The 140,103-nt window shown below is 43.8% G+C and overlaps 14 protein-coding genes and 1 pseudogene across 19 annotated transcripts; 8 read left to right on the forward strand and 7 right to left on the reverse strand.

Annotated features, from left to right (window-relative positions):
• Positions 1-540: 540 nt before the first annotated feature.
• Positions 541-6,344, reverse strand: LOC133913616 (nudix hydrolase 16, mitochondrial-like). 2 transcript variants are annotated; one of them, XM_062356812.1, is made up of 4 exons: positions 6,052-6,344; positions 4,341-4,458; positions 3,759-3,842; positions 541-1,031 (listed from the first exon to the last, which is right to left on the reverse strand). In XM_062356812.1, exons 1-4 carry the CDS (start codon positions 6,090-6,092, stop codon positions 756-758), a joined length of 519 nt encoding a protein of 172 aa, XP_062212796.1. In that variant the 5' UTR covers positions 6,093-6,344; the 3' UTR covers positions 541-755. The 2 variants fall into 2 exon arrangements, with proteins under 2 accessions (XP_062212796.1, XP_062212795.1); XM_062356811.1 differs by having other exon boundaries at positions 6,022-6,344.
• A 3,810-nt stretch (positions 6,345-10,154) lies between these two features.
• Positions 10,155-19,090, reverse strand: LOC133913617 (mitochondrial Rho GTPase 1-like). Its single transcript, XM_062356813.1, has 14 exons — positions 18,735-19,090; positions 18,489-18,621; positions 18,184-18,330; positions 17,758-17,934; positions 17,392-17,643; positions 16,948-17,016; positions 16,774-16,829; positions 16,457-16,538; positions 15,773-15,984; positions 15,611-15,677; positions 15,012-15,124; positions 11,728-11,878; positions 10,898-11,084; positions 10,155-10,702 (listed from the first exon to the last, which is right to left on the reverse strand). Exons 1-14 carry the CDS (start codon positions 18,956-18,958, stop codon positions 10,629-10,631), a joined length of 1,944 nt encoding a protein of 647 aa, XP_062212797.1. The 5' UTR covers positions 18,959-19,090; the 3' UTR covers positions 10,155-10,628.
• A 1,500-nt stretch (positions 19,091-20,590) lies between these two features.
• LOC133910818 (zerumbone synthase-like) lies at positions 20,591-23,951 on the forward strand (annotated as a pseudogene).
• Positions 23,952-28,755: 4,804 nt separating this feature from the next.
• Positions 28,756-31,473, forward strand: LOC133911285 (AP-1 complex subunit sigma-1-like). The gene is made up of 7 exons (XM_062353483.1): positions 28,756-28,951; positions 29,831-29,917; positions 30,052-30,143; positions 30,296-30,404; positions 30,518-30,553; positions 30,645-30,731; positions 31,115-31,473. Exons 1-7 carry the CDS (start codon positions 28,949-28,951, stop codon positions 31,184-31,186), a joined length of 486 nt encoding a protein of 161 aa, XP_062209467.1. The 5' UTR covers positions 28,756-28,948; the 3' UTR covers positions 31,187-31,473.
• Positions 31,474-32,702: 1,229 nt separating this feature from the next.
• LOC133913618 (transcription factor bHLH106-like) lies at positions 32,703-35,203 on the forward strand. The gene is made up of 2 exons (XM_062356814.1): positions 32,703-33,265; positions 33,687-35,203. Exons 1-2 carry the CDS (start codon positions 32,969-32,971, stop codon positions 34,179-34,181), a joined length of 792 nt encoding a protein of 263 aa, XP_062212798.1. The 5' UTR covers positions 32,703-32,968; the 3' UTR covers positions 34,182-35,203.
• Positions 35,204-51,305: 16,102 nt separating this feature from the next.
• On the reverse strand, positions 51,306-55,752 carry LOC133913619 (uncharacterized). Of its 2 annotated transcripts, none has more exons than XM_062356816.1 (7): positions 55,322-55,752; positions 54,237-54,856; positions 52,665-53,190; positions 52,476-52,576; positions 52,313-52,393; positions 52,095-52,222; positions 51,306-51,976 (listed from the first exon to the last, which is right to left on the reverse strand). In XM_062356816.1, exons 2-7 carry the CDS (start codon positions 54,798-54,800, stop codon positions 51,835-51,837), a joined length of 1,542 nt encoding a protein of 513 aa, XP_062212800.1. In that variant the 5' UTR covers positions 54,801-54,856; positions 55,322-55,752; the 3' UTR covers positions 51,306-51,834. The 2 variants fall into 2 exon arrangements, with proteins under 2 accessions (XP_062212800.1, XP_062212801.1); XM_062356817.1 differs by lacking the exon at positions 55,322-55,752 and adding an exon at positions 55,073-55,295.
• Positions 55,753-60,528: 4,776 nt separating this feature from the next.
• On the reverse strand, positions 60,529-64,075 carry LOC133913620 (peptidyl-prolyl cis-trans isomerase CYP22-like). Its single transcript, XM_062356818.1, has 7 exons — positions 63,768-64,075; positions 63,628-63,651; positions 62,799-62,886; positions 62,470-62,562; positions 61,903-61,935; positions 61,573-61,629; positions 60,529-60,991 (listed from the first exon to the last, which is right to left on the reverse strand). Exons 1-7 carry the CDS (start codon positions 63,968-63,970, stop codon positions 60,881-60,883), a joined length of 609 nt encoding a protein of 202 aa, XP_062212802.1. The 5' UTR covers positions 63,971-64,075; the 3' UTR covers positions 60,529-60,880.
• A 107-nt stretch (positions 64,076-64,182) lies between these two features.
• On the forward strand, positions 64,183-65,098 carry LOC133913621 (splicing factor 3B subunit 6-like protein). Its single transcript, XM_062356819.1, has one exon. It carries the CDS (start codon positions 64,293-64,295, stop codon positions 64,683-64,685), a length of 393 nt encoding a protein of 130 aa, XP_062212803.1. The 5' UTR covers positions 64,183-64,292; the 3' UTR covers positions 64,686-65,098.
• A 1,069-nt stretch (positions 65,099-66,167) lies between these two features.
• On the reverse strand, positions 66,168-67,766 carry LOC133913622 (uncharacterized). The gene is made up of 2 exons (XM_062356820.1): positions 67,448-67,766; positions 66,168-66,415 (listed from the first exon to the last, which is right to left on the reverse strand). Exons 1-2 carry the CDS (start codon positions 67,651-67,653, stop codon positions 66,328-66,330), a joined length of 294 nt encoding a protein of 97 aa, XP_062212804.1. The 5' UTR covers positions 67,654-67,766; the 3' UTR covers positions 66,168-66,327.
• Positions 67,767-83,724: 15,958 nt separating this feature from the next.
• Positions 83,725-87,956, forward strand: LOC133913624 (ADP-ribosylation factor-like). Its single transcript, XM_062356823.1, has 7 exons — positions 83,725-83,885; positions 84,199-84,360; positions 85,226-85,296; positions 85,531-85,650; positions 86,062-86,180; positions 86,315-86,396; positions 87,705-87,956. Exons 2-7 carry the CDS (start codon positions 84,213-84,215, stop codon positions 87,708-87,710), a joined length of 546 nt encoding a protein of 181 aa, XP_062212807.1. The 5' UTR covers positions 83,725-83,885; positions 84,199-84,212; the 3' UTR covers positions 87,711-87,956.
• A 403-nt stretch (positions 87,957-88,359) lies between these two features.
• On the reverse strand, positions 88,360-101,440 carry LOC133913623 (probable DNA gyrase subunit A, chloroplastic/mitochondrial). 2 transcript variants are annotated; one of them, XM_062356822.1, is made up of 27 exons: positions 100,851-101,440; positions 99,681-99,750; positions 98,581-98,646; positions 98,004-98,105; positions 97,649-97,693; positions 97,442-97,540; positions 97,253-97,339; positions 96,708-96,778; positions 96,511-96,619; positions 96,314-96,376; positions 96,085-96,150; positions 95,853-95,941; positions 94,682-94,730; positions 93,899-93,985; positions 93,738-93,831; positions 93,070-93,140; positions 92,880-92,969; positions 91,945-92,070; positions 91,671-91,828; positions 91,309-91,390; positions 91,065-91,229; positions 90,862-90,963; positions 90,029-90,153; positions 89,517-89,637; positions 89,205-89,259; positions 89,002-89,101; positions 88,360-88,820 (listed from the first exon to the last, which is right to left on the reverse strand). In XM_062356822.1, the coding sequence occupies exons 1-27, from the start codon at positions 101,255-101,257 to the stop codon at positions 88,727-88,729; spliced, it is 2,793 nt and encodes a 930-aa protein (XP_062212806.1). In that variant the 5' UTR covers positions 101,258-101,440; the 3' UTR covers positions 88,360-88,726. The 2 variants fall into 2 exon arrangements, with proteins under 2 accessions (XP_062212806.1, XP_062212805.1); XM_062356821.1 differs by having other exon boundaries at positions 88,360-88,823.
• A 5,553-nt stretch (positions 101,441-106,993) lies between these two features.
• On the forward strand, positions 106,994-109,900 carry LOC133913626 (E3 ubiquitin-protein ligase SIRP1-like). 3 transcript variants are annotated; one of them, XM_062356825.1, is made up of 3 exons: positions 106,994-107,146; positions 107,649-108,939; positions 109,020-109,900. In XM_062356825.1, the coding sequence occupies exon 2, from the start codon at positions 107,810-107,812 to the stop codon at positions 108,815-108,817; it is 1,008 nt and encodes a 335-aa protein (XP_062212809.1). In that variant the 5' UTR covers positions 106,994-107,146; positions 107,649-107,809; the 3' UTR covers positions 108,818-108,939; positions 109,020-109,900. The 3 variants fall into 3 exon arrangements, with proteins under 3 accessions (XP_062212809.1, XP_062212810.1, XP_062212808.1); XM_062356826.1 differs by having other exon boundaries at positions 109,023-109,900; XM_062356824.1 differs by having other exon boundaries at positions 109,040-109,900.
• Positions 109,901-112,481: 2,581 nt separating this feature from the next.
• LOC133911287 (calmodulin-like protein 7) lies at positions 112,482-113,430 on the forward strand. Its single transcript, XM_062353484.1, has one exon. It carries the CDS (start codon positions 112,691-112,693, stop codon positions 113,324-113,326), a length of 636 nt encoding a protein of 211 aa, XP_062209468.1. The 5' UTR covers positions 112,482-112,690; the 3' UTR covers positions 113,327-113,430.
• Positions 113,431-130,017: 16,587 nt separating this feature from the next.
• Positions 130,018-131,453, forward strand: LOC133913636 (NAC domain-containing protein 2-like). Its single transcript, XM_062356838.1, has 2 exons — positions 130,018-130,652; positions 130,777-131,453. Exons 1-2 carry the CDS (start codon positions 130,182-130,184, stop codon positions 131,215-131,217), a joined length of 912 nt encoding a protein of 303 aa, XP_062212822.1. The 5' UTR covers positions 130,018-130,181; the 3' UTR covers positions 131,218-131,453.
• A 1,471-nt stretch (positions 131,454-132,924) lies between these two features.
• LOC133913635 (methylenetetrahydrofolate reductase (NADH) 1) lies at positions 132,925-138,782 on the reverse strand. Its single transcript, XM_062356837.1, has 12 exons — positions 138,471-138,782; positions 136,894-137,076; positions 136,637-136,697; positions 136,459-136,541; positions 136,125-136,298; positions 135,530-135,703; positions 135,357-135,457; positions 135,161-135,272; positions 134,697-134,777; positions 134,412-134,589; positions 133,451-133,785; positions 132,925-133,188 (listed from the first exon to the last, which is right to left on the reverse strand). Exons 1-12 carry the CDS (start codon positions 138,687-138,689, stop codon positions 133,105-133,107), a joined length of 1,785 nt encoding a protein of 594 aa, XP_062212821.1. The 5' UTR covers positions 138,690-138,782; the 3' UTR covers positions 132,925-133,104.
• Between the last annotated feature and the right edge of the window lie 1,321 nt (positions 138,783-140,103).

The raw sequence follows: 140,103 nt of genomic DNA on the forward strand, positions 1-140,103 counted from the left end.
ACAATAAGAGGAGCAATGATTAAGCACTGTGCTAATGTGACTGGATGGATCCGTCAGAACTGACTAATCTCTTGATTAGCTCACACAGCACATATGAGCTCTTTCTTTTTTGGTTTTCTTTTTCTCTCCAGCTATTCCTATTGGATTGCTGGAACTTAGCCGAGAGCTTGTTACCAATTTAATCCCTATCACATTTCAGTTTTCTCCCAAACTTTAAATATTAACCACTATCAGCATCTAAATAGCAAGTAGAGTCCAAAAAAAGTGGCTCAAATAGCACTTCCGCAAGGATCACTGCCCAGTAAGCCTTAGCAACCAACATTTACTGTTAAGACTCTAAGCAAGATTTTCAACTTCGGAGTAGCAGACTAGGCGGATTGTGAAGTTCTGGACGCACTGCGCGGTAACTCCAGTGAATAGACTTTTTTCTTTCAGTCATAGTAGCTAATACATAGCATATGCATCTCCAGAATCAGGAGCAGGTTACAAAATGCATGGTGCATGTCTGCACCATGACGACGGCAGCTGAAACCGAGAAACAATAGGCGCAAGAATTGACACTTAAAAGTTGTGAGAATTCTCGTCTTGATGAGATATACCTCACTAAACTATATAGCCATCCTAACATGTGACATCAAGGGTCAATGACCTACCAAGCATCAAGTACATTGTATTATTGCAAATCTGCAAGGTTGGAGCCTAGAGAAAGAGAGAAGACGATGAACAAATAGGATGTCCGCTGATGGGTTCGGCATTTAGGCCGGGTCACAGTTAGTGTCACCGCCACCTTTGCTCCACTTGTCATGCCAGTCAGAGAAACCTGTAAGCAAGGCCTCCTGCATCCACTGGTACCGGCACCGTGATGCAGCTTCAGGAACCGTGAGCCAGGTCCTCTGCCGAGTGCTCTGCTCAGGCCATGAGGTCAGCTCTTCCTTTACATGAAGTGCAAACACCGCAGCTCTACACATACCCTCAGGGCAGCACGCATCTTGATGTGTCTTGCTTTTGAAGTCATAGAAACCCAGACCATGCTGATTCAGAGAGAATGAGGTATAAGATGAAGTACAATGGCAACACATATTGATTACTAGATCAAATAAGTGCTGCTGCACTAGGAACTTCACAAATATATCTAAACTCTAAAGCCAGAGCAAATTTGCGAAACATATCAAATAAAAGTTAGCAGCACATAAGATTATATTTTTATCACAGTCGAGCACTGGACACAGTTTTCATCATGATGAAACACTAAACACCAGGAAAAAGCTAAGGTCATCTTCATTGGAGCCACATGTGTTCAATGAGATTTAAGACCCTTCTAGAAAATATTATCATTTGATTTCATGGTTCTCCCACTATGCAAACATCCTGCATGATACAAGCAGACATTGTTACAGGAGCAAGAATCAATGGTCACCTCCACTGTACTATCCAAACATTCCAAGTAGAATGTTGATCACAACCTTAAGATTGGCCAAGAGTTCCAACTTGGGGCAATTGAAGGACAAGCCAGACTAAGCATCAATCAATCCAATTGACGTAACTAGTTGAACATCAGTATCATGACCCACTGAGAACATCAGTATGTCTTGCTTGCTGTTAGCAGTCTAGAATCCTTATCCTTTATGTATTCATTAGTACAATCCTTTATGTATACGTTATTAGAGTCATTTTCATATACTCTCTCATGTACTCTATATATTGCCCTATTGTGGCTATTATTGAATGCAAGTGATATTCATAACATGGCATCATAGCCTGGTTAGGGTTAGGGTTTCCTCTCTCCCCGTGGCATTGCACTTGAGCTGCCCACCACCGAATTGTTGCTGCATGAGCCTCGTCAAGCATTTGCGCCGTGCCGGATCTCACCACCAGAGCAGTGCCGCAATCGTACCATTGCTGGCGTCTCTGCTTCTTTGATTCGACAGCTCTATTTTGATTTGATGGCACATCCGACCTGATCTACAACAATTGACCTCCGATCTGACGCTCCATCGACTTGACACCCGCTGATTGGGATCAGCTCATATGGGCCATCGATCGGGGCCGCTGTGTCGCCATCTGCAGTTCCATCGACCTGACGCTAACCGCCGTTGGCCGACCTCGATTCTCATCATTGCGTTGACCTCGCCAGCCTCCTCCGCTTCGGCCTCAGTCGGAATCTGTTCGGCGGCCTCCCGCTGCTTCGATTCGCCGTCAGGATCTATCGATTCGCCATCGAGATCCGCTGCTTGCCGGCGGGAAATCGCTGGCTATGTTGCTGCCGGTCTTCTTCACCGCTCTGCCGGCCTCGTTGCTGTTCCAATCGGCCCGTGGTGCCGCTGTTTTGCTTGCTATCTATACTGCTACTTTGCTTTGTTCAGTGTTGAAGCAAGCAGTACTGCTCGTACTTGTTTGGTGGTGAAGCAGTACTGCTAGCACCTCCTAACAGATTCGTTTTGCGCAAAAAAAGGCTTAGCTGCTCGTGATCCATCTCTAATGGATGCTTTTGTTGCTATTCGTGCTGAGGAGGTTCGTCTTTGCCAACGTAATTCACAACACCTCTAGGAGTTTGATTGCCTTCATTCTTCTTCCACTGCTCTTGGTAGTCTTTTTGCTTCTACCTTCTTTGCTAGTATCTCTATTTTTCTTCAGAGTCTTTACTTCTATTGTGTCCACATCCGTTGAGTTCGTTTATGCCATGCAAGTCCACATATTCCTTCATCAGTCAGCTGATTTCTTTTGTGGTTAGCCAAATTTTGTCTTTGTTTAGCTAAAAAAATTTTCGTCGTTATTGATGCAACGATGCCATCTAGGTCTTTCCGTAGCTTTAGTGACAACTTCATTTGTTGTCTTGCTACTCGTCATTACTTTGTTTGCACTTCTTGATCGGCATTCTTTTGTTGCCATCGCCACGACTCTACTCATATACTTCGTTTTGCACTTCTTCGGCTTGATTCGACAGGTTGTCAAGGCACCACTCTACAATGGCTTTGATGAGACAGATTTTGGATGTATCAATGTTATATTGTCTAAGTTTACTACTTAGTGTTCACTCTTTCAAATGCAACGCTATTGCATATACCTTGCATTTGAGAGGGGGGGTTAGGAGTATAGAATCCTTATCCTTTGCGTATTCATTAGTAGAATCCTTTGCGTATACGTTATTAGAGTACTTTTCGTGTAGTCTCTCGTGTACTTTATATATTGCCCTATTGAGACTATTATTGAATACAAGTGCTATTCATAACACTTGCATTGTTAGATAGACTTGTTGCAACACATTTTATAGAAGAAATGCACACCATCCAAGCATAATTTCTTATCCCACGAGACGATATTGCGTCAGTTGCACTGTGTTTGTATTGCATGATACATGTTGCACATCCTTAAACCCATTCAACTAAAGGATTTTAATCGATGTGAGTCATGTCTCATACAACTTGTGACTTGTGAGGAAGACAGTCGCGAAAAGGCCACAATAAGAATATGTGTGTTATCTTCCTGAGTTCTGGCTAATGATTTATTTACATTAGCAGCTTGGTACAATCAATCCTAATAACATGTGGCTGGCTAAGCATAGTACTGAAAAGGATAAATCTAAAACAATGAATATTGACTCTCCATGATCAGCTAAGAATATCAGCTTCATGACAGAAACACAGGCAAACATGTCTCAGCACATGGCATACATTAACTACTTAATATAAATGAATGAAAAGGAAAAAAAGAGAAAAGGTAGATTTTTTTTAAAAAAAAAACATCTACAGGCATCTTACCACTATATCACCTCGAACTCCAGCTTCTTCTATAGCTTCTCGAGCGGCTGCCTCTTCAACAGTTTCATCGTTCTCCCACCCTCCCTGCAACATGAAAATAGAAATAATCAAACAACAAAAAAAAACTCTACATGGTAGTATGGTGACATTTACCCAAGAAGTTTATAAGAATGACATGCATACAACATGAATAAAAGCTAACATGCATATCTGAAAATCAAGTTGAGTGACATATTCGCAAACAATCTACAAGCTCATAAACAGACCAGTACTTGGACAATTCTCAGTAACGCACATCTCAGACCAGTCCAGTTACTTCATCTGGATTTCTCTCAGAGGCACAACATATTGGCACTTGGCAGCTAACTGAAATATCAATCTGCACTGCTCATAGGGTATAGTGTTTCAATGTAGTGCGTGAAAACGCGAAAACAGGACAAGTTTGCAAAAAAAAAGGTTTGTAATTCCACGTAAATAACTACCAATCGATTTTTTGTTAAACTTGAAACTTTGAATACCATCATATTATAAGGAGTTCATGGATATTCCAGATGGAGATGTTTAAACTTTGAAGTACAGTACCTTTGGAAACAAAAGACCAGGTCCACTTTGGGAGTTTATCATGAGAACTTCCACAGGTTTCTTATGCTCTTCATCAGAAGTTCCAATATTATTAGCTCTATACCTGAATGGTATGCACCTGCAGGACAATGAACTTATTTAGACAATATATAGATACACCACTACGAAAATGCATCGCAACATAATTCTTAGGGCTCATAAACGCAAAGGTTATAGTGCAATAGAATAAGTTTCCGATACTTCTGCGATACAGAGCATACCAGATCTTCAAGAGACAATATAGGAATCAGTTCTCTGAGATGGTAAAATCATGTCCAGAGAGGAACTAGGTCTTATCAGCAAACAGCAGGAAAAAACTGTTCATTGGCGTGTACATTTACATATTAAGGCAGTGAATTTTGCAACATCTATATGTTAAGTAGCAAATTTGCAAGTTTGTAGCAGTTACCAAGAAAATAGTAATATCCTGTGTACAGTGTGGAACTTGACCACTCTCACTCCAAGCAGTAGAAATTTGCCTTGTTCAATGAATGATGATTTGTGGCAAGCTTGATCAAACTAACACGGTGGATGCATCTAGCATCACAATGATCGTAAATGGACAAATTGTCCATACAAGGACAAGGGAGCACTTAAACAGGTCAATTCCTGAAGCACTTAAGTTACATTAAAGGCTAGTGATCTACGGTGAAGGTAATGATATCACACACAGAAAAATAGGTTACCTTTCTGGTTTCTCTCAATTTCCCTTCCAGATACTAGTATTACCTAATCGGACTCAGGATAATTTTGATTCCCCTCGTTGTAGCAGGAGCTTTTTCCATACCGATGCAAAGTCACCTACTTGTCACAAATCACAGCCAAAGGCCTGCCCTAGATAATAAAAACAGAACGTATCTAGACCCTAGGAAAAAAACACAGGGGGGGGGGGGGGGGATAAGGCACCTGTCATGAACAAATACCTGGACTAACAACATTGATTCGTCACCTTTTGTCATCGACAATACCCAATGACACTAACTAATGCTGAACTGTATATATCCGTACATATATCGGTATTGATTGGAACTTTCAAACAGAGTCACTTCACAATGGAAGACAAACTATTCATCAGATGCTAAGGCACTCTATTCCTTTCCATCATGTCCTAATTTTGATTCAAACAAGCAAATTGGCCCGGTTTTACATCTCACTTCGTGAAAGACACATCCCACCACAAATCCTAAATTATAATATGCACCATCAAGTGAAATAAACAAATAGCAATCTATTTACTGTCGCTATCATCAGGTGTTACAAGCTAAGATACACATTGATTAAGACCTCCCGTTCAGTGCTTACATCGATTCATAGATGATAACCTGACTGCACACAGCGTTTTTTTTAACAAAAAAGAAAGCATATCCAAACACCAGCAAAATCGACCGCAAGAAACAATCCACTCCCCGTTGGAAGACCACCACACCACACCGCAACGATCAAACACATCCATTCCCCTGAGCCAATGCTACCGCGCCGTACGGGGATAAAGAATACGATGCGCACCGCATTAGGTCAAGAGGGCACTGAACCCGCACGCACGAACGCACGTAGCCATCGCTCCCAATCCAATCAAGAAGGGAACTCTCAAGCACTAGGAGCAATAATTGGGAAGGCGAAAATCAATCCGGCGCGTACCCACCCGGCCACTAGCCGATGGCCATCCTCGTACCGCTGCTGATGCCGGCCCGTGCGGGCCACCAGGTCGCACATGCTGCCCACTCCGCCGCCGCCCGCCCGCCCGCCCGCTCAGGCGCTGCTCTTCCTCCTCTCCCCGGTGGGACGTTGGTGGGCGGGGACCGTCGGCGGGCAATGCGGCGAGGGCGAGAGGGGGAGGACAGATTTGTGCGGGGCTCGAGGAGAGAGAGGGAACGAGGGATAGGAGGTGGGAGTCTCTTGGCGTGAGGGCGCCCTTTTTTTTTCCCTTTTCCTTTTTCGCTCGCTTGCTTTTTTTGGGCCGCTCGGAGTCGCATCGGGCGGCTTGGTTGGGTTGGGCGCTTTTCACTTAGAGGTCGTGGACTGGTGGTGGGCGGCGCGGCGTCACCGTAGGTGAATTGGAGTGTTTATTTATGGTAAGATTTGTATTGAAATATAGGAGTATATTAAAAAATAATGAATAGATAGATATTAAATAAAAGAGATGGATAGATAAGGTAATATGTATTTCCATATTTTATACAGGGTTACTTTCTCAGAATTTTTCCTATGATTTCTCTGCTTTTTCTATCTGGAACTGTTTTCCTTTTCCTTTTGTTGGGAATTTGTCCTAACGTGTTCTACTTGGCACGTCGGATCGAGGTTGCGTTTGTTCCGTTTGGATTTGGGTTTTTCTTGGTTTGGATAGATTTTTTTTTTCTCGGAGAAAGGGCACGGATATATGGAATTCTTCCAAAGAAAAAGCATAGATGAGTCAGCATGTTTCGTTGCGTAGATGGCGTTTTTCCAAACAAAGAGACTAGATAAGTTAGCATGTCACACTCACCATGCATGTGCCTGAAGCATGGGTGTAACAATCTTACTGTCTTACAAGAGTTCGTTTTGGCTTTTGCTATCATTTCTCTCGATGTTTGAAAAGTTTGGTATATGAGCACACCATAGGTAAATCTCTCCCTGTTTTATGCTAGTTTTCGTTCATGGGAAGAGCTACTTGTGCATAGGGTTCGCACTGCCTTGTACATTCAGTGTACCAAGGTAGAATTTTTACTTTTTGGTCCTTTTCGAAAATGTTTTTCACAAATGGACAAAATATTATCTAGAAATAGATCCTTCACCCAATGCTATGATATTTGACGTTGTTAGAATATTGCACAGCGTCATCTAATTTGACGTGGTACACATGACAAGATGTGCGTTGTAAACCTTGGCTGATGTGTAATAGCACAGCGTCAGATCATTTGGCGTCGTAGTTTAATGATAGGGCGTCACTATACCTAACGCCGTTGTTTATATAATAATACCCCTGCCTTCAACTCTTGATTTGACATAAATTGTGTAGCTAGATAACAGTGAAATAAATGGAAGCCTCCTATCCTAACTTTTTCCTCGCTTTTATCATAGAGAAAATTTCTTATTTGGCATCAAAAAATAAGGTGATTCTCTATTTGCCACTCCATGAAATGAACTTTTTTATCTGTCACCGCTTTAAATTTTCATTTCTTCCTTGTCACTGTCATCTATTTGACATATAAAAAAGACACATTTGCCCTTAGAGAGAAAATATCCACTACAGTCTGGTCACCTTATTATTTGACATATAAAAAAGAAGAGACGATAGTTTGATTGGACCTATGTGGCCAGATCTGCAAAGTAAGTGGTGCATAAGGTATTTGGGTATAAACTTCTTCCACCAATTTAAGAATAATAACCTAATAAACATGTTCAAGCAGTTGTGCGATCAGAACCAGCTGCAAAAGTTTGATACTTTTTGGAAGACACTGAATGAGCTGACGAAAAAACAAACATAGGAGTTTAAAGGGAGACCCATGAGAGGGCTGGAGGATGAATCGGTACCTTTTGAGTTCCTACCAAAGGACAATGAAACTAGCATCACGCGAAGGATCAGTCATTTACCAGTTCATTTAGCGAGTGGATTGAGAATGAGCTGAAGGAGAAGTGAGCTCTTCTATACGGTATAAATGGGGCTAGGTATGGTATTGTGACTACAAATTTAGTAAAGATTTACAACTGAGTAATGAAAGTTGTGAAGGAGTTACATACTTAAATGGTATCCTCTTCCATGAACCCGTACGTATGCATGTGTGGACTCCTGGGGCTACCAACTCATAAACCGATCTGAATTATTTTTTCTATCACGTCAAACAGCCGGTGCGCGTTGAATTTTATTTTTAATAATGTGAAATGGCACAAGGAGGAAGAACAAATGAGAATGTGAGTGGGAATTTTATTTTAATAATGGGAGAAACAAGTAGACTTTCCTCTACCTCTATTTAATCCCGTCTTATTCCAGCAAATTAAATCAGCAATCATGCTTGTTTTACAAGGCTGGGCTATGTTCCACATAAATATTGGCAATTGCTTCAAGCCTTAATTCCCATCAAGCTCGCATGCAAGAACATGACACTCCCTCGTCAGGGGCGACGCCTGCTCACCCTGGTGCTCCAAAAAAATTAGTACTTGTTACTAGTTCATATTTAGTAGAATATTATTTAAAAATTATGTATGATATGAAGTGATACGCCATGGTCTTTTTTTCTCCAGCGTCGCAGCTGTCCCTCCCCAAGGGCCAAAAGGAAAAGTAGCAAATTCAAAATTTCAGAAGAAAAAAATAGCAAATAGGCGGTGATCTTCGTTTTCTTCACTTAATTCCGTCCTATCCAAGACCAACCCAACAGCAACTGCTGTGACGTGCTCAGGATCCAGTCCATTTCCAAATTGATCATCCTCACGGATCTCGTGAGCTTCCGGTCTACCATTATCTTGTTGGTCCGTCCATGCACGGCAGGTGCTTGCTCGATTGCCTCCTTGCCCACGTAAACAAGAGACAAAGAGGTAGCTGAGAGGCTGGGAATTAAGTAGGCAGGCAAGCAGGATGTCAATGCCATGGGCACTGGCCGTGTCCGTCGTCGACCTGGTGTGGGCGTCCTCGCCGCGTGGGCGTCGACGTGCCTCTCCGCCGCCGCCGCCGTCGCCCGCGCCGCCCGGACCGGCGAGATCGGCCCCTTGCATATCGGGTGAAGGATGGCTTCGTCTCTATCTAGCTCTTGCGATGTTGTCTTCCGTAGGTGATCGGCTCGCATACTTGCTCTTTTCTGTGGTTTCTTGGCCTTGGATCAGTATTTCCCTTTCTGCAAGGCTGAAAGCATGCATCCATACGCGTCCATGATGCATGCAGTCCAGGTATTGAACTTGGCTTGATACCATTCTTTGGCTGTGTTTCTACGTCCTACTTTATCTTGCGGAAGTCTCTTAATATGATTAATGAAATGATATCGCTCGATTGGTTTTATTTGCTGCCTGTCTCGGTACTTCGTTCCTTACATGTTTCTTGCAACTTGGTTTGATCAGACCAGCTCGCCCGTCTTGCAGATTGCTTCCATGTCAGCGGCACATGTGCACCAGCTTTTGCATACATAGCTTTTGGTGTTCTCTTGCACTCGCGCTTGGATTGGACCTGACATGGTTAGGATGCAGTACAGTACTGTAAACACCATTGCTCTGTTTCAGTTGTTTGTACATACCATGCTATTATACTGTAAAATTGGTCTTACTCTTCCATTCTTGTGTTCCGATGAATGTATATGTCTGTACAAGTCACGAGGTGATTCTTCAGGAAACGAGTGAAGCCCATATCAAACGAGTGAAGGACATACGGAAGTAAAACCGTTCCCAAATCGGTACGTAAAATTTACCATCCACAAAATTCCAAAACTTTAGGTTAAGGAGCGAACACGACGACGATCTGGCACAGATCGGGCCTTCCAGGTGAGACGTCGGTTGCTCGGCGATTTATTTTTTTCTTTTTTCTAAGTCGAGAATTGAGAAGTCGACGAAAAGGATTTTACAGGCTCGCCTGTCGCCTCAAATGAGCTCACATAACGAGATGTGAGCCATCGTCATCGAATACATCTGATCACGGTATCTTCAGTCAAAATAGCAATCGCTCGATCAGTGGACTCCATAATATGATAACAGTGCTAGAATACCGAAGTTGCCCGGTTTAACCAAAACGAGGGACCAGTAGAATTACGCCAACCCTAGCTGTTCCCCAGCGAAGCTTGCACGGCAGAGACAGGTGATAACCATAACCACAACAGGTAAAACACAACAGTGTACAAGTTAACGTGCTACCATTCTACATCAAATCCAGGAGAATACTCCGAACCAAACGAAACCTTACAGCCCCAACCATGCTGGCTCAACTAAATGTTCAGTATTCACCAGCTTTGAGACTAAACCGAATCCCAATTGCAGACTAGTGCAAGTACATTGCTACGCGGGCAAAACTTCAGGGTAGTAACAACATTTTAACAGAGCTAATTTAGTAAGAACAGCCTATCAGATGCGGCATTAATCAGAGCCGAGCAACACTCGTGAATTATAGAATCTGAAACCCCCAAAAAAAACCAACAGGCGGCAGGATTTATAGCTGATGGCATCTGTACAAAACGGTCTTTTCACAGGACAAAAGTTGAAGCGGTGAAGCTCAACAAGCATGAACAGACGATCCAGCTGATGTTGGGAAGTGAGCTACATGAAGCACTTTATTCTCCCGCTGTCTGGGAGGAGGCTTCAAGAAGATGCGTTCTTCCTAGCTGCATAAACCCGGTAAGCCGCTATTCCCACAACTGCAACAGCAGCTCCAACTGCAAATTATTAGTGTAGTATCAGCATGAGTTAGAACTGAAGAAACTTTCACAAGAATTGTCTTGATTTGCGAAACAATATAATGGTAGCATTAATGGGAAGCTAGACTGTATGATTCCAACAATTGGACACCTTGCTTACAATTATATATTTGGTATTAAGTGAATTTAACTACAGGCAAGTGTGAGACTCACCTGAGACAACCATGAGGGAGCGGTTTAGAAGTTGGCGGTACTGCCTGCGTGTTTTCCCAGCTTCAGTTTCTGGAATGCTCAAATGGGGCTGCTGTGCTGTGTGAACTATTCTGCAGAAAATACTGTTCAAGTCTCTCAACCTCACGCTGATAGGAATTGGTGTTTCAATTCCCATGTCTTGGCTCACCTGAAGAATAGATATTTTTACAGTTAAATTATTTGGCAAATAAAAAAGGACTTCCAATTCTACAGAAACAATATCAGCCAACACTCAACAAATAACAATTAATACACAGTTATATAGAGACTTTAACAGGTCTTAGAAAGAATTGTCCACAAACGGATATAGCAAATTCTGCATCTGTATATATCGAGAGTGGTCCTCTGAGATGTCCACAGAGAAGTGAAGTAATCACAAGAACGAACATGGCATTAACAAATTTAGGTAACAATGATAAACAGTTCTGAAAAAGATTATGAACATTGCAGCAGGATGGGATCAATTGCCTGATCTTACAAATTACAAGATAAAATCAACAAAATGTGACCCAAGAAATATTTCAGCAAATTACTTATGCACATTTTTCTTTTGTTCATATGGTTATTTGGGTAAGCCAAAATCCTAGGAGAACATTAGGAGGTAACACATCAACTTCAGTAATAATCTCTGCATACTTAAAGAAAAACAAAAGATGAATAAATATGACTACAACAGGACCCCAATATCCATTCTAGTTCAATTGGAGAACTATACCTACAGAATTAAATGTTAAAATACTTTCAAAGATGGGGCAAAACGATAACTGACAAATCATGCAGAGCAAGCTTACTCTGGTCGATTCTTGTAGAGCTTGTGGAGATTGGTCGAGATCATCTTTAGCAGCAACTATCAGGCAAGGAACTTCGTAGCCAGTATTCTCTCCATGTGTAGCGACTTGCACAAGCAAATCTCTTGCTCTTTGCCAAGAATATTCATCGCAGCTACCATTTAAACATTACAACGTTTAGACTATTTAGTCACAAGCACGGTAAAGTAGATTTATATGGACCCAAGTAATAGGCTAGGAGAACAAGATATATGTCGATCTTTTGAGAACCTTGCAGGTTTTACATTTAATTTTACAATAAGATTTCAAGAGCATTGACAAGATTACTGTATGAAAAGAGTTCAATGCTGAATTGTTAACTGTGGTCTTGATTACCAACTGTCAAAAGTAGGGCTCACATAATCAGTGTACGATGATATTGTGACAGCAGGTGTTCAGGCCAATAGAGAATTAAAAGAAAAAAATGAAATGAAAAAGAGAGAAGAGAAAAGGAAAAAAAAGAAAAGAAGAGGAAAAAAAGAAAAGAAGAAAAGAAAAGGGCCTATGCTTTCGGATATGGGCCACACTGGCCCATTTTCCTCTGTTCCCCTTTCTTTCTCCCAGCCTGGTCCTCTTTTTCTCCCATGTGCATCTTCTCCATCCGACCGAGCTGTGCCAGTCCCCTTCCCCTTCACGCCGCCGCTTCCATTGCACCTCCCTCTTGGCTTGGGCTGGCCCCACTCTTCTTTGGCGACTGGCCTTCGCCGCCTCTCACCTCTCGGCCAGGTCCGTGTTGCTTCCCTCTCCCTCGACCCGGGCTTGCCGCCCCTCTCTAGGCCGCGTCGCCATGCCTGTTGCATCGGCCTGCGCCGCATCTCCTCCACATGAGCACAATGCTACACCGACTGAGCCGCAACTCCCCTCGGTCTCGCCTCGTATCGCGCTTGGTCTCCCACAACCGAATCCACCTATATCCCCAACCAAATCCCAATCGGTCTTGAGCTCTATGGGATTGCAACTTGACTGGATTTTGTGGATAAAACACACTCGCGAGCTTTATCTCTTAGCTTCGGCCTCGATCCCGTGCATATATAAAGGAGGTCGGGCGCTCGATGGAGGGACAACATCAAAAGACTTGGCGAAGCCTTGCCGCGTTGAGTACCCGCTGAAGAAGCTATGTTGCCCTGTGTCATCGCAGCCGACCGAGGCCTGCCGCCAAGCTCAGCTTGACCTCTTGCTATTGCCGAGTAGTAAAGTCGGGGAGCCGGTTGAAAGTTGGTGTCGCTCGCCGTCAGACCGTGCAACTTTTGTGATAGAGAAGCCCACTGTCGTTGCCGGTCACCGCGGTTGGTTGTTATCCTTCCCCTTCCTTTGCCACAGGTTGTCCGTCGCCAGTGATGTCGCGAGCCTATGTTGGCTGCTAGTGGCATCGTGTGTCGTGCTGCCCATCGATGCTGGATTCCCCACCACCGCCATATTCTGTCGCCCGATGTCGCCGGCAGGCTGTTGTGCTTTGGTTCTGTGTTGTCTATGCATGTCACAGGCTGATGATGAAGCCATCTTGCCGCAGGGGATGCCGTTGTTGGTTTGGCTTGGCACCTGCTGTTTGGTGATGGATGCCGCTTGTTGCTGCTGACGTCATGCATGATGTCGTTCCCCTACCCGTCTGATGCTATCTTCCTTAGTTGGCTGATGTGGCTGAAGCTGCTACTCTAAGGCCTCAACGTCGTCGCCTAGTTATTGCTGGTGGTGGTGTTAACGTCGCCCCTTTGTTGAAGCACCGGTCAATGATGAAGATGTGTCTGAGGCCGGTCTTCACCGCCAAGCTTATACTGTCCTCCTGCTATGTTGCCCAGTAGATGACAATTCGCCGAGGCCCTCCTGTTGTTGTCTAGTGTGAGGATGCTTGTTGATGCTTTGTTGCCGACCCTGATGTTGCCTGATGTTATCCTCCCTGTTGCAATGAAGTTGTGCCCAGCTCTGCTATGGTCGCCTGTGATGCCTTTTCACTGGTTGATGGGCCAATGGTTGTGATGATGCCTAACTCTCTTCTGTTGATCTTATGATAGCCTTGTTATGATTGTTGCCACAACCAATGACGAATATTGAGGCTCGGTGTTTCAGCTGCGTATGTTGATGGCTAGGGTGATATTGTTCCCCTTTGCGATGAGTGCTAGTGATGATGATTTCCCTTCTGTTGGGATGATAACTAGTTATATTGTTGCATGTTGCCTCAGATTAACGACTGATGATGTTTGTGTTGAGGTCAATGTGGCTAGTGAGCTAAGCACGATGCCGGGCTCCCGTCGCAACCTAACTACTGCACCGGTTGAAGCTACGCATCACGACATGCTCATAGTTCACCACCGTTGCATTTTTTTTTTTTTGAGGTTGATAATACGAGACCGATGATGCCTAGTGTTGCCTAACGGTCGATGATGCCATACTGAGACCAATGTTTTACTTTATTCCCTAATGTTATTGCTATTCGTCTTTGTTTACAACCTTGCAGACTCGGAGACGACCTTGAGAAGATGACCATCATGCGCAGCCTAATCGAAGGTAGCTCGTGGAGACGGGCGTAATTAACCGAAGAGCTTCGTGAAGCCTTGGGAACCAAGAAGACATAATCACCAGATGATCGAGCTAGTCAGATGTGTGTGTGTGTGGAGTAACATAATGTCATGAGATAAACTTTGTACTTTATGAATTCGATAATGAATGAATAAAGATCAATGTTCCCGTTGCATTATTCTCCCTTTACTTGTATACATTGTGTATACTGGCACGCCCTACAATATACTCTTTCCAAATTGATATGTTGTCAAGAGCAAGTTTTTTTGTCATGAAACAATCAGTGATTAACAGCCAAACCAATTAGCATCACTAGGTGTCAAAGCTAGCAAGTTTGCCTGAGAACCCACTTTCAACAATGGATTAACATGGATAGAAAGTCATGAAAACCATAAAATCTCAGCTGATTACCACTAGTTTAAAATATAGTCGGCATCAGCCAGCAGACAGAGAATGGTGCAAAACCAGCCACCAAAGTAATCTAAGCTTGCTAAGGACAACACTCTCTAAAATCACAACTTTAAAGATTACCGCTCATCATCACGATACTCGCCATCAGTTATCTTACCAGGTTGGTACTAAATGGTTATAATACTCTCTAAAAAGAAGATAAGATTAATTTATGATAATTGATGAATTCAACTGCCACCACCAAGGGTACTCGATCACTATAAAGTGTGTGTTGTGAGACTTGCAGGTCACAAATAAATAAAATAATAGTTAAGAACATGTACCTGTCATAAACAAACACAGCTACATCACAGGGTGCCAATGATTCCCTGTTAGTCAATAAAGATCTTACATCTCCTTCAGGAATTTCACGCAGTATAAGCGTCTTTCTAGTCCCCTTCAGCAAAAATGAAAACATTGACTAATATCAAACATTTAGACAAATAAAGAACACCTAATAAACCGGTCATAATAAGAAAATGATAAACGTCAAGTGTACTTGTGAACAAAGCAAAATTAGATAGAACATGATTAGTCCACACAGAAGAATCTAGATACCAAACAATATAATTTGGCTAATCTGATGACCCTTTATTATTTTATTATACGCAATAACTAAACCATTAAAAGGTATAGACTGTAGTCGAAAGGAGATGATACGGTTGTTAAACTATTAGGATGCTTATCAACCATACCAAAATGCAATATTTGATGTTCAATAAAATATGCTGCTCATTAGCTTTATTAACAAAGAATTTGGATGGTTTTAGGGGTTTGTGTCGTCATATCAAAACATGTTGATAAATTCACAAGTACACTAGGATAAAAATTGTTGAGACAGAATTGTCAAAACATAAGCGTACAGTGTAAACAGAACACATACATCAGGTAGTTCAACAGTATTTGTTGCAAACCGCTCACTGTTAGTTGGCAGAGCATCAGATGGTTGCCTGTGACAAGGAACACAAGTGAAATATAGAAGACCAAATGAAACAAACATAATAAGAATATCTATGGTATAAATAATAGGAAATGCATGGCATACCTTCCAATGAATGATTGTAGCAACGCAGTCTTCCCAGAACCTCTAGCACCGAAAACGTAACACTGGAACACGGTTCTTTGAGTCTGTTGCTTTTTACGGTCAACTCGTCTTTTCCTTGTGATAGTAAATGCAGAACCAAAATCACCCGGATAGCCAACATATACAAGGTTGGCAAAACTATTTGCTGGATCTAGAAGTGTCATAAGAGCCCACTGCATTGCAGAATTTTTATTCAACAAAGGCAAAATATATAGCAAAATAACATTAGATTAAGATAACATATCAACAGAAAATACATTGATATGCACTCAGTGTTCTGTACGAATAAATCAATAAAAATCAAAAGCCCAACAATGCATCACATATCAAACAAAGAATTTAATCACTACTGCAGCTAGTTTTGCATACTTCAAGCTTCAGACTAAAGGTGATACAGAGATAAAAATAACAATTGTTTGGGTGTTCTCAAAGCTGTAAAAGCAGCTGAGTCAATGGTACATAAGAGAGCACCAAAAAACACAATGCATATAGCTTATGTATAGAGAAAGTGTGTTTCTTTCTTATGTTGAATCCAAAGAAGAAATATGTGCCTTAACAAATATGACATATCAACAAACCACAAGTTATAAATTGTGTATTTATGCTCAGAACAGTATGTTTAGCATGCTAAGGTAGAGATAATACCTTAGAAAGAAATCCTTCAAGTGACAACCCACCCAAGACATTCTTTTCAGCACAGTCTTTATATATATCAGAAGACCATGGGCTGAAATATAAAAATAAATAAATAAAGGTGATGCTAAGAAAAATGACAGCAGAAAAAAATACTAAATAGATTAATTATAGGCCCTTCTAATGAAAAAGCAACAGATTCTATCGGAGCAATTAGAGGACCGAATACAGGACTTCCAACACTTTCCATAAAGACAAACATTAACCGATGTTACAAGACTCAGTCTCAATACATGTGCAGAATGATTTATTCATTTTCAACGTCTTACTTTTCAGGTGCTGTTGAGAAAAGGTCCTCCAGCTCAGCAGGTAGCAAAGCTCCATCCTGGATAAATACAAAAAAAAATCCAATAAGCAATATAGTGAATCACAGAATACCAATGGTATATCAGGATAATATTACTTTAACAAAATGAATGTGTAAATCACTGTGTTTAGCTTACATTATCAATGTCAAACATGTTAAATACCCCTCTCAAGAAATCAACCACTTCGTTAGTCATTTCCAGAGTCTGCAGAAAACGCTAGCATCAGTACTTCACCATCAACAAAAATATTACAAACCAGAAGTATGCTAAAAAGTGTTTACCAAACACAGATAAACTCCAACTTGGATCTAGGAATAAAAGTTCCCAACACACTACTGAGAACAATAATCAAAGTATTAATGCTAGTGATAGAAGTATGCAAGGCTGTGAACTGCACACAGAACCAATATCACAATAGCAAGATCACTTCACTATAGTTGGTTAAAGAATATTTAAAGGGGGTAACAGTTGTTATCAGAGTGGCAGATCAGGATAGATATACAGATATGAAGTTAAACTATTCTAGCTTCAACCAACAGTATAAGATTTAGATAGCCCAAAAATCAAACAAAACATTACTTGATCAGGAGCTCTTTTAATTGGCATTGAAATGAGGTCATCCCTAAGCTTGATGTCATTATCATAACCAAATTTCCTCAATACTGTCCATGTAGTTTCCAGTCGACCTTTTTCAATAAAAAGAGCATGCAGAAAAAGGAACCCAGTCAAAGTAAGTCCATTTTCATTTACGCCTTCAGGCATCTTCTCTTGAACAACTCTCTTCACGCCTGAAATTTCAGTAGGCTGGAGAGGAGCACTAAAACATCTGACCTGTAAAGCAATAAAAAAAAACTCAGCACTACAAGAAATAAAAGAATGGTAACCGAATCACTATGTTGTTTGCTGCTAATCATTTAAAGCAAGGCAGCCTCAGTGAATGCACACCTGAAATTCATTGAGCTCCACATCACTAAGAGCCCCATCCTTGTCATTATCACATATAATGAATATCCTCTTCAAAGCTCTCACACAGCGCGGCTTCAGAGATTGCGCCTCTTGATCAAAGAGAGGGGCTGTTGGGTGAAGCACTGCCTTCTGGGCATAGTAGAAGACCTCAGGCACCTGCAGAAAGTCAAAATTCATAAGTGATTTTAAGCAGCCCCACCAAATATCAAGTTTAACATACTAAACACAGATACCAATAAAGTAATATAATTAATTTACATCAAATTTCAATAAATGCATGTCTGGAGCACTACATGGTAATCTTGTTATGATGCGTCCAACAATTGAGCATATCAGCATATTGGGCACCCAGTTCAGATAGCATGACCAATGAATATTCATTCAAATATTGAGATGAGGGGTAACCTGAATCTGGCGAAGAGCGGAGCACTCAATGCAGGTCTCAATCTCGCGGAACGACTGCATGATGGGTGCCATCACCTGCTCAAGGCTAACTTGCTGCTCGTCCCTCAGGTCCAGCTTACATCCCACCACGATCACCGGTGCCTTCAGCTGCACCAATACACATCAAACAACACAAATCACAATGGGCAACCCACATAGTGCCACTTCAGCGGTGGCAAGAAATCAATTGGCTCCACAGAACTATCAATCTCGAGCGATCCAAACCTACACCACGAAAGCAGCTATCAAGTGCAGAGCAGCATTACCTGGAGGCGCCGGAGCTCGGGGAGCCAGAACGAGCTGAGCCGCTCCAGCGTGGCGGGCCGGTCGCAGGCGTACGTGAGCACCACCACGTCCGCCCCCTGGCACTCCGCGATCAACTTCGGCTTCTGCTCAGGGCTGTGACCACACGGACAAACAAATCAAACGACGAAACCACCACCACTTCGCGAGAATCTAATGGACCCGAGAAGCGGGAGCGGGGATGCGGAATGGGGCGAGGGGAGGGGGACCTGGAGGAGGTGTCGATGATGGTGATGGGGACGCGGTCGGGGAAGTAATCGGCAGGGAGGCGTGTGGGGGGCATGACGCGGGGCACGTTCTCGGGGAACTGCTCGGTGGCGAGCGCGACGACGAGGCTGGACTTGCCGGTTCCGGGGTCGCCGATCAACACAACCCGCACGCCCGACTTGCCCGCCAGGTTCGCAGCCGGCGCCGGCGCCATCACACCCGCCATGCCGCGCGCCTCCTCTCTCCCTCCTCGGGCTAGGGTTTTGCGGGATTTGGGCGCTGGTGTGGCGTGGCAGCGGGTGGGGTCGGGAGCGGTGGGCTGCTTCGTTCTTATTGGGGGATGCGCGCCGTCGGTTGCTTCGGCTTGGAGTGGAAGGAAGGGAATGGTTACAGACTACTGCAGGTTGGTTATTGCTTCGGGCTTGGAAAGGCCTTGAAATTACGTGGGCCGGGCCTAATGAAAGTATGGGCTTAGATTTGTGTGGGATCTTCGTTTGGACAGGATGGAATGGGCTTACAGAGCCCAAGCTTCCAAGAAACTTTGATAGTTCGGTGCGAGGGTTCGTAGTATAAGATTTAATGGGATATGGTTATTTATATTTTTGTTAGATAGGGTGATTTAATTCATTTAATTGGATGGATAGAATTTGGAGGAGTTAATAAAAAATTAAGTTTTATTTGTTATATATTTGATTTTTAAAAATAATTATGTGAGATCTTATTTTATTGATTTAATTGTAATACAGTCAAATCTCAAATCAGATAAACAGTTTTAGAGATAATATTATTTAAAATATACTAAAAAATATATATTTAATATCACACTAATATGAATAAAGTTCATCCAAAATATATGTTGCTCCGAAACGAATAGATCCATCATAAAAAAATATTCTCTCTAGATTGGATTGCCCTCCCATCAAACGCTTAAAAAAATATTGTGTGCTGTCACGCGCCGCCTACCCACTGCGCTCAGCCCGCCGTTTTCGTGGGCTTCTCCCAGCGCGCCGACCTTGTCGTGTCGCGCGGTCCCGACCATCACCACGCGCCACAGTCCGCAGTTCCGCACCGCGCTGAGGGTCGCCACCGTCGCGCCGCTTGCCACTACCGGAGCTGCATCGAAGAAGCAATGGGGACAGAGAGAAAGAGAATGACAACTATCGATTGTTGGGTCCCACTGTTGGTAGCCTGCATTTTTTTATACAAACGCACGCACACACGCTCTTATGCGGTACTGCCTCAACTCGTGGGCACTCCAGGTTCCTAAAACTCGCACCCTGGGTTTTCTCGGTACGAACGGAAGCCACTAGCATCCGGGCATCGAGTCCTTCGCCGTTGGTAGCGTGCACTAGGGGGAAAGAAATTCTGTGAGACCGGGTCTCACAGAAAGACCCTCATCTCTGCGTGACACGTGTCCTGTACTTCTCTCACATATATTCAATCAGACCGTTGGATCCAGAACGAACGGCGTAGATCAGGGTCTCACGGAGGCCTTTCTGCAGAGGGTCTCATATAATTTTCTTCCCACTAGGGGGGCAAATATGCTGCTAGCATCATGTGACGTGGTGTCGTGTGATACTGCTTCGCCTAACGGCATTGCCGCGAGACGCAACTGCGCGCACGTGAGCCACCGGCCACGCGCCGACGTCGCGGTCGTGAATTGGGAGCTCGGGGCCGCATTAGTGGTGTTGGTAATGCCTGCCGACAAGGAACACCCGACCTACTTCACCAATCCATGCGCCACGTGTGTGCGCGCCACTGAGATCTTCGGACTCTCCGCACTCTCCCCCTCTCGCTCTCTACTCGAAGCACACCGAGGTCAGCGACGCCGGTGGCGCAGAGCTCCGATCTCGACGCGATGTTCGCCGCGGGCTCCTCCTCGTCCTCCTTCGCGCGGCGGTACGTGGCTTCCAGAGCATGGCTCCTTCCTCCCCCTTCAATGGCTTCTCTACCGCACGACCCGGTTGCTGCCGCTATCGCTGCTGCAGTTGACCCCCTATTTGCCCTTCTTTTCCCCCGTTTGACGATTTGGTGCAGTAAAGACTCGATCTTGATGAAAAGTTTTCACCTTTCACTGCAAAGTTCGACGAATCGAAGGTTCCACCCTAGCAAAGTTCCTCCAGTGGAGTGTGCTGTGAGGACTAAGAAGCATTGCTTGTTTGTTTGTGTGCCAAGTGGATCCTTAAAGATTCCACTATTTCAGAGTTGTGATATACTGTATACCTTAGCTGTTTCTTATCTCAGTTATATCATAGCATATAGACGATAGGGAGAAGTTGTTGATCTATCAGGATTTAGGATTTAGAAAAGACAAATTTTACGGTGGTCTAAAATTAATATGAGCCATCTATTTTTAGAGTTCAACAGTCCAGATTAGTCAGGATACCACTCATTTCTCACCGATAGTATAGGTAGTATATGTGAGTAGTATAATAGTATTAGGGTTATTTTGGGGAGAAAAATACGTGGCATGAAAGTAATTAACTGCAGTTATATGTCTCTGAATAGAGTAATATTTTATTGACGTTTTAACATTTTACTCTGTATTCGGCATGAGAGTTCATTTGCTACCCATCGGCTAGGGTTAGCGATCCGACGTTTGTGGCGTCGATCTTTCTAGTAGCAAAAGTATGGTGGGTAATTTTAACAAAATTACCACAATTATCAAAATATCCAATTACATGGATCGTCGAATTAGATTTATACTACCTCCTACCTATGGGTAGTATGGACCACCGTAAAAGAGCTCTTAGAAAAAACTGATCATTTTGACTCTCAATCCAATAACTAACTGTGCTTTAAGTTTGATCGGGCTGCATTGCTGAAGCACAGGTAGGAGGGAAAGGTCGCCCTCGTTACCGGTTGTACCACGGGGATAGGTGAAGCCATCGTTCGCCTCTTCAGGTGTTCGACATCAACGTGCACAGCATGTTCCTCGGGATGAAGCACGCGACGCGCATCATAATTCCCCAGAAATGGGGACCCATCGTGTAGCTGGCGAGGATGGCCAGCGTCATCGGCGGGATGGCCCCACACGCGTACACGGCATCGAAGCACACCATTGTTGAAAGTGCCTAGAGGGGGTGAATAGGTTTTTCTAAAAATTAAAACTAAACAGCGGATTAAAAGATGTCGGATACTCCAGTGAAGGTCGGATACTCCGGACTGATACTCCGGTCAGTCTGGAGTCTCCGGTCTAGTCCGGAGTCTCCGGTCTAGTCCGGAGTCTCCGGTCTATACAGGATTTCGAGAATAACTAAGAATTAACGCGAACAACTAGAATCTAAAGGTGATACTAAGTCTACTAGATATCACAAAGCTTAAACAACAATAAATATTAGCAATATGATCACTAGGACTAATTATATGGAAAATTCTCGAAACTACACAATTAAGTAAATTGCACAAATGAGAACACAAGGGATTATCCCGGAGTTCAACCACCTCACTAAGAAGTGCCTACGTCTCCATTGAGGAGCTCACAAAGAGCCATGTCTTTTCCAATCCTATCCTCTTCTAGCGACCACAAAGATCAAGCTAGAATTTCCTTACTCAATTTGAAGTCGATTACAAACTTCCCGTGGCACTCCACAAAGATTGGGTGCTCTACGGGCGACGCCTTGTCGTCTAGAAGCACAAGGCTCCAAGAGAAATGATCACAGAGAATGCTTGATGAAGACTTCAATGCTCAAGTGACTTAATCTCACTCCAAACCTGAACTCACTAAATTTGTGCAAAACTAAGCACTAGAGATGGTTGGAGAGACTTTGAATGCTCTTGGAATGCTCTAGGAGTGTAGATTTCAGCAGCAACAGCAAGCATTAATGCCATGGGATGTGGAAATATATATATCCCTCTCTCAAAAACTAGTCGTTACTGTTCTGACAGACTTAACCCGGAGATCCGGTGAACAACAGAGTATCCGGTCTCAATTCCAAAACGGCATCAGAACGTTCATAGAACTGTGTCAGAACTAGCCGTTACCGTTCTGTTAAGTTACCGGAGTCTCCGGTGAACAACGGAGTCTCCGGTCCTAACAGGGCTACCACTCAGGCAAAGTCTGGAGACTTGCCAGACCCTCCGGCTTCTCCAGGTACCGGAGTATCCGGTGAACACCGAAGACTCCGGTCCTTTTTAACAAAAGAATAAATATTAACCGATCCACCCTTGCCGGAGTCTCCCTCGGAGACTCCGGTACAAATATTTTCTCCTACCGGAGTATCCGGTGAACACCAGAGACTCCGGTCTTTTTCAACAAAAATAAATGTCTAACCAATTGACTTCTAGCGGAGTCTCCGAGACCAATCATCGGAGTATTCGGTGAACACCAGAGACTCCGGGCAAAAAGAAATTCGGAACCGAGCACCTTCTGCCGGAGTCTGTCTCGGAGACTCCGGTCTAAATACTGAGTACCGGAGTATCCAGTGAACACCGAAGACTCCGGACTCAGTGAACTTCTGTCTAACATCCCGGTGTCCGTGAGTGAGTATGTCTCTCAACTTATTGGTACTAAAGTATATCTTGAGCATTGAGACACTAAACAAGCAATCAAATTCAACCCTCTTAATAGAGTGGCTATTCTAGACTCAATTTCAAAAATAGAAAAATTTAAATCCTACTGAGTACTCCTTGTTGCTTCTCTTTTCTTTTCAAATGGCGTCAATGGTCATATGTCTTCTCAATTTAGACTAAGACATGTTCATGACTTAGATAAACATATTAGATCCTTAATTATTTTGTCATCAATAAGTCGAAACCCACTTAGGGGGCCTAGATGCACTTTCAGTTGTGGGACTCACCAAGAGCGTCACCGCAGAGCTCGGGAACAACGGGGTGCGTGTCAACTGCGTGTCACCCTACGCCGTGCCCACGACGCTGACCATGCCACACCTGCCCCAGGGCACGCGCGCCGACGATGCGCTCAAGGACTTCCTGGCCTTCTACGGCCGCGAGGCTAACCTGAAGGGTGTCGACCTGATGCCGATGGACGTCGCCAAGGCGGTGCTCTACTTGGCGAGCGAAGAGGCAGGGTACGTCAGCGTGCTCAACCTTGTGGTGAACGGACAATTATCTTTTGGAATGGTTCTCTAACAGTGGCATCATTAAGCATTACTTTGATTTTCATACTTTCAATATTAAAGGTTGACAACATATTGAAAGTTGAGATGCTTTTAGGTCAGCATATTGAATGCCGCTCAATTTCTCTTCTCAAACATAGTAATGGCACTTTGTTGTAGAGATTGCATGTGTTAACACTTCTTTTGAGAAACTAATACTTGGTAAGAAAATTTTGCTATGCTGTCTATGTTAATACGTTAAGAATCTTTGTCCCTGATGTTCAGCATTTTCTATGTTTTATCTTTTTGCTAGGTATTTAATTCGACAAAGGAATGCTCTAAAGCATAGCTTGACACTTGGCCACTCACTTCACCCAAAATATAATATATTGATATTTGATGGAGCAGGATTCTTGATCCATGGCAAAATCAGCTTCTGTTCAAAATTTTCTAATGTTATCAAGGTATTTTGCATGCATAGTAAAGAAAACAACAAACAACTACGCAATGATGGATGTTCTGACAATCTAACAATATCCCCGTAGGTTATTGAGTGAATTGCTATACACTGTCTTATTTTAAGAGCCGTCTCTTGTCATATCACTTTAAATTTCTTAGATGAATTTTACTTTGATGGAGCTAAATTACAACTTTATGGAGCGGTCTCATTTTGATTCCAGTGATCATTGGGGTGTGTACAATATCACCATATGTCTGTGATAATTCCAGGAATCTAACTTTATGGAGGCTTCATTGTTGTTGCTATTGTTGTTGATCATTGGGGTGTGTATAGCTTGTTACCTTATCTAATAGCATTTATTTTTTACAGCATGGAGGTGACCAAGTTTTTATATCCCTTCAGGGATTAGTTCAAAGCTTGAAGGATGGAAGTGCATCACATGGAATCAATCTTGTTGCAAATGAAGCGAGTGTGTCTCGTCATCTAAGCCATTGCGGGTCGAAACATGACATAAAGACAACGATTAGTTAAATTTTTAATGTAGTATTCTAGTTATAGATATAAGAACTGAACATATAACAAATGTAGCTCAATTGTGTAGATTTTCTTAATCTTTCTATATGTCTGTATCCTAGGCTCCTAGCTGTGTAGTAGATAGAGAGGTACAACTTATCACAAACATTTTAATCTATTATTTACCTTCTGTTAGTCATCCACATCTCTTGACCTTTTATGAAGAAAAATGCAGTGGTTATAATCTGAAAAGCTTTAGGCTTGCTATGCTACTGCAAAAAACAAAACAAAAAAAAACAAGTAAATGCTTTACACTCAACAAAGCAGGAACATCACTTTTACTATATGAATGGTTTTCTACATAATTTACCATTTTCAGTGCATCTAATCTTCCATCTTTCCTTGCAGCCAGCAAGCTGGATCATAGGCAGCTTATTTTCTGGTAAACTGATTCCTTTGAAGAAAGACCGTTGCGCTTTATTCCACCGAATCAAGACGCCATCGTTCCAACAACAGCATGTATTTGACATGAGTCAAGAAATATGACCTGCCACATCACATTGTTATAATCCCATGAGAACCTCAAGTTCTCATTGAGACACAGCGGTTACGCAGTTTCTATGGGCTATGGCGATCTTTTGTTGACATCAGAGTTTTTAACAGCACATTTCCATCACACTGAAATTATGACATCAGAGTTTTTAACAGCACATTTCCATCACACTGAAATTCGTGATTTCTATTGTTGTTGTCACTTCACAACTGAACGGGAGCCGGAAAACAGAGCATTCTTCAATCATGATACGGCATGTTACTGCCCACAATTGATTTTTAGAAAGGAAAAACTTCCCACATTAGATGAGAATGGGTTGTGCAAAGTATTCTCAGGCAAGTTGTGCGAAGTATTCATCATTGAACTACTTTGTCCATTCATTCTAGAGACTTGGTTTCTGAAGAACATGATATTTACTGGAGGACGTCCACACTTTAATAATCGGCAACGGAGCAAAATTTGTGCAGTTCAGAGTTACGATGTTGTAAGTTGTTCCATAGATGTTACATGTAAATTGTAAATATCAGAGAGAAGATACTTACTAGTTCTCAGTTCTCACTTGCAATGGTGTGTGATGCGTCGTTGTCTGTTATAGTGGTATATGGCATCAGGAATGCAACTGTAAAAGCATTGATGAGTATTTCTTTTAACTATACCTTCTAACTATTCTGATCATATATATGTACATTGTAAGATGCGGACTGATGGCCTCATTTTACTTCCAAACACGAGCGTGTTTCTTTCGCATTTTGAGATACCCTCAAGATCATGATACGGATCCTATACCCTCAAGATCATGATACAGATCATACGATACTACGAAGTCAAAATGATATTGATCCCACCATATATCTTAAATTCATAATATCATGATCTTATATCTTAAATTCATAGTATTATGATCTTAATGAGAGTTCTATATGATCCTACAGAATTATTAAGATCCTAAATAAGATCTTGATCCTACGATCCTAGATGAGAGTTTTATAAGATTCAACAAAATCGCTAAAATCTATGCATAATTAAGTTTTATTAGTTTAATCTAACATGTTGTATTAGTTTGTATCTTCAAAATTTATGTGTAACGATATTTCATACTTATTAAATGTATTTTTAATATAAAAATAAATTAAACTTTAAAAATAAAAATCCTACAAGATCGTGATCCTATGATCCGATCTTGTTCGGCAAAAACCATCTTACCTAGGATCCTGATCCTAAAAAACCTTACCTCTGTTCAATAATACTTTCGACATAACAAGGTCTCTAACATGTAACTTTGACAACTATTTTTCACTATAATATATTTATAAAATCTAATAAATTTTATGATATTAAAAAACATTTGTAATACAAATCTACATTTTTTGGAAAGGATGGCACTGGTGACGCCGATATTATTAAAGAAGAAGAGAGTTGACTCAGTTTATGAGGGGAATCGGACTTGAAACCTTAACAATTATACGGTTGATTTAGGGCTAACCGGCGAAATTCCCCATGACATGAGCGTCCAGATAACAAAAGCCAAACACTACTTCACACTAGAACAACCAAATGGAGTATGCAACCAGGTCGTTCTTGCTAAGCTCATCGCACATATGCGACCCAGCAGCTCCAACTTCTCAACATAGACCTCAACGTATGCCACGATGTCCTCTTGTCCTCACCCATGGTGACCACAGAACAATGTCAGGGGAGAGAGTTGTAACGTGTCATCGTTACTGAGCTCATTAGACGTCTCAACGCAGCAACTCCGACCCCACCGCAACCCTCATGATCCAAAGCATGTCAGATGACAACTGTGAGGAACAATCACAACACCAATAGAAACAGAGACCTCACCAACAACTTGCCCCTGCAGAGGCCCGGTGTGATCACAACCAACGTTGAAGGATGTCCCCGCCACAACAATGTCAGCGGTCACCAGGACACGATGTGGGATCCTCCAAGACGACGCCCAAGCATCGTCGTCGCCTGTTCGGACATGGACAAGGTTTTCACTTGAGAGATCCCACAACGAGAGGAAGAGGGGTGAGGCACTTTCAACAACGCCTCCATGGAGGAAAGTGATGCCTACGGGCGTTGCCATCGTCAGCCCAGGCCAAATACCGGGCAAGGCTTTCGCCCAAGGCACCCACACTCCAACCAACATCCTAGACTCCACGAGCATGTGCCACCCCTAAGCCCCCCACATGCCACGAGGTTCCCCGCAGGCCAGAGCAGAGAAGAGGCAATCCAGTAAAGGGAGGAGCTAATATGGCATTGAGGGGCAAAGGGCAACCCAAGATGAGGTTGGACGAAGCCAAGCCAGGAGCACCAAGAAGCGCACGACACACATCACGTCGGCAGTGCATTATCCAAGCGCACCAACCACTATCGGTGACCGCCCAAGTGCAACGTAGAAGCATGTGCCCTAGCCGCTGGTGCCCGCGTTATCATAGGAAACAAAGAGGCCAGCATGACGGGCACCCACCATGCGTCGATCGCCGCAGGCGGCTTGAGGCCCGCGTAGTTGCCAACACACCTGTAGCCTAACCGAACGGGGAAAAACACGTCAGTGAAGGGGAGGGGTGGGGGAACCGCGCCACCACTGCTGCCTGGAGGAGCAAACTCCCCAAGTGGCCACCCAACGATGCCCACGTCCTAGCAAGCCGATCCAAGGCCCACCGTCGCAATGGTCTGACAACGGCGAAGTGGGTCACGCCGACAATGGATCCGCGCATAACCCAATCACCAATGGCTAGATCCACTCCTTAGAAAAGGAGATTTGGCGAGAAACACGACGGATCCACCAGCTCCAGATGACGCTCAAGGAAGGAGAAGGAGGGAGGTGGAGGAAAACAAAGGGGAGCGAGACGACCACTGCTTGGCGCCGCTCCCAACCGGCGGTGGCGGTAGCGGCCGAGCCAAGGCTGGTGGAGGAGGTGGTTCGGGGTGCTGGCGTGTCGCCCTCGAGTCGCCTCCAAGGAGACGACGTGAGGGATATGCAATATTTTCTATTCATTTTTACATGAGTCTTCTAATCGTTCGATAACTAAATCTACATATATAATTTTTATATTTTTAAATTAAATATTTTAAAAGATTTTGATGAGTAAAATTTTAAAAGTTTGACCGGTCCTTATCCAAAACTTTTAAGTATTAGTGACCGGAGAGAATACATAGCAGTGAACATTGAAGTTGTTGAGTCTTGTAACATCGTGTACTGCAATGTCTTAAGGATTTCTGCAACCGGCTACAATTAAGCACAAGAGGATCAGATTGAACTGCATTAAGCAGTAAGCCTTTTCTTTTCCTTTTGAAGAGACAACCAGATTACAAAATCGGCACCTTTTTTTTTTAGAAACAACTCACTGCGAGCCTCAGAACTCAGAAGCCATCTGATGCACGTAGTGGCAGAGACGTGGCCATGTGGTCCCATTCGCGCGGACAGACGCCGCTCGTTGGGCCCACATGCATAGACTGCGAGGACCGCGAAGCGGAAGGAAAAGAGGTAGAAATTACAGTATCTCGTCCCGCGGGCCGTCGTCTCTTGCGGCGGTGGCGATCACCGTCGACGACTCCTCAAAACTAGTGTTAAAAATCTTCTTCAGAGAAAGATAAGGGCATCTCCAACCGACGCCATTGCGAAACATGGTAATCCACGGGCCCAATCTTATTCTAAATGCACGCCCTCCATCTTTGTTTTGTTTTTTTAGATCGATTCTGTCCATCCATGAATGATTTTCCTCGGAAGACTTCGTCAATGGTTTCTTGATCATCCCGGAAAGGTCGCTCGAGATCTGTAACGTGTTGCTGAATTAATCTTCGAGAACGTATTCCAGAATTAATTCAGAGAGGAAGGCAGAATTGATTCAGAGTGGAACGCGCGGGGCAACGAGGAGTGGAGCCGCCGCCCCCGCGCGCACACGCTTGAGCTCAAGCGCAGCCGGCGTGGGGAGGCTTGATCCGTACCGTGGCCGAGCGCTTCTTCGTATCACCTCGGACATCGGCAGTCTGCAGCGGACCCTCCCCATCTCTGGGCAACGCGCGCTCTCAACGCGCCGGCGCTGCCGCGGGAGCATCTCCTCCGGAGGAGCTAAAGCCGTGGACGGAGCGCGTGGGGCGGGCGCCTGAACCTGACGAGGCTCGCGAGGGACGCGCGGCGACGAAGCGAGCGGAGGTCGGCGGCGGCAGCGCGACGTCGCCGACCCGGCTGCGATGTCGCCGGCCGAGAACATTTGTAACGCGATCCGATTATTTGCAGATAGCACCCTATTTTGGATTGTGATTAATAGTCATGAATATTTGCATAAAGCTTATTAATCGCGATCCAATTATTTGCAAATAGCCTCCTGATTAATAATCAGGATCCGAATATTTGCCAAAAAAAACTCCCTAATTTGTATCCCGGTCCAAACCAGAGGGCTATCTGCAAATAGTGCCAGTCGCTTAATATCCTTGTTTGTCTGTCAGTTTCTTGCTGAAGATTAGAGAATTCCACGTAGCAACATAACATTTTTGCTTTGTTGTCAGATACATTTTGCGCTTCTCATCAGCAGGCAAGGGAAGGTGAGGCTGACAAAATGGTACACTCCATATCCACAGAAGCAGAGATCCAAGGTATGAGTATATCTGTAGGTTTTTACTGCAGTTGATCATTGTTTTGGCTGGAGCCTTCTGAAACTCTTTGAATGCATCCAATTGTGTAAAAATAAAGACTGAACCACAAAAATTGACTTGCTTTCCTTCAAAAGGTCATCAAAGAAGTAAGTACGCTCATCCTGGCAAGAGGCCCCAAGCTGTGCAATTTTGTTGATTGGCAAGGGTGCAGGGTTGTGTATAAGAGGTGGGGAGCCCTACCGAATGCTAATTATGAAATTTCATTTTTGATTGTTAGTAAGCAGTGAAAGATAAAGCACCTCCAAATTTATCCATTTGAAATGAAATGTTGCGATATTACTGCATAATCTGTTCCTACCAACAATGTGCCATCTGCAGGTATGCAAGCCTTTACTTCTGCATGTGCATTGATCCTGCTGACAACGAACTGGAAACTCTTCAGATCATCCATCACTTTGTTGAGATTTTGGACCGGTACTTTGGCAATGTAAGATCTCCCACGCCACTTGCTATTTCCCACTCCGGGGACTTGTATATTTTCTTTTTTGATGAATGGGGAGACTTATTTTCCTTATGGCTGGTGTCTCTGTCATATTGCAGGTCTGTGAGCTCGACTTGATATTTAATTTTCATAAGGTGCGAGCTTGATATGTCAAAAATTGCCTACTTATGTTGCTCATATTTTCTACAATAACAAGGCATTTCGACCTTTTTAACGGATTTTCAGGCGTACTTCATATTGGATGAGATTCTGATTGCTGGTGAACTTCAAGAATCGAACAAGAAAGCGGTACTAAGGCTAGTAACTGCACAGGTAGCTTATCAATTATTTTACCTTACGCAAGAGAGTTGAGTGTGAGGTAGTGTATCGACCGGAATGACATTCACAAACAAGTCAAAACAGTGAGGATTTCTAACTGCACATATTGCCTTGATTTTTGGTACTGTGAGTACTCTGCACAATATATCTGCCTATGCTGAGTTGCTGACACAGCTTAGTGGATTAGCAAGAAATAGACTTTAATTATGCATCACGATAGTCCATATTTCAATTGAACTGTGCGGATTTCTTGGCAGCACAATGAAAAGGATAAGCCAACATAGTCATGTACTCATGTGAAATGCACTACTGGATGTTGCTAAGGATTGGGCTGATGATCTATCATGACATGGTTGAATAAGCTGGTATTTTTGCAGGACTCTTTGGTGGAAGCCGCAAAGGAGGAGGCAAGCTCATTGAGCAAAATAATTGCACAGGCTACCAAGTAGAGCACTTGTGTCTTCTACAATGATTACTCTCACCTCAGGGCATGATAGTAATTTAATCAATACTATGTACAACGGTTTTCACTCTTGATTTTTCTCGTAGCTTCCCCTGTTCCATCTCTGCATTTTGTTCAGAGATCTGTGCCATCCTCTTATATATTTTTTTCTGTTTTCTTGTGTTTTGTTTTCTCCATGTGCTTCAAGGGAATCTGTTGTTTTCTGCTCTCTTACACAAGATCACGAATTGTATGAAAATAAAATAATGCAATAATTTGGCTACGGAATTCTATGGTCCCAATTCACCTAGTCACTCAATTCTAAGTCCATTCAGATATTTTCGGCCACCTCTTGGTAAGATATCTTCGTTTGCAGATTCCTTTTTTGCCTATGTTTGTAGGTCTGGCTTGTTCTGGGGAAATAAAAGGAGACCATGCCATCAGCATGAGCTTTCTTTACAGCATGGAATAGTTACCAATTATAAGTTATTAACACTTATTCAAATGGTTCCTGAGCTCGTTACCCAAAAGTGTTCAATTTTGTTTGCATGGATCTGTAACATTTCTCGAGTAAATGAGATAAACAACACAACCACGGCATTGTCAACTCATGCACATTGCCCTACATTTAGAGTATTGCAATTTTGGATATTCCAGAGAAAAAATGGTCCTCTTTACGCTCAAAGAACGAAAAGTTTTTCCCCCTTTTTTAGAGAATGTAGTAGCATCGACAATGCGTGGATCAATATATGCAGCTTGGAAATTCCCTTCACAAATATTGTCCATGGATTATGGAATAAGGCCAATGCTATAGTTTATTTACTTTTTTGCATCTTTTCATCCCACCTATTTATGATTTGTTTGGAATACAGAAATTCCGCGTGAGTGGATCAGAAATGGCACAGTTAACCTACTATAGCACAATTATATTACCCTCACTGTTCTATAGGTTTATTAGGCCACTCAAATCAGGTGAAGTGCAACATAAGGCAGAGGACATGAGCAAACATTCCCAAAAGTTGCCAATGCAAGTGCAACTGGAGTCAACAAGAAAGCAATAATCCATCCAACACCGCCACCACTGCATCTCCCCTTCGAATGCGACCCGGCAACAGGTCGGCAGTACCATCACAGCCGTCCAATCGATCCCATGGACCGCCGGAATGCGAGATCTCGTCTGGGTATCCCTAGCTCGCAGGACTCTCTCTCGCGACAAGTCAACACGCGGGCCATCACTCGCCAACCAACAGATGAGCAACAAGAACCTGGTCTTGTATTTGGGACTTAAGTATCCAATTCATAGTATGATAAATGACAAAATTATTATAAAATTTATAAAAAATAAAAAATTATATATATAATGAAATAAAAAATAAATTACTACGATGTTACACTATAAATTAGATGAAACTTCAAATATATAAAATTATATCTTTAAAATTATTTCCCTCATCTTTACATTCTCCCTCCTCTCCCTCTCTCTCCTCACAGCCTCCCTATTTGTTGCTTGTTTATTTATTCGTCCTCGGCTCTCACTCGTCACCCATCCCATCCCATCCCATCTCTTCTCTCTCTCCCCATCCATTAATCAGCTTGCTTCTCTCTCTAGCTCCCTGTCTCTTCCAGACCAAGTCCTAGGAATAGCACAGCACAACGACTCACACCACCACCCCCACCGCTACCGCTGCGCCGTAGCTACCAAGCTCAGTGCGCCTCGCGCGTGTACCACTTGACACACTTGACGAGGCGTGCAGGGTTCGCAAGGAGCAGCGCGCAGGCAGGAGCACGCATGTTTCCGGCAGAGGTCTCGGCGCTCGGGGGCGCCGGCGCGGCGCGGCAGGGCGAGGGCGGTGCCGTCCTGCCGATGCTGCCGCCCTTCTTCATGGGCTCCATCTGGCCCGCAGGCGCCGGTGCTGCCGGCACCTGCCCCGAGGAGGACGAGACCGCGGCGGCAGCTGCGGCGGCCGCCGCGCATGACCGCGCGCTGGCCGCGTCGCGCAACCACCGCGAGGCCGAGAAGCGCCGGCGCGAGCGCATCAAGTCGCACCTCGACCGCCTCCGCAACGTCCTCGCCTGCGATCCCAAGGCAAATAACCTTCTCGATTTGCCGATTGGTTAACCAACACTAAAATCTTCCCTTGATTATATATTTTCTGCAAGAATTGCCAGATAATTACTGAGGGCTGTTCAAGAACTGAATTGGCATCTAGCTTGCAGTAGATAGATGCTGACTCGGCTGGCAAATGGTGTGATTAGACTAGCTAGGCTAGGGCTCATTTCTTGGCTTCTTCCTCTAGCTACATGATTTGGATTGGAGCATGCTTCTTTTTTGCCAAGTACCATGCTTCCTAAATTACTCGAAGATTTATATATACTCCCTTGCTAATTCACTTTGCATATGATTATCGATCCGTAGCTAAACACTCTAGGGTTTGTGTTTGAGCTAGCTTAATGGTGGCAAGAAGGTTGCTAATTTTGTTGATGGGGTTTGGTTGGATTCTGTGCAGATAGACAAGGCGTCGCTGCTGGCGAAGGCGGTGGAGAGGGTGCGTGACCTGAAGCAGCGGGTGGCCAGCGTCGGCGAGGCGGCGCCGGCGCACCTGTTCCCGACGGAGCACGACGAGATCGTGGTGCTCGCCTCGGGCGGCGCCGTGTTCGAGGCCTCCGTGTGCTGCGACGACCGCTCCGACCTTCTCCCGGAGCTCATCGAGACGCTGCGCGCGCTCCGCCTTCGCACGCTCCGCGCCGAGATGGCCACACTTGGCGGCCGCGTCCGCAACGTGCTCATCCTGGCGCGCGACGCCGCGGGTGACGACGTCGGTGGCGGTGTCACGGGAGATGACGGGTACGGCCGTGCTGACTCGGCCGGTTCCTCCGACGGCAACGGCGGTGACTCCCTGAAGGAAGCCCTGAGGGCTCTGGTGGAGCGGCCGGGGGCCGCAGGCGGCGACCGGCCGAAGAGGCGACGTGTCTCGGGCATGAATATGCAAGCGACAGCCTAGCAAGCCGGCGGCCGGCTGATCATCGGCCGTAGCCCAAACAGCTAATTGCATGTTCATGTCATGGTACTAGCTCCAGCGATCTCCATGTTAACTAGTTTTGTGTGCTCATGAGTTGCTAGCTCTCTACATGCATGGCTCTTCTTGAGATTCCATTAGGAAAAATTATAGTATAATGCTACTATTAGGGTTTGCTTCAGCTTGAATCAATGTTGTTCCAAAGCCATTGCAAACCCACCCTTAAAATAACCAGAGTCAGGCAGCCCAATGCGAAGTTGCAGGCTTGTTACCCTACCAATTAAGCACAATATATATCAATATCTGAAGCTGAATAGGATGATCTCAAGATTTTTCCATTCTCAAGCAAGTTCAAGCAACATCTGCATATGTCCATTTTTGCATTCTCAGGTCATGCAGCTCAGGTCCTGTTCATCATTCAAGATGTTTGTACCAAATGCATGCAAGATCCAGCTAGCTTCATGCATGTCTTGTACTACTACTCTTGTGAATAGCTTGTGAGTGATTGGAACTTGGAACGAATGATCTGGTCTTGTCTGAATGGGGATGATGGGAGGAGCTAGGAACAGCCAATGATTTCTTGTGGGTGCAGTGCACAGTGTGGCATGCAGTGAGCTCTCATGACACATGAGTGCATGCATGCATGAATGGAGCTGATCTTGCTAGGATGTAGAGGAGTAGTATATGCTGCTGCCACTGTCTGTCTGGGGAAAGGGGGGAAGATGATGAGCTTTTGTTTCTTGCTGGTTCCCTTTTGTAATCTTGCGTAGCTCCTCTTTGCTTTTGGAGATGGAGGAGGAGATCTCCATGTCAGGGCTAGCTACTGTGCTGAGCTATGGCCTTGCCTCTCTCTGTGGCAAAAGCCAGGATGGCACTTGGTGCGGACAAAAGGAGGTTGTGTGTATGTGACTTCACCTTGGAACAAGAGGGCACTGCTGTGATGTGCTTTCTGCCCACACCAGCTGGTTGCTGTTGCTTGCAATGGCAATTCAATTTGCTCTTTCACATGTCATGCATATCCATTGGAGTAACTTTGTATAGTGCTTGTTAGGACATTAGAATATATACTTGACCATTGATTATAGAAGAAAAATTAATGTTATCTACTAAGGATGAAACACTCCAAAAAGTGAGAATTGAGATTGACATGCCAATGCGCTTGATTCAGCTCTTCAAAAAAACATCTGCTTGATATATGTGTATTTATATGCATGTGCGTGCTATTTCTCTATACGTGTTAGCTTTTTTCATATTATATCTGTTAGCTTTTTATTCCCAACTAGATATATTATCTTTAATATAAACTTCCAGGTGAATTGAAACGAAATTGTTGCTTTCCTATTGATCCAAAAGGATCGGATCAGTGTGTACGTATGAGAAGTAATTAATTTATGCAAAGGATCGTCACTCATGCGTATTTTATTATATCTTAGAGGGAAATCAAATAAACTAGAATGAGTGACTTGCATTCCCTCAATTGACTTGCAATGAAATATTCATATATATAATACATTGTTGGAGTTTTTCAATATTCAGTTGGGTAGTATTAATGAATGTATGGATCCATGAGGACAGGGCGTCACAAGAAAAGAAATTTTACAAGGCTACTGCATCTGCATATATAGTACCAGTATGTTGCTAGTTCCAATCTTTTCAGAGCAGAGGAGCACAGGGTTTCTACATCGAGATACTATTCTACTCGACTAGCCAGAAAAAAAGCTTTGTGTCTGCAGTACGACAGTACATGTAACTGTCAGTCAGGGCTCAGGGCATGGCAGAAGTTTTCATGATTTGATCCGACATCCCAACAGCGAGTGGAATGCTCAGCAGTGAATGTTATAATACTCCTATATTAATATTAGGTAATAAACGAATAAATAATGAACTTAAAATTCTCTTGCATGGATCGATGGATCCATCTGTGAGTGACTTGTGTAATACATATTGCTGTCTATATGTAATCCGCGAGCCCTTATTTCTGACTATTTTTGAAGGGCATAAAGTGTTGGATACGGTGCGTGTATCCTAAGATCTATCACGTTTATATTTCTCACTAGTCCATTTGAAAGTATCCAAACAATTGATGTGACTTACAACAAACTGGAGTCAAATCCTCGATCGTGCTGATATTTAGAGGAAAGTACTCTAGCTGGCAAGTGGTGACAATACTATTGGAGTTTCAGTCAAATCCTTGCACATTTGACTCACTAGTTGGATATATAGTGATTTGTCTATATAACTCCACTGAACAATATGTGATTGGATGTGAAATTAATGATCCTAACCTATAATAAATCAGCATGAGGAAGGGGATTATATATTTGAAAACACCATATCATCCCCTTGAGAAGTAGTAGTACATATATAACACGTGTTGTTTACCTTTTTGGTCGAGTATAAAATGATCGCAAGATCGAGAACTGCTTTATTTTCATTCGATTTATTTCTTCTCCAACAGGGAATCCTACTCCTACGAGTATGTATCCGATCCCCCTTGGTACAATCGATCAAATTGCGTTGCTCTCTGTTTGTGGCATGCTCTCTCTTTTTTATCATACATCTCTCAGGAAATACAACCCTGCAGTGTATCCTCTATTTCAATTGTCCATCATTCTTATCCAGTTAATTTTTTTTATCTATTTTATATTTTTTCATCTAACTTTAACCCGAATCTTAATGTAAATACACGATTGAGGTAGAGGATGATGCGTGCGCACCACGTTGTGAAAATTCCCTTTTACTCTCTCTAGCTTGGCCCCGGCGAGCTTGGGCACTTGTGACACTCCCCAACATGCATGCAACAAGTGACTAAGTGGTTACATTATTGTCGATGGACCATAGTACTTGAGAATGAGATAAGAACCAACACGGCAACACCAAACAAGCAACTACCGGCTCTTTCAACTTCCAAACGATCCCTTTGGCTGGAAGGAGAGAGAGAGAGAGAGAGAGAGAGAGAGAGAGAGAGAGAGAGAGAGAGAGAGAGAGAGAGAGAGAGAGAGACGATTGGTAATAAGGCGATGGACGCGTGCATGATATTTGGCGGGGCGGGCGCGTAGGTACAAGGGAAGCGTGCGGGGAAGGAGATCAAGTAGACAGGTACCGGCCAGGCCTACCAAGGGGAGGGTCGGCCTCACTCTCGGCTCCTTAGCAAACTCCAACATGTACACCAGGCCTGGGGACCATGCATGCATGGCTACCTCTCTCTCTCTCATACACACAAACACACAGACTCTCATCTGTGCTAGCTGCGTGCTGCTGGCATCTGCAGTTTGGTGATCCCTATACTCTACACGCATGCCTAACGCCTTCATTTCATGTGTCCGTTGTAGCATGGAATGTACAAGCAGGGCGGCAGAGATCAGTGAAATGCCATGCATGCACAGTGAAGGTCACAGAGGGTATATATCCTTATGGAGGAGTTACCATAGTCACACTGTCTCTCATCTTTGATCCTGCGTAAAACACAAGCTGTACTAGCTTGCCCTTTTGCTGTGCCTCTCTCTCTCTCTCACAGACACACAAAGAGATGAGGGGGAGAGAGAGGATAGTGTGCACTGTGCAGTGGGGTGGTTAGAGAGAGAAAGGCCTGACGATGGTGGATGTAGAAGATCCGGGGCACGCGTGCTGTGGGGAGTGTCAGCAAGGAGGGGCAGTGGACAATCATTCCCTTTGCCTCAACCAACAAACGGAACGCCGCTCTGTCTCTTTCCAACCTCCCTTCGTCTTCTTCAACCCCATGGCTGGCTACCTCGCTCCGGCTCTCACTCGGTCACTTCCATCCATCAGCGTACGCAGCCACATCCGCTGATCGATCTCACACACGTGACGCTCATAACCTGTCCACCTCGGTACTACCCACTCTCTCCCATCTCTCTTCACCTCTGGCTGCTAATTCCTCTCTCTAATCAGTAGTAATAATCACGGCATCCAATTAACCACTTTACCACACCTTTCTTCTCTTGCCCCCCTTTCATTCCTATTGCCTGTGGTTCTCGTTCCACACGCCGCAATTTCTAGCAAGCAGCTACGCAAAAGGGCTCTAGCCTTCCAATGATCTGCATGAACTATGTTCTCCATCTCGTCGTTGACACTCCTTGGAAAAAGCCATCTTTCTCTTAAACTTCTGCGGTAACTGGTAATGCGCAGGTCAAAGCTCCACACATGGACACGTGCCTGGTAATACTACATCTTTACAACAATAGGCCAATACTGTACGAAATTTAGCAGAAATGAAGAATTTAATTTGTGCATTTACCAAAGCTCATGTCTAGTGTACCACTACTCCTAGTATAGGCAATCAACGTTTCAATATTTTTTTGAAAAAGAAATTTTTATTAATTCTCAACGTTACATCAAGTTGATACGATTGTTAGAATTGATTTCGGCAGACAGCTAACATATCCTAACTAACGAGACCGAGAGAGGGGGGTTCCGTCCCCATACACGCCACGATCGGAGGCGTAACCAACACATGGTTGCGGTCCCGAGTTGAGCAGCGTCATATAAATAAGAGGGTCAGACGCCTAGCGGGTTAATTAATTTCATGAGGTTCAAAACGCCCTAACATTTCCTTCTTGGTACTAAAGAGGCGCTGGATCGACTTAAAGGCCGTTGTCGCCGTACGTTGCATCAACCGAACGGCATCGACCACCTTCACCAACACGTACGACTACATCAAGTCAGCCACTTCGACTACACCGACTGATCATGCTCTTCACCTTCATCTCATGGCATCTCTGAACGCCGGTATGTCTACACCCTTCCGCAAGATGTGTCTGTCTTAGGGCTAATGATGATTTAAGATGAACCTAACTGCATTAATAATGGTATCAGAGCTAAATTAGCCCCTAATCAGAACTAATTAGGCTTAATTAAGGCTTAGTCATGTTTGGATGATGCCAATTTGTGAATAATTGGGCTTAATCATGTTAATTAGTGGCAAATTTCTCTAATTGTTCTCAGTTTGAGTGTTTTAGTTTCGAATTAGATGCAATTATGCCTAATTTTGCTTTAGATCATCATTAATGTTGACGAGCGTCATCCCACTTATGTTCAATTAGGTTCGGATTAATGTGAATTAATCTTAAAGTAATGATCCTCTAGCCCTTTATGCCACAGATTAATGCAATTTCACACCCACATGTTCATGAATTAGGAGTTTATGTTCGAATTATGTGTTTTCCATGTATGTATCTATGCTTGTGTGTTATTTTGGACTTGGGATTGGATTATTGGGCTCGTCTGGGGTCCTTTTGGTCTTGGACAGCAGCTAGAAGAAGGAGATTTTGGGGAATTCGAAAGAACCCTAATGAAAAAAGACCTAAGAAAATTCCCCAAATCCGAGCCCTTCTCCACAATCCCGAAGACCTAAATCAGCTAATCCCCAAAATTGGAACCGAAATCCCCAAATCTTGCCCCTTTTGGACCCTAACACTCAAGGCCACCATTCAAACCTAAGATCCAGAGAGAGGAGGGAGTTCTTATAGATTTTCTTTGTTCATGTCGCTGTCGCCGAAACTTTTGTGGAGCTCCTTATGTCATCGGCCACGTGCGGATGCCTCAGCTCTGTGCATGCTTGTGCTCCCCCGGATGCCTCAGCTCTACGCATGCTTGTGCTCCTAGGCATGCACCTTCCCTCTTGTTGCATGCGTGCCACCTTCTTTGGGCATCATCGTGAACGCGCTCGATGGAGCCATGCGCGATATCAGTCGTGTGCACCGGCGAGCGAGCCCACGGCAGCACCGCTTCATCTCTCCAGTGTCACTCTCCCTTCGCTCAGCTCCGTCTCTCTCTCTCTCTGTCCTTCCCGGTAGCCGAGATCTCCTTGTCTCCGCCATTGCCTCTCTCAGTCAGCCATGTTTTTCGGAAGGGAGGAGATGAAATGGATAGGGTTAGGGTTTCTAGGGAGAGCCAACGGGTTTTGATCCGGCGAGAAGGACGAAGAACCGTTGATCGCGAATGAATGGTTGGGATCACGCGATGTTCGGGCCAGCAAACTGGGCTGCTTTCCGCGTTATGGGTCGCACGCAAGTGCGTGCAAGTTGCTGGGTTGGGCTGCCAAACAGGCCTGTTGGGCCGATTTCTTTAAGTTTTGGGTTTTTACCTTTTTTAATGTTTATCCAGTGAATTTTTAATGTTTAAATTTTTATGCACTGGATTATGGCCCAAAATTGATGATGATTAATGCACGGAATTACGATTAGGTTTTTAGACAAATTGGAACCAACAGGAATTTTTTTTTGAAGAATTATAGAACAATTTATGTAGGTTCATAATTACTTTATGATCAAAGTTGACTGTAATTATGTGTCATTTTACGTGTTTAATAAAATTCTTTTCCGTTTTTTGCCCAACGGAGATGCACATTAGATTTTTTATTTTTTGCATGACTTTAATCAGACTAACATAGGGTTATTTTCGTGTAAATTATTTCTTTATAATATTTTCCCATCTAACCTAATTTTTATTTTTAGCTCTTAATGCTTCCTCTATTATCGCCACAATTGACTACATAGAGCAGCTTATGGGGAATAACTTTCCTGCTTGAAAGCTAAGGTGACTGTTGTCATTGGAGTTTTGGACTTTGACTATACACTTAGGATTGACGCTCCCATTGCTCTCGCCATTGGCGTGGAGAATTATGATGAACTAAACAAAATTTATGATGCACTTTCAGAGATGTGGGAGCAGTATAATCGCATATCACTAATGATTATGAGGAAGTCGATCTCAGAAGCTATAAGGGGAGCAATCCCAACATCAGGAAATGCTAAAATGTATTTGGAATTAAATTATTTTCCGTTTTTTGCCCAACGGAGACGCACATTAGATTTTTTATTTTTTGCATGACTTTAATCAGACTAACATAGGGTTATTTTCGTGTAAATTATTTCTTTATAATATTTTTCCCATCTGGCCTAATTTTTATTTTTAGCTCTTAATGCTTCCTCTATTATCGCCACAATTGACTACATAGAGCAGCTTATGGGGAATAACTTTCCTGCTTGAAAGCTAAGGTGACTGTTGTCATTGGAGTTTTGGACTTTGACTATACACTTAGGATTGACGCTCCCATTGCTCTCGCCATTGGCGTGGAGAATTATGATGAACTAAACAAAATTTATGATGCACTTTCAGAGATGTGGGAGCAGTATAACCGCATATCACTAATGATTATGAGGAAGTCGATCTCAGAAGCTATAAGGGGAGCAATCCCAACCTCATGAAATGCTAAAATGTATTTGGAATCCGCGGAGAAACAATTTAAAGGCACCTCCAAGATTTATGCTACTACATTAATTCAGAAGTTTCTCAACACTAAGTACAATTATGGATTCGACAGCATAAGAGAACATATCATAATGATGAAAGGCATGGATGCCAAACTTAAGAGCATGCAAATGGAAATCTCTCATGGTTTTCTTGTCTATTTTATTATGACCCCTCTCCCTCTTAAATTTTCTCCCTTTAATATTAACTACAATACTCAAAAGGAGAAATACACCACGGGCGACTTGATTGCGATGCGTGTCCAAGAGGAAGAGAGGTTGAGGGCCGAAAAGAAAGATTTTATTTATCAAGTTAACAGCCCCAGAAACAAAAGAAAATTCCAACGAGATTTTAACTCTAAGAAGAAGTTGCATTTCGTCGCTAAGCACGACAAGACAACGCAGAGGGCGCCCAAGGCACCTGCTCCTTCTGCTCCTGTCTCTCAAGAATCTAAGGATGAAGGATGTCACTTCTGCCACAAGAACAACCACTACCAAAAAGATTGTGTTTGTTTTCTGAAGTGGCTCGCAAAGAAGGGTAATGATTTAATAATATTCATTGATGAATCTCTTTATGCTAATTTTTTTCTTAATTCATGATGGATTGACTCAGGTGTCACTGTGCATGTTACCAACTCATTACAAGGATTTCTTTGTGAGAACATTATAAAAGGGGAAGCAAAGTCTTAGAGTGGCCAATGGGAACGAAGTTGAAATTGAAGCTGTTGGATCCCTTCCATTAGTTTTTGATAGGGGCTTCACTCTTGGACTGAAAAATGTAGTTTATGTTCCTTCCATGAGGAATCTCATTCCAGTTTTGTTGTTAGACGATGATGGTTTTTATTGTAATTTTGGAGACAATAAGTGCATTCTTAAGTTTAATTCAGATGTTATTGGTCTTGCCATCCAACAAGATAAACTTTTTATGTTTCCTCTTACTGAATCCTCTGTGTCTATGAATGTTTGTGATATAAGATATAAGAGAAAGAGAAGTATAATTAATGAGACTTCTTCGAAACAGTGATATTGTCGTTTAGGCTACATTTCGAGGGGGAGAATGGAGCATCTCATCAAGGAAGAGATTCTCTAACCCTTAGACTTCTCTGACTCTGATCCCTGTATAGATTGCATTAAAGGAAAATATAGATTGCATTAAAGGAAAATATGTTAAGTAAATAAAGAACGGGGTCACTCGGAGCATATGATTACTAGAATTAATTCACACGGATATCTACGGTTCTTTTCCTGTGACATCGGTGGATGGTTTTGATTCATTCATTACGTTCAGTGATGATTTCTCTCGTTACGGCTATATCTACTCCATTAAAAATCGATCTGAGTCTCTCAACAAATTCAAAATGTTTAAGGCTAAAATAGGAAATTAGCAACACCTAAAGATTAAAGTAGTGAGATCGGATCATGAGGGAGAGTATTATGGGAGACATACCCCATACGGGTAAATCCTTGATCTCTTTGCCATGTTCCTTCAGGAAAATAGCATAGTAGCTCAACATTCTACACCTGGTGAACCTCAACAAAATGGGGTAGCTGAGAGACGCAACCGCACGCTTATAGACATGATGCGAAGTATGCTCAGCTATTCTTGTTTACCAGTTGGACTATGGATAGAGTCACTTAAGACAACCACACACATTCTTAATTGGGTTCTCAGTAAATCAGTTCCAAAAACACCCTATGAATTATGGACTAGGAGGAAGCCCTCTTTGAAGTATTTACGTGTGTAGAGTTGTGCAGATGAAGCTAAAGTATTTAATCCATATATTTGGAAATTAGATCCTAAGACAGTTAGTTATCACTTTATCGGATAGCCCGAGAAATTAAAGGGGTATTGCTTCTATTGTCTCGACAGGATCACTAACTTTGTAGAAACAAGACACGTTGTATTTCTTGAGAATGAGGATCTAGAGCCCAGGGAAGTTGATCTCGAGGAAAAGTGGATTTATGCTCCTACACCGCTGATCCAAGAGCCCTACATCCATGTGCCCTAGGTGGTTGCACCTTCAGTAGAAACTAACGTCAGTGCACCCCCTGTTGAGGTCTTTAAAATTCCCAACATTGCACCTAACGATGAACCTCAGCAGTCCCCTACAATACCCAGTCATGGTCATGTAATACCTACAGAACCGATTAGGAGATCACAGCTTGACAGTAGACATGCTATCTCGAACGATTACATTGTTTACATGAATGAAGATGTTAATAACATAGGGAAGGCAAAAGATTCTAACTCATATAAAGAGAGAGGCATGATGAGTGACCATTCGCCTAAGTGGCATAATGCCATGAAGAACGAATTAAAGTCTATGAGCTATAATGATGCATTAGATCTAGTAGAAATCCCTGACAGAGTCAAAATAGTAGGCTGTAAATGGGTCTACAAATAAAACATGACTCTAAGGGAACATCGAAAGATTCAAAGCGAGGCTTGTAGCTAAAGGCTTCTCGCAAAGAGAAGGGATTGACTATAATCAAACTTTCTCTTATGTATCAAGCAAAGATTTTTTTAGAATAATTATGGCGCTTGTTGCGCAATATAATTTAGAACTGCATCAGATGGACGTAACGACGACATTTCTTAATGGTGACTTCGAAGAAAATATTTACATGGCTCAACCGGAAGGTTTTATTGTGGAAGGCAAGAAACATTTAGGATGTCACCTTAAGAAATTAATTTATGGTCTAAAATAAGCGTCTAGGCAGTGGTATCTTAAGTTTGATAAAGTCATTAGAAATTTTGGTTTTAAAGAAAATAAAGTTGATAGCTGCATTTATGTAAAGTTTAAAGGGAAAAAAATCACCATCTTAGTTCTTTATGTGGATGATATCTTATTAGCCAGTAGCGATAAGGACATGTTGTTTGAGATCAAAAGATTTCTTACCTCTAATTTCGATATGAAGGATCTTGGTGAAGCCTCTTACGTTCTTGGCATTAAAATTCATCAAGATCGGTCTAAATGAGTATCAGGTTTGCCTCAAAAGACATACATCGATAGAGTACTAAAAAAAATATAATATGCATATGTGCTTTGCTACACCTGCTCCTATTATTAAGGGCGATAAGTTTGGGATATTTTAATGTCCAAAGAACCAATATGAAATTAATCAAATGAAGTTGATTCCTTATGCTTCAGCTATCGAAAGCATTATATATGCTCAAGTATGTACGCACCCTGACTTAGCTTTCGTGATCAGGATGCTTGGCAGATATCAGTTAAATCCAGACTAGACCACTGGAAAGCCGTTAAGAGAGTCCTTCGCTATTTGCAAAGCACTAAAAACTACATGTTCATATTTAGAAAATCTGTTAACCTCAAAGTTGTTGGTTATTCAGATGCAGACTTTGCGGTGTGTGTAGATACTAAGAAATCCACATCAGGTTATATCTTCACCCTCGCTGGAGGAACTATCTCGTGAAAAAGCTCCAAATAGATACTTACAGTATCGTTAATAATGCAGGCTAAGTTTGTAGCATGTTATGAGGCTACCGGGCTGGTTGTATGTCTAAAAAACTTTATATCCCGGGATTAAGAGTAGTCGATAGTAATTCAAAGCCACTTGCGCTATACTACGACAATCAACCCGTAGGTTTCTATACGAGTAACAACAAGTCGAGTGGTGCTGCCAAACACATTAACATTAAGTATCATGTTGTGAAAGATAGAATCCAGGATTAAACACAAAGTGTCAAGCATATAAGTACTAAGTCAATGCTTGCGGATCCACTCACTAAAGGCTTATCACCTCATATTTTTCGTGATCATGTTGTTGGTATGGGTTATTGGAAATCCTATAATTCTGGATAAGAGGACCATAAAGCAAACCAACTCTCATTAAGCATAACGAATTTCCATTTCGTGATAAAGTGACATACTATAGGTTTTTATGTTTCAATGGTATATCACTAGTCGTTGTAACGCCTTGGAGTGTTGTTTCATTGAGAGTGGACTTATGATGTTAGCTTTACGATCAAGAGAAGAATGTTGGAATTGATCTCGGCAAACAGCTAATATATCCTAACTAACGAGACCGAGAGATGGGGTCCCGTCCCCATACGCGCCACGATCGAAGGCGCAACCAACACGTGGTTGCGGTCCCGAGTCGAGCATCGCCATACAAATAAGAGGGTCAGACGCCTAGCGGGCTAATTAATCCCGGGAGGTTCAACATTCCCTAACATTTCCTTTTTGATCCTGAAGAGGCGCTGGATCGACTTAAAGGCCGCTGCCACCGCCACTGCTGCACTGCATCAATCGAACAACATCGACCTCCTTCACCAACATGTACGACTACATCAAGCCAGCCACTTCAACTACACCAACCGATCACGCTCATCATCTTCATCTAATGGTATCTCTGAACACCGGTATGTCTACACGCTTCCGCAAGATGTGTCTATCTTAAGGCTAATGATGAACCTAAGTGCATTAACAACAATCGCACTAGAGTTTACCTCCGACCTCTATATATCTCAGATGCACACGACCAAAAATCCAAAACACAACAAAACGCTACACAAAAGACAAAGCATAGTAAAATCGAACAAGATTAAAATATTTCAATATCTAGCAATGATAGTTCAATAATGGTCTAGTGGGAGGAGTGTGGGTTTTCACTTACACCCACCGGGGATCGAACCATATTGATGTCCATAACTTATATAGTTAGAATATATATGTGTGTGTTTCTGCACAACGCGAGTCATCAACATCTTTGTGACCAGAGGGAGTATCAATTTCCTAATGAAAAAGATTAGGCGATATTTATTTAGTGATTTGTTCCATTAATACTAATGTGAATAGCTTGAACACCAGTCAACAGTGCAGCGTGCAGTGGCAGGTGTCCATGATCAGAACTGTAATTCAGTCGAGATGAAAGTGAAAAGGGTAGGCAATGAGATGGCGGCTTTTGACATGCGCGCTTGAGAGGCCATGATTAACCGTGGAGATGAATGATCATGGGCGGAGGGCAAAAGATGGGGCAAAACTGCAAAAAGAGGCGCGTCAGGGAAGGCATATGCATGGACTGAGCAAGGAATGAAAAGAAGAGAAGCGAGATCAGAGTCTATCTGTGCAATGTTTGGATGTCTCCTGTATCTCCAGCGGCAAAAGAAAAAAGCTACTACATCTATCTTTTTTATTCATCCTTTTAAAATCCATATAGTCAAACTTTTTAAATTTTGATTACTAATATGTTTGAAACTATAAAGATTAGCTATATAAAAATTATATAACTAGATTTATTTTTAGAAAAGCTTTCATAAAAAAATAATTTTATTAGTATATATTGGTACAATGTTACTTCCTCATTTTTCGCTTATTTGTCACCAATTTTTTACTGTAGTAATTTTGATCTTATATTTTTTCTACAAAAAATTTATAGATATCTAAAACTTTCTATCATTAGATTCACCGTGAAATGTACTTAATTAGTACTATATATCTTAAATATTTATAAATTTTTTAATACATATAAGATCAAAATTACTATAGTAAAAACTGGTAATAACTAAATAAAAGCAGAGGTAGTATAAAAATGTAGTAACTGAAAGATACCTTAACACCGTAAAAAGTGAATTGGGGCAAACGATCCTTGTTGTGAGTGAGTGAATGAATGAATGCCCAAAACCATAAAGCAGGTCCTCGGATCGTGTGCGGCTCACCAGGTTGTGCTCAGTATGCATGCCCGCTGGAAAGCACAGAGGCACGGGCATATGTATCCATAGGCCATGCCAGTGTTATTATTACTATAGTACTCCACTACACTGTCAGTAAAAACCATGTTCCAAAAGTTACTTTTCAACAGGATGATCTGAAGCTCCTTTTTCTGGAACACAATGAAGCAAAAAAAAGTATCCTAGTAGTACCATTAACAGAGAAAATAAGCACTCAAAGGATCACCCCGATGGCACTAAAAATTGTTTAGCTGGATGAATAATACCAGAATATATTCTCTGAAACAAAACTGCATGAATGGTTTACTGTAATCAGGATTAAAATTTCATCAAAATTTCATAAGTTTTGAGAATTTCGAATTGAAATAAAATATCTAATTCTAATTTTTTTTTCACTGTCATATAGATCACAGAGCAATAAACGAAAAGTACTCAAAATTTCAATTTTTTATCGTGAAAAAATTATAAAACGAAACTGAAATCCCTTGCTGTGACCAGTATAGTACTGGCTTGGTACGTACTATCAGTACAGTAGCTGAGATTTATGTGGTGCGAACTGTACTGTACAGGCAGACGATCGAGAGGAAGAGCGGTACAGTTACGGGCACTTGTCCCGCGGGGGATTCAGTTATAAACGAGGGGTGGGAAACAGCATCCGTGCCTCGTGCTTCGTGCACAGGTCAGATGGTGACCGTTCCTTGATGGAGTGTTGAGACTTTCACAGGAAAGAAAAGGGGACAGGGAAGTGATCTTGCTGGTTGCTGAAAGATGCCGTTCTTTTCAGCTGAAATGTCACAACTTTCGCGAGACAATGCCCTAAAAGAGAGGCCAGTAACTTTCGTACCAGTCATAAGGGCAAAGTCTAAAAGGGACAACATACTTGACTATATTTATTAAAATAAATAATATATTATCGTATTTATAAATTTAGTTCTGTATTCTACATCTTATTTACCAAAAATTATGAACAGTGTTATGTTCAGCACATGTTCAACATTTTCGACATATGAGATACTAAATAAGTATTCGACACCTAAGATGTCAAATATAGTAAACAATGCCATATTTAACACCTTAGTTACCGAATACAAGCAGCCCTCTGTCAACTCCAGTTGCCATAAATAATAGCTGCATTGATTAAATTTTATTTCCACTCTACTTTAAAACAGTAGTCTTCTGTTACTCTAAAAAATTAAAAAAAATTGTACATACTTCATAATCTATGTGCAACTTATTTTAATTAGATTCATCAAAAAATCCTTTGTATATTTTAAACTAAAATTCTTTAAAAAAGCTACTTTTATAACTTCTAACAATTGTTATGGCCTCAAATAAATTCTAAAAATCTGAAAAAAATCACTCATACTCTTCTTATGTGATGTACTAATTTCTAAAATTATTTTCAGCCCTAGGTTATATGATGAAAAAATGATTTCCTTTGTAATGCTCTATTTATATGCATTTTTATTATTTCATGTGATATTCTTCTTTTAATTCAATTTGAATTTAAACAAAATCCAACTATCTCGTTATTTTTATCCCGTTAACATGCTAACCTTTTAACTATATTTTTGAACAACGATTGTTTTAAATACGATAATATGAGCATGAATAACCATATTCTATAAAAAAGCATAACAAGAATAGAACAGAACAAAAAGGATATACATGAACGTGCATGAAGGAACCATCAGAACATAAACACATATGCCATTCATCATGTATATAAAACAATACTGAACAATACGATGATTTAAAAGATTGCTCTCCGAGGGTTCTAAATAGCTGGCCCTAGAATAACGAGATTTTGCTCCCTAGCTATTCAATTTATACATCAAAGACTACATGTATCTAAGATCACACCTGAAGTTGAACCTGACAGTAATTCTCTGAAACTTAGCAACGCTTCCTGAACAGGGCTATTGAACAGATTCAGAAAACAGAAAGAAACAAAATATGTGGAGACTGAATTTAACAGAGCAGTAGATCAATAAATCAACTCAAGAATAGACCATAAACATATACAACTCCAACAATTTCAGTAGCCACTAATCCAGGAAATCAGATTAACAAACAATGCACAAAGAGAACCGAGTCACAGAAATCGGTTTACAAGCACTAAACTAAGAGTGTCAACCCGCAATCCTCACAAACTACCTAGATCAGTAACACAACAAAGAAATATGCAGGTTCAAACTATTGTACTCAGCATTCATGTCCAGTATAAGTAAATATCATAATCATCGAGCATATATCCACAAGCAACCATATTGTACAGATCAGATGGAGGAACAAACTCACAGTGAGACACGTTCAAAAGCAAGGAGAAGAGAGGCTAGCATGGCTCACTAGCCGCTATCCCAGAAAACCTAGCACTCGTTCCCTCCGGTGTTTTTCATAGCCGAGCAGGAAGAAGAACTCGGTATTCCAGCACACACCACAGAAAGACCACCAAATCAAGGAGAGAGAGAGATATGTTACTTTTCCTCTCTCTTTTTTCTTTTCCAACCGAGAGGAGGAACTGAGATAGATATAGGAGGGCCTCACATTGAGCCTGCACACCAAGGATGGTTGCCACCACCAAAACCGGCTTGGCCTCCCCAATCCTTGCGCAGCTCTAGGGTCTCCCCATCATCCAAATTGGAACGAGCAGACAATAGAGAGACCGGCCAACCCAGAGGAATCAGGCGCAACACAACAACCACTTAACTCCAGCTCAAACCGATCCCCCAAATCATCCCCTCAACCCTAGTGTCGGTCACAGCTCAAGTATTGAGCTCCTCGTGGGCTTGGGCCAAAAACAAGAAGGGGGCTAAAATGAGGAGGAAACCGATTGGCCCATGAAGAGAAAAATCAACATTAAAATTTAATCAAATAACAACAAATATTGGTACCCGCGCTGTGACTTGTGATCAGTTCACTGAGTGCGTACATCTAGTAGTGTTCCCCTCTTGCCGTTCCACGGTTGATTGGCTAGCCCTGGAGGGAGCAAGCGGGGTGATCGCTCCGGCCTCCAAAACCTGGAGGCCTCTTCCTATATAAATATATAGGTATATTACTTTTGACTCAACAAAACACGATAGTCTAAAATCTAATTGATTGGTAGTCGCAGTTACATGATCGTACATGGGCTTTGGCATGTAGCCAACCCAAAAGAAGCACATTTGCTGATTTGGTTGCTTTGCAACATGCTAGCAGTGGTCCAAATTAGTAATCCTCTTGTATGTAGAGAAGTCGAATAGTCAATGAGAGTGCTTCCTCGTGTAGTTTTGATCCGCCACCTATGTCGCCTCTCTACGAGCAGACGACCATGCGCTCTACTGGCCAAGCACCTCGCACTTTCACCAACAGACGGCACCGCCACCTCCTCCACCCGCGCCAGCAACATCGTGTTATCGCAGGCGTCCGTATACGCAGCATTGGTGCTGGTGGGTAAAGGCACGCCTGCGCGACGTCATGCTGGAGCATCTTCTTGGCTTTCTCGGTACACCCTCAGCCACGACCCTCGCCTCCTTCGGACAGTGCGTGACAGACTGCGTCCTTGTCTATCGGTGTGAACCATTTGCCCCCGGGATATAATTTAAGTGTCTCTCGGAAACAATTTTTTAATACACTAAATATTATATTTACAATTTATATATTAATTAATCTTTTGATGTTTCAGTACAATGATGCTCATTTTTAATTTTGTCTTATGCCATCAAAATCTCATGACCGGGCCTGATTCAAACGAGCTTTAACCTTCGCGCATGCGTGATTCCGTGCTGCGTCTAACTTACCGATAAGCTTGTGAGGAGCGTGTACTTCACTTCAGAAATCATAACAAATCGTTGCCTTTCACTAATCCAGATCCAGGGTGCTAAATTAGCTTGCATTAGAGGTCCATTTTCGGAGCGGGCCATCTTGCTGGTACATCGCATCTGTGCAATTTCCTAAGCTCGTCTCTGGCCTCCAAAAGCACAGCCCAACTATCGATCGTTACGGCTCAGCCTACCTAACCTCACAACCCATCTCAAGCTATATAATTCGGCCCATGCCGTGTTTGCCCAGTCACCCGTGCAAACAAAAGGAGCGGACCACCGTTAGGCCGGCCGGCCGGAGCAACGGCAGCCAACACGATCAGATTCCTCAGTGTAGCCGCCGGCATGACCATCGAAAGGTGTTCCATAACTATACCCGTTGGTTACCAGCAAAACAGGAAGACCTGGAGCACAAGTACACACCACTGACCTCGCAAAAAGTTTTGTCAGCGACTCAGCGTCACAGGTCTAACAACCTATTTGAACCTGAAAACACCCCGGTCAGCACACCCACCACAAGCATGCATACACCAGCTGCTGTCCGGCTACATAACGGCAGCAGCTCACGATCTCATGACCAAAGCTATAGGTAACAACGAGAGACGCAGGCAGGAGATTGCTGTACAAAGTTTTTTTTTCCTTTTATTTCTTGACTAGTCCCATACATCGACCATAACTTAAATCCACCATTAGGAAACCTAATTCGTTCACGAAAGGCAGACGGAAACCGGCGGCAGTCACCCCATTTTCTGTCAGGTTGATTGTTAGACTACTAGAAAGGGATCACAAAAGCAACACACCAGCTAGCTGGCCATGTCAACATACACTTCACCGGCCTACTGGCGGTCGCGGTTGCTTTGGATCAGGTAAATTCATCATGCTTGCTTTCCACCATCACTTCCCTGGACAGCCTTGTAGCAAGCCAGGCTGCAGAGTGGAAGCTTCGTCTTGGAGTCACGGTACTTGTACGGGTTTGTGCACCCTGGCCCTGCGCATTTCTCCCGTGGAGGTGGATAGCTGATGAAATGAAATCAAACAAGGAGAATCAAATGAAAGTAATATGACCAGTGAAGTGAATCAACTTGTGGGTGCTCTGATTGAAATAATTGAAAGCGGAGAAATAGGCAATAGTGACCTGACAGGTTTGGAGTTAAATATGCTAGGAAGTCCCATACTCTCAGGGAATGTAACCACAGTTCCTTCTGGCCCCATAACAGTTTGGATGCAGTTTTTTCTGTATTCTTCTAATCTTGCTTGCTTCTCCTGGAAAAAAAAAGGAGAGGGGACCGGAAAGATGAATTTATTGCAGCACATAGGGAAATAAAGCAACTGTAATACTTCAGGAATCTGTACCTTCTCTTCCCGTTCTTTCTGTTTCTTTTCTTCCTTTTTCTTCTCAGAATCAATACCAAGTATTTTCCTCATTGCTTCAGCCTGTGTAATTTGAGCTAGTAAAACAGAGCTGTCCAACTGAAAAACCGTATGGAGCTATGAACTAAAAAGCAGAGAGGAAGACCTGTTGTTCCTTCTCTGCCTTCTCAACTTGCATCTTACGCCTCTGAGCAGCTTCTGCTTTTTTGGCTTGTATCTCCACTTCTGAAAGCTTCTCCTTTTGCTCTGTAACATAAATAAAAACACATTTAGCACTATATCTGAGGCAGAAATGTTAGTATCAACAAAAGACAGTAATAAGCTAAAAATTTACTTCTTGATGAAGCGGGTGGTAAGCCATCGGGAAATTCAATAAGGATTTCACCATGGCCACCCCTGCCTTGAAGGGCTCGCTGTCTTGTTGTAAGACCAGGAGTTTCAATTTTCACATCTGAAGGTGAATCAACTTCCTTGAGCCTACTATTTTCATCCATCTCATGTTCCTCCTCCTCAATAAACTCATTGCTATCCCCTAATTTCAATTTCCTCCTGCCATCCCTGCCAGATCGTGACACTGTAAAGTCCTCATCCACTTCATATGGGGTGCTCTTATTTTTAGAAAATGTAGACAGCTTCTTTTTCTTGAGACCATCGTCAAGAGAATCATCATAAGCTACATAGCCAGTGGTTATAGGATACTCTGGTGCAACTTTAGCCCCTCTTAGTTTTTCAAGATATCGTAATTCGCCATCGTCATCATCAGAATCGCTATCAAGTGTTTTCTTCTTAGGAACCCTTTTGCTCTTGCGAACAAGGTCAGAAGATGGTGAAATATCATTGTTTGTGTGCCCACCAGAATCCTAATGGAAAAAAAGGCGACTAATGAACACAAGTAGAACAAAAAAGGATCAAATATAGAACCACTGAAATAATGTATCTTCAATTTCGATTATCATTTAAGTCAACAAGATACTTAAGATGAACCATAACACGACACTGTAAAGCAATAGGAACGTGGAACCAAAATCAAAATCGCATGGACTTTAGCATACAAGATATACTGAGCAAAGAGAACCAGCATTTGAAAAAACATAGCTGTGTTGGCCAGATCTGACCACCAAAAGTTTCAAATCTTCAATATACCAGTCGCCATAGATTGTTAGCGGAGACCAATCTTCCTTCGAGGATAAAAAAAGAAGCGGACAGGTAATACTAGGTTCGACCATACCAGATTGTCTCTGCCCTCCTTTCTCCTAGCTCCGCCCCTGCTCTGGTTCCTTCCCCGACCCCCTCTCACACCCCTGCTTGATGAGCCCCGCGGCATCTCTCCTGGTTGTGGCCGCAGCAGGCTAGGGGCCGTGGCGGTCTAGCAAGCGAGCCCAGGAGGGAGGACAGCAAGAACCACCCCGTATGCGGATTTAACTTCCACGGGACCGGAGATGGAACAAGCTGCTGTAGGGGAGGGGAAGGATCTAGGGTTTACAATAGGGGAGAGGAATGGGGAATTGATGTATTGATGGGGACGGTGTTGACTATAAAAGGAGCGAGGCTGTGTGCTGTTGTTAACAGAAGGAAAATGGAGCTGGATGGATTGGTAAATTGAAGAAGTTTGGCAAAACTTTAAGGGCATTAAACTCAACCAGCAAACTTTCATCGCATATATCAAAACCTGGAAACTTTTGGTGGCATAAGTATTTACTCAATTTTCTCCCAAAATAATATTCCAAGAATCCAAGTACTAACTGAGGGGTGAAAGATTGCACTAAACTATCTAAGAATATACGAAGATGCCACTTCAGCCAGAATCATGAAGTAAATGAAATACTAGACAAAATCAGTCAGCATTAATATATGAAAGTGCATTATGATTGCACACATACTTATCCAGAAAGTGCATAGAACAAACCTTTTGTTTATGCTGGTGAAAAGAATCATCCGATGTGGCAGTAGTGCCACCGTCACCAACTTCTTGGACGGTTTTCGTATGTATGGTTCGAGTAATGCCGCCAACTTTGAGCTTTACTTTTCTCAACTTTTGTTCACCTGGCACATTAGCATCTCTTGGGACCAACTGCAGGTTATCAGGGGATCCTGAGTTTCTTGTACATTCCAGTGCGAGAAAACCCTCACTATCAAACTTAGCAGCATCCTTCGACTTGCTGCTCCGATTGTGGCCATCATAGTCTCCTCTGGCTCTATCCTCCCTCCTTACCTTCTTGGACAAGTCACTCCTATGAGGTGTGGAGCCCTTCATTCCAGAGCTATTTAGGTATAGCTCCTTCCTCCGATGCCCACCGACTTCCATGTCAGTGTCATCATCCTGGGGCGTGCTCCGTGACGGTGCACACAAGATGCCATTGTACTCAGAAGCAAGTTGCACTGTGGGCCTTGGCTTCCTTGACGCAACACTCCTTGGCCTCTTCATTACTGCCTCGGTGGCATTAAGTAGATGGTTCCCACGCCCCTCCATTACAGCATACGCTTCTCTCCAGAAGCAATCACCTTTGCGCTAGCTATCCACGCCACCTGCGTGTATCAGAATGCAGCATTACATCTACTGTGATATAAAAACAGGTAGCGACTACCAAGCAGATGCATCACACAACTGTGTTGTCAAATCGGAACAACGGGAGATAACCAAATCCCTCACCGTGAACCAAAATACAATATACCCAAGAACCACCGACCATGAAAGCGAGAGCATAGACAGAGAGGAACCGCAAAAATTCAAGGGGGGAGCACCTCGCAACACCACCAAGAGAGGCCAAGAGATAGCACGAGCACGGAAGCGAACGCCGACGAGCAGCTTCAAACCGCGAGGCGTAGAATCAAGCCCTCCACCCTAAACCCCAGACCAGGAGAAATCAAACAGCGCAAGGACACCACGCGGAGTAGGAGAACACCAGCAGCAAGCGATCCCTCGACCACCCACCGCCGCGGCGAGCACGAACCCTAGAACAACCGGACCCAAGCAAGGACGGGGAGCTTTACCTCGGAGTGGACCGACGGCGCGCTGTCGGAGAGGCGGCGAGCCGGTTGGGAGCTAGGGTTAGGGTTTGTGGCGGGAGGTGGGGATGGCGAAGGCGAGGGTATTTGGGCCCGGCCCGCGCGGGATGACGAGGTGGAGAAGACGGAACGGGGGATGGATGACGCGGGTGAGGAGGGGGAGGAGCGCGCGGGTGGGGGTGGGGTGCTCGTGCTGGGCGACGCGTAATTCTCCCATCTCCCCTCTCTCCGCTGCTCGCTTCCGCTGTGCCGTCAATCCCACAACGCGCGCGCCCCGACACAGCGCAGGCACAGCAGCGACGCTATCCCTTCCCGTTGCCTTCCCTTCTCCCTCCTCTCCTCTTCCTCTCTCTCTCTCTCTGGATGACACCCTCGCGCTTCGCTTGCCATGCCGGGTCTCTTTCTTTCCTCCGGGTGTTTTTGCGTCGACGGCCTTCGAGTTTTGATGTATTCTCGGATCATCACGTCAAGGAGGCAACATGGCAAATCTTGACTAGTTGACAAAATTGAGTTGATAGAATTGTTATAGTTGCAAAGTTATATACACATGTAAATATATACGTATAGAAACAAAAGCAATATGTCGTTGTAGTAAAAATGAGTACACAAGTTACATGGCCATATCTTAAAATTCTAAAAGGACAGGCTAACGCATGCACGTGTATACTAATACTCATCCATCCTCACACCCTTAATTAGAAAATTATACTTAATTAGTTGTGTTTCTCGTTAGACAAACTACCTGAATTAGGCATCGCGTGTTTCATACTAGCCCACTTCCCTCTTTTGATGCCTTCATCAACTTTACAAGACGTTATCATTTCTGTTTTCCTATTGTTTCATATAGCAAATTGTCATAATTTACAAAAGCAAAATTCATAAGACACAAAGAGCAATTTTGGATATTTTTACAAGCAAATCAGTACTAACTCTGAAAGCAAGTTTTTTCTAATTTACAAGCATATCAATACACATTCAAAGAGCAAAATTGTTTCAATTTACAGGCAAAATCCATGCTAACTCAGAGAGAAATTTCATATACAAACTCAGAAGCAAATTTGTTCAGTTTACAAGCAAATCCAAACAAAAAAAGAGCAAGTTTGTTCCAATTTACAAAATCAAATCCATATGAAATTATAAAGCAAATTTATTTCTGCCCACAGAGCAAATCTAGGTGCAAATTTGTTTCAATCAACAAGCAAGTCTAGCAAACTCGTGACTAAGGATGAGGTTGCTGCTCCAAATGGACACCATCGAAGCCTAGGTCGATTTGCATCACCAAGATACATGCGAGACCGTGTAGATCACTTACACACCACAAAATGGTGATGCCGTTGAAGCTCAACGATCCGCAAGAACACTCGCTGTGTAGGTCGTAACAACAACTAAGCTTCCTCTTAGGGTGCCTCCCGATGCGCCCTTGCCACCAGCAACCAAATTGTAAAACAAAATTGAAAAGCAATTCAATGTATTTGCTCGGTATATTTGAAGCACGGTATAGGGGAATTCATACAAATGTAAAAGGTAAATTCGTCAAAAATCATAAGCAATTTGTTGCATCTCAGCAAGCAAAAAAGCAATTTGGTCGACGATCTAAGAGGTAGCTGCACCAGTGTGCGAGAAATCAGGTCATCGCGCTGTGAGGTCACACGCCGAGGTCAAGGTGCGGGCGGAGGAGCGTGGCCGTTGTTGACGAGGAGGTTGTCGCCTGATCCATGACCTTCAACGATGAAGCACCCTCAAGCTCTCGTGCCAGGGCCTCGTAGACCACGGTCGCTGAGATGACAGGGGCTACCTCCTCGGCAGCTGGTACCACCGAGGCTATGAAGGCGAACACCAGCTGTCTCTCTGTGTCCAATGTGGGAAACGAGCGAACCGCTACGGATGGGGTTGCAACCACCTCCTGTCTCCCGGGCGCTCGCACAAAGTGATGGTGAGATCACCTAGGGGCGCACGCGTGAGACGGTGGAAGCACCGAGGCACAAGAGCAGCTGGATCTAGCGAATTGGATGCGGGGGGATGACCGGCGAGCCCCATGAGTCTGGATCTATTGGAGAGATAGAGAGGGGGGACAAGTCGAGGGCGCGCGCAAGACGGTGGAAGCACCAAGGCATGAGAGCAGCGAGATCCAGCAAACTGGATGCGGGGGGTGGCAGACGAGCTCCCATGCGTCTGGATCTATTGGAGAGAGAGAGAGAGAGAGAGAGAGAGAGAGAGAGAGAGAGAGAGAGAGAGAGAGAGAGAGAGAGAGCAGTGGAAGAGCTCAGGCAATACCGCACCGTGAGGGTGGCTGGATCCAACTACTCCATACCGGGGGGATGGCCAGTGAGCCCTCATACTCCTTGATCTGTTGTAGAGAGAGGGGGGAGGGGATTGATGAGGGAGAGGATGAGTCGATGTCTGTTGCAGAGAGAGAGGATGTGTCTATGTGATGAGGAGGACATGGATCAAATGGATACATGTGTAGAGGAGTTGGATCGAACATGTGGCATAGGCGTGAGCAAACGCCTGCATGTCTGGAACGAAGTTTTTACCATTCTAAAATTTGAGTTACACCTTAAAACACACTCTATCTATCTATTTACTTGATATGACACAATCTGAACCAATACAAACAAGCACACAATGACTAATGTCTTAGAGAATTTGAGATTGAACACGTTGAATTCCATCTTGTCCTTATAGTCTGGACGAATATAATTTCACCTCTTATAGGCTTTTTCACAACCTCCATGGTTTGATAAGACCATGGATTTAAGTGAATTTGCAAATTGGTGAGTTTTCTTCCTCAAACTAAGTTTTGATAATGGAAAGCGGTGCCAACACCATCGGGGGACGAAGATCCAACTTCACTTCGCTATGAGTTGTCAGATTGAAAATGGATGGACCAGATGTAGTGCTACAGTACATGTCTACGCTTAGTGGGCAAGGTTGGCATACAATAGATAGAGTTGGAAAGATAGCTTAGCTTGTTGAGCATCTAGCGGTAGCATAGATAGTCACATCACTAGCAGCTAAATTGGTGCGGGAGAGACGGATCCTTAGCGGAGGTGGAGGGGGCTCAAGCCCCCCTACCGTGGGTGTAGGAGTTTTTTTTTCAATTTTTGAGTATGAAAAAAGAAAAGAAAAAGAAGATGATAAGGGGATGAAAAAGAGACAAAACCCCTACTTAGTGTCCTTGGATCTGCCACTGGTGGGGTGAGGGAGATGGAGGCTAAGGCAAGTGCAATGGAGAAAGTGGCTTGTGTTGAAGAAGATGTCCACCCGCTGCTAGTTAAATGCACCCATATCTAAGATGATTTTGAAAGAAAAAAGTTTGTGCTATATCATTAGTAAGTAATTAAAAAATCATCACATTTTTATATCCGTGCCAAATTGGCGTAACCTATCACATAATCAACTGATGCAGTAATTTTTGTGCTAAGCACTCCATACATAAACTAGGACAGACACAAGTACACAACTACTAGTTACAAATTTGAATACGAAGGGATTTGACCCAATGGAAAATTTTGTTTATTTTTCCTCCCAATCTTATGAGATTGGATCTAATCCCCTTCCACCCAAGTGAGCCTTTGGAAGATGTATCCCTGAAGGTCAAACGGCAGTGCTGAAGAGCAAGGATCAAAGAGGAGACCATCCCTATTCCCTACACGACTACACCCTGACAAAGAATATGCCGAGCTCCGTGCCACCGCCGGCGTCCCCCTCCGGGCTGACCATGTAAAACGATTACGAGTCCTTGCTTCCGATCACCCTGTCGAACCCCGCGCGCAAGTACGCCACCTCGCCGTCAGCCTCCGCTCCGGCCGGCGCGTCCAGCACGTCCACCGGCAGCACGCCGGTCCCCACCGACACCGTGCTCAGCAACTGCATTACCGCGAGGTTGCCCTCCGAGGCCTCCCGCCTTACTGCGTACCCCACGCGCCGCCCGTTCACATACGCCGTCCACATCGCCTCCTCCAGCAGGCTCACGTTGCCGCCGCCGCCGTCGTTGTCATCCGGCGCTGAAGACTTCTTGGACTTTTTCTCGCACTCGAGGGCGATGCGGACGTGCCCGCTCCTGCATGAGCTTCCCCGTGGGCACGCCGAGCTCGAGCACGAGGGACGGGAGGATGCCGGAGCGCTCCTGCACGGCAAAGGTGATGCGCGCGCGGCGGTGGCTGTAGAACGTGCCGGTCACGCGCTCCCCGCCGCCGCCGTTGCCGTGGCCGTCGTGTGGCTTTGTGTAGCGCCGCGGGAGCGCGGACGCCGGGCGGCACGCGGCGGGCGCAAAGAGTTATGAGGGGGAGCGATCGGAGCAGCGCGCGGATGGCGCGGAGCGCCCGCGACTGCTTCCTGATGGCGGAGGGTGCGCGCTTCTGCGATGCCTGCGACGACGCTACGACGGCTGCCTTAGCGTGATATCCGGCCGCGGCGTGCGCGGCGTGGCCGGCGGCGGGGTGGACGCGCCCGTCCTGCCAGGTGTGTGCGGCGACGCCGAGATGGCGCACTGCCGGGTGAGGCGGCTCGGGGTGCCGCCGGCAGTGGGGGAGAGTGGCGTCGTGGCGCGCGACAACGGGCTCGACGGCGTCGTGCGCGGCATGGTTGGCAAAGCTGGAGGGCGGGCGAAGACCGAAGGGATTCCAGGGGCATTTAAACCTGGGTGCGACATAATGACGCGCACGTACGATCGCACCGACTTATTTGTGATTTGTCATTTGTTAATTACACATTTCAAACGTTAGTACTCCTCGGTAAAAAATACTTAAATGTTTTAGACACAATACGATTTGCAATGTATATTTTTATCACTATTTTTTACTATAATATATTTATAAAATTTAATAAATGTATAAGTTATGAAATATTTTTTAAAATCAAATATACACATATGACTTATGTTTCTAAATTAAATATTTTAAAAATTATTGGTAGTCAAAGTTTGACTAGATCTGTCCAAAACGAGTAACCGGAGGGAGTAGCTGCAGTGCTTGACATCCCAGAGTATTTTATCGTCGTGAAAAATGTTTTGTTACAGCTTAATTAATTATATGGAGCATATGATACAGAATTCTTGACACCTGTGGATCCTCTGATCCGTGACGGTTTGTTCATGGCAGCCCACTTGCATTACATAAACACATAAGTACATAACGAAGGACACAATAACACAATCTTCTCGTTAGTTCCCAATATGGTAGACAAGGTCAGAACAAGCATAAAATAGAATATCCTGAAAAACATTTGGGGGTAGAGTCGGAGGCCAAAAATTGCTGCCTTCCTGGATCACGGAAGCATACCTACAGAAGGGGAAAGCATCGATCACAAGTCGATCATAAATTTCATGTTTCGAAACAATCCTCAGCACATGTTTCGAAATTATTCTACAGATAATGTCATAACGGTACACCTTGATCACTGTAAATTTTGACATGCTTCAGTACATTCAAGAATATCTCTATACTGTTTCCAGTGATTCCGTACTTTCATCAAACATCAACGCAACAAGACCTACATCAGCAGCGTCAAGAGGTAGAAGACTAGCCACATTCAAGAATCAAGCTACATTTCACCACATTCACTTATAACGCAGGCAAGCTTTGGTCGGTTGTTTGGTCCAGTTGCAACATTTTCAATCTTCCTCACGACGAGCAGACTGTCTCCGAGCACTCTCTGAATTGATCAAACATGACAATGCAAGGCATTAAGCACACAAAGTGATAACTGAAAAGGAAATGAAAACACACACACACAAAGGCCAACACCTACCCTTGCACATGCTACATAAAGAACCTTCTAAACAAGAAACATATGGATTTGTTTTTGGGTCACATTTTTAGGCTCTGTTTGTTTCCTACTCCTGTTTCCGCTTCTGCTGCTGCCAGAAGTCAGAACAAACGGGATTTTAAAAAGTAGCTTCTGGAGAAGTTAGAAGTCTGTTTCTGAGAAAAATAAACTAAAGCCGAGAAGCTCGCGGAGAGATGTTTTTCTGAAAAGCTATGTGCTGAGAAGCTAAAAATTTGTTATAGAAGCCAACAACCTATTTAGAAAAACAGTTTTTCAGACAAGCTAAAAACATAACAGAAAAGCCTAAAAGCAGAAGCCCAAACAAACAGACCCTTATTGTCTTCAAATTAAACCAATTATATTGTATCATGTTATCAGGTATATCTCCACTTGCCCTGATATTCTAATAACAAAGTATACTGAATGTTTGTCACAAAAGAGAAAGCATTTGAATTGAGTAAACTTACCCCAAAGACCACATGCTTGTTGTCCAGCCAATCACATTTCGCACATGTTATAAAGAACTGCAAACATAGAAGAGAATAAGATTTTCATCAGGAGCATTCTGTATTCTGACTGGGTGGAATAGACAATAAAACACAACTAGGATACACTGCTGTTACTTAATTCTGAAGCAGCACACCGGAGGCAAAGGTGTTCTCAACCGAGTAACAGAAATATATAACTTAATAACAGCACTATAGTACTCAATAAGATTACATCAAACTCATTGGGGAACAAATTTGTATCATGCATAAAGGCTTTCAAGCAAGCGATTATTGAGATGACAAATGTACCTGAGATCCATTAGAGTTAGCTCCACTGTTTGCCTGCAAAAAAGGGAGACAACCACATATATAAGATAGAAGCTAACAACTGTTGTAACATCAAACAAGCTGAGAAGCAAACAAAGCGCCATTAAACAGTTATACTGAAAAGAATCGTTTTAGACATGAAAAGCAAAAGACAACTGATGACTTATCCACCAACATAGCATCATTCATCGACTTGCCAAGAGATGCCAACCTAACCAAAATTATTGCAAATATTGAGGAACAATAATGTTAAAAAAGGAAAAACCAGAGGATCGATAAAACAGGAAGCAAATGCAATAGAAGCAACTCCACGTGATTGTAGAAGTACGCAAATAAATGGAAAAATATAATTCATTGACTTAAGATAAATTGTAAAAACCGAGAGAACATTGTGTGCAATTATAGAATGCAGGGAATATAAGGAAGTTGAGTCTAAATCCAACTAAACTAAGTTTAATCGATAGATCCGTTATGAAAAAAGAAAAGCTATAGAAAGTCATATGTTCTGAGAGAATTTCAATTGAAAACTTAGGTGGAAAGAATTAGTACCATTGAGAGAAGTCCAGGCCCAGTATGCTTTGCAATAAAATTTTCATCGTCAAATTTGGTACCGTAGATTGATGTGCATCCAGTACCATCATTCTGGAAGACATAAAACAGTGGGATTAGTGTACACTGGATATCGCATGAATTAGTTCCAAACCAAGATAAAACAATATCAAATCCTCCCTCATGTTGTGTTGCTTAGTATAAACATATATACATACATTAATACCGCAAGCTTAGTTATAGGATAGCATCAGGTTAATGTTTATGCTAAGTTAAAAAAATAGATGGATGAAGCTACAATACAAGTGTGGCAGGCAAACGGCACAAACCTTCAAGAAGTCACCACACTGAATCATGAAATCTTTGATCACCCTGTGGAACTGACAGCCCTTATACCCCTGTGGCAAAGCATTTTTTCTGCAATCAACGATGAAACTACGCATTAAAAATTGCAGAACTGAACTGCTGACATATAGTGATTTCACAACTGATAGAGCATTTGTTCTAGCATCCTCACCAATCAGATAACAACTGCCACAAGCTAAGTAAAGTAGAAAGAAACAAATTTGTCTAGACCAGTTAACACTTCAGTGTCAAACTGTCACTATCCACCCCCCCCCCCCCGGGTTATATCTTTCTAAAAAATGAAATACTATTGCATTTGCACCCAAAGGAAAAAGAATTCTATGTAAAGCAATCTATGTCCTCTTGCGTACAGTATCCTAAATACTCATACTCATACCCATACCCATACCTTGCATTGGCCCAACATCAAGTAAACAAAAAATCAGACCACAGCAAGAGTAAAGCAAGGAGCAAGAAATACTACCAAACATCAGAAAATTATCAATAAGTCAAGCTAAAAAGTCCGACCATCCAAGTGGCTGATGTCCCAGAAAACGTTTCGACCATACGAGCTAAGCTTCTCACCAATCATAACAAGCATAAGTAGAAAATATGTCAAATCCACATTTGCATTCCCTTCTATCCATCCTTTCCGCACAAGCTAGTATCCCAATCAAACAACCAAGCCCAGTATAATAGTAAATCCACTACCAATTCATACTAAACTAAATGGATGAAGATAAAGTCAACATTGCAGAATTAGCCTCATACATAAGCACAAAGGCCAATAATAAACAGCCGGATGCATCTTACCTGTGCTCGCCAGTGCAGAATTGCCTGAAACAAACAAAGCAACGCGATTCAGAAATCCATCAAAAAGACCAACACATCAGCAGCAGAAGGAAACAAATGGAACCTAGGGTTGAAGTACAGTGCGGGGTTTAGGGCAGTACCGGAAGTTCTCGGCGGTCTTCGGGGCGATGTCCGCGAAGAGCTCCATCTTGATGCGGCCGGCGGGGATGGACCCGATGGTCACGTCGAAGAACACCACCGGGTTCTTCGGGTTCGGCGGCCGCTGGTGCCACTCCACCGCCGACGCCGTTGCCGACGGCGGCGTGGGCCCTGCCGATATGGCCGCTCCGCCGGAGGACGCCATGGCGGTGCTCGGGGGGCAGGCTCCGGTAGCTTCTCGAAGATTCGAGGCCCAGCCGGAGACGGACGAAGAAGCTTCGAGATGGGGTCGACGGGCTCATCTCGTGTAAATGCGCCAAGATTCGTGGGCTAAGCTTCGAGACGCGAAGCTGACATGCGGGCCCAGCTACGCTTTCGAGGGCCACATGTCGGTGAGAGATACCCCAAAGAAGACGCGAGAGCGATAGGTGGCTACACGCAGCGAGCAAACCACCCCCAAATCCTCAAACCCTAGGCGGAGGAGGCAGGAAGGGAGGAAGCGAGCGAGCGAGCTCGGCGGGGCAGCGATGGCAGCGGTGAGCTTGCGTAAGGGGAACGCGCGTCTCCCGCCGGAGGTGAACCGGGTGCTGTACGTGCGGAACCTGCCGTTCAACATCTCGAGCGAGGAGATGTACGACATCTTCGGCAAGTACGGCGCGATCCGGCAGATCCGGCTGGGCAATGGCAAGGACACGCGCGGCACCGCCTACGTCGTCTACGAGGACATCTACGACGCCAAGAACGCCGTCGACCACCTCTCCGGGTTCAACGTCGCCAACCGCTACCTCATCGTGCTGTACTACCAGCCCGCCAAGATGTCCAAGAAGTCCGACGTCAAGAAGAAGGAGGACGAGATCACGAGGCTCCAGGAGAAGTACGGCCTCGGGTCTAAGACCCCTGGCCCCGGCTCCAGCGACTGAGCGACCGGGCGTACTGCCTCTGCGACCGCATGTATCTGAGAAGAGTAACGAGAGGGAACGTGCTGCTTGTGCTGTGCTATGCTATGCTATGTTTCATCCAGTTTTACTAATTACTATGTGTTGTTATTCAGTGACAATCAATTGAGTAGGTATGTGCTTAACAAGATCCTTTAGGTGTGCATTGTTTCTTGTGTGCTTTTCTTTTATGTCTATATTTATGTCTACAGAGACAAGGGAAATGTGTTCATGTGCACTTGTTACTAAGTTTCAATTGGTGCTGTGTAGTTAGAGTGGCATGGCCGTGATATTTATTACTCGCGGGGAGTGCCTGTTTTGGGTAGCTTGATATGTGTGATCATATAGTAGAAAGGATTGGGCAGAATGAAGTTGGTATGTTGATGGTCAGTGTTCAATTCAGTGTGCATTGCCATTTTGTACCAACTAGGATGAGGAATTTGAGTGGCCCAGGTATTTGTTTGCTGTCTACATGTGCTTGCTTGCGACTTGCGAGTTAAGTTTTGGATGATGATCCTTTTGTTAGTTCATTATGCATTTGTTCAATCAGATGCATACTTGTAGATAATTCACTGGTGTGTCCCCTCAGCGGAACTTAGTAACACGTTTAAGTTTTGGTGCATGTAGTTGGGTTTTGTGTATTCATTTTATTGTTCCAACATTTTTTGTTCTGACAGTCAATAGTATCAGGCTCCATGCGACAATATCAGGATACAATAGTTGATATTGTTTTATATGATTTGGTCCTGCTGAACCAGTTTTTTCCGTTGTTGGGTATGGAGCATTATGTGTCTTTTCTAATCCATTTATCAACACTCGAGATTACATTCAGTTTGTTGTGGAATTCCATGGCGTCGCTTGTCAATTCTAATTACGTTCACTAGTATAATGGCAAATGATTTTATACTAATCCTTAATGCTGACCGATGTCTATAGGTGAGTCTGCAACTATCGGGTATCTCTATCGGATTTACTATCTTAACATCCTGAATCTGAAGGCTGGAGAACTGGTCCATATGATTCTAACCTTGGTGCTCTGTGTTCATTCTGGATGATCCTTCTTCTGCCAATGGCATATTGATTATTGAGCACAGATACAGGATTCTCGTCATGCCCTTTTGTTTATAGGAGGTTGCATACTGTCATGGCGAGCTACCTGGTGTTTATGCAGTCTTTCTCCTCGGAATGAGACAATTTGTTGGCCAGGCAATCGTAAGGTAGCACGAGCAAGTTGACAGAAAGGAGAAGAAGAAATATCATCTACAAACATTCCTTGATTTCTGCCTATCCTTGATTGTGAGGCAAGATATTGACATCAAACATAAACATTGGGGAATTTTGGTGCCATTAACCAAGAAATTGGTGAACCCAGCAGATCAGTCAAGCGTATCAGCGTTCTTCCAATGCGATTTCCTCCAGAGTGAAATAGTTAAATATAGAACAACCAAAAATATTGAGGGAAGAGAGTAACAATATATGCTCATATTATATTCCACTAAAAGACCAATTCAACTGATGAGTAGTGACTGCAAGTACATGCTGATGGTACAGCTTGGTATTTTTACGACGGACTGGAAGATTCACTTGATTTCTAGAACAAATGTTGGGGAATAGTAGAGCAGATGCATTACTTTTCACCATTCTTCAACAGGGCAGCTAAACCCAGAGGCCAATTAAACTTCATAGACATCTCTTGCGTGGCCACCTTCGAAGCCCTACAAAACATAGATCAGAAAAACTAATGTCAAGTTTGGTAACATGATATTTAACATGATATTGCACAGAACAATTTGTTGACCAAGAACACAAGACATCAAACCAAACAGAGTGGCGCATTAGTTTCCTCAAACAGAAACGTGCATAACATAGACAAGCCAAACTCTCTAAGGAAATACACCAAGCTATCCAGTTATCTTGACTAAAGTTTTACTCTCTTTAAGCCTTTCAAAGTACCTTATCTGAATAAGGTGATCATCGTACAAATTAGAATAACAAAGGAACTTGGGGGCAGGTACATAATCAAGATCCTGATAGCTCCAAAGAATGAGCATCACATGGAATCACTTAGCCAAGACAATAGGTAAACATCCAACACGGTGTACAGGTAATTTCAGCTTACAAACACAAGGTCATACAAAATGCAAAGGAAGACCCGATGCTTTACCCCATGCCACAAGGGGTGTAACTCAATCAGTAAGGGGCTACATGAGATCTCGGAATGCCACCTTTTGCTGCAATAAGCACTGCAACAGATGATGACTGACGAAAAATTAAAAGATTCGACATGCCGAGGAAGGCTCATAACCTCATAAAGGGATTACAATGGCAGAGCTTTTTAACAGATATTTAGTTGGATCATACGTCATTGAAGTACAAACTATTGGTCAGGTACATCTTCCCCACTGACATAGTGACATCTAAAGAGAGACTAATAACTGATAATTTTGGTCACGTGTAAAACACCAAAATGACTTGTTTGTAGGGCATTTAGACGTCCTAGGTAGGAACCATGTGACAGGATACTTAGAAAAAAGGTTCAATCCTGGTCACCTCGATGTCTAACAGAACTATGGTCAACTATGCCTCATTAGGAGTAAAGATACAGAGCAAATCCGACCTGCACCTCTAATTTAGAACCCTCATCCGTCCACTAATCACCAATCAGTGGAGCCTTGGACACTCGGGAACTGCTCTATAACAACAGGGGTATTTTTTTTAAAAGAAGGAAATCGTAGGGGTCGTCTTACTCAGCGAACACCGCAGCGGAGGCGGAGCCGCTGGAGGGCAGTGGCGGCGGCAGGTGCAGGCACGAGGCGGCGGCTTCGGCGATGGTGGAGAAGCCCTGGCGCTGCTTGTGCTTGGTGTTGGCGGTGCAGTGGATGAAGACGATGCCCCGGCGCTTCACCACCCTGCAGAACCCGCACAGCCGCTTCACCGACGCGCGGACCTTCATCTTCCTTCCCCGCTCGCTCTCCTCTCTGCTCGCTCTCTTCCTCTTCCTCTTCCTCGGGGTCCTCTCTCCCTCTCTCGCTAGTTCTTGGTTGGGGTTTGGTCATGGAACTCGATGTGTCCATGCCTCCATGGGCTGGATGAGTCGAAGCCCATGGCCCGGCCCAGAAATCAGCGGACCTTCTTTTGTTGCTCTCACAGTCTCACGTGGATTTTTTATTTTTTATTTCGAAAATAAAAACTGCAAAAATAGATGTACATTTAAAAACTTACAAACAAAGACAAAAAAATTCATTTTTTTCAAAAGCAAAAATGTTCTGATAGGCATCTATTTTTATAAATTTTTATTTTTGAAATATAAAAACAAAAAAATCGCCTCATATGCTGAGCCAAAAATTTTCATACAGTAGTACTTCAAAACAATTTGGCTGTTTCCCTGATCTCCCCTTCCCTTTGACCTAGGTAGTAGCCAGAACCGGTTCTAGTGTCGTGACTATGAGATTACTGTTTGTAAAACACTACGCACGAAATTACAGTTTGTGTAGCTGTTCACGAAACCACTGTTTGTGGGCACTGTTCACAGAGGTACGTCATGGGTATTGTTCGCCGGCAAAAGAGCCGATTCCGGTAGTAGCCACCATACCCAAATCCCCGCATAGATATTGCGGTTTCTCTACATGGTAATGTTGGTTGTTTTTACATGGCACTGAAAGTATCTTTCTCTGCAGCTAAACTCCTGACAGTTTGGGTTGGGCTGCCTCATATTCTACAAAACTCTTGATCCTGATGGTTGCCTTAAAAAAAGCAAAGTTTATTGCCACCAGAAGTGCAGTGTTGATGGTGCTTTCTTTGCCAATGATAATACATGAGCTACCGGGGTTTTAGATAACGAGCACGGTCACTTTGGTGGTGGGGGTGCTTTATAGTACAAACATCCTTGAATGCTCTATCGATGGAAGCATATGCTTGTATGGATGTGTTAACATATGCAATTTAGAGAGTTGATCGTAATGTGATAATGGAAACAGACAATAATGTTTTGATTGATCTATGGAAAAATCCGGCACGTCAACTATTAGAGATCTCACCGATTTTAGAAGGTATCAGAGAGCTTAGTTTGAGATGTTCTTCTTTTCAATTGATCTACTCTAGCCATCATGTAATAAATCTACACATACTTACGCAAAACAGGTTTCACGGTTATTGACAAGGGCGTATGGCATTCTAAAGCAGACTCATCAGTCCGTGATTGTCTAGAGCTAGATTGTAATTATGCTATCAGTTAATGAACGAAGCTATTTGACCTAAAATAAATAAATAAATAAATAACTGTAGCAGGGCGGAGGAAAGCCCAATCAGCAATGGCACATACAGCACAGAGTGTACACCATTGTACAATCCTACATCTCAACGCCTTCCACACGGATGAATTAAGACATGCCACTTCATTCCTAAGTTAATATTACAGGACCCTAGTAACTATCTGTGCATAACAGGGGGTTATGCTTGTCGGTGCAAAATGCCTAACGCAACGCAGTCTAATCCCTGATGAAATCTTCAGTTTGCAGTAAGATTCAGCCCTGCTAATGTTGGATCGCATACAATGTAGTCCTCTACACACAGGTCTTGTTCAGAGTTACTCAGGATCTGGTCAACAGGCACCATCTGCTCATCTGCATCTCCCGCTTCGCCGGCGTCCTCATCCGGGTCCCCAGATTGATCTCTCTGTTCAACAGGGATGATCTGTTCATTTTTATCTATACGTCGTCCTTTACAAAATATTTTGCAAAGCACCCAATCATCTAGCTGCAGTAAAAAAATTTACACGTTAGCCGATGTTAAAGTTTAAGCTGTTGATGAAACGTGATCAACCTACTAAAATTGATTAAATGTTTTAAAGTTGGTCAACCTTTGATAATATATTCAAAGTTGATCATACTTTAATCATATGTCCAATAAAAAAAATTATAACAAAATTTCATATTAGGTAAGAGAGGTGAATAGTAAACTTTGTTACAAACTGGTTTGGACATATTATCAAAATCGTACCAACTTTAAGACGTATAATCAAATTTCCCCGGATTTTACACTCGCCAACAAGCTAGAATCACAATTGCATATTTTTCTTGAAATAATGTCAGACAGGCCTTTAAAACTTAGAATTGGAAGTTTATGATGAAGTATTTCGTTAGTCTTTACCAGCATAAGTGAGCCGTCAGGCATGTACCGGTTCCCCGGGATGGAGTACTCCTTCATCCTCCATGGCGTCTGCTTCCCCTTGGGCTGTTTGCCGAGGTGGAAGGTGAGCGCCGTCACCTTCCCTATCACCGCGCCATCGGCTTTGCCATCGACGCGTATATCAGTCTCCTTGGTGTTGGATTTCCAGAAACCCAGCTTCTTCTGGCCGACGGACCGCGCCGGCCGGAGGCCCTTCCCGTACCGCCGGTCCCTCGGCGAGAACACGTACCAGCACCCGTCCACGTCCTCCCCGCACGTATCTGCCAAAAATTAAGGTGCTCGAGATTTTGATATTCATACATTCATCTTCCTATAATTAGAGCGGCTGGACTTATATTAAGCTCGCCTTTGACTGTCTCTGGGTGTGCTTGGTAGACGTCGAAATCTTTGATGAAGTCGACGGGCATCTTGCTGCCATGGTACTTCATCTCGAGGTAGCTGATGATCTCCTCCTTCGTCGGATGGAACCGCACGCCTGTGGCGGACGTGTCTGCGTATGACACGTTTACCTCTTCCCCGATAGCAGCTTCATTACTCCCTGTGCTTGGGCTGTTGCTGGTTGATTGCAGTTGGCGTTGTTCTTGGTGGGGCAATGCCGTTGGGTTGGTGCACGGAGCCGTCTCGTCGGTGGCGGCCACCGCGACGGCATTGGCTGGCTGCTCTGCAGGTTGCTGGACTTGACCGGACGTCGCTGCTGAGTTGATGACGGAAGCTGTCCTCCGCGGTGCTGCTCGATTGGTGCGGGCGGTGGCAGGATTTGAGGAGGCGGTAGTGATTTTGGGAGGCCGGCCGCGGCGCCGAGGAGCCGGCTTAGCAGCTTGTCCGGTCCGCGTGTCTGCACGTACAGGATGACCTGTAGTTACAGTGGCGGGCACGACGGCGAGAGGCACCGCTTCTAGTACTGGAGCGGCGGCCATCGCCTGGCTTGGGTGTGCTTGCATCGCCGGCTGCATCTGCCACTTTGGCTGCGGGGGCACGGCCGGTTGCGCGAAGGGCGCCGGGGCAGATTGCGGCGGAGAGAAGTTGGCGATCATAGTGGAGAGATTGTCATAGCCGCTTTGAAGCTCGTGATTGCCAAGGAAGGAGAAGGAACCCGGAGCAGCGGGTTGCTGCTGCTGCCATGGACGCTGCTGGTACAGCGGCGAGGGCGCGGAGTTGGACGCCCAAGAGGAGGTGACCGTCGATGGGAAAGACGGGAGGGAGCTCGGAGCCGTCCTGCCCGCGACGTAGGTGGTCGCCGCGGGATGATCGAAGAGCGACGCGTCGTAGCTTGCCGGCTGGTGAGCAGCGCCGGCTTCGGCCGCGAGGGGATGGCCGGCGAGGACGCCGTAGTCAGCGACAGGGCTGATGATCGGCATGGCATGCACCGAGCAATTCTCCGCTTTTTTTCGGATGCGTTAGTATTCGGACAGGAATTTGCCCTTTATATGTCGGAGCGGTGTGCCCTGCAAGAGATCAACGTACGTACGTGTACGTCGACTATCTTCCGACGTATTTGCAATGAACTCTCTCCTCTCGCGCGCGCACAGGATTAATAGAGTCTTATGTGTTGGTGCTGACCAGGGTTTTTTTTATCGATAAATAAATTTTACTGAAAATCATCGATAAATATGAGTTATCAGATATATCAAATAGGTTGTACCTTAATTCTTATCTAATTGGCATGATGCTAGCCCTATGATCAAACACGAGATATTAGAGCAGAAGTATGATTGTTTACCCGAATTCGGTGACGTCATCTTAGTTGATAGTGAAGAAGTGATGTGTTAGCATAGTTGATACCGTGCAAACCGTCGGTGAAGTTATCGCCGGCGTGATGCATAGCTTGCTGAAGATGTGGTCGGTATGAGGAAGGGGTCACCGGCTAGGTGCAGCCAGTAGACATGATCGATGTAGGTGCTGCAAGGGTGGCGGTCTTCACCTAGTAGCAGCGCCTGTGAGGATCAGTAGAGTTAGGGATAGGGGGGAGTTAGGTCTAACGTGAAAATTGGATCTCATAGCTACCAACTCCTCTACCCTCATGTATTTATATGATGTTGCTCGAGATGGGACTGCAACCAACACGTTGGTTGCGCCCCCGATTAGGACGCGTAGGTGAGGACGAAGCTCCCCCTTATCTCTCAGTTGCTTTCGTTAGGATATGTTCTAGAGCCAAGATCAATATCCAATATTCTCCCTCTTAATCGTAATGCTAATATCTTAAGCTCACTCTCAATGAAATAGCACACCAAGGAAAAACGTTACAACGGCTAATGAAGCGCCACTGAAACCCCAAAACATATAGCATACTACTTTATCTCGAAATGGATATTCATTGTGCTTAATAGAAGTTGGATTGTTTTATGATCCTCTTATCTAGAATCATAGACTTTTCAATAACCCTATGATGGTAACATGATCACGAAAAATATAGTGTGGTAAGCCATTAATCAGCAACGTCGTAAGCATTAACTCAGTATTTATATGCTTAACGTTGATGGTTTGATTCTTGATTTTATCTTTCACAATACGATACTTATTGTCGATGTGTTTGAGAACACCATTGTTACTCATTAAAAAACTAAGTAGAACATAAGTGGTTTTGTAATATTATCTATCTTTCTTAATTCTGGGATAACATAAGTTCTTTAGTCATACAAAATATATGGTAGCCTTATAATATGCTACAAACTCAGCTTACATTGTTGACAGTGTCGTAAGTGTCTGTTTGGAACTTTTTTACGAGATAGCTCCTTTGGCGAGGGTGTGTGTCGGTGACACGGGAACCGGGGGTCCCCGAGTCCCGAGGCCAGAACAGCGGAGTGCCACGTGGCGCCCTCCCTCAGGGGTTATCTCCCCGAGGTCCGAGAAGATCAAGTTCCGAGAGAGGGTGCTCGGGGCCATGAACAGTGGTCTCCGAGTACCCGAGTTCTCCGATGACACGAGAAGACCAAGTACCAGGAAGAGGGTGCTCGGGGCTATGCACAATGGTCCTCGAGCACCCAAGTTCCCCGATAACAAGAAAAGCTAAGTTCCGGGAGAGAGTGCTCGGGGCCGCGAACAGTGGCCCCCGAGCACTCGGTTCCCCGAGGACCCGAGCAGTCAGTTCCGGGAAGAGAGTGCTCGGGGTCGTGAATAGTGGCCCCCCGAGCACTCGGTTCCCCGAGGACCCAGAGAGGGCATGTCCTGGAGAGAGTGCTCGGGGCTATGAATAGTAGTCCCCGAGCACTCACAGTTCCCCGAGGGCCTGAGAAGTCCTTCGCCGGTGGTCCCCACAGAGGCTCAACAGTGAGGTGTCAACTGGTGAGAGACCCGATGCTGCATTTAAGAGGGCGCGTGGCCTGTCACTTCCAACCACTCTCCCCACGCCTGTTGTCAGTCTCTGCCACGGCCTGACAGGGAGGCATGGAGATATTTAATGCACGGGTCCCATCGAGCGTCATCCGGCGCGCCTCGGGATAACATCGTAGAGCTCGAGGCACACCGCCTGCCGTCCTGCTGTGTCAGTCCTGCTCTGATCGGGAGGGCACGCGGGGCTGCTCGGTGGCTGCCCGGTGGGCCCTCTCTGCAGCACCCGCCGGAAAGCTGAATGATGACGAACAAGACCGGACGGGGGCACGTTTTCAACCATCCCCGTCACCTCACGCAGTAGTCCATGATGGTTGCTTTCCATTTATGGCGCTGTGGAACTCACACCATCCTTTCTGGGCACGCTACCGTCCCGACGGGTATAAAGGAGGGGTGGGCTCCCCGGAGAATGGGAGATCGATCGAGTCCTTGACACACAACCGAAACACGGAAGACACATAGGACAGAGGATTGGATCAATAGAAGAACAAGAAGCACGAAGCTCTAGACTCCGACAAATATTCGTGTAACACAGCAAACCCCCAGAGAGACATTCTTAGAGCATTTATAGCATACACACAGGAGTAGGGTGTTACGCTCAGTGCGGCCCGAACCTGTCTAAAAATCCTCTGAGTATTTACTCCTTCCTGCATCCAATCATTCCACTCCATCTGCATCTCATTTATTCCCATTTACTTCACCTACGAAGCGGGTTCAGAATCACCCCCCCCCCCGGTCGAATCTCAAAGGGGTTCCTCCGGATTCCCGCTTGAGGAGTTCACCCTCCGACAGTGTGGATATAATATATCGTGAATTTCTTAGTATCCACATACATCGCAAACAGATTCTTAAACATGAGCATGTAGTACTTATACCTTGCAAATAGCGAAGAACTTTCTCGACAGCTTTCCAGTGATTCGATCCTGGATTTGACTGATATCTATCAAGTATTTCGGTTATGAAAAACTAAATCAGGGTGCGTACATAATATTTCTTACAGCGGAAACATTAGGGGTACTTTATCTTAACAATTTCATAATGGTTCATTGGACAACATATTAAAATGTCATAAATGTATTGCCCTTAACAGTAGGAGCAGAAGGGGTAGAGCACTTATACATATTATATTTCTTCAACACTCTGTCCATGTATACCTTTGGACCTATCTTGGTGAACATCAATACAAAGAACATAAAAGCTTCACCGAGATCATTCTTATGATTAAGATGATGAAATTTTCCTTTTAAACTTTACTTAAAATGAGAAGAATCATTAATTGAGTTTTATTATAATTAATCTTTTCTCTTTGAGCATTTCGATATTTCCCTTAAAGTCATGTTTTGTTTTATAAATCTATTTACAACCTACTTTTTTTTCCTCAGTTGGGAGTTTCTACCGAGTCTTATTCACCATTATCGTTTAAAGACTTCAATTGATCCTTCATGGCATTAAGTCACTCAGGCAAATGTTATTTATATGAGTTAGGATCTATTGGGATTGTTGAGGCTCATCGTTAGGTGCTTCATTAAGAATTTCAAAAACCTCAATAGCCCCCCCCCCCCCCAATTTATGCAATAGCTAGAATTAGATAAATCTAAAGGGTGGATAATCATTTTCTTAATGAGATGCTCTATTGTCCCCCTCAAAACCTGGCCAAATAGATATCGACATGGTTTCGAATAAGTTTTATTATTTACATTATAGACATTTAGAGATATCAAGAATTCATTTAGAGGAAGCAAGACTGAATTTTTTTTTTTGAATTTAATGATACACTTATTGTCCTCAAAATTACATTAATAATCATAATCATCCAACGAAGAACCTAAAAGTAGGTTCCTCATGATGGAAGGAACATGAAAATATTATTAAGATGAAGAATGAAGCCGATGTCTAATACCAATGAAAGTGATTTATCGGCTTCAACTTCAACTTTCTTTTGTTATCTATATGTGAGCATCTATACTTAACTCAAAGCGCATCTATACTTAACTCAAAGCACATCTATCCTGCAACATCAACATACACATAAATATAAAAGGAACCATCTCATATAATCAATAATCCTTAATAACCAAACCTAACATACTATGTCATATCCCAAAATTTAGAAACTCTATGACTGATACTGATGGATAGAAGCATGCTCATGACCGAGAGCACGGCAATTCAAATTATTCTTACACCTTGCAGGGGTACAACTTTAACCACATGACCCGAGTCCATCCTCTTGGCCTCCGAGACAACCTTTGTCATACCCAAAACTATCCACTTGCATATACCCCAATGGCACCAGGGCTACCGCGAGCGTGTCTCGGACACCTCCGGCTCCCCGCCATCTTGCTTCTCCTTTATTTTTCTTATGCGTCATAGGGATACACGACAAGTGTCATCATGGTGTATGTTACTCGGCTCATTCATCTATTATCCAAATATGTGGTTGTACGTAAAGTGCTAAAGCCAACGACACCGACAGACGATACTTAAACGATACAAACGATCTATGACATCCGGGTTTCACTCCCGACCTAACCCTAGTACCGCCCACATCTCGTCTCATCTCATATCTCATAGATCCCATATCATTGTCATTGTAATTATGAAGAATAAGTAAGCTCTAAGCTCGTGAACAATGGTTGAACCATCACTTAACTTTTACCGAGGACCTATGTATTTCTAAGCATTTTGAACAACTCTTAAGTTAGACATCAACAATATTACCGAGGACAAGGTTATGGATAATAAACAATTTCAAGGCAGAAGTAATGCACTCAACATATATTCTACCCATATAAGCCTGACAATGACTCGCTAAACATACCTAAGCAATGACTTATCAATTTATACTCCATTCAATTCAACCAAAAAGGGTGTAATATGCTTAGATATTTGCCTCGTTGCTCTGGCGGTTGCCTGATACTACCGCATAGCACTCACAAAACCCCGGTAGTTTGGCGTCGCCTTCACTCGCTTTGACTGTCATCGCAACATTCTTTAAACGAATCAAGAATGCATTGCATAAACAAATGAACGATGGAAAAATATGTAAGTCCTGCATGCTTGGATAATGATACAACGTTGTGTTTTAAAAACATTTGCAAAAGATCGCCAAAATATTAGGGTGTCAAAGTTTAAAACCCCGAACAAGGTAACCTAAGTACACATAGCCTTGAATAGCTGGCGGTCAGACCGAGTGGAAGTGACGATCAAACCGTGAATGTGCAAAGAGTTTAGGGCCCTGGTGGTTAGACTAAAAGCATGGCGGTGGTCAGACCGCTGACCAACGATCAAACTAGACCTAACGGCGGTCTGACTCCTAAATTTAGATATTTTGAACTGACCTACTGGTGGTGAGACAAGCTCTAGTGATGGTCAGACCGCCAGTCCCTGCTGGTAGCACCTTCGTGGAGTCACCGGTGAGGATTTTGGCGACTTTGACGACAAGGGGCGCCAAAATATAATTGTTCAGATGACATGCACTATCTGAACACATAAAACCCCAAAAATGAGATTTAGAACTAGTATTCACCAGGGTTTCACGGCGAAAATCAAAATGACGATCACCTAGGGCTAGGAAACGATGGGAAAATGGTAGGGAATGTTTACCTCAGCGTAGAGAAAATTTGTATTGGATTGGAATCCCCTAGGGAAGCTTCGATCCACCGATTGGACTTCCGGGGGGTGAATGAACTCGCGGAGGAAGAAACAACGAGGAAACCCCTCCGGCGGGGAGAAAAGGGGGAAGAAGCTCAGGGAAGTTCTTCGATCATTGAACGCGTCGAGCGAATCTCACCTTCCCTCTCTAGGGTTTGGGGAGGGAGAGGGTGAGAGAGTGAGATGAGAGAGGGAGAGAGAGACCGGTCGACCATTTAAGGGGTGCTTCTGCTACGCTCTAGTGGTCAGACCATGAGGGACATCGGTCAAACCACAGAATACCCATGTGGCAAGCCCACATGGCTGCTCCTTGGTGGTTAGATCGCGATGAGACACAGTCAGACTGCGAGAAGGGTTCTTTTGTTGAAATTTTCTAACTTTTCCCTCTTTTCTTTCTTCTTTATTTTCTCCTTCTCTCCAAAGTATTCAAGGTTTTCCTAAAGAGGTCTAAGCCAACTCTAAGTATTTTTAACACATTTAAAACTCAAATTATCAACTGAATATGTATAAACAACATGTCACAATGATTATGCATGCTTAATCAAGTGATTAGTGTCTTGAGATGTGATAACCCCCCCCCCCCCCCCGCCCCCCAAAAAAAAGAATCTTGATCCGAGATTTGGCAAACTCAGGGAAAAAGGTGATGCTGATAAAGTGGAAGGGAATCTCCCACAAACGGAAAGGAATTTTGTCAAAATTCATTGACGGAACGAAATGATAGTCATTGCACCCTCACACGACCTGGCGGTCAAACCACAACTAGGCTCGGTCAGACCGCGAAAACAGTGGTTGGACTAAAATCTATACAGAGAGTTTTGGGATCTAGCGGTCGGACAGACGTTATGCTGGCAGTCAGATCGCTGACCAATGGTTAGACCGCAATCCTGGGGCAGTCAAACCGCTCGAGAATAGATAGTTTTAGGGTTCTAAACACCTCTTGCGGTCAGACTGGTAGACCAACAATGATCAGATCGCCAGGAGTATGTTCTCCTGGTTCGAAAGGTTTCTAAGTGTAATCCTTTGAGAACAAACTTTCCATTCAACATGGTGATGAATATAGACATTTGAGATGCTCCAATATGCAAAATTACAATGATATTCATAACTTCTCAAAAAGTTCGGGATATTCAGAGCTGATTTTATCCTCATGCTCCAAAGTTGCTTCATCTTCGGTGTGATTAATCCATTGGACCTTGATGAACTTAATGAAATGTCATCGAGTCTTGCGTTATGTTTTATCCAAGATTCGAATTGGTCGCTCGCAATATGAGAGATTTGATTGCAATTCTTGATTTGCCACATCAATGACCTCGGTTGGAACTCGAAAGCATTTCTTCAGTTGCGAGATGTAGAACACATTGTGAACAGCGGAGAGGAACGAAGACAATTCCAACTGATAAGCCACCTCTCCGCATCGAGCAATGATTTGAAATGGTCTCCACATCGAGTAGATCAACATGGGCGGATTGGCTAGCGTGGGGGTGAGCGGGCCAGGGATGCAGGAGTTGAGTCTTGTGGGGTTGCGACAGCCTACGCGTGCAGGAGAAAAGAGACCGGGCCAGCTACTGTAGGCCAGAACAGAGAGATGGGAGGGAGATTTGGCTCGGGGAGAAAGAAAAAGGAAATAGAAAAAATGAATTAAGTTTAAATTCAAATTGAGTCATTTAAATTTGGACTTGACTTTGGATTAGGATCAATTTCAAGTAAGCATATTTAAACTGTGATTTGGACTTGGATCTTGAGATTTTGAAGATGATTAGAATAAAAAAGATTCGATATCAATTTGAATTTGGACTGAACAAAATCTAAGAATAGATTTGAAATTGAGAGATATTCAATTTCAAATCTCCACACAAAGGACCATAAAAACTATAAAACAATGCATATGAACCAATTTAATGCAGGGATTATTTTAAAAATAACTCTAGTGCATTTTGAAATACCTGGACAATTTAACACATTCAGATATGTATATAAACCTATAAGTATAATCCCTTGATTTTAATTAGTTTAAGTAATCACAAAAAGTTTTAATTTGCAGCGAAATTTTCTATTAATTAGTACGCTAAGATGCACGATGTTACATGTACTTATATAAATCTTGGAGGTACCTTTGAATTGCTCATCCACGGATGCTATGTATGTCTTAGCTTTCTCTGAGTTAGAGATTGCTCCCCTTATGGCATCTGAGATCGAGTTCCTTATTATCATAGGTGACATGTGATTAGACCGTTTTCACTTCTTAGAAAGTGCATCATAAGTTTTCTTTAGTTCTTCGTAATTTTCCACGCCAACGGTGGGAGCAGTGGAAGCGTCCAACCTGAATGCATAGTTAAGGTGCAAAATGCCAAAGACAATCATCACTTTAGCTTTCCAAGCGGGAAAGAAGTTCCCTATGAGTTGATCTATGTCGTCAATTGTGACGGTAATAGAGGAAGCGTTAAGAGCTGAGAATTTTTTTTAGCAAGATTAGAGAATCATCATGAAATAATATTTGCGCAAGATTAACCCTACGTTGGTCTAATTAAAAACATGCAAAACTAGTTCTGATCTGTATCACCGTTTGGCATAAGACAAAAAAGATATTAACAAATACATAATAGCATATAATTACAATCAACATTGATCAGAAAGTAATTATAGACCTTCATAAAAATAATCGTAAAATTCGGTGCATGATCGCAAACAACGTTGGTCAGTATGCAACCCCAGCCAAAAAGATATCAAAATTCTCTAAATAAATTTTCCCGTTGGTTCCAATTTACCTAGAGAAAAAATCAGAAATTTTGGTATATAAAATATCATTATTTGGACCATACTAGTCAATTAATCCAGTGCATAAAAGAAAAGCATTAACTTCACTCGAAAAGTCACCGTAGAGAAATAATCATGAATTTTGTTACATTATTTATTTAGACCATCATGAATTTTTGTACGCTATACATTGTTCATTTGGGCCATTATCATTAATAAATTCCAGTGCATAAAACAAAAGATTTGGAATTTACTGGAAAATTCATTAAATAGAAAGAGCCCAAAAACCCACATGGCCCAAAAGGGCGAGCGAGGCCCAAGAGCCTAGCCACCGTTCATGCACGCCATCCCGGTCGAGAGCACGGCCCAGGAAACTCCTACTCCGGCCCACCTCTTCTTCCGGCCCGACCCACCATCGGAGCTCACATCCGTTGATCTCCGTGTGATCCTAACCGTTCATCACGATTGACGGCTCACTATTGTTCTCGCCGGGACAAAACGCCGCTCACTCCCTCTGGAACCCTAAACCTAATCCCCACTCCCTCCACTCCATGCGACAGCCCGAGAGAGAAAGGTGATAGCTGCAAGCGTGCATGAGGCAACTCCGGCAACAACAAGCCACCAGTGAAAGAAGAGAGAGCAAGAGGAGTGGAGGAAACATGGATGAGAGGGAGAGGGCAGTGAACGCTGAAGCAGAAGAGTAGATGCTTCCGCAGATCCGCTCGCTGGTGCAAGTGTGCGACGGAAGTTGCGCGCGGCTCCGTTGCTCTTCTGCGATGGTGTTCGAGACAGTGAAGGTATGCACAACGAAAGGAATGGCACATAACCATGACTTAGGCATCCGCGTACGACCGAAGACGTAAGATGCCCCCGGTGGTTCCGACAACGGCGAGAAGAACATGAACATGAACACGTAAGTAAGCATTCCCCTCTCTATATGTCTAGGCGTTGAATGGGGTTTTTGTGGCTAGGATTCCCGAATTGGGAAAATTAGGGTGAGTGATACAGAGATGATTTGGGGATTTTACTTTAGGGTTTTTTTATTCCCCAACATCATCTCCTTCTAATTGCTTCATAAGCCCTAATAAGCTCTACCGAGGCTGATTTTGCCAAAACTTTGAGTCGGGTTTGCCCAAACCTGAGCCCCAAAACACACATGTACATGCACAAAAGCATTCAATCTGAGCCTAATTATCTTAAAACATGAACATGTGGGTCTAATATGACCTTAATTAGGGCTAATCATCACTTAAACATGCATAGATAATATTAACTCGAGATTAATCTAAATTCATGATCATGAGCATTAATCTGAGCCTAATTCACATTAATTAAACCTAAACTTGATCATACATGACTAATTGATCATCAATATGATCAAACCGATCAAAATTAAGACTAGTTGATCACTAATTGGTGTCAACTGATCATAATACAACATCATTAAACTTAATTCGATTTTATTAAGGCTAGTTAGGCTTTGATGCCAAATGGTATACCTTTATTCTCATCTAATTGACATGATGCCTTAGGATCAAACACGAGACATTAGAGCGGATGCATGATTAATTACACAAATTCGGTGATGCCATCTTGAGTTGACAGTGAGGAAGTGATGTGTTGGCGTAGTTAATGTCATGCAGACTGTCGGTGAAATTGTGGGTTGGCGTGATGCAGAGCTTGGTGAAGATGTGACCAGCGTGAGGAAGGGGTCACCGGTTAGGTGCAGCCAGTAGACGTGGTCGACATAGGTGCTGCAAGGGTGGCGGTATTCACCTCGTAGCAGCGCCCGTGAGGATCGGTAGGATTAGGCATGTTGGGGAGATTAGATCTAACGTGAAAACTAGATCTCATAGCTACTGACTCCCCTCCCTCATGTATTTATATGGCGCTGCCCGAGATAGGACCGCAACCAACACGTTGGTTGCGCCTGCGATCAGAACCCGTACATGGGGACAGAACTCCCCCATATCTCTCGGTTGCTTCCATTAGGATATGTTCTAGCACCAAGATCAAAATCCAACAAAATACACCAGGCAAAATTCAAACACATTTAAAAAGATTAAAAAAAATTCAAATAGAATACAGATAACACATGGTAATTTTTTCTACCGGGGTTCATCGGTAGACCAGTAAATCAGGTTTATTATCAGTTTTTGGCTGATTTTTTTCCATGGTGCTGACCACTGTTTGACTATATATACTATTACGGTAACATCAAGTAATTAAAACTCTCTTCAATAGAGGGACTGATTGGAAAATAAACACAGATTATCCAAGTTATTCGATGTCTGAATTCAAAATGACGTGAGTATTTATAGACTCTCTCGATAGAATATTTCCCCGCTATTTGATTTCGTACTTGTTTTCGAAAAAAGAACATGGCTATGATTTGTGAATATGGTGATGATTTTTCCATCGAAATGATATGCGATTTGTATTTGGATTCGACAATGCATCATATATGTCACTAGTTTGCAATATGCCTAATCAATTACAGACCTTTTTTACCATGATTCTGCTCAGTGGTGGGAGAACACAATGCTGTGCAAATATGGGAGCGGCATGATTCTGCTCTGCAAATGTTGGATCACATACAAGTAGTCCTCTACACGCATGTCCTGTTCAGAGTTGCTCAGAGTCTGGGCAAAAAGCTCGATCTGCTTTTCTCCATCTCCTGTTTCGCCGGCAATTTCATCCGCCTCCGCCGATTGATCTCTCTGCTCCAACAGGGACGATCTTCTTCTCTTCATTTTCATATTTAGCTCCATCTTCTCTGCAAAATAGTTTGCAAATCAGAGCCAAGTTAATTGCCATCTTTTCTTCATCGATTGGTTAATCTTCTTTTTGCGGATGTGGCGGAGCTCTGCCTAATTAAACTAAGAAGAGTTCAAGTTACAGAAGAGTGACCAACCATGTCACATATGAAAATGAAAAAACACAATATGACGGCTAAACCGTATGCTAAAACAAGGGCGCCTCACTTGTCTAAAAACATCGTTTGTCTTCTTTGCTTGATATCAGCAATAGTGAGTGTCGTTATCTCGTCTGGCTGTTTAACTGAGTTCTGAAAAAGATAGTGACTGCGTTCCTTCGATGCATTCCACATGATGTAGATGAGGGATCTATTAAGATTATCACGGTGTGTGGCTGGCGTGGCTAGTGAAACTACATGTCACCAATTTCATAGTGATTGATTCGGCCGAACCTAGATGTGAGGAGGCAGTTGAAGACGGAAGGCATTGAGCATTGTGTAATTAGCGGGGTTGGACATTGAGCAGACTTTGAATGTCTTTGGGTGCACTTGGTAGACGTCGAAATCTTTGATGCCATCGGCGGGCATCTTGTGGTCAAGGTACTTCATCTTTTGGTAGTCGATGATCTCCTAATATGTCTGTCAGTTTGGAAGCGAACACATGGGGCGGTCGTGCATGCGTCTGATACAGTTGCCTCCCTGCAATCGCAGCTTCGTTATTCCATATGCTTGGGAGGTCATTTTCACATGTGGTGTGAGGACAAGAAAACCAACTATACAACTTATGATATCATAAAGTCAACTATCATCTCTAATACCTCCATAAGTTCGACAATAACATTTGCAAAATTATCTAGATTTTTTAGAATTTTGGATAATACAACCCTACAAGACACATTTATTTACCGTGTACAACCCCGCTGACAATTCAAGCTGAAACTAAATGTAATCTGCCGCAAGCATGTAAACATACACTTGTGAGCTATCGAGCACGTTATGTCACCAACCCTGGATACAGGGGCTTGAGCCGCTTATCCTCGAGCAGAGCCCTCCTATAATATTTGGTCATAGAAGAGGAAGAAGAAAAGAGAAAAAAATAGAAAAATGAGGAAGAAAAAGAGGTTAAACCCTCGTAGAATGGTAGGTTTTATAATTTTTTAATCATTAAATCATCCGAAACCTATTTAATTGAATTAAAGATTTATCTCCATCTAATTAACTTTAAAAATTTGAGGTCACGCAGAACCGATCTGCATCCGTAATTACTTGCATCGCGCTTCCAAAATTCATTTCCTCCCTTGCCTACAATGGAATATACAGATGCGGTGGAGGTGGGACGCGTTTGGTTGACGCGACCCGCGGCACAAGGTTGGCTCGGCTCCCTCCCCTCGCCCGTATATAAAATAGACAAGACGCGCATCACCGCCAGAAACACTCTCCATCCCCGTCTCTGGCCGTTGCCTTCTCCGTCCCCGGCGAGCTCACCGCGAATCGGATCCGCGGACCAGGTGAGCCAGCCCCTTCCCTCCCACCCCCGTGTCTCCGTGGATTCATTCATCGCCCTGTTTTGGAAGGATCGCGCTTCTCTGTTTCGGAGATCCAGGGTCTTCGTGCGTTCTAGCGTGTTTGGCTGTTTGGTAGATCTGCCTGCGGATCTCGTGCGCGCCCGTTGGATTCGCGCGCTGCGGCTGCGGCGTTGGGTTCCACGGTTGCTTGATCCCGATGTGGATCCGGTGCTGTCCGTGTAGATCTAGCTGCGCGAGCGAGCGGGAGGGACGGGCAATGAATGAATCAACGTTTGAATCGCGTTTGGTGTTGCAGGCGAGAGGGAAGAGATGGGGCTCACGTTCACGAAGCTGTTCAGCCGGCTGTTCGCCAAGAAGGAGATGAGGATCCTCATGGTGGGGCTCGACGCCGCCGGAAAGACCACCATCCTCTACAAGCTCAAACTCGGCGAGATCGTGACCACCATCCCCACCATCGGTGAGCACCAGCCTGCGTGGGCATCACACCTTCTCTGCATATTTTGTCTACGGTTGTCTGTGGTGTCAACGTCTAGGACAAATCATTGAAACGATGATCAGAAATGTAATTCCATTGCTAGCTAGTTTCAATGGCAATTTTTGACATATATATATATATATATATATATATATATATATATATATATATATATATATATATATATATAATAGAATATCGATACTAACACTAACCATATTTGCCAAGAAGAATCTCGAGACTATAGACAGGTCTCCTAGAGTAATACATTTTTGCTCATGGGCCTGTTCACGCGTATCCTCTTGACAATATTAGCAAATGCATAGATTTCAGCAAGAAGCCATTGGTTATTATGCTCTCTCAATATTGCAGCAGCTAATGAACCGGTAAAAGCCACCGTAACATGCACATAGCCAGCTATGTTATCGCAAAGAACCAAAAACTGATAGTGAGGAATAATACAACAACAACAAAGCCTTTGTCTCAAGCAAGTTGGGGTAGGCTAGAGATGAATCCCACAAGATCCAACTAAAAGGATGATGAGAAAACAACAATGATAATAAAGGTACAAGTAATAGTAATAAATAAAAGTAATAATGGCACAAGGGAACTGATGCATAAGTGATGAATAATAGATATTGCCAAATGAATTATTGATTCATATGGCATAGGAGAATTGACACCGCTGCTAAAACACCATATGCCCTTTTTAAGATCCCGCACTCAAAAGCAAACTGGTTTTTGTTGCAAAGTAGATTTTGCAACTCTAGTGCAGAGTTCAAACATGCCTTTACTTGTCGAATTATGTGCTCTACTTTTCTCAGCATTGACTTACCTTCAAATACAGGATTCAATGTTGAAACCGTGGAGTACAAGAACATCAGCTTCACTGTCTGGGATGTTGGGGGTCAGGACAAGGTATGAAGATCATAGGCCCTGCTACTTTTGTGTAGCATATTATGCTCCTTCTAGCTACTTTAGTTTTATGGCATTGTTTCTTCGATGCGCTGCTGCTGATTTCCTCCAATGCATGATTTTATATTGCTTAGCGCCTTCCTTATTCAGTCTACCTTCCTCTGTTCTATTTCTAAAAATGTCAGGCATCTTTCTTTCATAACTGTGTCTTATTTTTCTTCCATTGCCTGAAAACAGATCAGGCCTCTGTGGAGGCATTACTTCCAGAACACGCAGGGTCTCATCTTTGTTGTGGACAGTAACGATAGGGACCGTGTTGTTGAAGCGAGGGACGAGCTCCACAGAATGCTGAATGAGGTAAATTATTGTGCTTGGTGATGTCTATCATTCCAATCTACACATGAGCCATTTATTTGATGATTCATAAAACCATTGCTTTGATTTTGAGGGAAGGTGGGAAGTCTGTTTAACCTTGCCTCCATCCACACCCTAGTTCGAGTCCTAGTGCCAAAACAGATTTATTAGTCTGTTGCCTATCGTCATAGAAGCAGTGACTTTGAAAGGTTATTCGGATTGGGTATCCAATCAATTAATCCTCCAAACCAATTAAACTGGGGAAGTTGAGGTGGAAATGGCTTATTGTTTACTAGCTTAGGATTGAACTGTTGATCCCTGTATCCGTCTATTGTCTGTTCAGAAATTTCTCACTGTTAAGTGATTTTGAGTGCTCCTAAGCCCTAAATCACAATGGTATGTCACTGATTACAGGATGAGTTACGTGAAGCTGTGTTGCTTGTGTTTGCTAACAAGCAAGATCTTCCAAATGCCATGAATGCTGCTGAGATTACTGATAAGCTTGGACTGCACTCACTTCGTCAGCGTCACTGGTATTCACTGTCATCGCAATTTTCCTAGGCTATTATGTTGCGATGTAGCTGCTAGATCAGCATTGTATTTCTGCCCTTTGGATCGGTAATATATATAGATGTGTACTTAAATGACTTCTTAATCTTGCTGACAGGTACATTCAAAGCACCTGTGCTACAACTGGTGAGGGATTGTATGAAGGCCTGGACTGGCTGTCCAGCAACATTGCCAGCAAGGTATGCTTACTGTGCCAGCTCATGTTTTTCACTTCTTACATTCTTCTTGAAGACAAGTGTGAGGCAGGGTTCCAAAAACCGACGGTTACCGAGAAAAAATTGCGATAACTGGCCATCTCGATCCGGCTCGGTTTTAGAAATCGAACGGTAACCGAATTTGAATTCAAAAAATTCGAAAAAAATTAAAAAAATAAATAAAAAAAACTAGACACAATTCTAAGACCTTCTGTGAAAAAAATTTCAAAAATAATATCGTTTGCATCATATTCTATAGGGAGGAAGTTTGAAAAAAATAAAAAAAAGTTGAAGCGTTCGGCTCAGTTATTAACTCATGTTAAGGAAAAGTTTAACATGCAAACACATATTTTTCTTATGTAGAACGTATCTTAAGAGGATCTTTAAAATTGATTTCACTTTATTTAGAGTTTTATTAATTTCTCTATGATTTTTACAAAGTTAACAAGCATAAAGTGAATATGTTAAGAAACAGCACTGTGATTAACTTTTTCATGTCTACTATTATTTTTCCTACGTAAACCATAGTATAAATAAACTAATAAAAGTGGTTTCACTAATTTTTGAGGTGTGATGGGTTAGTTATGAATTAATCTAGTCGCAACATATTTACACAATCCTGCATGTTACAATAACTAATTCATGAGTTCATGTATTTTTAAAAGACATAGGATCGTGTAAGAAGACTAACAAAATTAGTTTCATTATTTTTGGGTTAGCAAAGTGTAAACTATGCATTTAACTTGTTTAACAAATACATTTTCTCATAGAAAATTTTGAACTTTTTTATGAGTATAAATACTTTTATCATATAGATCATGTTACAAGTAAATCAACAAAATTTGTTTCACTTATTTAAAGTTCAGATGAATTAGTTATTGATTTTACAAGATTGAGATAATCTTTATGTTTTTTTTTTTGTTGAACTTCACTGAATCGAGAAAACCGCTTGATAAATCGAGAAAACTGAGCGGTTACCGACAATGCGGAAAATTCGAGAAAACCACTCGGTAACCGGTCCAATTCGACGGTAACTAAGCGGCTAAAATCGCGATTTTTTCCCCAAATTTCAAATTTATTCAAATGAATTTTGTCCGATTTTTTTTGAAAATTCGAGCGGTTACTGCATAATCGCGTTTTTTGGGTAGTTACGTAAACCTTGGTGTGAGGTCATAATAGTGACTGTAGACAATTTTGGTTTGCATATGCCATTTTGTAAAGATATGTATCCCATGATAACTCACAGAAATTGTTGGTTGCTTTACTCATCTTTCCTGTTTGATGACCTTGCAGTCCTAAATTTTCACGAGATTTGGATCAGCTAAGAGCTTTTGGATGATGATGTTGTTGGGTATATTTAGGGATGTTTTGTCATTCCAGTATGTAAGATGTATTTCCTGAGCTCAATAGTTATTGAGCTTTGGTTAAGATTTCACAGTTGAATTGTTTCTGTGATTTAAGCCTTGTGATGTTTCTGAACTAAACAGCTAAAGAGAGTTCCGTTGAATTAATCAGCTGGGGAATGCGTGCCAGTATTCAGTATCACATTGCTGTTATCGATCGATTATACTGCGTATGTTATAACACGGTCCGAACAAGCATTTGTTTGTGCCCATTGTTAGCAGGGCTGTATCTCCGTGCCTTAATGATCACATGGAGTGGGAAATCTTCATCAGTGTCACTGGCATGTGGCATTGGAGCCCACTTGTCAGCATTACATATTATGGTAATTTTCAATTAATACATATTTGATATGGTACCCACCCTAATTCTCTTGTTTAATTGTCTGGCTGGCTGTGTATATCAGTGCCTACGACTACTTTTATCTATAAACTCTTGTTTCTTCCAACACCAGGTGCGTGAAATTTTAAACGCGTGAGTCGTGCATTTTTTGCAACGTATAAACTATGCAAATACAATTATGAATAATCGGGTGAATACGTGCAAATTGGGCAGTTCATCGAAAAATATTACCCAACACAGCTTTTGGTGCCGAAAGGCACAACCCAAGAGGAATGGCAGGCACGGACAATTTTTGCAACCCAGCGTGCCATTTTGCATCAGTCACTCAAGGCAAGTACAATACATGTCTTAAGTCTTATCGCGCTATGGGTCTAGACAGGTTAATGGTAGCTAGAGATCTATCCACCAAATCATCTACTAACTATGCCTTGGCGTGTGGAAGTTTGCAGGATTCCTGAGGCATACTGGCCACAGGAAGCCAGTCAAAAATGCATACCCAATGTGCAACTGGCATGCGATTTTACCACCAGGGCTTGAATTCACACGAAACTACTCGCATCTTGGGAGCAAGATTAATCTTCAACGACCTGTTCTGCTGCTGCTGCCGATATCAGTGAAGCTGACTGGATCTTTCCGGCATGTTCCAGCCTCATCAGAATAACTCCCCTGCTGCCACACAAAGGTAGAACAAGGTGAAACAGTTGGGCATCAGAAAAGAGGAAAACATAAAGGTAGATTGCATAAATGGAACCGACTAGCGTTGCTTTTCTACTACATGAAACTGTTGAGGTTTTTGAGACGAATGCAATTGGAAGTTGGGTATTTGACACACTAAAGCCTGACTTACCTTGCCGCACGAGACTGGATGGATATATCTTTAACCTTGATTCTGTTTGCAGTACCACTCTGGCTAACTAAGACAACCTGCTCGTCACTTTCACCCTCATCTGCCATTGAATTCACAGGCAACAGGAAATTATATATTGAAAGTTTGAAACAGAGTGATTAGGCAAAAAAACAAACAATAGAAAAAATGTTCAGAAAAGGTACCAGTGAGTGAAAAACCAGCAAAAAATACAGCAGCTAAGCGACAATCTGGTGGAAGCTGCAAGCCAAAACAGAACACTGTCAAATTGAGCAGGTCAAATAGCATGATGTGAAACACACCTGAAGTTTCTTTGTAGTTTCGATGCATACTATGGTTCTTAAGAATTCAAATGTCCGGCACAGATTTGGTAGGTGTGCATCACCATATTAAGACCCAAATTTAAGCATTCTAAACCAAAAGAACTGATATTTGAATACTTCTGCAGAATATGTAAATGTCTGGCAGAACAGAATTGAGACAGAACTCTACTATACCTTGTAGCCTTGCAAGCCTACTCTATTGAAATTCCCTTGTCGGAATGCATTTAAGGACACACGTTTCCCCAAACCATTTTCAGCTATGAAAAGCAGCCATGGAGGACTCAAATCTCTGACCCTGGAGCAATCATTTATAGTTTAAAGATAAAAGTGGTAAGTACTAGAATACAGGAACTATCCAAACTGAGAAGACAGATAAACCAATGTGCCTGGTAACATGATGGTTCTTAAAATGTTTAGCTGATGTTGAATTGGGGACCAACCTAAAGTTAAATGGCCAGTAAACCAATTCCAAGGGTGGCAAAAGGCTGGTTTTGGGAAGGTTGGGTATGAATGATAAGTTGTCTGAGCATGATGCAGAGCTTATACTTAAGCTGTATATATATCATCATCAAATTCAATTTAAAAAATGATCCGACCCTTTTCACATTTTATAAAGCTATTTTTTTCCAAACCCATATTTGGTGTTGCCAATTACTAGACAGTTTCCCAAACTGTAGATGAAATACCTGCTGTTATATCTTTCAGGCATTTTGTGCATTGTTGCTGGAATTATATCCATGGCTGCCATCTTATCATCTTCTCTTAGCTTCATTGCAACAACACCCCTTGTTTTCCTTCCAAGGGCACGAAGCTGGGTGAAACAGAGCAAACATAGAATAAGGAATTGTCTGTAATAGTGTAACCCAAAAATGGCAGGCACATCCGCACATGTGAACAGGCAAACATATTGGAATGAGAATAAATAGAAAATTTACTGAACCTCCAAACATAAATGCAATTTTCCTATCAAAATCATTTGCGAAATGGAAACAAAAAGTGTAATTTTGTGATAGTTTACCGGAAAGAAGTGGAGTTTTGTGATATTTACTCAAGCATTTATTCCCAAGAGCTACACTTTGATAAAATATCTGCTAGAGCTATATAACACAAGAAATGGTATAAAATGTTTGGGAATTTTTCATGTTGATTTGATTTGGTGCTCAAACAAATATGGTTTTCACGATTGCATTATCACAAGGTACGCAATAGATATGTCCTCTTCTCCTCTTATGAGTTACGATGAGTATCAGGAATCTACCAACAATATTTCTGCAATCAGATATTTCCAAACAGTTGTTTTCAACTAGATATGTCCTTATTACAAGCACCACCAATCTACCAACCAAAAATGTGGCTCTGAATAAAAATCCCTAAGATGATTTTTAACAAACATAATTTCGTACCATACTAAAAACGGTAAAACAAGTCAGGAAACTGGATCACTTGCAGGAGTTCCCATTGGATCGAGCACACAAAGCCACCAATACAATGTACACCAATATACGTGTTTGTAGCCTACCTTGTTGCATGAGTTGACTATAACCATCCCCATTTGTGAAGCAAAAGCAACCAAGTCATCATTCCCACAATGACGGACCCACTTGAGCTCATCACCAGGAACCTAAAATTTTAGAACAGTAGAGGGATAAAGATATATCGCATTTTAACATTAACCCAAAATTATGTTATGTGGAAGAGGCGCCAACACATGAGACAGTATACCAGCTGTATTGATATGATCCCAGTAGACCTGATTGTTGAAAAAGCATTAAGAGGAACTTTCTTGATATAGCCATTAATGGTGAGCATCACTAGATATTGGTCTTCACCAAATTCACTCACAGGAATGATGGAGGTTATCCGCTCGCCATCGGACAAAGATAGCAGCTAAACAGGAACAAACTAGCAAAAGTCAGCACATCACCTGCTAAGTTTATTTAGTCCAAATTAAAATTTATAACTGTACCTGTACCAACGGAGTCCCAGCAGCGATTCTCGTGCATTCCGGTATCTTATAAGCACGTGCTGAGTATACTATTCCCTTGTCACTGAAAGCAAACACCATTATAGTTACATGAGAGAACAAAACTATGAATATAACTTCACTACAAGTACAGGAAATCCAAGTGAACTGCTTCAAATGTAACAAATATATTCCAGGAGCATAACTTATAGGTTCAAGATGCTTTCTAATTGACAAATTGATGTAGCTTATGTAGGGTGAACTTATCTCAATAAAATGGATCTAATCAAAGAATCCTTAACAGCAAAGAGCTCCCTAAAATGTTAAAAGATTTACTCATTAAGAATGTCTCCTGATTCACATACCTGAAGTAAAGAACATGATCATGCGTCTGGCAGACAATGAAATCAGACATGCTGTCATTCATTCGCATCTTTCCCACAGATTTTCCGATTGTTCCTCGATGTTGTAAATTGAATGTGTTGGGGTTCATCCGCTTAACATAGCCTTTCTCACTAAGGATCTTCAGGTTAAAAATGTTGTGTCATGTGAAGAGAGGCACAAAAACAAAAAGAAAATGGAGTAAGCATAAAACTAACTTGGATAATAAGAATGTAAGAATAGAAAAATGTTACTCACCAAAAGCACTTCCTCGTTCGGAATAATATCAATATCATCAACTTCACTGCTTATTGAATCTTCTATGAAAGAACGCCGCGGTGTAGCAAATTTGTTTTTCAATTCAGCTGCTTCTTCTTGTATAAGCTAAAATATCAGAAGGATGAGTTAATAACTGGCAGTGCAATAAAACAATGAACACGGATAGCAAGTCAGGGTGAAGAAAAGTTCGCTAACAATACATATACACAAAAGGGCTAGAGAACATTTTTTTTTATCAAACGAGTGTAAGAGTTAAAGCACATAATAAGAAAAGCAGTGAAGATATTGTCGGCCGTAAAGTGCGTTGAATGCGCTCCAACTATACTCAATCGTTAAAAAGTAAACTGTACATCCTAGATAGCAGCAAACATGTAGGTTCCTTACCAATTATTTTCTATATAAAACCACTGCAATGATATCAAGCGAAGAAGAACCATAACATGGATTGCACATAATAGTATCCATAACATTGATCACACTATCAGGAAAAAATGATGAACGATGGGATCTAAGTCAAATAGTTCCCAAACCTTAGAGCAATGAACGCCCATGGAAGAAGGTTAAAGTTTCAACAAATTTTGCCAGGACGAACATGGTTAGCCCCTTTATCCAGGGATTGGGAGGCCTTGGGGGCCATGGGCAACTGTTTGAGATAATGGGAAAACAGCCAATTTTATGACCATGTATCATGGTCTGTCATGTTATAGCAATTCTTTACCGACATTGCACAGAAACTATAGACCCATGTTAATCATTTCCAATTCTCTAATTCTTAAGGAGTTCATACAGTTAAGAGGATAACATGGTATATAAACAGTAGCATAAATAGGTACCACATGAATTGTGAACATACAGAAGATAAACCTGCATACAGAATGAGCTGAAATCTTTGTAAAGAGACAGAAGTGTTGAACCTGAAAGATAAGCTTCTTGCTTGACAGAAGCTCATTTAACTTAGAAATCTCCTCTGACAAAGTTTTAGCTTCATCAACATACTTTTTCCGCTGCAAAAAGCAGAGGTCCGTTCAGCTCCTATAGGTAGGAGAAATAGGAAACATGTTTGATCGAGTAATTGTTAAGATAACAAAATCCAAGCTCAGAAACCTCAAGGGAAGTAAGTTTCCTAAGTGTGATGTCCAACAGAGCTTCAGCTTGCTTCTCCGATAGATCAAATTCTGCACGTGTAATTTAAGGTAAGATATATGAACCTAGTTTGTTGTAATATCTTATAATCCATCTGTTATCAAGCTTAAGATACAACGAAAAATGCAGTGGAGCTCAGCACACAAAACAAGATGAATAGAAAGAGGGAGGATTATGAAGGAGAGAGGGAGGATTGTGGAGGGAGAGAGTGGTTGACAGGTGGGACTGGAAAAGGAGAAATAGATACAAAAGGTGGCAAGTGGGCCAGTTGTTAGATACAATTCATTGCAACTGCACAGCTTTATATTGTGCATAGTGAACTAGCGGTAGGAAATTATAGCTTCACAATTTGTATCATGGAATATCGAGGATTCAAGATTCTTTAAGCTGTGTGGCTTCATTTGAGCGGCAAGTTCAAGATAACAAGTAACATAGCACCAAGTCACTCACATACTCAAGCAAATGATTTACGCTGAGCTGTAGCAGAAGTGTAGAACTAGGGTAAGAAACATAAAAGATTAAGGTGGCGCACATTACAACAATGGACAACTTCTACATTCACTCCATGGAGAAATCAGCATCGTAACTAGGTCAGAAAAACTTGTCAAAATAGAACTGAAAGATCTCACCCTTGACTAAAGCTTCTGTTGCCGCAGCATGATTTGATGTTTCCCTTATTATTTGAATCACAGCATCTAAATTGTCAAGACCAACAACAATGCCCTGCAAGAAGAAGTAAATTAACCATTGACCTTTCAATATCCGAAGCTAACCTCTTAAATCATTTTACCTCCACAATGTGTTTTCTTTCTAGAGCTTGTGAAAGCTTAAATCTTGCACGCCTTTCAATAACAGAACATCGGAAGTCAAGGAAAGCCTGAAACAGTATCAAGTTTAAATGGGCAATTAGTCCTGAAGTTCATAAAGAGGCAATATCGTTTATACTAGTAATCACAGACAGTTGTATACAGGAAATGTAAATAAGGATAATAAAATGTTTAATGCACATATAAGAGGAAAGGGCTATGATGTTTGAGTGTGCAGGTGACAATCTCAATAAACTACCAGAAGTGCACTCTTGTTTGAAACATGAAACTACTAATCGATGTAGGCTCATGTATTGCGCTTGCGCACAGCTTGATTCCATTAGTTCTTATGGCCCTTACTATTTGAAATACTGGTGATAAACACACATCCCCTGAATACTCCACTTGAATGCCCGGTATCTAATAACATTGAAGAAGGGCTAATCTTAGACTATGCCCTCCACAACTACATTCAAACCAAGTGGCATAAACCACCTATTGATCGATGCTAAGTCAATGGATCGATGCTAAGTTGCTGCATCTGGATTTTTCTATCAAAAACGAAGTCTTGGAAATCATGTTTGTGATATTGACCGACACTAGATTAGTTTGAAGAATTTTAAATTTTATATCATTCAATTAGTTTAAAAACAAGCCTCATGTTAGATAAACACATTAGCACTTCTAATAACATGTAAAGGAATCAACATATATACTTTTGTGCAATATTTTTTTTTAAATGAAGAAATATTTCACGTTAACAGCACCTGAAGAATTTCCTTCAGTCCCATCAATTTTGGCTGCCCATCAAGTATCCTGAACAAGTCAAGAAAAATAAAACAAACATAAGAACTGAATCACAACGTTATTTCTGCCCTAAGATGCAATGGTGGCAATATAGAAGTTAGTATAACCACTTCAATAAAAAGATTATGAAGACATCAAAGATGCAGACCAATATCTAAGATAATTTACAAGGGACATCAGATTGTCAGCATGTAGGGATGCATACATGCTTGATATGAGACCATTAATGACTGCTGTTCTGCTTACGTAAATAGCAAGGCTCATGTTTCCGAGTCCTTTCAATGACAGATACTAAGAAGTTCAAAAGCATGTGTTTTCTATAGCTTGTAGTGGTAATTATCTTGCAGCGGTTTTACTGTCATCTTTGACAAATATAATTGGATCAGGTGAAATCTCCACGTGATTGCTACGATTTCTTTTGCTCTTTGAGCAAACAATTTTTGTGAGAAATAAGTTGTTATTGTTTGCATATCAATCATATATATATTTTTTCTGGAGATGTATTTTATGTTCAATTCTACATTCAGTAATTGCAAGTGTATTAAAAGAACCCATGGTTCTAAGTTCTTAATTCATGGGGCAGACGGTTCTTGATGCCAAAATGGCTACAACAGCTTCCGCACCCAATTCTACATTCAAATTTTTACATCTTAGTAATTGCAGTTCTAAGATTTGAAGTAGCGTTATTTGATTCATAAGGGTTGTGGTACTGTTAGTGCTAGATATGACAAATTGAAAGCATTAAAACATTTTCTAGCTTCCCCATCTACAGAACTTCAAGATTTTATTTTGTTCAGAAAGCATCATTTGGAATGGTATTAAATTTACAAGCTATAGCTGGTCCCTCTTTACCTAATATTACAAGCATTCAACATAAGGATGGTAACTCTACTTCCAAACTCAAAAAGCAACGAAAGAAAATGGAGAATGGATTTATACAATGATTCGAGGAGAACTACAGTATTTAAGTTCACCACAATGGCGTTTTGGTGATGAAAAGAACACCACCAAGAAAATGAAAATAACAAATTGCAAGCAACATATGAATAAGTTGTTTCCAAATTTGCGATAGAACACAGGACCACATGTAATTAAGTTACTGAATTATATAAATGGCTGCAGCGTACTTACGCGACCATGTTGCAGCTAAAACTAGACTGCAGAGCTGTATGACGGTACAGGTTGTTCAGGACAATGGCAGGATCTGCACTTCTTTTCAGCTGGAGCAGTGTACAAGAGAAAAAAGTGGATTCCGCGTCAATAACAAAGCATTAATATCCTTGAACTCAAGATAGTTCAGCCTTGTACTCTAAAGACATGAGCTCAAAACATAGAGGATAAAATGAAAGATGGCAGCACAAACCTCAATTACTACACGCATTCCAGAGCGATCACTTTCATCCCGAATGTCACTTATGCCTTCTAATACCTGCACGTAAGAAACATGCAAAAGTAGGAATTGTTGATGCTGCCATCATGGTACCAGCAATAATAGGATTCCCTGCTTGGCCTAGCTAGATCTTAAACTTATCACTATAATAAGCTTAAGTTAAGACCAACCAGACAATTAATTCTGTCCCAAATGAAATTACCTTGTCTTCAACAAGCTCAGCTATCCTTTCCACAAGAGTGGCTTTGTTTGTTTGGTATGGAATCTGCACACCAGTATATAAATTAGAAAAATGCATGCTCACCTTTGACTAGGCAGGCATAAAAATCTGTCGAAAGAAGAAGCTAAAGTAGAGATGTCGGAGACGTTGCTCCAAGAATAAGAACGTGCGATCGGGACCTCTTTAATTATAATAGCAGTGCGCTTGCTTTTCTCATCAATTGTTTCTATGTCAGTCTTGCCTCTCACAACGACTCGGCCACGTCCAGATTTATATGCTTCCAAAATACTATTTAGGAAGGGGAATGCCAAACAAAGAGTTAGTGCAGAAGTAGAAGAGAATAATAAATAAGACCCAAGAAAAAAGAATTAAGTACCCTTGATTTCCTAGGATTAACCCTCCGGTAGGGAAGTCAGGACCAGGCATGCATTCTAGTAGTTCTTGGAGCTTGCATATGAAAGAAACAGAACACAAAAAATGCAATCAAAACTATGAGATATCCACAGATGCGGAAGAGAAGAAAAGAATTTATAGTGGCAATGCTTAATTTATCTCTGTAAAACTAATACAACCAGAACAGCTCGATTGTAAGTGCTAACCATATGCCATATGGCCTAATCATAAAGATACTTGACAGTCATCTAGAACGAACGAACTACACCCAGAGATTGTTCTGCTAATACTGCTTAACAGTTAACAATATAAGACTGCGAGGCAAGAAATTGCAAATGATATATTCTAATCATGCTAAGCAATAGTTTGCTCTTGTTCCTCTGTTCATATAAGGATTCATTCATTCATAATTCTATCAGTGAAAGTCGTATATCAGCTGAGTGCTTAGACATTTAGACACTCATGCAAACAAAGGCTGATGCTATTAAAAATAAAGAACAAAAATGGAGCAAATAATGCATTGCTTACTGTAGCTTCAGGGTTTTCAATTATAACAGAGAGTGCGTCAACAAGTTCCCCCAGATTATGAGGAGGAATGTTTGTTGCCATTCCAACCTGAAACAATTAAAACATTAGAGAGAATCACTTCAGGGCATTTTTCGCATAAAGAAATACCCAACTTAGAAATTTTTGTGTAAAGTAAAGAAGAACTCGTACCGCGATCCCTGAAGAGCCATTCAACAATAAAGATGGAACACGAGCTGGCAGCAGAGACGGTTCTTTCTGTGAATTATCAAAGTTTGGGACGAAGTCAACCTGTCAAATAACAAACAATAGCATGAAATGGATGGGAAAAGGGAACAACCGTGCCCAACAATCACACACAGAGAGAAAGACATCAAAGAAGTGAGTGAAAAGATGTACCGTATTCAGCTCCAGATCAGTCAAGAACATGGCTTCTGTTAATGACTGCAAAAGAATAAGAATGTCATTCAACAGTAAAGCTTTTGTAATAGGCACTATAGAAATGATTTTGAGATAGCAAGGTACATTTGTTTGAGGTGTCTAACTAGCTATAATGCTTAATAAGAAGAATTTGTAGTGCTTATTCCCGTCCGGAAAAGAAAAATTGTAGTTCTTAGGGTATCTAGACATTCTGTAAGGATGAATGAAGAATAAAATAAACAAACTTAGCAGTTACCTAATTAAGTTGTAACAAAATTATTTCGGAAGTCATTGCAGTTAACAAAATTCAAATGAATTAATGAACCAAACCTACATCCAAGCGGCACTCTGTATATCGCATTGCAGCAGGAGGATCCGCATCTATTGAGCCAAAGTTTCCATGTCCTTGAACAAGTGGGTACCTCATTGAAAAATCCTGCAAGATAGCATAACAGAAAAAAGAACTTTGCAGCTTACCAAAAAAAAAAAGGTCTCCAAATCAGACATATGTGATATAACTTGAATTGGCTGTGGGGTGAAAGTGTGAAAACCCAAGTAGGAACTCACTACAATAATCTGGAATGGAGCTGAGCTCCAACAAACGTTATGGAAAGTTAGGATATAAAATAGTAAACCATGGTCTGCCCCAACAATAGTGATTAACAAAAATACAATGGTTATATTTTAGTAGAATTTGCGACAGGTAAGTATCTATCTAACATGAAGTAAAATGTTACTGTTCTTTTTCATATCAACTCATAGGGTGAGCATAAGCATCCGAAGAACCTTGATGGAACGAGATGACTGCAGTATACTATTTTTTATTCAGTTTAGACCTTACTAGCTGCCGCACATGTAACCAGAGAAGGATGTACTGACTTATTAACAGAATAATTTCCACAGTATTTTACCTGAGCCATTCTCACCAAGCTTTCATATACGGCCGAATCTCCATGTGGATGAAACTTACCTAGTACCTGCAAGAATTAGGAAAAATCAACAACGATATACCAAACAGGTAGAAGGGTATCATGCAAAGCCACAGTGTTATTCAACAAGGTACAGACAGATACACGTATACATCTCCAGAGTATTGAAAGCTAACCAAAAGTTGTACTATGCTTTAATTTATTGGGAGCAAAAAAGGCAATGCTGCCCTAACATTATCTGACCACAATGTCATTTTTGGTGCTAATTTGATTTATATCCTGCATGTGCCAAATAAAATCATGTCAACTGGGCCCCCGTCATAGTTGATCCATGCAAAAATGCAGAGGAATTCCATAAAGCCGAAATTAAGATACAGATGCAAGTTCCATCACATCACGAGTTAACAACATCACTACTTCCTTCTGCAAACACCATCTAATATCACTAGGTGAAGGCTTTCAAATTGTAGCATGTAACTGCATCACTGTCATCACTAAATATCACTGGACTAGGCAGGTGGCCAGCCATCATCCAACCAAATCTTGGCTATAACTGAGACATCAAAGAATCAAAGTCCATTTAAGCCAACTCTACTGAGGCAGCATGCACACCAACAGTTTACCCAACTCACGAGATCTAATTCTGAAATTTTCGGGCCTTTTTTGGGAATTAAGGCAAACTACTAAGTTCACAGCTTTTCATTAGCTAAGATATTGGAATCTGGAAATAGCATCCCTTTATATCACAACTATCTTCTTCATGGAGGATTGCCACTTTGCCAGCTCAAGATAACATGCATATGAACATCAAGAATCACAAAATCGACAATTCATATTAAGAGGTCGATAAACTTAAATAATGTGCCTCTTTTTCCATTTGAGTCGATAACTACATCCACCCCGGATGAGCGTGCGCACAGACCAATCCTTGTTCACACATCAGCGAATTTCTAACTAATGCTCAGTGAAGGTGTAGAGATAAGCATATTTTTCATAACTAACAGTATAATGCAGCGAAAAAACACATTATAAGATTTGAATCTCCCACAATTAGCAATGAATACAAGTTCCTGCTTGCATACCTCACCAACAACTCTGGCACATTTTCTGAATGGCCTACGAGACGCAAGACCCATCTCATGCATGGCATAGCTGCAGACAGATTTCAAAATATCACCCAAATGGGGCAGAGCAGGGTCAATAAAGGACTAGAAGGAAACTAATCAGTAAAATGTAGGAGTAGTAAGGCACTGGTCAGTCTTATGAATAGTTGAGGTGCATGTGCCTCCAAAATTTCTTCACAGTAGGAAGTTTCATGACAATAAGCTCTTGAGATACTAATCGGAGGAAGAGATTCAGATGTTAAATAAACATGAAACTGTTTCAAATGAGGGTTAGATCCAGAAAAAAATTCAGGGCATAACAGCTACTATATGTTGCGTTGAGAAGGGCGGCGTAAGTAAGGCTTTCCAGACATACATCATACAAAGTAGTTATTTGCCAAACTGATAAAGCCATAACAATTATATGTTTTGGACAACAGTAACTTTGTAAGATTTTAACAGGAAACATTCGATCCCGTGGAATTCCCACATTCCAAAAAAGGCCTAGACAAGCTAATATCACCACACTGGCCAGAAAGGCATCTCTTACAATGAGGTGATCACATTCCAAAAAAGGCCTAGACAAACTAATATCACCACACTGGCCAGAAAGGCATCTCTTAGAATGAGGTGAATACAAAATCCATCTCTTACAACAATTAAGATCTTTCATAGCAATCCAACAAGAAATCATTGTGAATTAAACACAGACATATCTAGATGCACTTCACAGCTATAGCATGAGCTGTAACTTTAATGTATTTTGTTCAACAATTTGTGGACACTATTTGGCGTCCTATTCCACCCCAAGTTTGTTGTTGAGTTTTGCATTCTTCAAGCAAACACAAGTACACAACAGCATTTAAGCAGGATGTACAACTCAACAACTTATCTGCCACATGCAATTCCTACTTAGCTTTGACATCCTCTAACATGTGGCAAAAGCAAAACGCAACTGTTCAGAAAACTTAGCCCAAACCAAACTATAAGAACGTGCATGTAAACGTGATGTTAACACAAAATTGTTAAAACGAGGGCGACTTTCTAAACCCATATCAGCTTCGACCAAGCTTCAAAAGAAATAGGAACACAGCGAACTAGCTTCTGAACAATTTGGGCAAACGGGGAGAGGAGAAGACGATAGCTCACAGTATCCTGCGGTGCACTGGCTTGAGACCGTCGCGGACGTCGGGGAGCGCGCGGCCGAGCAGCACGGACATGGCGTACGCCATGTACGCCTCCGTAGCCTCCTTGTGCAGCTCCACGGGCACCACCCGCTCCTTGACCGCCACTCCCCCTCCGTCCCCCTCCCCGCCCCCGGTCCCGCCGGCCGACGCCGCGCGCCCATCGTCGTCGCGGTCGCGGCGGCGCGCGCGGAGAGGCCGCACGGACCTCGAGGAGGACGAGTACCTGAGGGACGAGGCGGAGAGGAAGTGGAGAGCGGCCGCGGGGGCAGCGGCAGCGCGGCGGCGGGAGGTGGCGCCGAGGATGGAAGCGGAGGGCCCGAGGAGGAGGAGGCGCGGGAGCGGGAGACGGAGCGCGGCGGAGAGGGCCATCGCTGGACGACGCGGCGGCGGCGGCGGCGGCGGCGGAAGCTACTGCGACATGGGGGGTGGGTGGGGGAATGGAGGAGATGGATACGGAGGTGGGGGTGCGGGTGCGGGTTTTGTGAGGGTTTTGGTTTTGGATGGGGGGGACTCGGGGAGGGAGAGAGCTCGAGCCGGATGGAGACGGAAAAGTTTCGGGAAGGGACAGGGAGGCGGAGGACACGGCACGGGGATAGAGGCACGCGGCGGGGGTGGGTGACGGACGTGGATGTGTGATCGAATCATCGGACGGCTGACGCTGCTGCCCCGGCTGCCCCGCAGAGGCCGCCTGGGTCGCCGTGCAGTCGAGTTTTTATAATTTTACATTTTTAAACATAAATAATTAAATAAATATATAAAAGATTTATAGAAATAAAAATATACCGCGTCTTAAATCTTTACCGTCTCGTAAGAAGACGGTAAATAGCCGTCATTGTGGCAGCATTTGGATGTACCCTTACAACCCCTCAAGTAAATATGTGAACAGTAACCATATGCAGGGTACTTAACATAAATAATATGTGGCTCCAATTTCTCTCTTATCTTCTATATTCAAAATAATATCTTTTGCTACTTCAAAAATTCTAAAAAAAATTGTATGTGATTATAATACATGTGTAGCCTATTTTAATTAGATTTACTCAAAAATTTGTGTAGAATTTAATCTAAAATTCTTAAAAAATTATTATTTTTATAACTTATAATAATTATTAGTGTCTCAAATAAATTTCTAAAAATTTAGAAAAATTCACTAATATTTTTCTTATGTGATAAACTTATTTTTAAAATTATTTCTAACTTAAAGTTATATGATGAAAAAATGAATTCTATTATAGTACGAAGTGCACCTTTAGTTCGTTCCTAGTCAAACACGAGAAATTGCTCAAAAAACTGTCGAACAAATGTTGTTCTTGCAGACACTATCAAATAAGCTCACACAGTTACACGGTTAGATTTTATAATTAAATGTATTAATTATATGCAGGTCCTATTTGGAATGTATCACTACAAGATCTCCAAATTCTTTCGAGTCTTTTTCATGAATGGCCGGTGGTTATTGTCCTTCTTTAGAAATTTTCTTAAATATTCAAGGATTTTCTAATCTATTTGGATAATTCCCGAATGTTATTTAGTAAATGGCTGACGGTGAGCTGTTGTTGAAAATTATTGCCTACTTAAAATAGTTGAGTCTTAAAAAAGTTGCCTACTTGCCCTACAAATTTTCTTATTGAGAAAAATGCGCTTTACAAACGTCCGAAATTGGGATGTTTTACGAAAGTCAGAAATAGTTAGCGATCTCACAAATATATTATAGTACCACGACGCCTTTTTTAAATAAGTTCTCTGGTTTACCGAGTACCGGTGCATCTCATAAGAACTTTACACGCGTCGAGAGGCACTGTCTATAGAGAATCAAAAGTCTAACAACGTGGATTTACTACTCGAGTCCCCAGGTCATCCACGTCTGTAAATAATTTTAATCCAGGATCAAAAGTGCAAAACACAAGTATTTTTTGGGCCTTACGGCCATCGGTACCCCGCAAACCTAATCGCAACGAGTCATAAGTGAACTAGAGTTTTTTTTAATAAAAATATAAATATTAGATAAGTAATATCAAACATAAATTTAAGATACAAAGACATGAATATGTTATGAAAGTATTGTAGAGTGAATAGGTTATGGAAGTATTGTCGAGTGAATATACCGGAAGTGATACTATAGTTTGATTTTATATAAGATTTAAAAAGAATACATTATCTACTAATTTCTCTCTAATTTTTTTATTTATTTTTATTAATAAAATAGATCTGACATTCATAGTTGTAATTGGTAATGAACCAAAAAGACTTAACCAAATAACAACTACAAAAGTTAGTAATTATTTAAATTTTAGTTATTTTTATTAAAGGAAGAAGAGATGAGACTGACCAACTTATATTATCTCCTACTTAAAAAAACATTAAGACGTGTTCTTTCACTAGAATATTTCTCTATCCTGCAAAAAAGATCCCTGCGCCCCGATTTTCCTCCATGCTTTGCCCCCCGATCGGTCGATCGCCCGTCTCATTTACGTTTGTCCGTTCGATCCCACAGCCATCCCTACTCGCCTCCCTCCCTCCCTCGCCTACGCTGCTCCCCTCTCGCCTCCCTCGATCCCTGTAGCTCCTCGATCACCGCCTCCCTTCTCGCAACGCTCTTTGATTTTTACTCCTTCCTCCTCCGCGTCCCCCTCACCTCGCTCCCCATCCCGCCCGCCTGTTCACCCTAACCGCGATGTCAGCCCCCCTCTCCTTCCTCCTCCGCGCCCCCTCACCACCCACATCCTCCCTTGCAATGCGCACCAACGATAGGTTGCTCCGCTGAGGAAGGTGGAGAAGTGGGGAGGCCGACGCCCGTTATCGTGTGCCCCGCGTCATATGTGTCGCGCCACCACCGCGAAGACGAGGATGGCGACCGAGGAGACGAGAAGGGCGTCCAATACTGCCACTGCAACTGCCACCGCTAGGGAGGCATTGGAGTCGGTACCGGTCGCAGGGTCGACGTGGGTGAGGGTGTGGAGCTAGCTGATTCGCCCGACCACATCGTCGAGCCATCTAAACCCAAACCCGTCCTAACTTCGGCGCGCCAACGAAACGCCCTAACGACGCGATGGCCAATGGTGCCAGCATCAGCGGTGGGCACGAGAGCGGGGGCGAGTCGGTGGTGATCGATTATGGCCAGCGCCGCATAGCCTGCGGCTACTGTCGATCCACTAGCTACACGAGCATCTCCCATGGTACCATTTCGGAAATACCGTTTGATGAAACTAATTCGCTCTGGTTCGACGTGGATTGGATCTTGTTGCGCGCAAAACCGCTTGGTTGTTTTAGAATCTTGGGTTGACGTGTGATGTGTAGGATGCCTGGCTTCGGATCACCGTATAATTTAAGGATTGTTGCGTAGATATTGCCGCACAATGCCACAGCACGATAGTTTGGCAGTTAGGGTTACATAGAATCGTTGTTGTTTCAGTTTATGCTTGTAGGGAAATGACTTCTGGTTGCCAGCTGCGGGGTGTGCAGATAGCCTATGAAACTGTGAATGGTCACTTTTGTAACTCAGATATACTACTGATTGTTATTTTGTGAGTGCATGAATGCTTTAAACGCCTCATTTTGCTCTTAGCTTGTAATACTCACAGCAACCATTCAGTTTTACCTTTCTAAAATGAAATGGAAAATAGGCCATTAGCATTATTGTTAACTCTTAATGGAAGGATAAATGTGGACGATATCATATATGTTGACATTGTTGTTATAGAGTATAATCAATTTTATGTAATTAGTCAGTCTTATAATAGAAAGAGATGTAGACAAATACGAATTGCTTTGACATTTACTTTAAATGCATCATTTTATTTTTCTTCCTTGGTTACCTTTCTTCTCTTCTTATTCTAACTGTCATCGGTATATTTGTGTATAGAAGGTTTTATCACATCATTTAATGTGCTATCTTCTGTCCTAATGATCTTGCAGGTCTATGGGCTAACAATTTGAAAGCTGATGACTATCAAGATGCAAAAAGAAAAATATTTAGTTCAAAATTTTAATTTTTATATGTAACTTGGAACCATACCTTCTTTATCCCGCTTCCAGTAAAATCAGATAATACATGGATTTGGATAATTGAGGTTTGCTGCTTCTTCTATATGTACGCATGGTTCAGGGTTATAATGGTTATAATATGAAATATCCTATATGGTTCATATATTTGAAATCTTATTTGGCACCAAATAATACATGTATAATTGGTAAAAATGTTCTGAAATTAATTCGCTATAAGCATCTAGAAATATAATTGGTGATATAGTTACACAGTCATCTGTTTCTTGCGTTACAACGTATGAAGTAAATGAGGTAATGTAGTGTGACCAAAAGCTTATGTACCTCAAAATAAGACTGAGACACATGTCCTTGCCTTGTTTCCTGTCATAAGTCATAATGTAGAGTGTTCTTAGGGTAAGTTGTGGTTGTTGTGTTACTCTGCAGATTTTAGTTGGTTATAGCCAAATGTTAGTTATATGAAAATTTACTATTTTGTAGACTGTATGAGCTAATTTCGTTGATCCCACATTTTAAAAAGTGGGGAAGTTGATATCTTTCACGATTTTGAGGACAAGATTTTGCATTTTTGCACAGTTCTAAATGTTGATGAGATGAGGTATTTACTGGTTGAAGTGGTCTGTGCTCCTGTTCGGCACCAATGTTAGTTTTGGTTCGTCACAACTCAAGGTAGTACTCATGGTGGTGGGTTAGCCATATCAGTCCCAAGAACTCCAAATGGCTCAAGAAAAATCTCAGCGGTGAGCTTTTCACTATCTTTTAGTCATGTTTACCAAAGAGAGTTTTTCTTTACTTCAAAGCCAAGCTTACAGCCTGCTGAACTCATGTTTATGCATTTGCATGTGGTCTATCCATCATGATATTCATATCGTTGTTCTATTGAATGTATGCCGATCAAATTAGCAATTCAACGCTATACACTTATTATTCAGTCTGGAATCACATTTTTTAATCTCAATGCTCAAGCTGTGCATGCTGTTCAAATGTGACTCACAGTAAAAGGATTGCATCTCTGATTAGTGTGGTTCATGAACTAATTGGGTCTTCTTTTGGTCTTTTTTTGAGCAACAGACATGGACACGAAAGTTAAAGATGGCAATTAAGAACTTGCTCAGTCTCATGAAGAAGTTCAGAGGTTGACTACGGAGATAAAGATGGCAAATGAAAAGTTGAATGAGCTCAAGCAGACAAGGAGGACCTTGAGAACACTGTTTGCGAGCTGAAGAAGTATGTTGAGAGCCTTACTGAACAAAATGGTTGCGCAAAGACGCAGTCTCTTATACAATTTGTTTGTTGCTTCCATGGGTGCAAAGGCCCGATCTCTGCGTGCCGACGTGCCGATTTGGACGAAATATAATCTGCAGGTTTTTGCTCTTCCTCTTAAACTAAAGCAAAAGCAAAAGGCTATAGTTTTTCAGAATTTCTTTAGAAGTCCTGCCATCCAAAATTTGCCAAATTATCCTTTTTTCTGAAAAATAAATGTCTAAGCATCCCTAAATGCATTTCTCAACTTTTACAATTTCCCCTTTAACCAAAATGTGCTTCTTTAGTCTTTATTCATTTACTTAGTTGTTCATCTTTATTTTCCTTGTAGGTTTGAGTGTTTTCAGCCTCTGCTTAACAATAGCATGCCTCAGCCACTGGAGTTTTAGTCACTGTCTTTCTTTTATTTTGTGTTTTGTTTACGCAATAGTATGTACTAATGTTACAGTAGATCATTCTAATAATGCAGGGTGGAAAGGTCCTTGATGCATTTTTTCCAAATTGTTGAGAATGAAGAAGATGTACTCATAAAATATGGAACTCATGGAGAGTCGGCGTCCATGTACACGAGGAAAGTACTCATCTAAATTTTGCCTCTATCTCACTGGAGATATTCTCTCAGCATGTAGATTGTTTGATGCACTTGTCCATTACTGGCCCGAGCACACACTACGCTACACTGATCACATCGGCTTGTACCAGCTGTTTTTATGAGTGAACAATGCTATCGTATGCAAATTTTTTACTTTCGTTATAATATATGAGTATTTGATTGGATCATCTTTACATGCTTTGATGGTTATCCAGATATTACCTAGTTTAATTTATATATAAGAGGCTCAACTCGCGAATCTGTGACCTTCCGCGTAGTTTCTTCTCTGCACAACTTATCCCTTTTCCCTTCAAACCTGTCACTCAAAACTGCTCCTCGACGCAGGGCGCACAGAGGAATCATGGCAGCCGAATCCCGCACCGGTAGGCTCCAAGGTAATGGTTCCAGCCTCCTCCCTTTCGAATTTCAACTTCGTGGACTTCTATTTCGTCCGATCCTTTATCTTTTCCCCGTTGGCAAGCGGTAGGGTTTAGATGAGGTCGCAGTGCAGATCCTGTGTTCTTGCTTGCTTTGATTTGGCTTTGATGCAAGATTCTGTAGTGTTAGAGTAGTCTTGAGGTAGCAGGCTTGCTCTCGCTTTCTTGGATCCAGCGGCGCGGCCCCCGGTTTCGCAGAAACCGAAAGTACTGGGGTTTGCTTCGTGTGTGTGATTCTTGACTAGGTTTCTTGCTCGCGAATGAAGGCATATGTGCTTTAGTTGCAGATGCCTGTGTAGAAAGTTTCCACGAAATATCCTGCCTTTCTTGCTTGTTCATTGTGGATTACACTTGCAAGCTACTGGTTTGCCTTTCTTTGTTAGATCTATCGGTACCTTACTCTTTGTGTGTGTTTTAAAGTTTTTGATCTATAAGTACAGATGCTCATGGGGGAAATATGTTTCAGGGTGCCAAGGATAGCTTTATCAGGCCACTGAAGGAAGCCATCTTCTTGACTTGGTAGATCTCTTGATAGTTCATGTGTGTAGTATAAGTATTCAAGGGTGAGTTAGGGCTGCAAGATACTATACCGAGGGAAAAGATTAAGTGTTGAAAGTGTTTTGCAAGATGGATGAAGTTCAGGGAGTTAGATATTGGTGCCACAGCTGTGAGGAGGTGATTGATTTTCCTATGCCGGAGATGAAGTGTCCTAATTGTGAGGAAGGATTTGTCGAGGAAATGGACTCTGAAGGCTTCGAACCAGCGATGAACTCGAGGTCGGATCGACTCTCGCTTTTGGCTCCACTGCTGCTTGGGATGTTGGGGGGCTCGTCACGGCGATCAAGACTCAGGAGGGTGATCATGGATGAGGACGACGACGACGACGATTCAGACCATGAGCGTGAGCGTGAAGATTCCAGTAGAAGGCGAAGGAGGAGGGGCACATCGGTGTTTGATAGGCTGCTCCAAACTCTCCGTGATGACATAAGGGGCTTGGATGACATTGACAGTGATACAGAGAGAGACATGGAGGGACAAAGAAGGGAGAGTGAGCGGGAGCGACAGAGGGAGTGGGAGAGGCAGCTGGAGAGTCGGAGGGATAGGGAGAGGGAAAGGGAGAGGCAGAGGGATGGAGGGAGAGAGAGGACAGAGAGCCTTATTCTGATCAACTCTAACAATGAGGCTATTATTCTCCAAGGAACATTTGGACCTGATGACAACCAAGAGGACCCTAGCATCACAAGTTCTGGTGTGTCACTTGGGGATTACTTTCTTGGTTCTGGCTTGGATCTTCTCTTGCAGCGTTTGGCAGAGAGTGACCTCAATCGTTCTGGCACACCACCTGCCAAGAAGGAAGCAGTAGCTGCATTGCCAACCGTGAACATCCAGGAAGTGTTGGGCTGTTCAGTCTGTCTTGAGGATTTTGTAATGGGTAAAGAAGCAAAGGAGATGCCCTGTCAGCATAAGTTCCACTCTCATTGCATCCTTCCATGGCTGGAGCTCCACAGTTCTTGCCCAGTCTGTCGATATCAGTTGCCTACTGAGGAATCGAAAAACCCATGTGAATCAGCAAGAACTGCTGGGTTTGTGAACAGTGACGGGGACAGTGCTGCTGCAAGCAGTAGTGATACATAAAGTACTAACCGTAATGGAGGCAACCATTCTGGTAGTCCTATCTTCTCTGCTTTGAGCGCATTCTCAGATCCATCCTCATCCTCATCTGATGAAAATGCTCCACACTCTTCTGAGAGCTGAAGGTAATTATAGTACTATAACCATATTGATATGAACAATGGTAAGACCGATTCATTTGTTAATGTGCTTGTTGCCTCCTCAGTAGTTTCATCTACATTGCAGACAGCATGGGGCGCTGGGTTGCCATAGGGCGAAGGTGTTTTGAAATGTGATTCCTGAGAGGCTGGCATCTTTATCTTGTGGTTTCTGTACATACCTTTGAATTGCCCCCCCCCCCCCCCCCGGAAGACAAGCTATTCTCTTCGCTTTTCTGAAAACTATGTGGCTTGTAACCTGTTAGTGCTTGTTATGTCTACTTGTCTGAAATAAAAGTTAGCCTCTAGCATGTTTACGGAAGACTTCAACATGCATCAGTGGATCGCCAATTTAGTTGAAATTTTGACCAATGCAAGGGTAATATCCTCCACTAGTTGTTTGGCATATGCAAACAATGACAAGCCTTATGTTTTTACTGTGAGAATCCTCTTACAAGACAGCTGGATAATTTCTGTGAAGGGAAATACCTTTTACCGATCCTCACGCTCCATTACTTTCTGGAGTTGATGGAAAATTGCAGGTATTGCATAATTTGATCCTGAATCTCGCACCTGAGGATAATCTGGTATCTTGTACTTGGGTTTATCTGTTCCTTTTGCTCTGTCATTCTCATTCCTTCATGAAATTTTGAAACAACATGGAAGTGATTTGTCTGTTGCAGCTGGGTCCAAATGTCTTCGTGTTCTATTTTGATCAAAGGAGGTCAAAAGGCAGAACAGCATGTGCCGGTCAGGTGATGTCAAGATAATAGGAACAGCATGTTTTTGAGTTGGAACTACCTCCCCGAGCAAGATCCCCGCTTGCTGCTTATTTTCATGTTGTGATTATGTGTTAATTGTAGGCCGTTCATCTTTATCTTCATCCTGTTGATTGTTCTACTCAGACCTTGGAAGGTTTGAATGCTTGATTAAGTGCAATTTCGAGGCATGGAACTCTGGCTTGAATGTTCTCCTTTGCCAAGATTTGTTAAGGAGGCATACTTGAATACAAGACAATTTGAAAGTTAGCAAAGTTCATGTGTACAATTTACTCTTCCATGATATACTACTGTTCCTGGATGTCTTGTTAGTCTAGGATGCATATTTTAAACCGAACTATGGGAAGATATTCATTTCAGACCAGGGTGGTCTTTTTCAAGTTTTAGTGTTCGAGGAAAAGAGAGTTTCAGATTTCCCTGGTGTCTGCGGAACAAGTGAACATGCCTGCCGCAATATTTTTTAAGTGGCGTGTACTGTTGCAATTATTTCGAAACGATCTTACAGTAGAGTTCAGACTTGACAGTCTGAACCTGACCGAACGGCAACTGCAGTGCGTGGCGGTAAGCTGATTTCTGAATTCGTCTAGTGCCATTTCGTGCCCATTTTGTGACCTTCACGACACAAACACTCGTCAATTTCCCAAAGGTTTCAGTAGAGAGAACAGAGAAGCGTGGACGTCTCTAGTCTGAACCAACGTGCAAGCTTCCCAGTCTTAACACATACCTCGGAGGGCATCTTGTGCTGCGAAGGCCGGTCACTTTCTCATGGAATGAACTGTCTATTTCCCCTGGTCCTGGGAAGACCCCCGGTCTACAAGGACGACGACTCTCGTTGTCGGCTGGTATGGTCTCATGAAATTTCTTAGGAACCATTCCTCCGGCTCCAATCCTACGCAAGGATCCTATCCTGTCATTTGGCCATGGCGATGCATGGACGGGCAAAACGCTATCAATCATGGGAGATCCTATACGGTACATCGACCTAAACGACGCTCTCTCGTCTCTGACCTCCGGATCGCCTCCTCCTCTTCCCCGACGAGCCATTCGACTCGGCCGCCGACGGCCCAGCTACCCTTTGTGCGACCGCCGCGCGCCCATTACCGGCGCCTTTGCCGCCTGGCCGCTCCGCCTAAACTAACCAGATGGAGATGCACGATTACGGCTTGAAGAACCACAATTCCAACCACACCATCCTTGTGCTGGCGACACCAGACTTGCCTCAACGAACTACCGCCATTCAATCGTGAAGACCCAGTAGACAGTTTCGTGGTTTTGGTATATCATTGATGCTCAGTAGGCAGGGATGAGTCGATGTATATCCGTTGATCAGGCTAGTACAACTTAATTAACTAATTAGTCATTTTGATCTGGTGCCCATTGTTACAATAAACCACGTCATATTCGTGCAGTGCGTGCGTTCTAGTTTGAGTCGTTTGTTAGTTGAGTCTAGGTGGTGGCCGAGACTTTAGGAGCTGGCGTTGAAGGCATCGGCATGACGCAGTGCAGGCGCGGGAGCACGGCTCACGGTCTGTTCGAGCGACCGAGTCGTGTGGAGGAGCAAGCGCTGGCAGGAGAAGTCTGACCGGTTCATGCGGATCGTGCGCGTCCGTCGCACACGCGAGTTCGTGGCTCTTGCATGAGCTAAGGCCGTGCGTTCGTGCGCAGAGAAGGCCGAGTCGTGGCTTAAGTTGCTGGGCTATATTAGCCAATATAATGCGTCAGCTCAAGGTGTTCCGAGTTGTGTGTTGTCTAATACAAGTCAAGATACAGGCGTTTGGCGCCGCGGCATTCGTCGCCGGTAAATCTATCTTGTCTACTGTTCATCTTCTACCTCCGTCCGGCGAGAGCTAGAGTGACTCGTTTCCAACACCCATCCAGTAGGTATATCGACGCTAGATTCGAGATTTGGGCAAATCTGAAGCTGGTGATAATAGTTAGTAGTAAACGGAGACTACTGATCCTCTCAAACACACTTACGGACTCGCAAACTTTCCGGGGAGTTTCCTGGTTGTGGATAACGAAAAGGAATCGGAAACTAGCGGCACCATGGAGTGGATTGAAGCTACCTAGCTGCAGATTACAAAATGATCTGTCGGTTGTACGGTAGCTAACTTAATTGTGACTCCAGCACCAACGAATTGATCACTTGGCGAGTCAAGATAAAGAAAGGGAGAAGCGATAATGCACTACTTGCGTCCTAGCATGGTGCCAGCTTTCTGTAAATCCAGAGTTTTTTACGCATGGAGATCGACTTGACTCCCAGTTTTGAATCCTGCTGCGTCAACTATGGAACAGTTGGAGTCTCCTTTCCCACGGAAGCAGCTGAAATTACTCCAGTTTTTGCAAGAACAAAAACCGGTTCGATGTGCTTCCATGTCTGAAACTCTGAACTCTTGCCGCCGCACTACGGAAAACGGAGACACTTTCAACCACGCCATGACATTTTTTCCTATCTGAATTGTTGAACTGCACCAGCTAGCATGGACGCGGAGCAGCCACAACTATTGACGACCAGTGAGCTGGTCCCGTGACTCGACCTCTTTTGTTCCTCGGCGTACGCAAGAAACACAGCTTACGCCGTGCGTTATCCTGCCAGAATTTGCCGGGAAACTTCAACCAGGACTGGTTCGCGCTGTACCCTGACACGAAGTCATCCCTGCCCTGATACCCCGCAGGAAAGCATTGGAAAGTGGTGGCCAGGAATCCAACGAACCAGATAACAACATCGTGAAGCGTTAGAGTTGCATATTCGTAATAGCCGATTGCCGCGAACTTCCACCATTTTTGCGGCGCACGTATCACTTCGTCTTCAGGTAGCTTCCAACTCCTGCTATATAAAAACATGCGGAGACGCGTATCCCATTGAGCAAGAGCGCCTCAAGATTTTTGAACGCAACGACGATTAAGCTGCTGGGATCGGCTCTGCATCAGCTCGTCCACCACCGCTATCGCCGACGATCATGTGGGAATTGATGCCGACGATCGATCAGTACAGCGGCCTCGTCGTGTCGGTGTCATCTTTCCTGATCATGCTCTTCCTCCAGCCCCTGGTCCAGAACGTCATCTCGGCGAGCAGGAGCATATGCTCCGTGTCGCGGGCGCTCATAAGCCTCCTCGCACACGACGACAGCGTCGTGGCTGCCGACGAAGACGACCGCGGCGTCGGCGCGCCCCCTCGACGGCGGCATTGCGGGCAATGCGCTCGGAGGAGCGCGTCGCGCTCCGACATCGCAGCGGTCACGGCGAGCCTCGGCCTGGTCGCCACAGGCGCGGAGCTTGACGACGAGGAGGATGCGTTCACCGCCGGTGGCGACGGACAGGCGTGCGGCGGGTGCGCGGCGATGGCGGTGGTGGACGAGCTGATGGAGAGCAAGGTGGCCAGCGAGGGCGAGCTGAGGGAGGCGTTCTACGTGTTCGACCGCGACGAAGACGGGTTCGTGAGCGCCGCGGAGCTGTGGAACGTGATGCGGAGGCTCGGGATGCCGGAGGGCGCGCGGTACGACGACTGCCGGAGGATGATCGCTGCGCACGACGGCGACGGCGACGGTAGGATCAGCTTCCGCGAGTTCAGAGCCATGATGGAGAACGCGGTTTAATTAGTTTAATCAGCACCGTTTGAGTTGTCTTTTTCTTTCCGTCTCCGTTTGAGTTTGGTTACTTTGTTCTCACCGTGTCATGCATGGAGTACATCCTTCGTTCGTATGTGCAGCGCAGGTGTGCAGTTGCATTTGTGTTAGGGAGACTTCAGTTCAATGTAGCTATATATGCTGCTGTTGAGCGTTGAATAAGATATGGGATCGAAATTATCGGAGGCCAGCATTTTCAGCTGACTCTTGTCCGAACATAACACGGCCGTCTCAACACCGACGTTAACGCGTTTATGCCTTCTGTCATGTCTGGAAGAGGTTTTCTAGCCAGCAAGTCTAATTTATTGCCGTGCAATCCCTCACCAGGAGACACCGTCTTCGTAATTTCATGAGATGTTTAGTTCTGCCGGCTTAACTTCAAAGACGATTAAAAACGATGCTGGCGAGAGATGGATGCGCGAACCAGATCATCAGAGCACGGGCGATAAACTGAGGCCCCCTGTGCAAATTAGAAATGGATGGTTACACGAATCTTGCTCTGTCGGCCACCGGCCGGCCCGGCAGATCTTAAGTTCTTAATCCCGGCCAGTGGTAATGCAGAACGTACGTGCGGAAGACAGCCACTGCTCAATGCTCATGCGGTCATGCCTGCACGAATGCGGTCGGCCAGTCGGCAGCTTGCAAGTACACCGGTGCGGTGCCGACTGCCAAATGTTTATTAATCGAGTGCCACCCCCCCCCCCCCTCCCCTTCCGCTTGTATACACACCTCGCCACTCTCAGAAGCGTTGCGTTGCGTTGGTTAATCAAATGGGAGCACAAGCCATACGCGGCTGCGCGTGAGACGGGGGTGGCGGTGGACTCGGAGTGCGCGACACGGTTGATCGAGTGCCGGCTGCGGCAGCGCCCCGAACCCGGCCGCTTCGGTTCGTGAGGGTTTCCGTGAGGGAATTGCATGTGCCGTATAGTACGCGCGTGGGCCGGACACTTGCGCTATTTCGAGAGATGGTTCCACATGTGTAGCCCATAGGCCAGCTTTCCGGTGAACCTGCTGAAGGACGACGAAATCTGTCGAAGCACACACCGGGCCTCCAAATTTGTAAGATTTCAAGGCTCAGCTTCGCCAAGTCAGACTGTCAGACCAAAAGGGCTCAGCCAAAATTCCTTAACCGGCCCAAGAACTGGGCGCACCTATCGGCCATTCCACTGGGTGTCCAATCCAACCAGACAGCTGAAATACCCGGGGGTGGTGCCGTGGGTGTCCGTCCCCAAGAACTCTAGCTCGGAAGGCACACCCATTCCGCAGGCTTGTAGCCGGGCCCTCCTGCTTCCAAGGTGAGCGAGCGTCTTCCTCCTATCCTTCCCCGAACTATTTCACTGCTTCCGACTTTCTGTTGCGAGGTCAAGCCAGTAGGTTGCTGGATTCTTGTGTGGGATGCGCGGTTTGTAATCCGTCTTAATTTTGCTTGACACCTGATTTCCGCGCCGTCACCTAGTTTAGTGCTCGATCTAGGCCTGTAGTTCATGGATGATTCTTCAGGTAAATCTCGATGTATGTTGCATGCCAAGTTTAGATCCTGTGAAGGATCAAGGACTTGAAGTACTGATTATACGCATGCTTGTAGGGTTGTTGGTCATTTGGTTGTGAAAGACTGAAAGCGTGGAGAGGATGGCAGGAATCACGCGATATCGTTTCCATTAGATGCACCGAGGCATATACATTAGATGCAGACGTACACGGTAGTAACAAACCGGAAAACAAGAAGATCAGCATGATCTTATCTAGTCTAACTACGAGTTTATCTAGATGCAGTACAAGGAGGTTAGCTGCACATGCACGTATTCACGAGCTATGCAGATATGTGAACATATGTGCTAACAGGCCCCGCAGTCTCAACCGGGAGCTGCACGGACGTTGAGACTGAACTCGAATTCCATGCATGAAGACGGCAGAGTCAGCAGTCTCTTGGTAAAGATGTCAGCATATTTGAGAGTCGACGGAACATGCAACACGCAGACGTCACCGAGAGCGACACTTTCGTGAACGAAACTTAGGTCGATCTCCACACATTTAGTGCACTGGTGTTGAATCGGATTAGTGAAGATGTAGATTGCACCAATATTATCACAATACATAATTGTGGCCTTCAGAAGAGGTCAATGGAGATCAGGGCAAAATCTAGCCGTTACCTAATTAAGTTAGAAAAATTGCATTCGGTGATGTATCAATTTTCATCAACGCAACATCCCATAAATATACAACAAACTAGTTGTTATTGTACATCATACTTATCGAATGATTGGGTGATGTTCAAACATCAAAACCAAAACATTCGACGTGTATAACACTAATATCTTTGCCAATAGTAGCCTCTGTGTAAATACCATGGTGATTTCTTCAATGTATATATCGAAACTTCCGCTGTGTATAACTTTATTTTTCTATAGAATTATTCTTGCTAAGCCTCTCACGATGCTAACGGTCAGTCGAGCATGATCTCACTGAGTCACCCTGAGCTCGAGCTGCGGCATTCTCTTAATGAAATCCCAATAGATGTTCTCTCCCTCGGTGCTTTTTTTTTCTATAGAATTATTCTTCTCCGAAATATTCTTTCGATGTATACATCAGAATTTTTCATGTATATAACTTCATCATTTTTCAAAAAATCCTTCTATGAAAATATCTTGCGGTGACATCATGTTCATCTTCTAGTGTTGATTATCGGATCATTTGATAAACATATTTCAATTTTCCATTGAAAAATTATCTATGTATAAATCTTTTGATGATCCACCGTTCATCTTTCGATATTATCATTGGATCGTCTGGTTGTTCACAGAAAAACCACGCTTATCCATTTCACTTCAAGTTTTGATCCGTCTTTGATCTTTTCTTTCTTAAGCTTTCTTTGAGCCATATAGTGTTAGACTTGACTAATGTATATCGCAATTAACTTTATAGCTCTAACTAAGTCATGCTATTACTGTCAATCCTTAATAGTATGACCAATAGAAAAAACAAAGACCTAACTTAAAACTAATTAGTCCTTAATTTTTGTGCATCTCCTTTGAACTTTCAACATAAAAACCAATATGGGCGAGAATACCCAAAATTATCACTGTGATGTAACTTTTAATACACAGTAATTTTTACAAAATGCACGTTAAATACTATGATCATACTATCATTAATCATTAAAACACTCATTAGCGGTATAAACGCTTTACAACCATGCTCGCGGACAGGATACAATCTCCCTCGTGCACGATTCACACGCATGGCTCCTTCCCTGTCGTGTCAGTCAACTCCGGCGGGTAGTACGCGTAGCAAACTCAGTCCCCAGCACGCAACACATGGTAGGTACACAGAGAGTACGTCGCGGCCACGCGGCTACGGTGACGGTGTTGGCTGCAAGCCGAGCCCTTTTCCCCGCAATTCTTCGCCTCCCGTACAACTAAGTGCTTGGTTCGGGTCGTGTAACGTAAATGAATTGGAATGGGTAATTCATATCTTTACAGGTGTTTTTCTTAATTTAGTCCGTTATCTGCTCTCATGTAATCGGATACTAAGCTATTGAAATCCAATTCCTCTACTCTTCCATGAGTATCGATACTGTACTAATGTCTCTCTCTACTTGTCACATGTCTAAGTTGTTGTCGTCTATCACTGATTTAGTTTCCCTTATCATCGATTTGGTCACCCCTACCGTCAATCTGGTCACATCCGCCATCGATCCGATCTCCCCCACTGCCGATCCAGTCTCCCCTGCCGCTGACCTTAGCATGGATGGCCCCAATAGCTTGGCGATGGTGAGTGGCTGACCTTGGACAGGCGACGGTGAGCAAGGAGCATCGGGTGACACATGGCTCAAAGGATAGTGGCACCCCCTAGCAGATCCGACGAAGAACCAGTTGGGAAAGAGAGAGGGGAGGAATGGATTGCTATCCAGCTCGTTGCTCCGTTGTGTCTATGATGTGCTCGGTCGGTGCCTCCGTCACCACCTTCATTGCCCTAAGACCGAGTACGAGAAACACCAGGTCAGCTACTATGTTCCAACTACTACCATTACTCAGCAGCAAATCAAACACGACAACGGTATCAAATACCATTACTATGTCTAACCAAATAAATCGTGTAATTAGTTATTCTACTCTTATACCGTTGTAATTTATTTTCCTTATTATTTATGTTATTGGAGGGTGAACCAAACATTAACTAAGTGGTAATCCCTCGGCAGATATTCCCCGTCCGCTGCTTGTAAACCGCAGAAGACAAACTGAACGAATGATGCCTTGCCCCACGTGCGGCAAGCAACCGTACGCTTTATCCTCTCCCCGCTGCGGTCAGCACACCGCAACGGGCTAGCGCGCCATAGACAACGACCTAAAGATGGCAATGGGTAGAGATTATCCGCGTGCCCGCGCGGGTAAGAAACCCGACGGGTGTGGGTTTGGGTTTCAATGCTTGCCCACGGGTATAGGTGCATGTTTGATCTTAAATCTGATGGGCAAAAGGTCGCGGGCAAAAAAAAAGCATATCCATACTCGTGAATCTATAAACCCGCTTCAATCACGTTACATATAGATTCAAATCACCACTAAATATATAATCTATGAACTTAACTATATAAATTTATTCTAATTACTCGCAAACTCTAGCTTTGGATGGGCATATAGACAACGGGTAGCAGGTGCAGATTGCTATCCGCGAATATTTTACCCACTACTATCTTTACAACGACCCCATCAACCAATCGTCGCTCCGGCTGCTCGATCGCCCGTCCCGCGCCGTGCCGCCCATGAGAGCGACGCGATGCGCGCGCTGCTCGAGCGGCCGTCTGCAACGCCACCACGATCAGCTCACTAATCTCCGCCGGTATTTGAACACTGTAGTGCGAACTACCACTTGCTTTTTCCTAAAAAAGAACTACCATTTGCTCTGCGCCCAGGTTCAGTGCACCGAATTGCTGTACCCGAAACGAACATCTTAGCTGAACTTGTACAACCTGTTTCTTTTGATTTCGGGTACGACACGACTGATACCGCCGTGAATTAACTGAACTAGTCCTAGAGTCCAGGAGTCGATGACCCGAATCTTGCCGGGGAAGATCTCGAGCCTATTGCTAGAGCCGTCGTTGAAACATTGCCATCAGCTCGGTTATCCAAGTCAACAGGGATACTGGACATGAACAGCTGGAGTACGTTTCACGGCTTGCTTGCAGCCAGATTCAGCGGACCGGATTAGGGATCCAAACGACCGTGTCAGCTGAACTTGCACCAAGTGTAGATATTTTATGTTTTCAAAGACCTATTGGATACGTTTCTAATCCACGATGCAAAAGTAAGAGGAGCGATGCCATATAAAGGAGGTATGCCGTCATTTTAAAGACTATTGTGATGGAGATTTTCGTCGAGTTGTGTTTGATTTTATTTACATCATGATTTTGTTTTCAAAATGACGTGTTGCTATCTTATGGTGTGAGGGCATATGGATTCAAAAATATAATAAAAAAACAGGTATATGCATTTTTGACGCAGACACTGGGATAATTATATTTCATTTTCTTCAAAAAGCTTTCCATTTCAAGGTTTGATGTGGATTGATACAGTGATCTTGCCTGGATATGAATCGACCTCACAGATAAAACATACAGCTTCCCGACCCGTACGCTCAACACCTTCCAACAGTGGCAGTTGAGCACTGTCGCGTGTGACATGGTAGTAAATCCAGACCCGGCGCAAACAGCAGGACGCGGCCGCCGTGCCGACTGCCGAGCGACCTCCCGGGCCCCGCCCTTTTCCGCCTGCCGTACCACTCCAGTAGTTATCCTCTCGCAGATATTCCCACCGCCCGTCAAACCGCCGAAGACGAACGACCGATTCCGTGGCCGCGCCCGCGCCAGGCAACCGCACTTTCTTTTATCCCCTTCGCACTCGACAGCGACGCCTCCGCCGCTCGCCCCAGCCCCAACCCTCACCCGACAACGTCGCGCGCCGCCCACCACACCACGTTGCCCGCCCATGGCGTCGGCACCTGTCCCCGGACGCGACGCGCGCGGCGCCTCGAGGTGCCTGCCACTTCACTCGATCCCACCTCCCAGGTACGCGGCCGCCGGGCTCCCAGGGGCGCGCGCGCGCGCACCACGTGCCAATAAATAATTGAGCCATCATTGAAGGCAGAGAGCAGTGCGTGTCAGGCCGTCGGGCGGGTGCTCGGCTTATAATTAATTGGGCATGCGTCTGGCGGGCTGGTCGCGGTGCGGTGTGGCTGGGTATGCACGGAAGTAAAAATTTCACTGCTAGGAGTATTCGACAAACATAGGAAAAAAAACTGTACTTAGTACTTCTACCGATTAGTAATCTCATATTCTTTTCTAACAGCTACTTTAAAACTGTTTTTTCGCTGTTACACTAAACCGGGATAAAAATAGATATCGACAAATTTGTAGTCAAGAACAGAATTCCGTAACACTATAGCTAGAGTATGCGTGTGGGTCTGAATGAAGGAGAAGAGTAATGGAAGATAGGAAATAAAGTGGTTATTGAAGATGAAAAAAAAATGGATGCTGTAATAATGTTAGAGGATGTTATAATAGTATTATAGGAGATGAATTTTTAAAATATCTGTTGAAAATGACCTTAGTACGGTTCATTTATATAAAAATTTGTAACAAATAAATAATAATATAAATAAGAGAACTAATAAATAGATTAATAAATATTAGATGAAAGGAGTATAGAAAGAGATAACTCATGTATGTACGTCCTATACGGAGTTGTTTTTCGAGCTAGCAGACAAATCTTCTGGATGCATGCCGAGCATGCATGCATGTGGCCGCTCGGTGAGCGCGATTGGACCGGAGTCGTTTTTCGAGCTAGCGGACAAATCTTCTAGATGCATGCCGAGCATGCATGCATGTGGCCGCTCGGTGAGCGCGATTGGACGGAACCAACAAGAAAGCTAATCAACGAGTCAATTCGTACTGCTGTGACTCGTGAAACATGCCTAAAATGCAAGCAAAAAAGATGGGATGTGATGAGTACTCCCCTTCATTGACAACGCATAGAGGTCCCTGTCACTTCACCACCTGTTTGTCTGGAGTCTGGACTGGAGACACCTGTAAGTCTTTTCCCGCTCGTCATGTGTGAGCGCCCCAAACATTGAACCTAGCCATTGCATTCCAATTCCATATGCTCGTTCATAAAACTCGATGACATCGACACCACGGATCCGACCATCCACGCACGGCGATCGTCGCACCAGGCACAGATTCGCGCGGCCACATAAGAACCGCGCCCAGCAAACCAGCCTGCCCGACCGCACCGCATGGCAAAAAGCAGTGCGCACCGATCCGTCCCAATTCTGCTGAGGTCGGTCGTGACCTCACCCGCCCGATCCCGTCCAGTCCCCGCGCGCTGAGGTGGCTGTCCACGAGCCTCCCCACCCGGGATCCGGATGCCTCATACTTCACGTTTGGGAAGTCCCACGTGAACAATACTTTTACCTCCGTTTAAAAATAAGAAAATTGCTATTTATCTACTGTCAGATTTTTTATTTTAAAATCTGTCTAATTTAAGGCCCTTTCATCTACTTTAAAAAGGTGTGCTGAGTCTAATTAAACTCTATTAGTGTTATTTGGGTCCAAATCCGCACCCGCAACATATAGATGAGTCTAAATGCCAGTTATGTTTTGTGCTCCCCTCTCTTCTCTCTTTGACCAGTAGCTCATCCCTCTTTTCCTCTCCAGAATAGCTCTTATTCTCTGTAACTGTCAGTGTATTGAGTAAAAGGTACCCTCGCAAATATGTCTCGTGAGGGATATAATGGCTAGAAGCGTATATTTTTTAAAACCGGTCGATCACGTGATCAGAGTATGGTTCTCGCGACCAGTCTCCCTGCACCATCACATAAATCCATGACTGGTCTCACTGGTCGCAGTGTCAGATCTCACACAATCTGTCTAATTGTATTTATTGATATCTATTCAAGTGTTTTTCTTCCTCAAGCACCAACTCTAGTGAGCGAAATCATAAACGGCGCAGAGGAGCCTTATCCCGTCTCGTAGCTTTAAATACTACGGAGTGAGACTTTTACAGGTCGACGTGGCGTCGCACAACGGACGAGGCGTTGTCAATAGGCCTATCAAGCAAATGGTCGAGGACAGTCCTCCGTAATTATGGCTTGGGTTAGATATTAGGATGAGTAGGTTCTTCCGTTTGGATCCACACGTAAGTTCTCCTCCTCCCTACTATATAAAGGGATGAAGACCCCGTTTGTAAAGGAAGGAAGATCAAGTTTGACAGTCAGCTAGAATGACCTCTGTAAACAATTGAGATCCTTCATGACAAAACACACAGGATGTAGGGCTATTATTCTTCGAGAAGCCTAAACCTGTATAACTCCATGTGTCCTTGAGTCCATTGTAAGCACACACATCAATTCAAACGCTGTTCACGCACCCGCTGTCGAGCATACCCTAAAATCATTGTCAGGGACTAACCCAAGATATTTGGCGCGCCAGGTAGGGCGCGTGTTTTCGTTGTTTCATCAAGTTTAAAAAGCTTGATCAAGTTACCCATGGTCGGATCCACGACAACCACTGAGTCCCGTTCTGAGGACCCCGGCCACCGCAAGGTATTCGTCATGGGGTGACACCTGGATGAACCCGGTATGCTCTAGGCATGAGACACCGAGAAGGAGTTCGAGAGCTCTGAGACCCAACGCGAGGTCTGCATGGTAGACCATGCAACAGGGGGTGCTGGAGGCCCTCACGTCCCAAGCGCCGGTGGCGAACCCCTGCTATACGCCCAGAGAGAAACTAGTCTAGCACCGGACAGGTAGGTGCTTCAAGACAGTCCCCGCATCCCCAGTGTCATCCTGAAGAGCCCCTACACAGGACATAGTCTATGGTAGCGTTATCACCGCATGCCTAGGCCATCGTGTCACCCAAAAGTTGGGGGTTCCCCCCCTCACGACTTATCACCGCTTCGCGCTCAGCGTCTTGACTACGAGACCGTGACGTCGGCGCAGAATCTACAGACCCTAGCACCGCGGCTGTGTGATCTTGCCCTTCTATCCGAGATTGTCTGACACCAGACCGCGTCAACATGCACCGCGTCCATCACAAAGGCCGGTGAGGGTCACGGTTGCCAAGGGTCATGGCAGGGCCCGTTATGGAATAAGTCTTGTACTCCCAAAACCACAGGGGGTACTCGTGGACCACCACCACAACAGGACAGCCAAACTTCTGACCTGCGCGATACTCTACGTCAACGTGACATCCGTGGCGTGATCCAGAGCCAAGTAGCCACTAAAGAGTAGGAGGACCAGGCTAGGTAGGAGCAAGAAGGGGGCAAGCAGATCTACCAGACGCCTTCCCCTGTAGGGAGGCATCGGACGGCTCCACCCTGTCGTTGGGACCCCGAGATCATCTTCTCTCCCCCCTGGGCGCGTGTCGCAACCTAACAACGAGTGGCTCCCCATTATGGGACATGGTGTAACATCATATCCGCCCGGTTATGGGAGGTGTGCTGGCCAGATAAGTTACGACTGGTCCTAGTTGAGAAGTATAAAGGCTCGACCAATTCGGCGGAGTTCGTGCAAATCTATACCACCATGGTGCATGATGTGGGAGGCCATGGGAAGGTCATGGCCAACTACTTCCCTACCATGTTGACCGGTTTCGCCCGATCCTAGCTGATGAACTATCCTCACAGGTCAATTTACTCCTGGGAGGACCTGTGCGATCAGTTCGTCATCAACTTCCAAGGGACCTATGCCCAACCAGGGGTCGAGGACAACCTATATCAGGTTCGACAACGACAAAGAGAGTTACTGTGAGACTTCATACGGTGTTCCATCGAACGTTGGAACACCATTCTAAGGATCACGGGAGAATATGTGATCATAGCGTTCAAGCGGGGGGGGGGGGGAGGGGGTCAAAGACTAGAAAAATAGTCGAGAAGCTGTCCACCCAGGTAATCCGAACCACAACAGAGTTCTTCGAGCTCGCGGACACATGTGTGTAGGCCACCGAGGCCCAAGAGTGGCAGATCGACGCCAGGGCACGACCTGCTTACGATCAGACCACCTCTTCCAAAGGGGTCGACCAGAAAGACAAGAATAACAAGTGCAAGACCGGACCTCCCGAGGTCTTGGCGGTCGAGCAAACCGTCCTAACACGCTGGCGCTTCGAGAAGAAAGACGGGAAAAGGGTCAGGGCTACTGCCAGATCTACCGTACAGACGTCCACGACCTAACCTAGTGCAAGGTTGTTCAAGGCATCATCGACCAGGAGATCAAGGAGCGCAAGCACAAGCACGACAAGGACGGGGTCGCACCTGACTAGTTAGCATCGGGATACTAGCAAACCGATCACATGGTCCACCATGTCTTCGGAGGCGTCGTGACATATTCCTCTAACAGGGAATACAAGTCGGTGGTCGAAGGTCCCGCTCTCTTTCAGCCAGGCCAAACACCCCGCGTGCGTCAGATGCCCTGGTCGCTACGCCATCGTGGTCGAACACATGGTGCAGAATATCCGGTTGGGCCGAGTACTCGTCAGCGGGGGGAGCTCGATCAACCTCCTCTTCGTCGATGCGCTGGACGCCCTACAGATTCTGAGAAGCTCGTTGTGGCCGTCTCCACCCTTCTTCAAGATCACCCCAGACTCCTCGGCTAAGCCTCTAGGGAAAATCGAGCTGCCTATTACCTTCAGCTCACCGGACAACTTTAGAACAGAAGGGGTCCTATTCGATGTGGCCGACTTCGGGACCGGGTATAATGCGATCCTTAAATGATCAGTGATTGACCCAATTCATGGCCATTGCCCACTACGCATACCAAGCGATCAAAATCCCAGGGCCAACAGGGGCCATCACCATTGTTAGCAACACCAAAATGGCCCTGCACTGCGATAAGCGGAGCATCGAGATGGTCAAGTTGACTCCCGGATCGCCACCCATGACCGCCGAACTCAGCGGGCGACTGGTATAGTCCGTGTCATCACCAGCCTAGATGATCAGATCAAGGTAGTGAGCCTGGACGACACCGACCTGACCAAGTTTGTCCAAATAGGGGCCGCACTAGACCCCAAATAGGGACTCACGCTCATCACATTCCTCCAAGTGAACACAAATGTCTTTTCATAGAGTCCATCTGATAAGCTTGAGTCTATAGGGATGTGATCGAGCATTAGTTGTCTATGCGACCAGACGCGCAACCAGTAAAGCAAAAAGCACTTCGATTCACAGCCGACTAGAAGGAAGCGCTTTGTCAAGAGGTTGACAAGCTCCTGTAAGCAGGCTTCATCCAGGAGGTACAGTACCCAGAATGGTTGGCTAACCTAGTCATGGTCTGAAAACACAATGGAAAGTGGAGAATGTGCATTGACTTCATCGACCTTAAAAGGCACGCCCAAAGGACCTTTTCCCCGAATCGACCATCTAGTTGACTCAACGGTCGACAATGATCTGTTATGATTCTAAGATGCTTGATCGGGGTACCATCAGATTAGTATGTTTAGGGAAGATGAGAAAATGACGACTTTTGTTACACCCTTTTGGGTCTTTTGCTATGTAAAAAGTGGTTTGGCTTAAAAAGCGATGGTGCCACTTACCAACAGTGTATTCAACTCATTCTCTGACCACATCTCGGAAGAAACGTCGAGGCATATGTGGAAGATGTGGTCATGAAAAGCCGAACCAAGATAGACCTGGCTGCAGACCTTCAAGAAACGTTCGACAATCTTCAAAAGTACCGCATAAAATTGAACCTGAAGAAGTTTACGTTTAGGGTTCCGTCGGGAAAGTTGCTCGGATTCCTCGTGTCTCATCAAGGGATAGAGATGAATCCTAACAAGGTCAGGGCCCTCGACCAGATGATATCCCCAACCAGGTAAAATGATGTTCAGAAACTAACATGAGGCATTGCTGCTCTGAGCAAGTTCATCTCAAGGCTAGGGGATAAGGGACTGTCGCTCTTCAAACTCCTAAAGAAAAATGACTACTTTCAGTGGACGCGGAGGTAGAGGTGACATTCCAAGAGCTCAAAAGGTACCTCTGCTCCCCTCCCGTACTGACTGCGTCTCGACCCGATGAGGAGCTTTTGCTCTATGTTGCATCAACACCACAAGTCGTGAGCGCGATCCTGGTCGTTGAGCGCGAAGGTCTCCAGTGACCAGTGTATTACGTTAGTGAGGTCCTGCAAGACGCGAAGGCTCGATACCCACTGCCTCAGAAACTGCTATAAACCATCCTAATAGCCTCTCGCAAGCTCAGAAACTACTTTCAAGATCATAGAATCAAGGTGATTTTATCATTCTCAATTAGAAAAATTCTCCATAATAGAGATGCGACAGGAAGAACAACAAAGTGAGCAGTAGAGCTCGGGGGATTAGATCACTAGTTCATCCCCCGAACATCAATCAAGTTTCAGGCGCTGGCCGATTTTGTAGCCGAGTGGTCGTCCTTCGAGCCCGAGCAGGTATATCGACCTGAGGCAGATGAGCACTGGACCATGCACTTTGACGGATCATTCACACTAAAGGGAGCTGGGGCTAGAGTGGTTCTAACCTCACCTACTGGCAACATGCTCAAGTATGTAGTTCAATTATATTTTCCAGCCACTAATAACACTACTAAATATGAGGGCCTCTTGTCCGAGATACGAGCAATCTCCACACTTGGAATTAAACGACTATTGGCGATAGGAGACTCGCTACTAGTCGTGAACCAGATACAAAAGGAGTTTTAGTGCTCTGACCCGACAATGGCAGCATACCTCGTCGAAGTGAGAAGACTGGAGCGACGCTTCATCGGCTTTAAGGTCAACCACGTCCCTCGTAAGGACAACTTTCTAGCCGATGAGCTAGCCCGTCTAACTTCTTCTTGTGAACCTGTCCCGCTCGAAGTCTTTGAAGAAGGACTTTCATGACCATCCACCGTGGTCTCGGGCTAAGGTGAAGGGGATGCTCCGCTTAGAAACGGAGCACCCGAGGCAACACCTTTGGAGGCAACGCCTCCTTCGGTGCCGTCGACCTCAGGTAGCCATATATGGTCACCTTACTCGATTCGTGTATGACCTGTATGGATCAGGTCTTGGACTACCTTTAGGATCAAGTAGTCCCTTACAATGATGCGTCGGCGGAAAAGGTCTCGCGACAAGCCCGTAGATACTCTCTGGTAGAGGGACTACCGTCGAGAGAGCAACGCTGTCGGAGGGTGAACTCCTCAAGCAGGGATCCGGAGGGACCCCTTTGAGATTCGGCCGGGGGATGATTCTGAATCTGTTTTGCGAGAGAAATAAATGGGCGTAAATGCGATGTAGGTGGGATGGAAGGATCAAATGCAGAATGCAGTAAATGCTCAGGAGATTTTTAGACAGGTTCGGGCCGCACTGACCGTAACACCCTACTCCTGTGTGTATGCTATAAATGCTATGAGAATGTCTCTCAGAGATGTCGATGGTTTGGTTACAAGAATATTTGTCTAGCCTAGAGCTTCGGGCTCCTTGTTCTTCGGTGATCTCAGCTTCTGTGCTTGTACTGGACCTCTGTCTTCTTCCTCGACTTCCTCCTTGTCTGAAAAAATCCGCCTCCTCTCCGGGGAGCCCGCCCCGCCTTAAATACTCGCCGGGGCGGTAGCGTGCCTAGAAAGGGAGGGTGCGAGTTTCGAGGCGTCATAAATGGAAAGCAACCATCATGGACTGCTGCGCGAAGTGACGAGGAGGGCTGAAAATGCGCCTTCGTCTGGTCTGGTTCGTCATCATGTCGTTCTGCAACGAGCGCCGCGGGGAGGGCCCACCGAGCAGCCACCGAGCAGCCCGGCGTGCCCGTTCGGTCAGAGCGGGTCTGACATAGGAGGGCGGCAGGCGGGGCGCCTTGAGCTTCGCGATGTTATCCCGAGGCGCGCCGAATGACGCGGGATAGAACTCGTGCATTAAATGTCCTCACGCCTCCCTGCCAGGCCGTGGCAGGGACTGGCACCGAGCGTGGTAGGAGCAGTTGGAAGTGATAGGCCCCGTTCCCTCTTAAATGCGGCATTGAGCCTTTCACTGGTTGACACCTCACCGCTGGACCTCTGTGGGGGCCACCGGCGAAGGACTTCTTAGGCCGTCGGGGAACCGAGTGCTCGGGGGTCACTGTTCACAGCCCCGAGCACTCTCTCCCGGATATGCACTTTCTTGGTCCTCGGGGAACCGAGTGCTCGGGGCGTTCACGGCCCCGAGCACTCTCTCCCGAAACTAACTTCCTTGGGTCCTCGGGGTACTCGGGTGATCGGGGGCCACCGTCCGCAGCCCCGAGCACACCCTTCCCGGTACTCGGCTTTTCTGGTCGTCGGGGGACTTGAGTGCTCGGGGGCCACTGTTCACGGCCCCGAGCACTCTCTTCCCGGCGCTTGGTCTTCTCGGGTCATCGGGAAACTTGGGTACTCGGGGACCACTGTTCTTGGCCTCGAGCACCATCTCCTGGGACTTAGTCTTCTCATACCCCGCGGAGAAGATCCCCGTAGAAGGGCGCCATATGGCAAACTGCTGATCTGGCCTCGGGATTCGGGGACCCCTGGTTCCTGTGTCACCGACAAACGGTATTTTACTAAAATGCATCACTCAGGAAGATGAGAGAAAAATGCTCTTTGATATCCACGGAGGCATATGTGGTAGCCACGCTTAATACCGCACTCTGGTAAAAAAAAGTGTTCCAGCAAGGATTCTATTGGCCCACGGACCTCCAAGATGCCTGTGAGCTAATGAAACAGTACGAGTCGTGTCAATACCACGGCTAAAATATCAACCTATCAGTTCAGGCACTACAACCATACCACTCTCTTGGTCTTTCGCTGTCTGGGGGCTCGATATCGTAGGACCATTCCCTAAAGCCCCAGACGGTTTTGAGTTTCTGTTCGTGCCAATCGACAAATTCACTAAGTGGATCGAGGCTGAGCCCATCAGGAAGATCACCACCACTGTCACAATTAAGTTCATACGAGGGTTGGTGGTGCGGTTTGGCAGTCCGAACTGCACAATCATGGATAATGAAACTCATTTCTCCAGTAGTGCTTTTTGAGACTATTGCGAAGAGCTCGGGATCAAGGTTTGTTATGCGTCTAATGACTCACCTCCAAAGCAACAGACAGGTCGAAAGAGCGAATGAGATGATACTGCAAGGGATTAAAACTCGGGTCTTCGACTAGCTTAAAAGATATTCAAGACGCTAGGTGGAGGAACTCCCCACAATACTCTGGTCGTTACGAACAACCCCTAGCCAGGTCATAGCTAAAACCCATTTTTTCCTGGTTTTGGGCGTCGACGCAATGCTCCCCTCTGAAATCGCCCTTCAATCGTCTCAAGTCAGCAATTACTCGGATAATGGCCAGGTGGCATGACGGGAGGATGACATAAACTTGATCGAAGAGTTTCGCGAATGTACTCTAATTTGAGCCGCCCGTTCTCAGCAGAGCCTCATACGCTCCCACGACAGAAAGGTGCAGAAGCGAACACTGGTCATATGCGACCTCGTCCTTAGGCAAATCTAGAATAAGACCAGTCGAATGATTTCATGAACTGTCTTACTAATTTACCCTCTTGTTTCATTTATCCAGTCTCCTCCGCATATCTGTGACTTCGTGGAATTGCTAGACATGAAATAAAATACGCACCAGAAGTGGTAGGTCGACATGAGTATGCAGCGGAGGAGGGAAACGTATAAACGCTAGGAGTACGAGTAACAATAGGAGGAACTACGACTCAAGCGTCAGGAGGTGCGTATGAGAAAGGCAACCATTGAGCTCGTCACAGCTGAGGCACGTGAAGCAGAGAGAGAAAGGAAGTGAGAGGGGGCCCGTCACGCTAAAGCCATTGCCCGTCGCGTTAAAGCGAAGGGCCTTAATGCCCTGTGAATGGGTAAATATTCTAAGTGTACTCAGTAGAGTACATCTATTATAATCCGGTCTATTTTTATTCCCTAATGTATGTTTGGTTTAGCAACGATATACTATTAAGTTGGTCTTTAGACGTATCGTACATGTCAATATTTGTTGTTATCATTTTTTTATGGTTAAGATCCGTTCGCACAACGACGAAAAACTCTATATCGCATGTAATGTTTATCAATATATGTAACGGCTATACCTAGTTATATGATAATAGTACTTCACAACTATTATTATTCGATAAATTAGATTTTGCATCCTCTAAATATTACTTCCCTAAAAAGTTACCTACATAAATAAATTAAATGAATAATAAAATACCAACAAAATTACATTGAAATAAATTTACACACTCAATCATTATGTTGTTTTATTTATTTATTCACTCGTGCCCTGATAAAACTAAATTGTGCTACAAAACCAATTCGCTTATATTTTATAGCAAAATACGACAACATATGAATTTAAAAAACGATAAAAGCGAAACGATGCAATCGTCGAACTGAAAGCAGTGACACAACACGACTTGAGCAACTGGCATATTTTAATTCCAGAATTGATTTTTTAATGTTTGAGATACTTAAATACATACGCTAGATTTTCATATTTTTAGATTTTTGCCCCCTCACGTCTCACCCCTTCCCCACCACACGTGTCCTTACCCTCCCGAACCCACCGCCTCTTTCCCGTAGCCGCCGACTTGCATTTACCCCCATCCTTTTCCCCCGCCGAAGCTTCGAGACCGTCACCTCTCCCTATTTATTCCTCCACTGCCCCCCATTCTCACCTTCAAGAACATCGCATAATCCACAAGACAAAGGCAGAAGCATCGGCGGCAGCGGCCGGAAGAAGATTGTGTTGAGGAGGAGCCAGTTGAGGAGGAGCCAGCTTTTACTGATTCCTTCAGTTTGTTGCCAAGAAGAGGAGAGCAAATCATGGGGATGGCGGTGAGGAGGGAGAGGGACGCAGAGGCCGAGCTGAACTTGCCGCCCGGGTTCCGGTTCCACCCGACGGACGACGAGCTGGTGGAGCACTACCTGTGCCGGAAGGCGGCGGGGCAGCGCCTCCCGGTGGCCATCATCGCCGAGGTAGACCTGTACAAGTTCGACCCGTGGCACCTGCCGGAGCGGGCGCTGTTCGGCACCAGGGAGTGGTACTTCTTCACGCCCAGGGACCGCAAGTACCCGAACGGGTCACGCCCCAACCGCGCCGCGGGCAACGGGTACTGGAAGGCCACCGGCACGGACAGGCCCATCGCGCCCCGCGGGCGCACGCTGGGTATCAAGAAGGCGCTCGTCTTCTACGCCGGCAAGGCGCCGCGCGGGATCAAGACGGACTGGATCATGCACGAGTACCGGCTCGTCGACGCCGGGCGCGCCACAACAGCCAAGAAGGGATCGCTCAGGGTAAGACGATTGAGTATTCTTTCAACTTGTTTTTTTTTTTTCATCTGGAAATTGAAGATGGTCGCTTCGATCGATTTGGGGGTGAACAAATTAACTTAAATTGTGTCTTGATCTGTGCGTGCAGTTGGATGATTGGGTGCTGTGCCGGCTGTACAACAAGAAGAACGAGTGGGAGAAGATGCAGCTGGGGAAGGAGGCCGCCTCCGCCGCCACCAAGGAGGAGGCGGCGGACATGACCACCTCCCACTCGCACTCGCACTCGTGGGGCGAGACGCGCACGCCGGAGTCCGAGATCGTGGACAACGACCCGTTCCCGGAGCTGGACTCGTTCCCGGCGTTCCAGGACCCGGCCGCGCAGATGATGGTGCCCAAGAAGGAGCAGGTGGACAACGGGGACGCCGCCAAGAACCTGTTCGTGGACCTTAGCTACGACGACATCCAGAGCATGTACAGCGGGCTCGACATGCTGCCGCCGACCGGGGATGACTTGTACTCCTCGCTCTTCGCATCGCCGAGTGTCAAGGGGAACCAGCCAGCCGGCGCCGGCGGCTTGGCCCCCTTCTGAAGCAAGACGACGTCATGGGGAGGGAACATGATGATCTTGCAGGGTTACAAACTCTGTAAATACGGCATAGGAGTCGAACCAGAACCAGAACCTGGACCTGGACCTGGACCTGATGGGGGTGACGAGGTTCAGAGTGTCGGTGCAGTTTATATGGAGTCTCAGTGTTGGCGCCGTTAGATACATGTAGCCTTTTCTCCTCTTAGATTAAACCAACGAAATTTTGTTGTTCTTGCCTACCAAGCTGCCTCGTGTTTTATGTTATTTTCGCGTGCTTGCACATAGTATGCTGAGTGGCCAAAGCTCGACGCTTGACATGGTGGATGGTATTCACACTGGTGGAAATCTGAATTTCTTAGATCGGTGTGAACGCCTGACTCATAGATTCTGGGGCTGCAAACACAAGTCCGAACCTATCGTACTTGCCTGAGGCAGGATCTTGAAGAGCATTGACCACCACCGCTGGATGGAGCCCAGTGTGGTTCCATACCGAATTGCTTGCTCGATCAGTGAGCTTGCTCGAAAATTTGTGACTGAAGAAATCCAATCGAGCTCCAGCTGCGGCAAGCTTGGCAGGGTCAAGCGGCCTCAGCGGCTTGCTTGAAACTGCCCTCTTCTGAACAATTCACTGCAATTAGGTGGTGTTTGGTTTGTGGGAAATGAGGGGTGGGATAAGGAAATAGGGGTGGGATAGATTTAAACCCATGTTTGGATAAAGGGAATGGGATATGCAGTTGGATAGGGAATGGGATATCAGCATCTCGTATCCCACCGATCTAAACCTGACGGGGAGGGTGGGTTACGGGTGGGAAATGATCTCTCTCACCTTCTGCCGTCGTCTATTCTCCAGCACCCTGCGCTGGAGCACCAGCGAGGAGACCTGCCGCCATAGCTGCTGGTAGATCCACAACAGCGCTCAAAGCCCGTCATCAATGTCCACCGCGCCCCAAGCCTAATGATCGCTCGGAGCTCGTCGTCTTCGGGGCCATGCGAGGGCGCTCGCCGTCAAAGCCATGGGAGGCCGCTCACCTTCAGAGTTGCAGCTGAGCCGCAGCGGAGCATGGATTTCATGTGTTTGGACAAGGATGGATGTGGATCTCATCGATTCAATTTTGGATTGGGTGTTGACAGGATCTGGATGAATGTCGTCGGCAATTGCTGTTACTGCCATATCTCCTCGCCTAAGGCGGCGGATCACACTTGACGCAGGCCAGGAGCCATGCGGTCTCTCCGTCCAAGGCACTGCGTCAAACTCGCGAGAGGCACTCCTGGGCTCTTGGCTTGGTAAGGATAGAAGCGGGCGTTCTGACTTGGTAGATTGGTGTAGTGCTTTCGGTTGCAAAAAAAGAAAAGAAAAGAAAATAGGAGTATACCCCAATCCCTAACCATGTAAATTCGAACAAAGGAATGGGTTTAAAACCTATTTCTCCATCCTAAACCCACTGCTTCTTATCCCTGTATATTTACCAATCCCATTCCAAATAACTATCCAAACGCCACCTTAGAATAGTAGTCGGACTGTTTAGATAAACAATACAAGCAGTTCATGACTACCCTTTCCTTTGGGCACTCTCCTTTGCGATTACTGGAAGGGAAAGCGGTGTAACAGTCGAGAAACCATCAAATCATATTCGACGAAAAAGAATTTTACATTACAAGTAACGACCGTATTTTGACATGAAGGGAACAATGCAAATGAGGCTGGAAACAAAGGAGAACATTCAATTCTTATTGATACTGGATGGTTCGGATAAACCAGTACAAATCAGGAAAAATCATATTAGAGGAAATTGAGCTAAAGCTTTCGCAGTGATAAAACCCTATAGTTGTCGAAGCAAGAATACATATGGGATTTGGCCATAGAACAGGATGCAGATTATAAGGGCATCATCAGATCTCCTTGAACACAGCAAAGAGGTCCCCGTGGATGTAGTCGTTGTCCACAAGGCTGACCAAATAGTAGCCCTTCTGAACCTGAATGAGAACAGAAAAGAAATTGTTAGAGACTGCATTTCAGAGAGATGAATAATATGTACATATTTATTTTGCTAGCGTCTTTTGCAGGCATTGGTGTATCTCAGTAAAATCAATGATTTGAAGTATCTACATAAACTCAAGCACAGATGACAGTTCAAATACAGATGCCATTTCAGACAAGTGATGCAAGATGCCCTCCGTCATGCAAATTCTTGCAGAAAGTGAATTATAGCCTCATAGGTTTCTAGTGAAGAAGTACCTTCTCTAGTAGTTCCCTAGATGAGTCGCCCTCAGGGAACAGGCTAGCCCATCCCCTTGTCCAGATTTCAAATGCTTCGTCTTTCCAAACCATAAAGCTTGCCGAATCAACTACGGTGGGCTGGATAATCTCCTTGCCAGGGAAAACACCCCATGTGACAGCATTCACGGCGTTCACAGGAACGTTCAAGAATGATTCTCCTTCCTTGTTCACAGCAATGTATGTGAGGGATGGGAATTCTTTGCTCTTCTCAACTAGCTGGTCCAATTTCTCTTTTGTGCAAAAGAATTCAAGATAGGCCTTCTGATAAACGTAACCTCCTGGGCCGCCCCATCCTGCAGAACAGAGCACAAATAAGTAGTCTAATACTATATATTCACAAAAAGTAGTTTAATACTATATATTCACAAAAAAGTAGTCTAATACCATATGGCAAGTTATGACATCTGTTTGTTAGCATAACTGCTCAAGAGGGTCAGACATTCTCCATGCGACTGTTTGTTAGCACTAGAGTATGCTGATAATTACTATGGACATGAACCCTACAGCCGGTGTGCTGGGATACCGGTGAGTGGTGACTAGACAGTATCAGACATCAAATCCTTCCATACGCTGGTGTCGGCCCTTGACACAACCTTGCGTTACAATATATAAGGATTGGTGAATTACTTTGGACAAAGCGTACTTTGCATGGTGGAATTTAAACTCGCAGATAACAGACGTTTTTTTATTCATAAAGTGTTTTTCAGACAGCCAGGCCCACTGTTGAAAAGCCATAAACAGTAGTACAATTCTTACATTATGATTTCATGACTTACTGAAACATGGATTACTGGCATTTAGTATCACTACGAAAGCATGTAATGCTTGAAACATATATTGGTATATGCACTTAAACCCTGCTCTCAGTGCCAACAGGCAATAGGAAGACACAACATAAAACAAAATAGATTCGACTTACCAACAGTAGGAGAGTCAGATTTCTCTCCATTTACAGAAGGTTGGCTGTTGATGGTAAGGAATCCCTTCTGGTTAATCTTCACCAGCTGGTCATCAATAATCTTTGTCTCTGGTTGAAGACCATCCAACTCAGACCATGGGCTGCTTGTAAGTTTCCCTTGACAGAAGTTCATGAAACGCTGGAAGTGACATAGAGAAGATCAGAATTCACAAGGGTTAGCAAAAATAAATATGCCAACTTGTTTGCCATGCAGATCAATAATATATCACGCAGTTAAAAAATTACCTCACTAATGTCCTCTACAGATTTCAATGGAACAACCCATTCCTCTTGGAGCTTTTTACCACGACCACGTGGCCGTGTGAACTGTTACAAAAAAATGAATAGATAATTACATACAACTGGGATATTATGAAAAATAGTGATCACGGAAGGCGACCTTAGTAATCTTGAACAACTGATTTTTCTTGCTCTATCCTACACTTAAGGTGTAGCAGCAGGTGGCAGTATGAAAACTAAGAAAAGAGTCCGTCGTGAAACACCCTATTAGGGGACCAATAGTGTTTCCTACTGAATACATATCTCTGAATCGTATGTAAATGTCCATTCTAACTTGATTTCTTTCCGGAAAATTGTACAATATGTATCACCTTGAGAGTATAATGAAAATGTTGCACACAGCATAGGTGAAATTAAATCATTGCAGTAAACACGAAGTGTAGATTGGAACAAATGGATTCCAAAATTACCTGGTGGTCACTAAGTGCTCCATATGATGGGTTTCGGGAATCACCCCACCGCCCATGTGGGTACTGGTCCCAACCTATGGTCCTTGTAATATAGCTCTTTGGCCTGTTAGCCCTGCAGTCATTGACATTCATCAGACTAGGTTAGTATGGCACAGATTCAATCAACCTAACATAACAGGACACTTGAATCAAATACCAGAATATAGGCCGAACATCCTCTTTAACACGGAAAACGTTAGTTGGCGGCCTCCAAGGTAATGGCCTTGAAACCTTAGACTCCTCGATTAATCCAAGATTCTGAAGAAGAAAAAACATATGTTAGCAACAAATCCCAACAAAACATGAAGTCAAGTAAGACATGTAAACTACCATCAAAATAGCTAAAGCAGATTTCTCCATGTTTAGTGTGTAAAGGTGCAAAGTCTTGATGCCACTAGCTAAAATTTTCTTGCACATCTCAGTTCCAAGGTGAACTCCATATGCTTTAACAGCCTCCTCGTTGTCTTTAATAGGATCCAGTGCAGCAGTGATCTCAGCTGGTATCTGTTAGACATCCAGAGTGATTTACTTTGTGAGAAACCACATATTTCAAAAATGCAAAAAGATTTGTACATTAACAGGATGGTGATTGAATTATGGAAGTTTGCATTAATCTTGAGGAGATGGTGTTTGTAGTACATTTACCCATATGCAAAAGTAAACAATTTGTACATTAAAAGGATGGTGGTTTGAATTTTGAAAGTTTGCATTAATCTTGAGGAACATAATGGTGTTTGTAGTACATTTACCAACATGTACAAGACTACAAATGGAAAGCCGTTCTCTATTCAAATTCAGGAAATGAAAAAAAAAAAAGGATTTTGACAAAGTGCGTATTTAATTGATGCATAATTACATGCCAACTTGCCAATTGAATTATCTGCATGCAATGACTAATGATGGAGCTACAAATAATAGATCTTACCTTAGTTTTGCAGAATCCAGTCATGCGCAGGAAACCTTTGTAGTTATTTATTGGCATTATGCCAGGAACAATGGGACAAGTTATACCAATTTGACGGCAGTCATTCACAAACTTGAGAAAGATATCAGTATCATAGAAAAGTTGCGTAACAATAAGGTCAGCACCAGCATCAACCTACAGCGAAAATGTATAAAATGAGAGAAGCTAACAAGAAACAATATTTACAGCATTATACATTGTATTCAACATAATGTTTGATTCATAACCAACAAAAATATACTGTGCTTTCATTTTGAATGGAAAAAAAAAACAGTATCAAGTGACTAAAGATAACCTTTCTCTTCAAATAGGCAAGATCATTGCTGTATGCTTCCAATGTAGCACCTCCCTCGCCTTGTATTGCATCAGGGTGTGCCTCTGACATTTGGATAAAGTATTTCAGATCAAGTATCCAAGTTATAAGGTTGGGACTTGAAGGCATCCCCTATATAAAGAAGCAACGTTTAGCTGACCTGGATAACCAGCTACAGTTATGCCAAAATAATCACCATACTTGGCTCTGATGTGCTGCACCTGCAAGTAGAAAACAGAAGAGAAGTTTGAATACGACGTGATTCCTGTGAGGATTCAGATGGGTTTACTAGTTTCCCAAATATTAACAGCGGACACAGCAACAATACACTGGCAATCATGCCCATGCCTCCCAAATGTACTTAACAAGTTCTGTTGCCTCAAATGCAATCTTTTAAAAGAAAGAAGATATTTGTACCAGATCAAGAGCGCAAGCAAAACCGCCTTCAACTTGCACAAATTTGTCTTGCCCATGTGGAGGATCTCCTCTAAGTGCCAAAACATTTTGAATCCCATTGGACTTGATGGTTTCCAAAGCATGGTCAATCTTCTCTACTGGCATGTTTGTGCATGTCAGGTGCATCATAGTTTCCACACAGACCTACAAAACATAACCAGAATAAAATATTATAAGGATTGACTATACCTATGGAAGTGTTGCACAGAATACGCCGAAGTTGCAAAACAATTATGAATAACTCAATTTTAGTTTGAGGCACATATTGACTTGGTGCTACAGGCCTACAATATTCATAGTAAAAAAAAACACCCGGCGAGTGGCCCTACTATAAGTCTATAACATAAACCTGCTATTTTCACAAGGAAATAAGTCACTGTTAACTGTCGAGTAGCATTCCTCAAGCCCTCAACAACTGCCTTTTCCCCCACTCCAATGATACATACACACAGCCAATAGTGAGCACATAGGATGCAAGAATCTTGTGGATCTATGAATCAGAAGTTCAGAACACAATAGCATTAAAGCTGTATGGTCAAAACCTACCAAAATCATGTCTCAGACTAATATTCAGGTCCGCTGTGCAGCCGAATTGGCACGGCATTGATCAGCAGAACTGTAGCTGAGAAAATCAGAAAACACAAGCTCTACTGGGAACTAAGGCCAAACCCTTAACAGTCCAACATTCCATCCAAAACCCACAACCATCCATAGCATCACACATGCGATGTAATCCAAATCAGTGACACCCCTCAACTCAACCTCTGATAATCTATCAAGAAAACTAAGCGAGTGTGCTCCAATCCACCAAGATCTTGCTTTCTGATGTATCACCCACCCCCAACATTACCGATTGTAGGAATTGAAGGCCCGACATCAGAAGTCAGAATGTATGGATTAGGCGCGTTTCCAGAGAACTGCTATGTGCATTAGGTATCACTCTCTTAACTTTGATCAGCACACTGAGCACTTGACTCGACCAACTAAATCACATGAGAATAGATTAATCCAAGGTGCTCAAAAGCCATAATTTCACACCCACGCTGTCATCCTAAATCAGAATTCTATCATGCGTACCCCATTAGTTTTCAACTGAGGTAATGATGGACAATCTAAATTATGTAAAATCGGAGACATCCCACCGAACTCTGGTGAAACCGATTCAAATGAACAGCAGTTGATACAATTAAGCAAATATAATCAGCATCAAGCATCCCACGGAGCACATATTTAAAATTGCACCCAAATCCGCACCAAATCAAAGTAATTCAGGGCCAAACAGCCAACCAACAACCCAAACATTGGCATTCATCAAACGCATTCCCCTCTCACGCAGAACCCAGCGACCAAATCTAATTACCTAAACCCGTGATCCAAACCATCAAAGCGAATGCATATCGCCACATCCACCGACACATTACGCCGCGCTCAGCCGGATCGAGCCAAAGCCAATACATAGACCAACTCCCCGCGCCAAAACAGATCAGATCAGATCGCGCGCGCGGGGGCGAGCGAGCAACCAAGCAACACACACGTACCATGTTCTGCATGCGGTTGGAGATTTCGAGGGTGAGGTCGGCGGTGGATCCCCCGGCGCCCCAGGTGATGTCGCAGAAAGCCGAACCGTGCGCCACCATGCGGTCCATCCGCTCGAACAGGTTCTCGACCCCCTCCTCCGTCCTGGGGGGGAAGTACTCAAACGAGAACACCGTCCGGCCATCCGCCGCCGCCTCCCGGACCTTCTCGATCACCTTCATCTCGAACCTTCTAGAAACCTCGCCACTGAGTGCGTGCGCGCGCGCGCGCGCTCTAATGGCGAAGAGGAGGAAGGGGTGCGCAGGTGGAGGGAGAGCGGGTGCGGGTTGGTTTATAGGAGATCTGACCTCACCAACCCCCAGCTATTGAATGGACTCGGTTCACGAGCGTGGTCTGGTCGCTGAAAGATGGGACCCGGAGGCAGATTACGGTGGTGGGAGTTTGAGCCTTTGAGGCACGGGTGCAGCGAGCAAATGGTGGGACGGGTGCGAGCATCGCTGTCCTGCACCAACCCAAATGTGGGTAGGGCGATGGCCACTCGTGGAATCGCGATTAGAAAATGGACTTGGGACTGGGACCGAGTTCGTGGTGTCGTCACTGTCACTGATAGGTGGGACCCCGTCAACATAATTAATCATTTGTGCTGCTGTATTTGCATTTTTTTTTTCTCTGCAGCATCATGTGTTTCTACACTCAATTACTACTCGAGATTCCATAGTGTGGACTTATGCTGATTTGAGGGTTTTTGTAGCATGGTGATTGAATTTCGGTGGCATTAAGAGCAAAAGTGCATGGAAATGCTCCATTTAACATTGTGACGGGTTTCATATGCGCTTACCTATTTCTAGTTTTGCAGCGTCGGTTCCACGGGTACTCCCTGGCACATTTGTAGCCCCCTCTTCGTTTCAATTTTTAAGCATAGAGGAAGAGGAGGGAAAAGAGGATGAAGAAGAGAGAAATACCTTAACGAGCAAAGAACTCGATGGCAAGGTAGCAAGAGCGCAGTTAAGTTCACCAAATTTTAAATCCCGGTGTGGCACCTCTCCATTAAAGTCTCGAATGAAGACTCCGAGTAAAAAGTCCCAATTCTTAAAAAAAAGAAATAAAAGAAAGAAATACCATACTTCATGGCTCAAAATCCGTCAGTGTAGTTTTGGATGTAGTTAGCAGTTGGAAGTATTTTTTTAATGACAAAGTTTCACTAGACTTATTAAATATCCTTCTTGCTAAATAGATTTCACAGCATGCGGTAGCTCAACAACCACCAGCAAGATCCAAAGTAAACTAGTCTCTGTTTACTAGAGTTTTAGCTCTGAGTTCTAAGGATTATTGAAGCTAGTCATTTATAGTTTTAAATTTTTTTAGAGCTGAACCTATGGATGGTTAGAGGGTTTTTGATTGAGATATTTTGTTTTTATTTTAAATTAAAAACAGATATTTAAATTATTTTATTATATAAAATCTAAATCCTATATAAATCTTGAGCTAGAGCTCTGTCAAATAAGGTTAAGTTAACATAAAATCTCTTTCCTCCCGCGAAAAAAAAGGGTTCAAGTTTAGGTAAGATGTAGACATACTGCACAAAGTATAGAAGAGTACGTATTACGTACTGACCATGGCAAGCCCGGAAAAATC

The sequence above is a fragment of the Phragmites australis genome, chromosome 3 (genome assembly GCF_958298935.1).
Source record: "Phragmites australis chromosome 3, lpPhrAust1.1, whole genome shotgun sequence".
Lineage (NCBI taxonomy): Eukaryota > Viridiplantae > Streptophyta > Magnoliopsida > Poales > Poaceae > Phragmites > Phragmites australis.

Coding starts and splice junctions, on each gene's coding strand:
- LOC133913624 (XM_062356823.1), top strand. CDS start 84,213: ATGGGGCTCACGTTCACGAAGCTGTTCAGCCGGCTGTTCGCCAAGAAG. Junction 85,297..85,530: donor ATGTTGGGGGTCAGGACAAG/GTATGAAGATCA, acceptor GCCTGAAAACAG/ATCAGGCCTCTGTGGAGGCA. Junction 86,181..86,314: donor TCACTTCGTCAGCGTCACTG/GTATTCACTGTC, acceptor TCTTGCTGACAG/GTACATTCAAAGCACCTGTG.
- LOC133913635 (XM_062356837.1), bottom strand. CDS start 138,689: ATGAAGGTGATCGAGAAGGTCCGGGAGGCGGCGGCGGATGGCCGGACG. Junction 135,704..136,124: donor CTGGATTCTGCAAAACTAAG/GTAAGATCTATT, acceptor GATGTCTAACAG/ATACCAGCTGAGATCACTGC. Junction 134,778..135,160: donor GAGCACTTAGTGACCACCAG/GTAATTTTGGAA, acceptor TTTTTGTAACAG/TTCACACGGCCACGTGGTCG.
- LOC133913636 (XM_062356838.1), top strand. CDS start 130,182: ATGGGGATGGCGGTGAGGAGGGAGAGGGACGCAGAGGCCGAGCTGAAC. Junction 130,653..130,776: donor CCAAGAAGGGATCGCTCAGG/GTAAGACGATTG, acceptor CTGTGCGTGCAG/TTGGATGATTGGGTGCTGTG.
- LOC133913623 (XM_062356821.1), bottom strand. CDS start 101,257: ATGGCCCTCTCCGCCGCGCTCCGTCTCCCGCTCCCGCGCCTCCTCCTC. Junction 98,106..98,580: donor GCTTGGTGAGAATGGCTCAG/GTAAAATACTGT, acceptor GCTATCTTGCAG/GATTTTTCAATGAGGTACCC. Junction 96,151..96,313: donor CTGAGCTTGTTGAAGACAAG/GTAATTTCATTT, acceptor TCTTACGTGCAG/GTATTAGAAGGCATAAGTGA.
- LOC133913620 (XM_062356818.1), bottom strand. CDS start 63,970: ATGGCGTCCTCCGGCGGAGCGGCCATATCGGCAGGGCCCACGCCGCCG. Junction 63,652..63,767: donor AAGACCGCCGAGAACTTCCG/GTACTGCCCTAA, acceptor TGTTTGTTTCAG/GCAATTCTGCACTGGCGAGC. Junction 61,936..62,469: donor GGCCTGGACTTCTCTCAATG/GTACTAATTCTT, acceptor CCTTTTTTGCAG/GCAAACAGTGGAGCTAACTC.
- LOC133913617 (XM_062356813.1), bottom strand. CDS start 18,958: ATGGCGGGTGTGATGGCGCCGGCGCCGGCTGCGAACCTGGCGGGCAAG. Junction 16,830..16,947: donor ACATGTTTGACATTGATAAT/GTAAGCTAAACA, acceptor GTATTTATCCAG/GATGGAGCTTTGCTACCTGC. Junction 11,085..11,727: donor CTCTACAAGAATCGACCAGA/GTAAGCTTGCTC, acceptor TCTATTCTTCAG/GTGAGCCAAGACATGGGAAT.
- LOC133913621 (XM_062356819.1), top strand. CDS start 64,293: ATGGCAGCGGTGAGCTTGCGTAAGGGGAACGCGCGTCTCCCGCCGGAG.
- LOC133911287 (XM_062353484.1), top strand. CDS start 112,691: ATGTGGGAATTGATGCCGACGATCGATCAGTACAGCGGCCTCGTCGTG.
- LOC133913618 (XM_062356814.1), top strand. CDS start 32,969: ATGTTTCCGGCAGAGGTCTCGGCGCTCGGGGGCGCCGGCGCGGCGCGG. Junction 33,266..33,686: donor TCCTCGCCTGCGATCCCAAG/GCAAATAACCTT, acceptor GATTCTGTGCAG/ATAGACAAGGCGTCGCTGCT.
- LOC133911285 (XM_062353483.1), top strand. Junction 29,918..30,051: donor CACAGAAGCAGAGATCCAAG/GTATGAGTATAT, acceptor TTCCTTCAAAAG/GTCATCAAAGAAGTAAGTAC. Junction 30,144..30,295: donor TGCAGGGTTGTGTATAAGAG/GTGGGGAGCCCT, acceptor TGCCATCTGCAG/GTATGCAAGCCTTTACTTCT.
- LOC133913619 (XM_062356816.1), bottom strand. CDS start 54,800: ATGGAGGGGCGTGGGAACCATCTACTTAATGCCACCGAGGCAGTAATG. Junction 53,191..54,236: donor TTCACCAGCATAAACAAAAG/GTTTGTTCTATG, acceptor TTTTTCCATTAG/GATTCTGGTGGGCACACAAA. Junction 52,394..52,475: donor AGGCAGAGAAGGAACAACAG/GTCTTCCTCTCT, acceptor CAAATTACACAG/GCTGAAGCAATGAGGAAAAT.
- LOC133913622 (XM_062356820.1), bottom strand. CDS start 67,653: ATGAAGGTCCGCGCGTCGGTGAAGCGGCTGTGCGGGTTCTGCAGGGTG. Junction 66,416..67,447: donor TCCGCTGCGGTGTTCGCTGA/GTAAGACGACCC, acceptor TATGTTTTGTAG/GGCTTCGAAGGTGGCCACGC.
- LOC133913616 (XM_062356811.1), bottom strand. CDS start 6,092: ATGTGCGACCTGGTGGCCCGCACGGGCCGGCATCAGCAGCGGTACGAG. Junction 4,459..6,021: donor GGCCATCGGCTAGTGGCCGG/GTGGGTACGCGC, acceptor ATTGTCCTGCAG/GTGCATACCATTCAGGTATA. Junction 1,032..3,758: donor GAGTTCGAGGTGATATAGTG/GTAAGATGCCTG, acceptor TCTCTGAATCAG/CATGGTCTGGGTTTCTATGA.
- LOC133913626 (XM_062356825.1), top strand. CDS start 107,810: ATGGATGAAGTTCAGGGAGTTAGATATTGGTGCCACAGCTGTGAGGAG.